Here is a 144179-nt window from a genome sequence, read left to right as displayed (position 1 = left end):
GAGGTGCCATAAAGTGGGCCCTTCTGCATCGCTTTTGTTTTCCTTTCCGTCTATCATCATTACCATTGCCAACAAAATGTTCTGTAGCATCTGCTGCTGTGCAATTTTCTCGTCTAACTCTATCTTTGGATTTACACGTGTTATAACATTCCTTTGTATTTTGACTGTAAGGGGTAGGTTTTGTGTTGTGACATACCTCAACAGGTGATGAAGGGTTGGCCACAGACTTATCAGGCTCTCTTCTTTGCGTATAAGTTGACTGGTGACTTTTAGGCATATATGGATCTTGATTTTTCATTGGCTGGTTATCAGAACTTTGAGTTCCTTTGAGGTAACTACCGTTATACTGAGATTTAACCACAAATTTCAAATCATAATTTGTGCAGATGGACTGATTCTCTGATTCTAGATCCTTGTCAACTCTTGTCAACACATTGTGCATTTGTGGTCTTTGTGATGTCTGATGGAGTAAATCTTCAGAGGAACTGTTAGGTATGTGCTCCACAGATCTTACTCTGTCTTTATCACTACCACTACCGATAGTAGTGGTAATGTTTTGCAAGGAATGTTTAGAACAATTTTTATCTTGGCTTACACAACCGTGATACTTTCCAAGATTTCCTGGACCAAATTCATAAAACGCTAGCTTGCTTAAAGGTCGGGCTTCAGGAGCAGGGTAATTGTCCTCCACTGCTGAGTGGAAATGTCCCATACTTGATGTTGTAGAATTATGTGAACATGTTTTTTCATTTTGTTCCTCTGAATTAGTTAACATTGTAGCACTGTCCTCCATGGTTTGCTGACATGTATCAGCCATATCTCTATCTGTCTCTTCAGAGTGTAAACCTGAGACTGTATGCTTTACTGTTGCTTCGGTAGGTAATGTCACCTGAGGAACGTTGCATTGACTGGACATTACAGGAGTTGAGATTTTCATAAAACTATTTTCACTTGGCGAACATTTGGTTTCATTCAAAAGAATTGAATGTCCATGTGTTAGTGGTTTATCAAATTTGTGCATTTCCATTGAGGTCAGTCCACTTTCATTTAGTTTTGTTTCATTGTTGACAATCTGTGCATTTTGGTATGTGCACTGATTAACTTTCTGGACTTTATCTAACCCATTTGTCAGCTTAAGAGATGGAGTAGCTTGTGCATATATGCAGGGAGGTTTTAATACTGTGACTCTGCCACTATTCAAAACCTCTTCACTGGTGCAATGTTTCTTTTGAACAGGGTTTGAAGCATCAATATAATTCTTTCTTAGTTGGGTGCATACAATAATGTTCTCTCTCGATGCATTCACCCCAATATTAGTTTCTTTAACACAAGACAACACTGATTCACTTGAATTTACTCTATCTGTAGTCTGTGCCTCTATTGCGCAATATAGGACTGACTCCATGTTATCGTTAATATATCCACATTTTGGACTTTCTTGTTCAACTTTCCGCTCCGTCTTCCTCACAATAAACTCTTCTGTGCCGTTCAAGTTCGGACTCATAGTCAAAGAATGTCTTGATTCGGTTTCGTTCTCCAAGTGCACAGTAGTGTTGTCCGTAGGATTCTCTGATTTTGTCATACTTAAGAAAGGCTGGAAACTACTACCATTTTCACCTTGTCCATCCTGAGTACTTTTGTAATCAAATTCATGGTTGTTTGTCTTGGACTTGAAATCATCCAGTTTAGCGAAAGAAGTGTTTTCTTTATTTGTGTCCAACTGGTGATCTTCACCACAGCCTTCTCTCAGAGACATATTAAAGTGTTCTTTCACCACCTCTGATATTTTATCATTAATCACAGAGTTGCTCATTTGAAAATATCTGTTATTGAATGTCTTTCTCTCCATAATCTGAATTGCATCTTTTTTATCCTCTTTACTGTCTTTAATGTTCTTAATCTCAGGACTTGTAGAGAATTTCAGGCTAGTACAATTTGTTTGTGTCAACCCACTATCGTATGTACTGCTGTCATTTCTAAAACTATCAATGTGATCTTTGCTGATTAAAGCCTTGTGAGCATCGCTGGTTGGTGATGCACTTTCCATTTCCTTCTCTTTCAGCTCTTGATCAGAGTTTTCCATCTTAGTGAGCAAATTTTCCAAAACAGATACATTTGTTACTGATTCTCTGTTGACAGTTGAGCAAACAGAGTGTTCCTGATCCATATTTAAGAGTGTTGTCTCAGTGTCTGAAACATCATCATTTTTCTTTGATAGCTTTATATTTCCAACAAAGCCTTCAAGAGAGTCTTTCATTTTGCATGTTCTATTGACTGGCTCATTCCTCAACTGGACGCCAAAGCACTCACCATCTTTGCCAAAACTATTACCTTCTTCGTCATGCTTTTCTGATTGACCAAAGGTCAAGGCATTATTTTTGGTATCTTTCATGCAAGCCATTTCAGTGCACTGTTTTGTGTAGAAACAATTATTTTCTTCATCATAGCGTCCAGTGGTATTGCTATGGTCATTGCTTGCATTGATGTGTCGTTCATTTAGAATCAGTGCTGCTTTTGAGTTCTTTACTTCTGGATCTCCTGCATTGTTGCATGTTATACCCTGATAACCAATTGTTAGGTTTAAGTTTGACTTCAAAGATGAATCCTCAGGGTGAATTGGATACGATGATGGGTTTTCCTTACTAATATGTGAATCTTTCCTACTCAAATTAACTGGGAAGCACTTTAAAACACTAGTATCTGTTGAGATGTCACATTGTTTGGAACAAGACTTGATCAGCAATGCTTCAGTCACAATGGGATTCAGTGGTTCATATTCAGTGGTTGGTTTATTTGTGTATGCTACCCCATCTGGATTGATATCTGTAGAATCACAGACTGCATGAGTTGTACATGGTTCTGCATTGGTAATCAGTTCTTTAAAATCCTCCTGCCCTAAAACTATAAAACTAGAATTACTCTCATGGCTATCAAACAACAAGGTATTCTCAAAGGACGTGTCATTTTGTTCTTCAAGTGTTGCAGTTTCATCCTGAGTGGAGTCAGAGCGAGGTGAGCTCTGGCTTTCTGAGACATTCGTGTTGTCTGTCAGATCCAGACTAGTAGAGCTTTGGCATCTACTGCTCTGTATTAGTGTGTGTGGATCCTGTTTGAGCAAGTGTCCTGAAGCCTCGATGATTCTGGGACTGTCTGCTGCGTCAGTGGATGACCAAGCATCAGTAAGAGAAAGTGGATTCTCGGTTTCTCTGATACTCGCAGTGCTACAGGGTCTAGATTCAGACGTTAGACAAGAGCCTTGGCTATTCTTTGTTTTCAACTTCTGACTACCATTTAGGCTCCAGAAAACCTCTGCAGGAACATCTTTGGATATTTTCATCTCCTCTTTATTGCCAATTGACTGAGAGCTGCATGACGCCGGCAACGGATGGGAGGTTAAGTGGCTTGGAACTTTTTTAAACCTGAGCACTGGTCTGGCAGTCACATGCTTTCCACTTCTCTCCATAACAAGAGAATCTTGAGACATCTGACTGTCTTCACTCTCAGCTTCACTGGAATCACATTCCTCTTGCTGAAGCTGCTCAGACAGAGCTGTAGCATAAGCTGATGACAGTGAATCCAATGAGAAAATACTATCACAATCTGAAGAACCATTGGGATCCTCACCACCACCTTGTTCCACCCACCCAGCTGTTTCTTTTTGCACTGCAACACATTGCTTGGTGCTCGTCAGAGCTTCTGCACTTTGCCAGTGCCTCGGTTGCTTGTATTTTAGTGAGCTAAGCTGCTCCAAACTTTCATAAGACATTGTTGATTTGATAGGGCACTGTTCCTGTTTTTTCTCAAAGTCTTTCACAGTCTTATTTTTGTTTGACTTCTCATTAAATTGATATATCGCTTTGTTCATAGATTTCACACTTCTATGTCCCCTTGAGCCTGATGGTGGCTTGCGGAAAACTTTTGCCAAGGCAGTCCTGATCCCAGAACCAACGGAGTGTGAAAAAACCTTGCGGATGGTCTCTAAACCTTTATTCCCACCTTGAGATAGACTCTTTGTTCCCTTAACATTAGTTTTCTGTTTTATTATAGGTAATACTTTTCTAGTGCCTTTGGTGTTTGAATCCAGACAATCCTTGTCTTGATCGCTTTTCTTGACTAACAACCTTGAGGAAGCCGTTTTTGCTTTTTTCACTTCATTTGCATCTTTTTGCAGGCTTTTGAAGCTGTCTGAGAAACTGGCCCAACTTGAGGATACCTGGTCATATCTTGAGGGCATTGTGTTTGAACGCCTTCTGATCTTTTGATCTTGGAGACATTCATCAGATTCCCATTTGGTGGGACAAGCAAAGCCAGCTAGAGATGCTGTGCACTCAGAAGATCTATTCCTTTTAAGGAACTGGCTGTTTGGAGAAAAAGGAAAATATATTTTTGAAGTAAAAACAAAATTTACTGATAGTAATGATAGTGATCATTTTGAATTAAATGTAATCTTCACATGAATAAAACCTTGTACGTTAAAATTTAATACTTCATTCTTTAGACCAGGTAAACTTAAAAAACAGGCACAGTGTCTTATTCACAAAACGCTGCAATTTGACATTCACAACACGTGCATACACACATGAATTTGTTCTCTTTCCCCGCCATTGATGGAATTTTCTGTCATTTATGAGACAACGCTTCCCTGCCATTGATGGAATTTCCTGACTTTCCATGTTTTCACTGTTATATGGTAGGGGGCACTATTACGCATCTTCTGAAAGAGTACCAAATCTCCTGATCAAAACACAGGCGAAGAAGAAGCAGAAACATGCGATAGCATATGTAAGCAGATGCATATGTAACGTGATCATCAACCCTAAACGCATTTAAATCAAAACTGCCTAATGTTACCGAATAAAATGTCAAAATCAGGACGAGGTACGGGACTGCGCAAGCTTTGGGGACTCGACCTACTCCATCTATGTTTTGATCACTGTTGTGAATCCGATCCAGACGTAGTCTTTGACTAAGTATTTTTTGACTCGCTTTTTGCTCAAAATGTTGCTTTTTTTTGTTATACTTACCCACATTCAAATGTTGATTAAAAAAAAAGTATGCATGAAGCGAGAATAAAAGTACTTTTATCAAAAGAAAGTCTGTACTTTCTTTTGATAAATTGCATGTTTAGATGATATTCATACAACAAAATTTTCACAAAAGTTTCATGGCCTCCAGAATATTATCAAAAATGCTGGCACTGGCTGGCAACTATATAAATATTGCCTGCACAAGGTTAATAATTTGCATAAAACATGCTCAAACCATATAAGGCCTTTCCACACAAGCTTTCCTTTAGAGCCTTTCTTCATTCTCAGCAAATATAAGATGCTTTCTAAAGATGCACTTTTACGTGAAAGCATTGGCAGCAAGATCCTAAATAAATGCCAATCCTCAAAACCAGTTCAAACACAATAAAACCTTCTATACAGACCCAGGTTACAGACCTCTTATTAGCCAGCTGTAGATACACATATCTGAGATTTTATTTAGAGGACCCTCACAGCTTGGGCTATAACACCCCCCAAGAGTACACGGTTTTTGCGTACATGTGGTTTCTGTTGTTCCTGCATTTTATCTTGAATTGAGAATACATTTTAGTATGAAAGGTATATGTCTTTGTGAAAATGTTCAAACACAAATTGTGCATATACACGGTTAGTGAATGAGACCTAATGTTAGTTATTCACATTTACTCCTACCTGAAAATGGGAGTGTGTTGGGGATACAATCGGGACAGCAAATCAGCAGAAAAGGAATGCCTTCGTAAAGTCATTGGACGCCCCCTGGACTTTGAGGGACACCCCAGTTCTGGAGACAAGGCTTCATCGCCTCCTTGTAGAAGTTCATTTTCCATCCTCTGCAGCTCTCTCTTTGCCTCCAACAGGTGGCGCTTTCGTGCAATCTTCTCCAGTTGGTAATGTAACCTTTTGCGGCGCACACGGCTCTCAGCTCTGCGCAACGCATGGTGTTTCAGCAGTTCCTCCTGCACCACTCTTTTCCTGTCACCCATTAAGGGTGATGGTGGGACTGTTTCAGCACTGCCTTCCTTCTCAGTCCTCTGACTTGATAAACCAATAGGAAGTATGAGATCTGTCTGAACCCCTGACTCCAGTGTTCCCTGTTCCCAGTGGGCTGCAAGCCGTTGCTTTTCTTGCAAGATCCACTGCTTGACTTTAGGTGCAAAAGAAATCAGAGTTTAGAGGAGCGTGAGGCTTTATAATTGAAATAACAATTTGAAAGGACAATTTTCCTAGTTATTGCTTTAATCTTTGACTAGGGCTGTGTGAAAGGTTTCAAAATCAATTTATTTCCGTAGTGGAACAAGTCCAAAATAAAAATCTCACAAAATGTGTAAAATAATCCATTATTAATTAATCCATTATTTAAAAGCCTACATTTTAAGAGAAATAAAGTACTTTACTGAAGAACATTAATATATTTCAATCCTTCTAAATGCTATAAAAATGGCATTAGGCTCTCTTCTAACAAAAGTGCGCTTCAGCATTGAATCCAGCATGTAAGCGCCACACAGCGTGTCAATGTTTTCTGTACTCACTCTCAGTATGCTGCTGTCGGAGACGTGCCTGCTCTCTTTCCAGATCTCTTTCCGCTCTTTTCTGTTCCATCTGAATCTCCTCTCGTAGACACTCGATGTACCACTGCTGCTCCTCTAGTCGCTGTCTGGGTGCTGTCCCATTGCCCTTCTCATGACAACTTGCTCCTGCAACCCTGAGCACACAACAAACACAAACTCTAGGGATGATGCACTAGTCAATCAGAAAATGACAGATAGCGCTGAAAAATTTTAATCCTTTTAACTTACTAAGTCTAATTTCCTTCTATACCTAATTTCTTTTGTTGTCTAAATACTCCCTGTAGTAACCAAGCAACACCATGTCTGCTCTATAAACAATATTTTCTCCAGGGGGCTCATTACCAGTTGAACATTTACAAACACCATGAACTTTTGCAATATATATATAGCTCGAAAATGTACTGCTTTTGAATGAACAAAACATATTTACCTGGTGTCAGAACTGGGCAGGTTGAGCTCTGTAGAGCTGCAGACCAAACCTCCTTCACTGGTCTGCAAACATCAAAATTCATGCAAATATTAACTACTAAATTTTGTATTATATGCATTAATTGCATTACGTAAAAACAATAATACCATTAGACATTTAATTAATTAATTAATTAATAAAAGGATTAGTTCACTTCAGAATTAAAATTTCCTGACAATTTACTCTCCCCCATGTCATGTCAAGATGTTTGTCTTTCTTTCTTCAGTCAAAAAGAAATTAAGGTTTTTGAGGAAAACATTCCAGGATTTTTCTCCATATTGTGGACTTCAACAGTTACCAATGGGTTGAAGGTCCAAATGTCAGTTTCAGTGCAGCTTCAAAGAGCTCTACATGATCCCAGATGAGGAATAAGAGACTTATCTAGAGAAACCATCGCTCATTTTCTAAACAAAATAAAATGTATATACTTTTTAACCACAAATGCTCATCTTGCACTGCTCTGCGATGCGCCACGCATTACGTAATCATGTTGGAAAGGTCATGTGACAGAGACGGATGTACTGACCCAGTGTCTACAAAATGAACGGGCAAAGACCAAGTCAAACGGCCTTTAAAAAAAAACAAAACAAAAAAACAACGATTTCGGAAGATTGGAGGAGTTGGAGGAGAAAATTAGATTGAGTTTTTCGCCTTACCGCAGTACTTCCACCTATGTCACGCGCGACCTTTCCGACATGATTATGTGATGCATGGCGCCTCACAGAGCAGTGCAAGATGAGCATTTTTGGTTAAAAAGTATATATATATATATATATATATATTTTTTTTTTTTTTTTTTTTTTTTTTTAGAAAATGACTGATCATTTCTCTAGATAAGACTCTTATTCCTCATCTGGGATCATGTAGAGCTCTTTGAAGCTGCACTGAAACTGACATTTGGACCTTCAACCCATTGAACCCCAGTGAAGTCCACTATATGGAGAAAAATCCTGGAATGTTTTCCTCAAAAACCTTCATTTCTTTTTGACTGAAGAAAAAAAACATCTTGAATGACATGGGGGTGAGTAAATTATCAGGAAATTTTAATTCTGAAGTGACCTAATCCTTTATGTCAACTTATTGGAAGCCCTAAAAAATACATTAAATACTTCAATGAATCAGATATTTCTCGGCCGATTTAGATCAGATACTTGATTTTTCAGATGGTTTCTAACTTAGCTATTTAGATTTAAGAAATACAAAAAATATATATATATATTTATTACAAGAACAATGCACTAGCACAAATCAGACTAATATCTCTAGGAATGTATTTCAAATTTCTTAAAATCTCCACTTAACATCACTTACTATTTAAGTAAATAAGGCTGACTGGGCAATGACTGAACTACAAAATATGCTTACAAACTGAAAAGAAAAAAAGCCTACAAATCTCATATTGAAATATTCATATTCAGGACCACCGACTAAAAACCTAAAGGGTTAGTTTACCCAAAAATTAAATTTCATCTCATCATTTTTGTCCATAATTTTTTTACATCAAAAAGTATAAAACTCATTGTTAAAATAATCCATTTGAAAAGAGTGGTTTAATCCAAACCTTCTGCGAGACATGATCACTTTATATGATGTACAGATTTATTTTAACCTTTAATTCACATGTGAGCGAACATACGCAGAGATAATCAAACATGTTTGCTTGACGTGCAAGAACAAACCTCATTGGTTCTTATGGAAGCTCAAATCTGCTTGAGTCACACATAAGAACAAACCTCATTGGTTCCTGTATGTCAAGAAAGTACTGCATGTACTTTTAGCCATCTTATCTCAAGGTCATTTTTAGTGGATATATGCATTACAAAGCATGGACTGTACCCGTCTCCTCTCCCTCAGAACGGCCGCCTCTGCAGGATGGTTGAACCTGAACTTATGGAGTCCTCCTAAAGTAATCACTGCACCTTAAGGGAAATAGAGATGCACAATAAAACATCAGGATAGTCACAATATGTAAATGTAAACACATTATTTTGTTTGCACATGAAATAGGTATGAAGGGTTGTTTTCTGCACATTGCATTTACCTTGTGCAAGTCTGCAGGGCTCCGTGATTTCTCTGTCACTGACCATGCAGATGTTCCCTGAGACTGGCTTCAGAGTCACCACCCCGCTCTTATTCTCGATCTCACAGGAGGAACCTTCTGGCAAGACTGAGGGTTTGAGGTGCAAGTTAATCACCGCTGTCCACCTCAAACAATTATATTGCCATACAGGTCTTCAGACGGGTTCAGACACATTACACTACAATTGCGATGTGGCCAAATATGCGTCCTGAAATTGGTTTGAGTGATCAGATCACAAGATGCATTAGATCCCATTTACACCGACCTATATACAGGACGATGGAACCGGAATTGCTAAAATGCTAACTTGTCACAGGTTTTGGCCAACAAAAATACATCATTCTTACAGAACTCTATTTAGAGCTGTTAGTACCAGGTGTAAACGGACCATAGTACTCAAAGATGTTGAGATGAATATGAAATACCTATGTGAGGCTCTTCCAGATTGTTGCCCTGAGGCCCAATTCTTGTCACCCCTTCCTGTAGCATCAAAATGAAACAAACATTAAAAGGAGTCAATTAGTGTATGACACTCACACATGTCCAAAATTAACATTTGTTTGTTTCACACCTCAAAGCCTAGCAAGGGATTTGTTTATGAAGGCTGCTTATATAAGCCCGGATACATGGGCGCACAATCATTCCCAGGTGGTTTTAGCTTTTGAAGCAAGGAAACTGCTGAAATTGCAGTCTTGAGTCTTTTACTGGCTTTCAGGACTAACCTCTTAGCACTGATTTACATACACCACTGAGAAACTCACCAAAACGTTCCAGCACAATCACACAAAAGTACGAAAGAAGGAAAGTGAAAAGGAGGGCGTGAATATATGGACCACATGACCACGACTGTTTTACCTTCCTGTGAGAAGAATCTCAAGAGTTTTGCATACAGAACAAGAGTAGAAAAGACAGAAGAGAAATTAAGTTGAAGGGAGATTCTATTGGAGGGAAAAGAGAAAGAATCATTGGTTAATGACCCGAAAGAGCAAAGGATTTTGTAGAGAAAAGACTAGCTGAAGGCAATATGGATGCGACAGGAAAAAGCAATGAATAATTCTACCCGAAGGTGGTAGATGGTGACGCCTGTGCTGAGGACGTCTGGCTCTAGAGCGATGAGGTGGGGCAGAAGCGAGCGGATGAGAACTCCTGCTCTGTCCTGGTTAATGTCCACACTGTAACGCTCCAACAGGGCTCGCTTATCATGCCAACTGTCTGACCAGTCTTTAGTCAGCTGCTCCACCTGCAGAGGAAACATGAGAGACTGTGAAAATATAACTGGAGAAAAAACAGTGAATCAAATTGAATAGTCCTAGCCAGACAGTAACATGTGACATGTCGCACTACAGTTACAGAATTGCTTATATAAGTGCACCACTGTTCAAAAGAAATAAACACCTTTATAATGCATTAAATAGATCAAAAATAAAGACATTTATAATATACAACAGATTTCTGAATATACAACGGGTCTCCTTACATGTTAAATCGCCATTTTGTGCCGGCATGTTTCTACAGTCTGCTTTACAGAGTGCATTTGCTTGACTAGCTTCTCTCTTCTGTCTCAGGCAACACAGGGCTCAACGCTAAGGATTTTTTCTACTGGTGGTTAAAATTTTTACTTGCCCTGCCAAAACTTTCACTGGCCCCGTAACAAAATTTAATAAAAGTAAAAGACAAGAAAATGGGCCTATAAATCGTTGTCTTTGTTACATTTATCCTCAATAAATAAGGTTATGACACCAAAAGCTACTAGATTAACTTATATTTTAAATATTGTTAGACAAATATACATTTATAATAAATAAAATATTAACAAATAATCAAATTACGAGTAATAGCACAAATAAATACAACAGAACAAACAATGAAATAAATGGTGCTTTTCAAGTTTTTCATGTAGGTTTAAACAGGAGATTTTCAGGTACAGAAATTGTCAGAAATCTAATGTATAACTATATAATTATAGAATAGATTAAACTTTATTAAAAGTTAATCAGTCAAGAGCAGTTACAGATGCATAATGTTTTAATGTTGAAAATATAAAACGTTAAATACTGTTATTTGAAATTATAAAAAAAAATGAAGACACTTTAAATGTGAAATTAAACCCGCCAGTAGGTGGCAGCGAATCACTGTTAATGAGCGAATCATTGAGATTTAACCGATTCATTCAAACGGCTGATTCATTCAGGAAGTGTTGCTCAGAGACGCAAAACAATTCTGTGGACTTTGGAACTATTTTCGTTGGCGAAATAGACGATTTGGTGTTTTAAATGTAAGTCACTTAATATTAAGTTCTTGTTCATTAAACTGTACGCTGAATGAAATCAATATCACATTTGTAATCATGCTAATATTTGGAGAAAAACGGCGCTCTTTGTGTAATATTGGTTATCTATATTAAATTATATAAATATGAAATATATACAGGGGCATTTTTGCCCCTTATCTTGAATTCCATCGGGCTGTCCTTATTGTCGAGCCCTGCAACAACATTTTTGTCCTGTGTTGGCCACCGTAGCTTCTCTATATTGCAATTCGCAACCTCACTGCTAGATGTTGCTAAAATGTATCCAATGCACCTTTAAGTACTAAGTAAAAACAATTGACTACATGTACTTACTATAGAGTTAGGTTAGGATTAGGGTTTGGTTTAGGGTTAGTTGCATGTAATTATTCATAATTTATAGTTATTACTACAGTAACTACACTGTAAAAGGACACTGTAAAATAAAGTGTTACTGTGTTACCCAAACCTTTGAACAGTAGTGTACATAAAGAGCTCCTAAAGAGAATTAATATCAGACTAACCTTCAGTTCATTCTGCAGGACTATATCAGACAAGCTACCGTCTCTCTCATCACTGAGAGATGGACTGGGGTTCCTCTGCTGGGGATGGAAAAGACAGTTATCAGTCAGCAACTTTTGTCTTATATGAATATGGAAATTTGGCTAGTTTCATTGGATTTGAGACACAATATCCTAACCAGGCACCTGTGAAGTGTCTGTTAATCCTAACCAGCTGCAGCAGTCAAGAGCACAGGACAAGACTTGGTTTACTTTATTGTTGATGTGAAATTTGGACAGTGAATCTCATTTGTCCAAATTCTCACTCCATATAGCTCATTAGTACACCTCAAATATATTCTGGCTTGACAGGTTGGTCTTTTTTAAAGACAACACTCAGCAGATTATTGCAGAAGTGAAAGCAGCTTCAAAAAAATGAAAGTGTAAAAAGGTTACAGAAGTTTAAGCTTACTGTAAAGCAAAAGAACTGAACTTAACATTGTCTATTTTACCAAAAATATATATTTTACAAAATAATGGACTCTAAAATTGCTAAAACAAAAAAAGAAACTGAGCCCACTAAAAGGTTTTAAAGTTCCATGGAAATGCAATGTCCAATTTTAAAGCAGTTTTCACAGGATTCATTTTTTTTTTAAAGGTGCCCTAGAATTAAAAATTGAATTTATCTTGGCATAGTTGAATAACAAGAGTTCAGTACATGGAAATGACATACAGTGAGTCTCAAACTCCATTGTTTCCTCCTTCTTATATAAATCTCATTTGTTTAAAAGACCTCCGAAGAACAGGCGAATCTCAACATAACACAGACTGTTACGTAACAGTCGGGATCATTAATATGTACGCCCCCAATATTTGCATATGCCAGCTCATGTTCAAGGCATTAGACAAGGGCAGCCAGTATTAACCTCTGGATCTGTGCACAGCTGAATCATCAGACTAGGTAAGCAAGCAAGAACAATAGCGAAAAATGGCAGATGGAGCAATAATAACTGACATGATCCATGATTACATGATATTTTTAGTGATATTTGTAAATTGTCTTTCTAAATGTTTCGTTAGCATGTTGCTAATGTACTGTTAAATGTGGTTAAAGTTACCATCGTTTCTTACTGTATTCACGGAGACAAGACTGTCGTTATTTTCATTATTAAACACTTGCAGTCTGTATAATTCATAAACACAACTTCATTCTTTATAAATCTCTCCAACAGTGTGTAATGTTAGCTTTAGCCACGGAGCACTATCAAACTCATTCAGAATCAAATGTAAACATCCAAATAAATACTATACTCACATGATCCGACGCATGCATGCAGCATGCATGATGAACACTTTGTAAAGATCCATTTTAAGGGTTATATTAGCTGTGTGAACTTTGTTTATGCTGTTTAAGTCAAGTGCGAGCTCCGGGGGCGGAGAGCGCGAGCATTTAAAGGGGCCGCAGCCTGAATCGGTGCATTTCTAATTATGCCCCAAAATAGGCAGTTAAAAAAATTAATTAAAAAAAATCTATGGGGTATTTTGAGTTGAAACTTCACAGACACATTCAGGGGACACCTTAGACTTATATTACATCCTTGTAAAAAAACGTTCGATGGCACCTTTAAGTGTTTACACATTCAAAAGATACCTATGATGATTACCAAAATAATGTGATAGGGTAAAAAAGACAATAAAAAACATGCCAAGTGTTTCGCTACCAGCACACTGACACTTTCTCATACCATTTCAAAGCCTAGCAGCATGCTCTTCAGACGATCAATTTCCTCTCGCAGTTCTCTGATCAACCTCACGTTGGCGTCCTGCGGTAAAACAAGGATTAGTTTGGATTAGTAAAATTTAAAGGATTAGTTCTCTTCAGAATTAAAATTTCCTGATAATTTACTTACTCCCATGTCATCTAAGATGTTTATGTCTTTCTTCAGTCGAAAAGAAATTAAGGCTTTTGAGGAAAACATTCCAGGATTTTTCTCCATATAGTAGACTTCAACAGTTACCAACGGGTTGAAGGTCCAAATGTCAGTTTCAGTGCAGCTTCAAAGAGCTCTACATGATCCCAGACGAGGAATAAGAGTCTTATCTATTGAAAAGATCGGTCATTTTCTGAAAAAATTAAGATTTATATATATTTTTTAACCACAAATGCTCATCTTGCACTGCTCTGTGATGTGCCACGCATTACGCAATCATGTTGGAAAGGTCATGCGTGACGCATGACTGCATCTCACTTTCTCCTCCAACTTCAAAATCATCCGACAGTCTTAGTCTTTGCATGTTTGCTTTGTAAACACTGGATTAGTACTTCAGCCTACATCACGCGTGACCTTTCCAACATGATTACGTAATGCGTGGCACATCACAGAGCAGTGCAAGACGAGCATTTGTGGTTAAAAAGTATATACATTTTAGAAAATAACCGATCGTTTCGCTAGATTAGACCCTTATTCCTCGTCTGGGATCATGTAGAGCTCTTTGAAACTGACATTTGGACCTTCAACCCGTTGAACCCTGTTGAAATCCACTATATGGAGAAAAACTGAATGTTTTCCTCAAAAACCTTAATTTTCGACTGAAGAAAGAAAGACATAAACATCTTGGATGACATGGGGGTGAGTAAATTATCAGGAAATTATAATTCTGAAGTGAACTAATCCTTTAACTTCAACTCAGAAAAAAAGCATGTCATGCAGGCATTTAGACACACCTCATTGACTCTTGGCTTGTTGACAATGTTCCTGGCGTGAGCTGCGTAGCGGAGGGTACTCAGAGTCTCGTTGTAGCTGCTGCTAGATGGCGAGACAGCTGGCGGAAAATTAATCTCAGAATCAGTTCTTCTGGCACTGCAACAAACACCAATTTTTCAATCTAAATGACTTACTCGCAATCATGATGGTTTTGGAGTTGCCGCCCAGACTGTCTTTGAGAAGCCAGGTGAGGACAGAGTCCCTGTAGGGGATGAAGCAGTGTCTGCGCCCGCTGCCCGACAGAGAGCTGGACTGGCTGCCCACGGTGCTCCCTTCACCCTCACTGAGCACACTGTTAATGCTCTGACTGCTGCTGGACATCTGAGAGTTTTGGGCTAGGAAAACAAAAATTGAAATGTGATGACAAGCAAGATAAGGAAGGATGATTAGGGTAAAGAAGGCCAGTGCCTACCAAGAGCGGAGATGACAATGCCAAGGGTAACAAGAGATTTGTTGATGTTGGCTCCTTCTGTTATTCGGTCTCTGCAGTATTGAGGGTCTGCTCGTTCACTGACACGGCACAAAGAGAATCAGAGTCAGAACTTTACTCTTCACCATTACGCTTGCATTCCAGAGTTCACCCACTAGGGGGCATATATCATGGTTCTCTCTCATGGTCAGTAAAAGCCATATTCGAGATCAGGGCTGTTCAATCCTGCTTCTAGAGGACCACTGTCCTGCAAAGTTTAGCTCCAACCCCAGTTAGTTAACACACCTGAACCAGCTACTCAAGGTCTTACTAGGCATACTAGAAGTGTTGAGGCAGTTTGGAGCTAAACTCTGCAGGACAGTGGACTTCCAGAACCAGGACACCCTTGATCTAGATTACAAATGGTGACTTTATAGGATCTTTACTGCTTGAAAAGAATGATTGTTTAGGTTCAAACAAAGACACTAACCTGCCAGCCAGGTCCACCAAGTTGATCTTGCTCACTATTTCTGAAGGAAGGTTATTTTCTAGAATAGCCTATAAAAAAGAAAACACTGATCTCACAATAATATACACTAAACTGAAGAAAAAATTGAACAGAAACTTCCAAATTGCTGTAAATGTCACAATAATTACAAAGAAACTGCAAGTAATACATTGAATTTAACATTACATTTTAAAGTAGAAAAACTGAAATAGTATTTCTGCCAAATGAATAAATGTAAATGTAAATGTAAAGTATTTTCTTTTAAAACATACTCCAGAAATATTTGTTTTATTTACTACTTCCAAAAATATTTTTTTCAGTGTACCTTTTAAAAGTTTAGGGATTTTTTTTTATGTTTTTCTAAGGAGTCTCTTATGCTCATTAAGGCTGCATTTATTTGATCAAACTTCAGGAAAAGCAGTAATATTGTGAAATATTATTACAATTTAAAATAACTATTTTCTATTTGAATATATTTTCAAATATAATTTATTTCTGTGATGCAAAGCTGAATTTTCAGCATCATTACTCCAGTCTTCAGTGTCACATGATCCTTCAGAAATCATTCAAATATGCTGATTTGGTACTCAAAAAACATTTATTATTATTATTAATATTATTATTATTAATGTTGAAAACAGTTGTAATCCTTAATATATTACAGTTGTAATACATTTTTTTCAGGATTCTCTAAAGAATAGAAAGTTCAAAATTTGACAGCATTTATTAGAAATAGAAATCTTTTGATCAATGTAATGTATCCTTGCTGTATAAAAGTATTAACTACTTAAAACAAAAAAAGAATATTCTCTCATAAATAACACCCTCATGTCGTTTCAAACCCACAAGACCAAAAGAGATCCAATGCAACTACCACTTTCTAGGCATCATTATTTTTATTATTATTAAACACATCATTAAAGTACTCCATGTGACTCCAGTGGTTTAACCTCAATTTTATGTAGTGATGTGAGTTTTTTTTTTTCAATTTATCAATTTATTTACAAATTAATATTATCCAAAGCATGTTCACGCAACAATGTCAGCTCTCGCGTCAACACAACACGCATGCATTGTGGTGCTCTCGTGAACGCATGCTGCAGAAAAATATTTTTAAATATTAAATATATCTTCATTTGAGTTCCGAAAATGAACGAAAGTCTTGCGGGTTTGGAATGACACGAGTAATTAATGACAGAATTTAAATTTTTGGGTAAACTAACCCTTTAATTACATTTTTGCCACTTGGATAGTGAAGAAAGAAAATATCTAGTATGACTTGCAGGCACTTAGAGCTTTAAAAGGTGCTTTAACCAGTCATACAACTACACTAGTTTAATGCAGTTTGCATTTTTAGACGAATGGGAGATCTTCAGATGCTATGGACATGATCAGAGATTCAAACCTGCGTGTATTGAATAGTAAAGATGGCATGAGATCGACTGCTGGCGTCATGAACGTGTGTAGCGGCTGTGATGCGGTTAGCGATGCCCTCCTCAAGCAGATCCACTGCTTGTTTGTAGTCGGTCACTACATGCTGAGAAAGACCTATAATAAACACATGATAACATCATCATCCTTTCCACAATCTGAGTCACAGATACTCTCTTCCTGCCTCAGAATGACACTTACTGTAAAAGGAACAAAATCAGGAAGAGATGATGATGAATCCTCTTTTAATATGAAGTGGACTGCAGTGCTAAAACATTTACCAATTGGCCTTTTACGGTGTAATTGGGCCCGAGTTTAGCCCCAGTTGCTATGTGCATGTGTGTACAGTGACCACAAACTTTTCAAGAAAAGCATTTACATTACATTTTAATTTGTTAGGTTTTAAATTATAATATATTTTAGTATTTGGATGCTTTCTGGTTGTCCGACTGGTTGTTAATCTGTCGGGAATTAACAAAAGTTAAAAATAATTGGGCAAAATGGCAAGAAAAATTAATATAGTTGTGAGAAAAAGTGTTTATATTGTTATTTAATCCTAAGAAAATTCATATAATGTCAAGTATCCAAAGGGTCACTGTTTACATGTGTGAGAAAGACATCTTGGTCAAAACACAATGTCTTTCTACTCAGCTCCTGGCGGCCACATGGAAGTGAGGTCACTTCCTTTGCTGCACTGGGCTTTCTCCTAATACACACAATGACTGGATGTTGGACAAGAAGGAAGAGAGAGAGCAAAAGAAAGAGGAGGAGCAGATACAGTCCTACAAGCTGGCCACTTTCAACACAAGCTGTGGTGGGAATTGAGTTACATATGCAAACAGTAACGAATGAATAACTTATGTACAAAATTACTTCTTTAAAGGATTAGTTCACTTCAGAATTCAAATTTCCTGATAATTTACTCACCCCCATGTCATCCAAGATGTTTATGTCTTACCTCAGTCGAAAAGAATTTTGGGTTTTTGAGGAAAACATTCCAGGATTTTTCTCCTTATAGTGGACTTCACTGGGGTTCAACGGGTTGAAGGTCCAAATGTCAGTTTCAGTGCAGCTTCAAAGAGCTCTACATGATCCCAGACGAGGAATAAGGGTCTTATCTAGAGAAACGATCGGTCATTTTCTAAAAAAATAAAAATGTATATACTTTTTAACCAGAAATTGTCATTTTACACTAGTTCTGTGATGTGCCACGCATTACGTAATCATGTTGGAAAGTTCACTTGTGACGTAGGTGGAAGTAGCGACCCAGTGTCTACAATGCGAATGTGCAAAGACTAAGTGGCCGTTCACGCAGAACACGTTTTTCTATTCCATTGCGCTACTTTCCCATTGTTTTTCTATGTAAACACGCGCTTGATGGACATACATGACTGTTACACTCGCGTCTCGCCCCGCGTTTTTAAGACGCCGTGTCAAGTTAAAAGAATTTCAACTTTTACACGCAGCGCCGCTCATCAATGTCAGTTCCAAAACAGTGGACCAATCAGAAGTAAGAGGCGGGGCAAGCGCTGCGAGTTGGCATGACAACTGTTTTATATAATGGTAACATGGCGGAGGAGGCACTCATTATTATCTTATTTTCTTTTTTTCCATGTCAAAACTTGTATATGTAAATTCTGCAGTTTGCCTATTTCTATTATTTCCGTTATTGTCGTTATTGCATCACGTCTCAAAGGCGCGTCTCGAGACTCTTGCGTTCTATGATACGCTTTTTTTAAAACCACTCCTGCGTTTTTAGACGCAAAGACGCGTTCTGTGTGAACGGCCCCTAAGTCAAACACAGCCTTTAGAAAAAAAAAGAAAAACAACGATGTCGGGCGCTTTTGAAGTTGGAGGAAAAAAAATGAGACAAAGTACTTCCGTCTACGTCATGCATGACCTTTCCAACATGATTACGTAATGCGTGGCGCATCGCAGATCAGTGCAAGACGAGCATTTGTGGTTAAAAAGTATATAAATTGTTTGTTTTTTTTTTTTAGAAAATGACAGATTGTTTTGCTAGATAAGACTCTTATTCCTCGTCTGGGATCATGTAGAGCTCTTTGAAGCTGCACTGAAACTGACATTTGGACCTTCAACCCGTTGGTAACTTCTGAAGTTCACTATATGGAGAAAAATCCTGGAATGTTTTCATCAAAAACCTTAATTTCTTTTTGACTGAAGAAAGACATGATCATCTTGGATGACATGGGGGTGAGTAAATTATCAGGAAAATTTAATTCTGAAGTGAACTAATCCTTTAATAAAAATACACAACCATTCATTACGCGTTATAACACAGCGAGCGCTTTCCTCATGTTTTCATAAGTGTAGGTATTTTGACTTGTTTGAGGGCATTCATCAGACTTTACCATTTTTGTTCTTTCTGCAACAAAGGTCATTTTAAGTTTGCCACGTGAACTCACCCTGCACATAGGGCCCCTTCTCTGGGTGTTCTCGAACCCTCAGGGGTGTTGGCTTCTTCTGCTCTGCACCTCTCAGCAGATCGCGGACACGCTCATTATAGATCTCTAGAAAACTGAGAGGGAAAACAAGAGGATGTGATTTGCTTTTGCTTACAGGCATATTTCTTGCTTCATTCTCAGGATATGTTTGTTGGTACTGTTGCGAATATGTCAAAGAAAAAGAAAAAGGGTTTCCTTCTCACCTTATTTCAACTCTACAGCTCTGTCCATCTGCAGATTCAACTCCAGACCTAAAAAGACCCTTATGAAATGATAAAAAATGATTGTAAGAAAACATTCAAAGATAACCCTAATGGATCATGTAAAGTGGCAGTGATGGTAAAGAAATTTCATTATTAAAGGGTTAGTTCACCCAAAAATGAAACATTTGTCACCATTTACTCACCCTCATGTCATTCAAACCCATAAGATTTTCGTTCATCTTCCGAACACAAATTTAGATATATTGAATTAAACCTGAGAATTTTCCATCCTTCCATTGAAAGTCTTCAAAAAGTTCATAAAAGTAATCCACATGAATTAAATGGTTTAATCCAAGTCTTCCAAAAACAATTGTTTTTTATGATCATTGATCAATGCACATATATGGAGCACATCAAATATGGTAAACAGAAGCTCAACCAATCATGTTTGATCTTCCATTTTCTTTTTAAATCGTTCATCTCTTTAGAAGGCGTGGATTAAACCGCAATCTCTTTATCGACTATTTGAAGCGTCAGAGTTTGATTGTGTAGATTTTCAATGAAGGTACAGAAATTTTCAATTCTTTTGAAGATTAAGGAAATTTTGGGTTTGGCTCGTCCAAGTTTTATAAATGGGAGTGTTGGAGGATGACGATGAGAAGTCCAAAAAAGTGCATCTTTCGATCATAAAATGTACTCTGGGAGTTAATGAAGGGCTTCTGAAGGGAATCGATGTGTTTGTCTAAGACAAATATCCTCATTTAAAACTTTATAGAGTAAAATAACAAGCTTCATACGCATTTAACTTGTGCCTAAAAAGCACTAACTTCTGCAACATATTACACAATGACATGACGTTCTACGCATTATAATGTAAGACATAGCCAATTGGTCATGTCATTAAGAAATACGTCACAGAAGTCAACGCTTTTTGTATGATTAAGTCGATTAAGGATTTGCTTCAGAAGGCCTTCATTAACTCCCAGAGCCGTGTGGAGTACGTTTATGATCAATGAATGCACTTTTTTGGACTTCAAAATCTCATCCTCCATTCACTCCCATTATAAAGCATGGAAGAGCCAGGATATTTTTAATGTAACTCAGATTGTGTTCATCTGAAAGAAGATAGTCATATACACCTAGGATAGCTTGAGGGTGAATACATCATGGGGCAATTTTCATTTTTGGGTGAACTATCCCTTTAATGCCAGTGACTTACTTGACAGATCCTTGGTGTCAGCCCAATGGAGTCCTGCAAAGATGAAGACACATAATATTTAAGTTGAAATAAAGCTTCATCAATGACTTTATGTCATGCTAGTGCCTTTACTCACCGGAGTACCCATCATGGTGTACGTTTTCCCTGAGCCCGTCTGTCCGTATGCAAACAGACACACGTTATACCCCTCCGAAGCCCCAGACAGGACACACACACCCAAGTCCTGAAACACCTAAAGGAGACGGCACAATTTTTTCAAAATCTAAACATTTTTAGAATGTTTCATTTTAGAATGTTTCATTGTAATCTGTTAATAAGTCAATTTTTATGTTTTCTGGCAAGGTGCTGAAATTCTTGTTCTGAGCTCTTTGAATGAGTTTGTTGAGAGAGCGTGATTGTTGATCCATGTTTGTTTGAGAAAGAGAGAGAGAGAGCCAGCCTGGTCTTTGAAGGTTATCTGCGTATGTTTGTGTATGTTTAGAGCGAAGAGAATGTGCTGCGTCTGTGTTTGTCTGAGACCCTCAGAGTGTGCGGAGATCAAGCTTTTGCCTCTTTAACCGTAAGGAGAGAAGAAATAAAAACACAGAGGCCTACTGCTCTCTCACCAGCCCCACTTGGACTGCTTTATTTTCCTCTTTCTCTTGCTTGAGAATTTATTGAACTCCTGTGTCTTAACGAGATCTCCTTGACAGCATGTTGTCCGTCTCAGCCTACGCTGGCATTTTCCCTGTGTTTATGTTACACTTCATCTTGGCTAAGACACAGACACATGCCAGTTTGACACCCTGGACATGTTAAAAAAAAAGCATGCCATATCAACAACCCCCACTATGTATAGCAGAGTAACAGTGTAGATGGGTAATAAAAGAGGCATTGTACACTGTAAAACTGTCATTTTTACAGAAAAGCTGGCAGCTGACACAAATTACACTAAAATAGTGCAATAAACATTAATTTAACCCTCGTTTAGGGTTCACACTTGGCTCCTTCATGGTCAAAAGTGACCGAAGCCTTGAAATGTAACTTTTTTTGTTTTTCAGGAAAACCAATGGCTACGTTTACATGCACACAAATAATCCGTTTGTAATCAGATTGATGGCTCAGTCGGATTGAAAAACAATCATGTAAACACCTTAATCGATCCGATTGAGCTCGATTCGAATTAAATTTTGATCGGATTGATAGGGGTGGTTTATTCCTTTTCTAATCCGATCCAACAGCAAAATATGATCATGTAAACGTTTGAATCTGACTACTTTCTCAATCGTATTCAGAAGTCTCTGGGGCATATGAGCAGTGCAATGCTGACACGCATTACGTTGTGCACAAGTTCAGGATACGTCATAATATCGGAAATCTTTCCGTTTTAAAACAAGGGAAGCCAATGGATATCAGACAAGAAGCAACGGCAAACTTTACGCAAGAGTTATGCCGGTGAAAAAGTCTCAACCTCGGTCAGTATTCACTACAGAAAGTGAAAGTAAAAAGTGAAAAACAGTAAAAAGTAAAAACACATAAAGGATATTTGAACCAGATTTGCAATCAGATTCAATTCATTCGGATTGACGAAAATTGGTGCATGTAAACATAGCTAATGTAATATATTTTGATTAATAATATTTTCTGATTATTAATTAAAATTTTGAGGTTATTTTATCATACTATGCAAATATTTTGAAAATAATACACAATTTTTACTAACATATTTTTAAATAATTTTTTATTAAAGTAGTAATTTTTAGACATAAATACTTATTTTTATTTATTCGTGGATTTGGATTTATACTTAGACGTTCTCAAAAACTACTTTATGTCAAGTTTTACATTTTTTTGGTTTGAAATGTTGATTTGAAGTGTCAGTTTTTGCATTAATTTTACTACAGTCAAACCTGAACACAGAGGAGGACATTTTGTTACACATCACATCAAAAGTCAATAACAATGTAACAAAAATGAACAGGTATGTTTTCTCACAGCTTAATAAATCTGGGTCTGATCTGATTTCAACCTTTTATTTGAGTCTTTTGACTCAATTTTACCATATTGTTACAGCCACACCGGTTCATTTGTGTGTTTATAATAATAGTGTGTTGTGTGTGTGTTTTACAGTGTAGGTCTCAAATAGGGCTGGACAATAATTCAATATCAATATATATCGCGATATAATTTTTTCGATAACGGTGATATGATTTTTAAACACATTTCCGGTATTTCGATATATACATTACAGCATCACTGACTTGAGGCGCAGCCATTAGAAAGAGCAGAACGCGATTGGCTATTTGCGTGATGACGTACACCACAGAGACATGCAGCCACCAGCCAGTGCTCAGCAGTTGTACAGATCAAACGCGAACGCGGCAAGTTTTACAAAATGAGTACACCTGATACAAATGCGACGGAACAAGCTTCCACAACTTGATGAAAATATGTGTGCATAACTACACCGTGCTGGTTAATGTTTGGTGCAGGAGAATGTGTGAAATAAAAACTTTAAACACGGATACTTTATTCTGTATGAGCTCTGTGTCACGTGGCTAGTGTTATTAAACTCATCGAGGAGCTCCGCGCTGAAACCGAGCATATGCGCGCTCTGCCTGTATATCATAAAAACAATCGTATTTTTCATGTGTTCGTATTCAAACTCCAGTTCTGACCGCATCGCGAGCAAAATACAAACAACACACGTGCTGTGCTGAGGGAAACTGCCTATACGGCTTGCGTATTTGAACGCAGCTAGAGCAGGCAGAGGTGAATGAACAGCACTTTTGTGACATTTGAATTCTCCACTGTAATGCGATCTCATGCGAACATATTTTCCATTTGTGCTGGTAGATTACAGCAAAACAATCCACTTCCAAGAGAAGTGATGCTTCCTCATGCATAATACTGCAATTATAATCTTATGCATACTACAGCGCAGTGATTGGATTAAGTGAGCTTTATGTCATGAATATGTGTCGAGAATCGCTCGAAACGGTCTACGTCAGCATGTTCGACCATGCCCATACTTGGGCCGAAAGTACACGATGACGTCAGATTTTGTGACGTTGCTCCGACTTTTCAAACAGGAAGACAGAAATTGCTATGAAAAATGCAAAAATAACTATTTTTCACTTATGAATAACATTGAGTACCTTTAGTGTTTTCAATGATGTGCAGCCTATACATATCTGTTTACATCTCAAAAAAAGTGTTTTGGGGTTTCATGACCCTTTAAGAATAATAAAATCAGCCTACGTTATAGTTTAATGTTAAAGATATTAATATTACTAAAGTGAGTGAGTCTTATGTTTATTTTTATGTTTGTATGAAGGCTAAAGACAAATAAAAGCTGAACATAAATTTATTTGTACTGTTTTTATTTCTAAAATATTATATAGTTTTATAGGAAGAGATTTCATAGATTTGGCAAATTCATTTTTCAGACGTTTGTAGGTACAGACATCCGTTGTGGCCGTTCTTGGCAGTTTTTCTGAGGCTATTATATAGTTCATATCGATATCGGAATTATATCGTATCGACCGAAATTAAGAATTATATCGTGATATAAATTTTGGCCATATCGTCCAGCCCTAGTCTCAAAGAGAAAGCATGTGCACACTGTAATAATGTTTATCAGCTAACACATGAGAAACAAAGCAAAATCTGAAGCTATTCAACTGGACAGTATTTACTCAGTAAATGGCACTGTAAACGAGGTATTAATTGCAAACAACAAGGACAATGCCTAACTACCAGTTTGTTTTTCACCCACCCTTGTCTATCTTCATGAACTTTCAAAAGAATTACAAAAACACATAAAAGACATCTTTGTGTACCACAGGTGTGGGAGAGAGAAAGTAATTTGACCTTCAAGTCCATTGAAAACCCAGTGAGTCAGCAAAACAAGAGACTCTCTCAGGGTATTATAACCCAGGTATGTATTTGGCAGAGATGAGAAGAGTCCTGGGGCCGGGCCGGCCTCTGTGTAGGGTGTGAATGGAGGCTAATTGGGATGCTGTCTGCAGGGAGAGTGGATCAGCATCTAGCAGCCGCTTCTGTCTGACTCAATCTAATTAGCCTGAGCTCGATTCTTCAGCTTGAAAGAATCAGTGAGGGAGCTTGTTAGAGGAGTTCATCTGAACTCATTCTCCACTGAACTCGGCTCACGTTAGATGCTTTCCACTGTCACAGCACTCTCTTTTTAATTTGCTCTCTCTGTCACTACTGGACTTTAGCCAAAGCACTCTCAAGTCTCAAACAAGTTCTTAAACAGCAATATATGAGTGTTTATGGCTTAAAGTAGTGAACTGGCACAGGACATGGGCTGTGTTTGAAATCGCCGCATATACCCTCGATCACTATTCCCTACATTTGTCTACTAATATAGTCGTTTGCATCATTTGTGCTTGCTTTTTAATGATCATTTGAAACTTAGCAAACTGGCAGCTCCATTAGTAATGAAAAGATTTATATTGTACTCTGTAGCTATGTTTCCATCCACCTATTTTTATGCCCATTTTGAGATAATCGAATAAAAAGCGCTAGATGGAAACGCCAAAAACGTATGCGCTCAAATTAAACACTTTTACCAAATAAAATTTCCTTGATGTGCATCAAAAAAGACGTGACTTTGCAATGGGACTGCATAACTGGACCAACCAGCAGATCAATCTAATTGTACAGCATCTGAAATGCTGTTTCGGTCATTTTGTAATGCCTGAGCAATATCTGCTGTTAAAGTGGCTCAGTATAATTCCCTCGAAGAAGCGTTTCACATGATTGTATTCACAAACACCATGCATCTGAATGCAACATGACAGCGTTTATTGAGTTTCGCCTGTGTGCTCTGAGGCCAGGTGATTTATTATATACAAAAATTATTATATACATTGGCTTCTACAGCAACAACGTCCAATTTCTTAATGATATTTAGCACCAGTTTATCAGGAAGTGACGTTTTGTTTTCTTCGATTTAAAGGTGCCATCGAACTTTTTTTTTTTACAAGATGTAATATAAATCTAAGGTGTCCCCTGAATGTGTCTGTGAAGTTTCAGCTCAAAATACCCCATAGATTTTTTTTAATTAATTTTTTTAACTGCCTATTTTGGGGCATCATTAAATATGTGCCGATTCATGCTGCTTAAATCTGGCGCTCCCCCGCCCACGGAGCTCGCGCTTGCCTTTAACAGCATAAACAAAGTTCACACAGCTAATATAACCCTCAAAATGGATCTTTACAAAGTGTTCGTCATGCATGCTGAATGCATACATCGGATTATGTGAGTATTGTATTTATTTGGATGTTTACACTTGATTCTGAATGAGTTTGATAGTGCTCCGTGGCTAACGGGCTAATGCTACACTGTTGGAGAGATTTATAAAGAATGAAGTTGTGTTTATGAATTATACAGACTGCAAGTGTTTAATAATGAAAATAGTGACGGCTCCGTGAATACAGTAAGAAACGATGGTAACTTTAACCACATTTAACAGTACATTAGCAACATGCTAACGAAACATTTAGAAAGACAATTTACAAATATCACTAAAAATATCATGTTATCATGGATCATGTCAGTTATTATTGCTCCATCTGCCATTTTTCGCTATTGTTCTTGCTTGCTTACCTAGTCTGATGATTCAGCTGTGCACAGATCCAGACGTTAATACTGGCTGCCCTTGTCTAATGCCTTGAACATGAGCTGGCATATGCAAATATTGGGGGCGTACATATTAATGATCCAGACTGTTACGTAACAGTCAGTGTTATGTTGAGATTTGCCTGTTCTTCAGAGGTCTTTTAAACAAATGAGATTTACATAAGAAGGAGGAAACAATGGAGTTTGAGACTCACTGTATGTCATTTCCATGTACTGAACTTTTGTTATTCAACTATGCCAAGATAAATTCAATTTTTAATTCTAGGGCACCTTTAATGGATGAAAATAGTATTCCAAATTTGTTAAATTCACAAGTTTGGATGGAAACATAGCTTGTGATGGAAAATAGCATGTATAAACCTAAATTAAACAATTTAAACATTAAAAAGGAATGTATACCTGTATGATATTACACTGTACCCACATTGGACCAGCGGTTAGGAAAATGGATGGATGATTCTGTTGAGACGTGGAAATGTATTCGATGCAAACCTCACAGAGCATTATGGGTATTCTCTAGCCGTTGAGCATACATTGGTTGTACACTCATTACTGATTGCATTATGAAGTCCACTACAAATGGCTATCCCCTCAAATAGTGCCCTATTTAAGGGTATAGGGAGAGACACAGCCAATGTAATTTGACTACACTAAAAGCAAAATTTGCTCACTTATTTAAAAACAAATGTAAGTACAGTTTCTTTAGAGATAATGCCACAATATAACATGCACAAGTAGATGCTCAATTATGACAGAATAATGTGAGTCATTACAAAGTTTACTTTGACAAAGCAAACGTAATATTTTCAGTTTATTTGATAGACTGCAAAAAAGGCAGCTCATGTTACTGGTTTCACAGCAAACATTAAACACAATGTTCAGTCTCTGAAATATAGTCGACGGTCACACAACTTACACGCTTGATCGGCTGACTGAATGCAAGAATAGTAGAGTTTAAAGGGTTAGTTCAACCAAAAATGAAAATTCTGTCATTAATTACTCACACCCATGTCGTTCCATACCCATAAGACTTTCGTTCATCTTTGGAAAACAAATAAAAGATATTTTGATGAAAACTGAGAACTTTCTGTCCCTTCATAGACAGATACGCAATTACCACTTTGAATAAAAGTCTAAATTCAATCTGTTCATCATATAAAGCAGTTTTACGATCTCTTTATGAACTTCAATTGCATAGCTGTCTATGGAGAGACAGTAAGCTAAAAAAGATCTTAATTTGTGTTCTGAAGATTAACGAAGGTCTTGTGGGTGTAGAACGACATGAGGGTGAGTAAATAATGACAGAATTTTCATTTTCGGGGGAACTAAGCCTTTAAAACCTTTCTCTACACTTCAGTCGTCTCAGTCCACATTGATGTTGTTTTTATGTAAAACTTTCAGTATGACCATATAATAATAATAATACTTAAAGACTCTGGCCAAAATAGAATTAAATCCCCATCTAAGATCAATTGGGTGCATTCAATTATAAATATGCACATGTGTACAGGCATAGGAAACCTTGGACAAAAGCATCTGATGTTTGCTTTCCTCCTTTTTCCTCATACCACAAACAAAAACAAATGTACTTCTGGTCACAATGCAAGAGGAAAGCCGAATATAGAGTTGATTCTGGACAGGAAGTTGTCCAGAAGGTCAGTGCTTTAGGCAACATGTGATCCCAAAGACCCCATTTGAGGAGATGCTCAGTCTGGGAGGGGCAAATCCAAAAGTGGAGCAGTGGAAAGGAAGGGTCAGGCGGTCTAAATTAAAGGAGATGACGTCTTTCAATAACAAACAACACCATTATGGCTTCAGTCTTGGCCTCCCAGTGAAGGAGTTTAAAGGCCTTGTTCAAAGACTCTAGAAGACGAGGCTGAGCGCAGGATGCTTTAGGATGAATAATGGCTGCAGAAAAGAAGGATGGATACGAAAGGTTGGAGGGAAACTCCACTCCATTAATAAACTGTTAGTGCGTAATACACCCACTTTAAAATCCTAAAGCCTGTAATCAGAGTGTGGAGAGCTACAGTGAAGAGAGGCTCTTTAATGTGGCTTTCTTAATAGCCACCTCTGAAAAACTCCTTGTTTCTTGTGAGATCTCATGGGGAGTGCCAACTGAAGCCCATCCAAATCAAGGGCCAGCCCAGACCACAGACCAATACGTCAGTCCCGCTTTTATACACGGAGCAAAAAACACTGAAACACATGGTTTACATTGCGGGGACTTTTAAATATGCAAGGAACACAAATAAATATTTATATTAAAAAAATAATCAAAAACTCAATATTAAAAAATGTACTCTTTTTGAAAGAAAATAATACTTTTATTCAGCAAAGACACATTAAATTGACAGTAAAGACATTTATAATGTTACAAAACATTTCTATTTCAAATAAGCTAATCTTTGTAACTTTTCATTCATCAAAAAATGACTGAAAAAACGCATTAAAAATATTAAGCAGCACTACCGTTTTCAACATTGATAAGAAATGTTTCTGGAGCAGCAAATCAGCATATTAGAATGATTTCTGAAGGACCATGTGACTGAAGACTGGAGTAATGATGCTGAATGTTCAGCTTTGAACATTATTATTAAAATATATTCCAACAGAAAACAGTTTATTATTATATTTCACAATATTACTGTATTTTTGATTAAATAAATGCAGTCTTGGTGAGCAGAAGATACTTTTAAATACATTTGAATGGTGTATGTAATATAATTAATAAATACACAAATGTGAAAAACTAAATTTAGGTCATCGCTGCCCAAAAATAAAAACCTGAAAGAGCAGCTTGGACATTGTGCTAAATATCTTCTTTGCAAAAAAGAAAGTCATTTTTGTCACTTATGTTATTGATGCTGACAGAGAAGATCCAAATGTTGTATTCACAAATATGGGAATAATAACTAGACTCGTTCTCACTGTGATATATTCATGTTATGACTAGGGGTGGGACAAAATATCAGTATGGCAATATATCGTCATCCTTCTCTGTGCGATACGAGAGTCGTATCGCTGCGCCAAATATCGATATTTTAATAAAAATTAAAAAAATAAAGCGCTATAAATAGATTTCTTTGCTACTTCAAGGCGGCGCTCAACACATGAATGAGGAAAACGTGAACATAAGTTAACTAGCCTAAGAAAAAGAGGTTATTAACAGGATGGCGGACAGCAGTGTGAGTAAAATAATGCCCCAGCCACGTTTAAGTTCAAAGTTTTGACGCACTTTTATACCATTGATGTGACAAACGTAGACATCTTTGACGTTCTTCACCGAGTGCTTACATATATACGGGAGCATTTGAAAGCATATATTAGGGATCCGCCGATAGACGCCTGCTTTCAAACGCTCCCGTGTATATCTGTGTAAGCGCTCGGTGAAGAATGTCAAACGGTCTGTTTGCACCTGGTCACTTCATGCATTTTCTCTGATCAGATAGCTATCCGATCGTGAAAAGACCAAGTCTAAATGCCCTCCGAAACGCATTTGAGACGGATTTAAATCCGATCGCTCAAACCACTTCAGGAGATGGTCTGGGACGCATTCCAGTCAAAACTGTCTATGCATCAGTCTAAATGCACCTGGTTGTTGAAACTACATATGTAAATTTTAAATTCATATTAAGACCAATATCGTGATGCATCATTATAGGATTGTCTAGCGATATATCGATTATCGCAGAATCTCTGACTCGCGATATTATCGTTATCGTGAGCCATTTAACTTGATCGTATCAGATCGTGAGGTACCCTCCGATTCCCACCCCTAGTTATGACTAAGACCCTGTTTCCACCTGGTATTAAGATCAGTTTTGGTCAATCGGATCACAAGTGGACGACGCTAAATACAGGGCTAAATGGGGTGTAAAACGTTTTGAGCTTGTCCACTTTCGACCACTTCCAGAGTTAGTCAAAAACGCATTTGACTGGATTGCTTTCGTAGTGTAGATGCTCATGTGATCGAATGCGTTCAAAAAGACCGTCTACTCTCCACATACTGACCTAATGTGTAAACAATATGGGAAGCTCGTTAGCCAGACGGGATTTAAAGTTTGTCGGCTGAAGATCCAAGTTTGCCAAGCACAATGTTCTTCACTACTTCTGATTTCTAACACACACTCACAGCGTTCAGCCAGTCTTGTGGCTGTCAGAGCAGAAATGAAAGCTGCTGCTCTCCGTATGTTTATATGTTTATGATCCTGTTTATAGCTGCATGCGACTGTAGGGAAAGCTGGGTTAAAGGGGTGGTGGAGGGGACTGTGGGAGAGAGAGAGAGAGAGAGAGAGAGAGAGAGAGAGAGAGAGAGAGAGAGACACGGAGCTGATTGGCAGGGGTTCAACTCGCTACACGATTGTCATACTTTCACAGACATTATGTGGGTCAAATTTGCAAGGGCAGGAAGGAGGTCAGGGGACTCTACACAGAGACGGCCTACAGAAAGAGAGAGAGAAAGAGAGGGGGAGAGAGAGAGAGAGAGAGAGAGAGAGGGGTTGGACTGGAGTTTTAACAGGAATTCCAAGACACCAACTGTTGCTGCCAATGAACTAAACTACAGGATTAAAGAAAAAGACACAAAACCAATGACGTTTCTCTACTCCCATTCACATAAAAGTTCTCCTCACTGCAGCTGTTATGAGGGTAAATGACTTCCACAGCCTGCCAAGTGATTTAAAGTCCATGTTAGGAGACGTACATACACTACCGTTTAAAAGTTTAGGGTCTCTAAAACTTTTTAGGTTTTTGAAAGAAGTCTCCTATGTTCACCAAGGCTGCATTTATTTGATCGAAAACACAAAAATCCATTATGAAATATTATAACAATATTAAAAATTATTTTCTATGTGAATATATTGTAAACTGTAATTTATTCCTGAGATCAAAGCTGAATTTTCAGCATCATTACTCCAGTCTTCAGTGTCACATGATCCTTCAGAAATCAAATGGTGATTTGCTGCTCAAGAAACATTTATTATTATTATTAATGTTGAACAAACATTTGTGCTGCTTCATACTTTTGAACTTTTTTCAGGACTCTTTAATGAACAGCATTTATTTCAAACAGAAATCTTTTGTAACATTGCAAATGCGTCACTTTTGATCAATTTAATGCATGAATTAAAACAAATTTCTTGGTAAAAGACATGTTCATTTGTGCATCACTGAAAAAATTTGATGGTAAGACGTAAGTGGTAAGTCTGTGTAAAGATGTTTTGTGCAGATTTTCTTCACGCCACTGACACAGAAACCCAGAAATACCAAGAGCATAATAAAGTTGTGCACTGTATCGAAAAGGAAAAGAGGGAGGGGAGAGAGAGAGCGATTAAAAAAAAAAAAAAAACACAAAGCTGACTTCACTTGGAAAAGAAAACCAGCATTGTGCTCCAGCTCTGGACAAATGACGTCCTCCTGGTGCAATCTGTCTGTGAAAAATCATTTACTAAAGCAGCTGTGCTGCTGGCAAGAGAAACTGCATCTAAAAGTGACTCCAGTGCCCTTAACCACCTTCTACATTACACTCTCATTATTCATTTATGTCTCTGTCATCTCAATTCTCTCCAATAAAATCATTTGAAGCTGTGAAAATCAAATAGATTGAAACCGAAACAGAATAGATTTACAGGGCCCATATCATGGAAATTTCCCTACTTTTTACTTTTAGCCTGGACACATTTTTATTGAAGTCAGCGTGAAACATAAATTGTGTGTTATTGATCTTATTGTGAGCAATTCATCCATGCATTTTTTCTTTTTTTGCCAGACTTCTCCAATCATTTCGTCCATATAAACCCACTGCAAGCTTGGATTCAGATCTGTCCATCCAATCAACATCCGATGAACTGAACTAAGAGCCTACATTTTTTCCCAATAATCACTCAAATGTACATCAAAATACAGAAGACAGGATCTGTTGTTACTTCCATTTCATCATGGATGAACTTCCATTAACCTTTCCAATCATTAATGAATCATCCAGACTGATCTTTGAACCTGTTCAACTGATTCATTAAAAAGAACTAACTCAAAAGAATGATTCACTCACAAATGGTTATGGTTATGATGTTACAAAAGTTTGGGTTATACACCAAAGCTTTAAATTAGTGTTGCAGTCAAACCGAGACCAAGTCGAGACCAAGACCAGAGTGTGTTGAGACCAAGACAAGACCAAAACTTTGTGGGGTTGAGACCAAGACGAGACCAAGACCAATGCAGGGCGAGACTGAGTCTAGACCAGCACTCCTCAAATTCATCTAAAAGGTCCACATCTACTGTATGAGAAATGTTTTATATTTAATCAATAAATACAATTAGAATAATAAGACAATATAGAGCTGTTACCAATCAAATCACTTACAATAAAATTCAGAGGTGGCACAGAAGTTGCATCTGAATTAGTACAATTACATTATGAGATTAATGTTTTAAAAATAACATTCTGAATATAGAAATATGATGGAAAAATAAAATGATAGGTCTACTTTTAAATATGAAACTGAAATCAAAACACTTAAAGGTGCTAAAGAGGATGTTTTGTTTTATACATTTTTGCAATATTACTTGAAACTGTCTTTACTAACTGATAAAAGACTATTTATTAGGTGCACTGAAAGAAATAATCTTAATATACATAATCTGTGCACGAGGTAGGGCCTTAAAAACATCAGCCAATCGCGTAAACGATTGGCCCTCTGGCTTGTCAATCACTGCCGTGACGTTCCTTGTGAGAGATGCGCGGCTGCGCTCTCCAGTAACTTTCCACACTCCACAGGCGCTGCATTCAATGTTTTTGTCAGGAGACAGGAGTAACAACTGCAGATGATGAGTTACCTGCGGTGAGTCCGACATATGAATCCAAAAAACACGACACAGCGAATGCCGGTGGTAAACACTCGTATTCAAATACTCATGCACGAGTTTTGGGAGGCGTTCCTTTGAAGTGAGCTGTGAAGGAGGGGGGCTGTTCTTACGCATGCGCTCATTTCAAAAACTCAGTAACAGTCTTTGGATTCTCAGTCGACGAAAAAAATCCTCTCTATCACCTTTAAAGGGTTAGTTCACCCAAAAATGAAAATGATGTCATTAATGACTCACCCTCATGTCGTTCCAAACCCGTAAGACCTCCATTCATCTTCAGAACACAGTTTAAGATATTTTAGATTTAGTCCGAGAGCTTTCTGTCCCTCCATTGAAAATGTATGTACGGTATACTGCCCATGTCCAGAAAGGTAATAAATACATCATCAAAGTAGTCCATGTGACATCAGTGGGTTAGTTAGAAGTTTTTGAAGCATCAAAAATACATTTTGGTCCAAAAATAACAAAAACTACGACTTTATTCAGCATTGTCTTCTCTTCCGGAATCCTTTCCATTGAATTGATTCCATTGAATTGATTCCATTGAATCCTTTCATCTGTCGCCGTTGGTAATGCACTTTTACGTCGCCGTGGTTGTTTTTGGCGATTAGGACATCCGCGACATGCACACTTACGCACCATTTCAAAAAATATACCAAAAACCAAAATACAAACAATGTAGAATAGCTTGAATACAGCGCGCTCTCCCTCAGACTGTAAACGAAGCTCGGGTGTGTCAGGGAATCATTTCTTCAACCAATTTGTTCAAAGCAGCTGATTCATTAAGTAACGAAACACATTTGCCAAAATATAGTATAGGCCATAATTATTGAAAAGCCTCTTACAAACAACTAGTGAAACAAAAACCATTATTCAATAGTGAAAATCATTCACATGCATAACTGAAAAGTCTCATAAATATTATTTATAATGTTTACAGTGTTTGTAAGAGGCTTTTCAATAATTATGGCCTATACGGCCCCTCACAGAAATTAAGTCACTTAATATTAACTTCTTGTTTATTGAACGTTTGTATAAAACCAAGACCAGTCTGGAGTACTACAACACTGTTTTAAAGATGGTTAAGATGCCGTTTAATCCAGCACCCAGTAATGAATTCAGGATGTGATGCAACCTTGCCCTCACAACAGCTGGCTTCCATTTCTCATCTTTATCTATTCTGCTCTGAGGCCTGATCCACTTCTCTGTCCTCCTCTCAGCTCTCTACACTACATTCTTCTCTTCACACATGGAAATATACAGATAAACATGCTCATCCAGAGACAACCACCAATCTTTTAGCCACTAAAACAAACACATAGTATCTTCCCACATGAGCTGGATCCTAAAGGGAAGAAATAGGGGAAAAGTCGGAGAGAAGGAGCGGGGCTGGTTTTCCCTCCACTGAGGCGTCTCTGGAGACCCCACAGGAAGTACAGACTCCAGTCTCAGCCTAAGAGAACAGCACTTCACGGGAAGATCCAATTAAAGAGTAACATGTGAGACTTCATGAGACTCTTTTTACTAAAAACCAATTAAACTAAATTAGACGGAGTAATTCAGATGTCGGCAATGTGTGTAATTTGGAATGAAAATGACATTTGCTGACTTAATATTAAATGAATGTTATTTAAAATTTAAAAAAAAAAAGAGTAGTGAACAGAGAAGTGCATTTATCCTGTCTGTGATGTGGTCAGCCTTATCCTTGGAAAGATTTACATGCTAACCAAAGTTTCATTCAAAATCCCAGAATTACTTCAGTTATTGTTACTGTAGTAAAACTGTGGTAGCTTGGCATAAGCTATCAACATGATTAAGATATTAAAAGTCTGCGTGAAATGAAAGTTGTGACTGACATCATTCCAGAGGGGAAGCAAATTTTCAGATTTTATTAAATATTATGAAGATGAATGTTTTTTGGGTTTTTTTGCTTGTAGATTAACTTGCACAAATAAACTGTTCACCACAAGGCTGGAAATGTGCTCTAAAGCCCAAAGTGAACTTTAGTTTTGACATATACACTTAGTGTATGCATACAGCCGAATGTGTAGACTTTCCAAGTATACTGTACTTTATTTCATAGAATGTGCGAACATGTGCGCACTAGAAAGTTTCATCTATGTCCAATGTCAGTGTCTTTCCAGAAGTTAGGAGGAATAAAAATCTTTATAGTCTTTGTACTCGTTTAAACTAGATTGATAGCTGTTCGGTCTGTTTCTTTTTTGACTGAAACAATGGCCTAGGTCAGTATTGCCACCTTGTCGACAAACTGATTAGTTCAAAAAAATTCAAGCCGTATATGTGAAATTTACATCACGCATACTTGTGTACTCCGAATAATAAAGTATACTTTGGGTTAAAGTTACCATGAAATCAAAATGGACAATTCTTGTTTTGTTTTGATAAACAGGAATGCAACAGATCACAGTATGGCGCAGGCCCCATGTGATTTGCAGATTAATTGCAAAGTTTAACTATCACAGAGAGTGAAAGTTTATCATTTGGCATGTGCTTTGTCTGGCCAATTTACACATTCAGGTGATTTTAAACCATTCCAGCGCAAGAAGAGAAAGCACGCCGTTATCTGTGTGCACAACCACACACTCAAGGCGTTTCAGACAGTGTGTGAACATCGAATTGATTCCTCTTTCACGTCCTTGCACTTTGAAGGACGCACACAAAATTGTTAAAATAGCCATCTTGGAAAGTATTCTAGTAAACACAGTTGGTTACATATTAAGTGAACTTAAACAGTTGAGAAAGAAATACTGATCCAGTGTCAACAAAGCAAACATGCAAAGACTAAGCCAAACGGCCTTTACAAAAAAAAGGTAAAGCAACGATGTTGGACAATTTTGAAGTTGGAGGAGAAAATGAGATGGAGTTTTTCGACCTTTTCGAAAAGGGACTTTTCCCAAGTGATTACGTAATGTGTGGAGCATCACAGAGCAGTGCAAGACAAGCATTTGTGGTTAAAAATTATATACATTTTTATTTTATTTTTTAGAAAATGACCGATTGTTTCTCTAGATAAGACTCTTATTCCTCATCTGGGATCATGTAGAGCTCTTTGAAGCTGCACTGAAACTGACATTCGGACCTTCAACCCGTTGCACCCCAGTGAAGTCCACTATATGGAGAAAAATCCTGGAATGTTTTCCTCAAAAACCTTAATTTCTTTTCAACGGAAGAAAGAAAGACATAAACATCTTGGATGACATGGGGGTGAGTCAATTTAACAGGACATTTTAATTCTGAAGTGAACTAATCCTTTATGTAATAAATGGAAAGTAAAGTTACATTACACTGGATGCAGTCAAAGTCCCTTCACTCGGCGTGAGTTCACTGATAAGCCACGCAAATATCGCGTTCATTATCGAAGGCGATTCATCTGCGATATGAACGTGATATTGCGTGGCTTATCAGTGAACTACGGCTCTGTCAGTTAAATGGCGCTCCATTTGAAAGCAGGTGATGGAGATTTACCGGTAATCAGGGAACCGGCTTTACTGACGAAATGCGCGTGAGAATCGCATGCGATATATCGCCCAGCCCTACCTCTCGGGCATCCTGGGCATCATGCAATCTCTTTGAATGGGGAAACATCAAATTCTCCAAAACTGTTCGCCAACCTTACGATTAAATTTCATATTTGAAATCACCAATGAAATCTAACAACAACCGGCTCATAAATTTAGTTTCTAAACGCTCGAATCATGACAAAAAAAACATATTTTTCAGGCTGGCTCAAGCTAATGCGCATGCGCAGACCTAAATGCGCGTCTCTTCGGAGGCGCATGTCTGACTGTTTCTATAGAAACCGGTGATTCTAACGGCCGCTGAAGTGACGCGATGACTTTACCAGTCAGCGATTGGCTCTTATTTAGAAGGCGGGACTTATTCCGCCATATTGCGCGTTACACTTTCTCCCATTCAAAACAATACGAGTGACACGTCTTGTGTTATTCTATAGTCTTTGATGCAGTGCAATGAGACTTTTGACAACAGTACAAATAGATTCAGAATTTTTGCTTTGGCGCGTGTAGTGTAGACCGCCTTAATGGTTGCGGCACAACACAAGCTCCTGTGAGCTGATCACTGAGCACATGATGAAGAGATTGTCAGGATTTTTTTTTTTTTTTGCTTCAGATAAGCACCCTCCCACAGGACTCCAAAAAGAGGTCAGTTTCTCTCTCCCTGACCAGACGCTGCTGCAGGCCGCCTAAGGAATGCAAGCTCCAGGCCTCTGCCGTAAAGCTCTGACTGGGCAAATTTGAAAGAGAGGAAGTGAGTGAAGAGAAAGAAAAGAGTTGTGCAGACGAGGTCATCCTCTGTGAGTGGGCCATCACAGCTCAGCCTTTCATACAGTGCGGACAAAGACACTTTGAAGGGAACACCAGGGCGTGACTGAGGAGAAGATTCACTGCTTCTCTCTGTCTATCTCTCAAAAGGACAAAGGGAAGATACAGTTCACTTGTTTAACAGTTCACTTGGTTAACTGTGAGTACTGCGTGTGTGAGATCCATGCTTGTTGTTGGTCTAAAGTTTGTGAAAACTTTGCAGTGATCCAACACAGTGTTCAACTGGCTTAAATTTTTGTTGCATCAATGATAATGATATGTCCCACTCCACATATCTGTACATTAAACATCAAATATGTTCTGATTGGTTGTAAGTTTGACACTTCCAATTGTGAATCAAATAAAAGGTTTCTTGAGTTAAGGCCTGTTCACACCAAGAATAATAACCGTAACCAGGGCCTAAAATGAACACTCGGCAAGCACCAAATGTGAGTAAAAATCGGTGTTGGCAAATATATGAAACGGTGTCAATCGCCAGTTGGACAGTAATATTTTTATAAATTCTAACAAAACATGAATGTGAACAAACGTGAACGACGCTTGGGACAGTTGACGGGGCAGTGCTGCAATGTCACGAAAGTTTAAACCACGCCAATTTAAATATTTAAGCGCAAGACGTGAAAGAGAACTCAATTCAGTATTCGCACACTACGTGGGACGTTTTCTGTGTGAAAACATCTGAAGCTCGTGCCCAGAAATCCGCATCTCAGACAGCACATGAATACTGAACTGAGCTCTCTTTCACGCTTTCTTGCTCTTGGACAGACATATTCAAACAGAATTATGTCAAAATGCCCATTTGGCAAGTATCCTAGTAAACATAACATAGTCAGGTATGTCTTAATATAACTGAACGTAAACAGTTGAGAAATAAAACGCATGTGTAACAGTTTATTGGATCCGTGCATTAGCTCTTAAAGTGACAGCAGCCTAATATACCTGCAGATGTCTGTGTTTTTAATGTTAAAGGTCCTGTTTTTCGTGTTTTTTTTGAAGCTTTGATTGTGTTTATAGTGTGCAATATAACATGTGTTCATGTTTCGCGTGTAAAAAAACACAGTATTTTTCACATAATTTACTTATCTGTATGCCGCTGTTTCCACTGTCATAAAAACGGGCTGATGACTTCCTTGTTCTATGAAGTCCCTCCTTCAGAAATACGTAACGAGTTCTGATTGTGCCAGCGGTTCCTGTGTTGTGATTCGACAGCAGCTTAGCGAACCTTGCCCGGAAAGGTCACGCCTCTTACCATAACGTGGAGATGCACGCGCTCAGTGTTATTGTAAACATGTCTTTAATTTTACCCTATTAATTTGAGCTGGAATCAGACCCGGTGATTGGACTGCGGGATGAAAATAACAGCGTTTCGACGACATGGCGACAAACACACTCTACAAACGCAACTCTTGTGTATTCCTGTGGGCGGAGGTTAGTCAAAAAACTGTTTTAGTGACGTCATTAAAGAAGGAAGTAGAGGGATGTAGTCCAAACTGGCCGTTCGATGTAGGCGACTTCTGTTAAATAAAATATCTCGCTTGGCATTGAACTTTGAGCTTTAACATTTTACAGATTTTATTTATACTCTAACAACAACATTACACACTAACTAAAGTTTGAAACATGGGATCACGAAGAACGGGACCTTTAATCAAATAACAAAAAACAAAGAACAAATCACTCACTGCTCTAGACTGAATAACTTTTGTTACTTTAATAAGGATTAATCTATGTTTCATGGCTGGTTAAAAATATTTATGGATGTTAAATTTTCTCAAGCCATTGGGAGGTGTGGGGAAAAGTTAGGCCCTGAGTGTAACTATTAAGTTTTAGTAATCATTCTAATTCTACGAGAATAGCAAAGTCCACACTGCAGCTATTACGATAACGACACAGAGGAATTATATCACTTTTAGAACAATAATTTTACAGCTGATGAATGGAACCCACCCGACTTTAAAGAGTATTTAAAGCGTCTGTCGACATAACTGCAGTGTGCGCTTATAATAAACAGAACGATATTGTCCATTGGGATCGACATTAAAAGTTATTGCTATAATGAACTTTATAGGTATTATTCTTAGTATGAATGGGCCTTTAAAGTAAGTAAAGTATTAAGCACGTGAACAACACAAAAGTTGCGTCCCAAATGACGCACTATACGCTATGTACTTATGCACTATGTACTCATCCATGTAGTGCGTGAATTGTATAAGGTTATTTTGTTATTTAACATCGGAGTCTGACAGCCCCTTCCCCTTCACTACGTAATTAAAGCTAAGACAGTTGAGTGCATGAAGTGTCCAACATTCCACTCTTTGTTTTTTCCGTTAATTTAGTGCATCATCCGGGTATTTAAAAGTGTCCTTTTTCTTTTTGGAATTTTCAGTGTGAACGCACTACGCACACTATTTATACTTAAAAACGTCATAGAATAGTGCACAAGTACACAAATTGGGACGCACCTATAGACTTCTAGCTACGCAAGGTCTATTTCACGCAAACAAATATTTTAAAACACATCATAACACAATGTACAAAGTACAAATATTCAATGTATTAAAATCACCTCAGTTCATATGAGGTGTTGATTAGGTCTTCACAACAGTTGCATACTTGTATCCACCTTATTTTTCACTTAAGAGCGGGAGCGGCCATTTGTAAATTTAATGCGTCTGGATTCTGGTGTCATTCGCTTCCAGTTATTTTTATCTGTACAAAACAGCTTGTTGTGCTGCCTGATATTGCAAACTGGTATTTCTTACCATATTATTTTAATGTATTATCTTAATTATAAACACACTGGTTTGTACCGCAAACCATTTTAGTTTACTGCACTTTGATATTCTTGTTATTTCCCTATACCATAAATCAGAACTCCTCTTGCAGAAAATACCTTACTTTTGTGTTGGAAAAATAAGGTGGATAAGATACGTTTCTGGCCTTAATCATCCAGCCAACAACACACCCACATACGTTAAAATGAACTAAATCTCAGATTAAGTAGGGAGGCGAAGACTCCCTTCACAGCGATGATGTAATATCTTCAGTGTTTTGATTCTGCAGAGGGATAATATTTTCTCAGAGCTTTTCCTGGTGGATCAAAGGTTTTGATTACGCTTTTATCCCAGAGTCCTCTGGTTATCATGCACTAGCCCCCACCCAGGACACAGGAGTTACACAATCTTATCAGCGTGACATCAACATCAGCAGAGATAGAGTAAACAGTCGTGAGAATGGAAGCCCACCTCCTCTTGTGACGCATAGTTGGGAGCCGCTGGATCCACGGACCAGTAGCAGTAATCAAACCCAAACTCCATCAACTTCTCCCTGGAGTCAGCCAGTCCCTCCGAACGCCCATCCAAACGCCCCTCCAACTACATAGAGGGGAAAAAAGGAGTGATAAATGGAAGATGGTTAGCAGAATAAACTAGATTTGTACATTTTATGAAGAGCGGTGCCGTTCTGGGGTAGAGTTGTCAAAATTACCAACTTCAATACCAAGTCGGATCCACTGATAGGCACCTGCTTTCAATTGCTCCCGTGTTATCGTGCTCAGTGAAGACCGTCAAAGATGTCCATTTACAACATGTTTTTGAAGCGTTGATCATTGTAGCCAATCACAGACATATCTGATGAACACGTGAACACAATGGCCAATCATTGTTTAAGAATTCGCTCAACAGCGCTCAAAATGCCAGGGGGAAATGCTGGTATCATCATATTTTTAAAATTTCAGTACCGACTTGGTACTTTTGACAACCCTACAGGGGTGCGTTTCCTGTACACAGACATAACTCACTGCTTAACTTCCATATTACAATGCGTCGTTGGAGAAATTAACAAGCTAACGACAAAATTGTTTTAATTTTGTCGCACATCCAACGTTCAACATCTATGATGTTGATGTTATGCAGATGGTGGAGTAAAAACTTCTGTTAATTATTCAGTTAGAAATTGAATTTTTCAGATTATTGCTGTAAATAATGACTACTTCGCTATTTCTGTTTTCTGTTGTTTGTCTTTTCTTTTTATTCAGCTGATTGATAAATTCATGGGTTCCCTCTTACGTTATATTTCAGGGTTTCCCTAGAGAGCTAAAGCTCTTAAAAAAAAAGGCACTTTCATTTCTTAAAAGGCATAAAATGAAATGAAAATGAAACACATGATGGGAGGAAAGATATAGATTGTACTGTATTTCAGTTTGCTTATTTTGTTCAATTATATCCACCTTATTCCTAACGAGCCTACTGCGTTTTGAATTATGGGTGGCACTTCCTGTTTGGGAACTTCCATTCAAAACTAATCATTTCAAATCATAAGGTTGCCCTACAAATAAAGCTTATCCATCAGTTTGACTGAAAGATCTCTTTTATTTTCAGACATCATGAGAATAGCTTAACGCTGGTATTTTAACGTGACGTTATAACATATCTTTTTAGTCGCTGCATTTTTTTCCTCATGATTATTTTCTTTTTTCCTTTTGCAGTCCGCTGTAATAGTATGAAAAAGGACAACATATACTGCACATTTGTGCTCTGTTCTCCCTATTTAATTTATGATATATCCCATTAATAATTCACTGGAATGCAAAAAGAATCTCTTGTTTTTCTCTTCAAATCCTCACGTGTCTTTCCAGGTTTGTTTTCACAGGTAAATACAATTTATTATCTGTCAAAATGACGGAAATCACTTTGAAATAGTATCAAGCAATGCTGAAGCATTTTTGATTAAGCCAACGTATGTTACATAATACAGATATATTTACTACATTACAACAATACTACAATAAATACTTTGATTGTTGCGATCCTATCAGACTTATGATAGCGACCTGAATCGTAAAAAAAAAAAACACTGTTCGCCAGAGGAGGACTGGCCCCCCGACTAAGCCTGGTTTCTCCAAAGGTTTTTTTTCTCCATTTTAACACCTATTTGCCACCTGATGTCACCTGATGGAGTTTGGGTTCCTTGCCAATGTCGCCTTTTGGCTTGCTTAGTTGGGGACACTTGACATTTGACTTGACATTTGATATTCAACAGTATTCTTGACATTTATTCAACAGTGCTTTGATCTGCCTGCATTCACACTATTCTTTAAAAGCTGCTGTGCAGCCAAAATTTATGCACCAGTTATCAATGTAAAGCTGCCTTGACACAATCTGCATTGTAAAAGGCGCTATATAAATAAAGGTGACTTGACTTGACTTGACTTGACATTGATATTTAACCCGTCCGTTATTGCTGTGGAAAGAATTACACTTTTGCGGTTATTCATGGTCTGCTGAAAGTACCTTGTTGATGCTTTTACAATTTTAAATGTCCTTTTGATGTTTGATGGTTGAAGGGTGAGTAGAATAATGTCATCTCATTGTACCCAGTTTAAAAGTTACACCCATAATTCGCACAAAGCGTCATGGGGTGTAGGAATAAGGTGGATATTTAAGTACACGTTGCACTAACAAGAAACAATGCTTCAAACCACAGGTTGAGAACACAACTTTGTGATGCCTTTTGCATATTTTTTCTTTTTCTTTCTGGAACTATTGTTTCAGGAAACAATGTTTCTATCAATGGAACTTGCGAACAATTATGCTTTTGGGAAACGCACCTGAGTGGTTGCCGGGGAGTTGCTATGCAGTTTCAAGGGTTTTTATAGTGGTTTTTATGGCATTGCTATGCAGTTGCCAATTCTTTCTCAACAAGACACACAATTTCAGGTACACGCTAAAGTTTAATACTCAGGGTTTGCGATTTGTTGAAATCCCCAAGTATGAGCAGTAGTGATATTTAACAACTTCACTAAAACACAAATCATATTACATCACATATAGTCACTGGCGCCAGTGATATCATGTTTTCTGTTAAAATGATGATGAGGTTTCGCATAATGTTCATTATCCAGCAAGCCAAGTTTTCTATTATACCATTTTCTTATACAACAACTGATAACCCTTCGTTATGACTGCACAAACTGCATTACACTCTATTGAGAAAAGTGATTTTTCCATTGAAAGTCTATTTAGACCATTTAATCAGTTACTGGGAGACCAGCCCTTTATGTGTTCAATTTTTCCACTAATAATATTACAGCACACTGATGCCAAGAAGCAAGGCTGTGTGCCTGTAGCTTATGCCTGGGATACTCTTTAGTACACTCAAAAACAACAGTTAGGAAGTTGTTAGGCTGGGGGACAAATGACTTAAGCATTTGAGCATGACCTGACTGTCAGCATCAAGTTATTACCCAGATCTCAGCACACAGAGATCACGTATACCTCAGCACTTTATTCGCCCGGTCAAACAGATCTTCACTTGGAGGAGCGTGCAGAAACATGCCCGGGCATCGCCAGCCTATCACCCTGACAACGTTACTTCTGCGGCTCTGGTGTGTAATTATTCGCAAAATGACAATCCGCAGCTGACTTAATGACCTCACAATATGGCCCACAGCTTCACTAATGAGCCCTAACATTGCACTCAGCACTGTTATATTTAGGCTCAATAATAATACACAAAATCAGATCTGATTATATGGCCAATAGGCCTGGTATCCTGAAACAATATGAAACATAAGTTCTTCGTAAGCACTACATTAACTCTACGTGTCCCAAAAGCATTGTTACCTACATGCATAGCAATTAAAAACACTCATTGATACATTTTTAAGTAACTTTTTATCACTTATTTGTTTTATTCCTATGTTATTTGCATGATATAAAGCTATGTTTTAGTCAGTACTTTAGTTAATGAGAATATTTCCAAGTCAAGCTGTGCTATCTGGCCTTTTCCCTTCCGCAGCGGTGCCAGGAGACCGACTGGACCATCGCAAAACAGATGGGAAGAGTCGTCAAGAAAAAGAAAACCTTTTACTTTAAAGCATGTGGTTTTAAATGTTTTAATATAATATGTATGTGTGTGTTGTTTACTGCTACTACTAATTAAGTACTTTTTATATTTCCACTGGCACAATGTGTTACTGTGATTTTACTGGTAGGTTATAATTATATTTTGTTCATTAATGAAATGTGGTTAATATGCTGGTAATTCTGTATATTTTATTGAAGATCAGCTATGAAATATAAAAGACGAAACCTGAATAAAGTTTTTGATGTGAAGCAATAACATGTTATTGAATATATTACAGTAAAATTTAAAAAAATAAAAATAACAGTATAATGCTATACTTAATTTGACTTCTACTGTAGTTAGTTTTACAGTCATTTTACTGAGGTACCAAATACAGAGATTTGCTGGCTATTTGTTGTCAGTAAGTTACTGTTGATTTTACATGAAATATTTTACAGTGTAGTCCAAATATAAAAAACGTATTATAGGCGTACCATAGTGATTCAGGATAAGACAAAAACACAGTTTGGATGATGGATTCATGACGTACTCACTCATTATATACATTTTATGAATTCTGAACAAAAGCAAGCTACATAGTAGGGCTCAACGATTAATCGGAAAGTAATCAAAACCGAAATTCAGAACCTCTAACCTGCGTAATTTTTCGTATTTTTAATACTATTAATACCAAAAGTCCCTTTCAATGAAAGTCTGTTCAATCGGTGGCCATATTTGCAGCGCCTTCGGGCATCCAAGACCAAGTCATATTTATTTGAATGGGGAACCATGAAATCTCAAAAACTGCTTGGCAAACTCACAATTAAAGGTGCCCTAGAATTAAAAATTGAATTTATCTTGGCATAGTTGAATAACAAGAGTTCAGTACATGGAAATGACATACACTGACTCTCAAACTCCATTGTTTCCTCCTTCTTATATAAATCTCATTTGTTTAAAAGACCTCAGAAGAACAGGCGAATCTCAACATAACACCGACTGTTACGTAACAGTCGGGATCATTAATATGTACGCCCCCAATATTTGCATATGCCAGCTCATGTTCAAGGCATTAGACAAGGGCAGCCAGTATTAACGTTTGGATCTGTGCACAGCTGAATCATCAGACTAGGTAAGCAAGCAAGAACAATAGCGAAAAATGGCAGATGGAGCAATAATAACTGACATGATCCATGATTACATGATATTTTTAGTGATATTTGTAAATTGTCTTTCTAAATGTTTCGTTAGCATGTTGCTAATGTACTGTTAAATGTGGTTAAAGTTACCATCGTTTCTTACTGTATTCACGGAGACAAGTCTGTCATTATTTTCATTTTTAAACACTTGCAGTCTGTATAAGTCATAAACACAACTTCATTCTTTATAAATCTCTCCAACAGTGTAGCATTAGACGTTAGCCACGGAGCACCATCAGACTCATTCAGAAACAAATGTAAACATCCAAATAAATACAATACTCACATAATCTGATGTATGCATGCAGCATTCATGACGAACACTTTGTAAAGTTCCATTCTGAGGGTTATATTAGCTGTGTGAACTTTGTTTATGCAGCGATAGAGTCGAGAGCTCGGGAGGGGGCAGAGATCGCGAGCAATTAAAGGGGCCGCAGCCTGAATCGGCACATTTGTAATTATGCCCCAAAATAGGCCGTTAAAAAATGTATTTAAAAAAATCTATGGGGTATTTGAGATGACACATTCAGGGGACACCTTAGACTTATATTACATCTTGTAAAAAAAACGTTCGATGGCACCTTTAAATAACATATTTCAAATCAGCAACAAAATCTGACACAAACTATCTGAAAAATGTGGTTTCTTATGCACAAATAGCGTTAAAAACACTTATTTTTCAGGCTAAATGAGCTAATGCGCATGTGCAGTCCTAAGCGCGAGTCTCAGATTTCTATGGGACGCAGAGCTTAAAACGGCAGCTGCAGTGACGCAATAACTTGATCAATCAGTGATTGGCTCCTTTACTTAGAAGGCGGGTCATATTCTGCCATTTCTCCCATTGATAACTAATAGGAGTGAACCATCTTTCTATATCTATAGTCTTTGTTAATACTTTCCTCTTAAAAACATACTACCGAAACTGTAGTCATAATGACCTAACAATGACCTGGTCATAGACCACATATCCTCTAATAATTGTGCAGCATGAACAAATAATAGTGTCTCTATTATGAAGTTTCTGTTTCTCTATGCAGTCTTGTCAGCTTTGCACGCCTGTCTTTTGTTCGTTTATGTCAGCCCATCTTTTCCCTTGAAAACTGTCCTACTTTCTTTAAATAACTAGTGGAACGCAAGTCTTCATCTTGCTCTCGTGCTCACAGCAGGTGACCAGATGTGGCTCCTGCCATTTTATTAATCCATTAATCAAGTGCTGAAAGTAAGGGAGTATTTCCTGCTACAGGAGTAAGAATGTAGGCAATGCATCAGTCTAGGACACATACTTAAATAAAATATCTATATTTTCTAATTAAATATGTTTGTGGTCAGTAAGATTTTTTTATGTTATTGAAAGAAGTCTCTTGATCAATTTAATGCATCCTTTATATATATGTATATATATATATAAAGGATATATATATATATATATATATATATATATATATATATATATATATATATATATATATATATATATATATATAGAGAGATATATATATATCTTAAAGACTGCAAATCTTTTTGGCCTGTAGTTATCTTATCCCCCATATTATTTGACCCCAAAAGTCATCCCACCAATCAGGTTTTGAAGCTCTTCAGTGAAGAATGAGGTGTGGAATGACATTTAGAAAGTGTAAGGTAAGTGTGCTGCTTGTTTAGGCGTTTGGGGTTTTCAAGAGGAAAGCGATGGTGCTGCTATTCGAATGTGTTTATTCAGTTCATACATGGCATAAACAAACAACTGAGTAATCCAACAGGAAAAGAATCATTTTCACTATAAACTTCCTGTCACTGAGATATCGGTCGAATCCTAACACTTTGAACTCTTACAACAGATTCTTCTTCTACTACTCCTTAATCCCTCCATGTTCTAGCTTGTACTATTCCAAATGACTGCTTAAACTTTGTGTTACTAGCACTTCTCATGTGTATTGCCTCTTTAAAATCACTCATTTTGGATAAAAGCATCTGCTAAATGGTTAAATGTTCATGTAAATGAATGTCAACAACTGTGGTATTTTCTGAGATTATGTACTTTCTGACACCATAAACTTTTAAACTGAAGGAGTTCTCTAAATCCTTTATTAAAAAAGCTCAATAATTGTGTAATAAAAACAAACAAATATGAATTTACCTTCACATTTCGGACCCTCACCACTTTATCCTCCACTTGTACAGCTAACCGTCCTCCGTCCAGACTCTCTCTGAAGAACAAAAACAAACAGACCGACATTCAAGACACTGAACAGAGCACTGCTAAGTAAACATTTACAATACAAGCATATTAATTATTTTTTATAAACTAGTTCCTTCTTAATAGATGAGCACTGTTAAAACAGGCTATAAGATCATTCAGGACTGGTCCAACAAACGCAACGTGACAAAATCAATCAAAAATCACAGCCAATCAGAAGAGCGTGTGGGTGGAGTTTCTCTACAAGAGCAAAGCAGCCGCAACGAAACTGATAAATTAATAAAATTTCACCATTTCAACATTATTAAAAATACAAACCGAGTAACTGAAACAATCTTTGTCATAGAATACACTTGTTTGTTTACATTGACTTGACAGTTCAAACGTTCTTGTTTCCTTTTATTTATTTTGAAGATCTGGAGGTCAAGTTTTTAAAAAATTTTAATTCATCATTTTGTCGCAGCGTCGTAACGCGTCTGTGAAAGTATCGAATGTTCTGTTTCGAACAGCAAGCTACCAAGGTCAGAAACTAACCAAGACCACTGAAAGTGTCAAAAATGACCCAGATATTTGAATTATGCAGGCAAAAATGCACATAGATTTCTTGTGTTGTTTACACTTTTATTAAAAAGTTTTTTAAAGAAATTAACACTTTTATTCAGTTCAAGTATTGATTAAATTGATCAAAAGACATTTCAAAATATTTTTATTTCAAATAAATGCTGTTCTTTTAAACTTTCTATTCATCAAAGAATCCTTAAAGGGTTAGTTCACCCAAAAATGAAAATAATGTCATTTATTACTCACCCTCATGTCGTTCTACACCCGTAAGACCTTCGTTCATCTTCAGAACACAAATTAAGATATTTTTGTTGAAATCCGATGGCTCAGTGAGGCCTGCATTCACAGCAATGACATTTCCTCTCTCAAGATCCATAAAGATACTAAAAACATATTTAAATCGGTTCATGTGAGTACAGTGGTTCAATATTAATATTATATTGCAACAAGAATATTTTTGGTGCACCAAAAAAAAAAAAAAACGACTTATTTAGTGATGGACGATTTCAAAACACTGCTTCAGGAAGCATCAGAGCACAAATGAATCTGTGTGTTGAATCAGCTGTTCGGAGCACCAAAGTCACACGATTTCAGCCGTTGGCAGTTTGACACGCGATCCGAATCATGATTCGACACAAAAGATTCATAACGCTCCGAATCTTCCTGAAGCAGTGTTTTGAAATCGGCCATCACTAAATAAGTTGTTATTTTGTTTTTTTGGCGCACCAAAAAAATTCTCGTCGCTTTATAATATTAATATTGAACCACTTTTCAACATTCAACATACTTAAATATGTTTTTAGTACATTAATGGATCTTGAGAAAGGAAATATCATTGCTCCCTATGCAGGCCTCACTGAGCCATCATATTTCAACAAAAATATCTTAATTTGTGTTCTGAAGATTAACGAAGGTCTTACAGGTGTGAAACAGCATGAAGGTGAATAATAAATGACATTATTTTCATTTTTGGGTGAACTAACCCTTTAAAAAGAATCATGTGCCAATGGCAAGATTCATTTCTGCACATACATTTTTCCCCCCAAGATAACAGACTTCTTAATTGATATATGTAACTTTTCTGTTTTTATATTGAATGGTTTGATTAACTCCAGGTTAGCATTAAGCTTTCTAAAATCCGCAGAGGCATGTTTATTTGGCTGTGATCATATTCAGAGCGAGAGGCCGGGCGTCTGGAGGATTCATCTGCGCTGCTCTGTGGCGCTGACTGAGAAGGTCAGATTGAACTGAAAACAGAGCGCTGAAACTCCTCCATGAGCCGCACAGCTGAGCTGAAGCAGGTGTGTGCGTGAGCGTGCAGGATATGTGTGTCAGTGTGTGAGAGAGCAGCGAGGACAGCTGTGCAATCTCTCCAGTATCGGGTTCCAGATGAACTGATGCAAGAGAATGAAATCCAGCGTAGGAGCATGGCGGTGTACAAACCTGAAGTCTGACAATGTGAGCAGGCTGGGGAAGGCCTCGTCGTCTACACTGCATCTTAAAGCTGAAGTGTCATTCTACAATGTTAACATGTTTTCCTATCCAGCTCAATGCGCACACACACACACACACACACACAACTATAAGTGAGTCATTTCGCATGTGGACTTTCGCACTGTGGCGATTTCAAAACACTGTCAACGTCAACTTCTGGCTCAACCAATGGTGTGAGTTTGGGGTGGGACTACTTGTTTGTTGTTGATGTCAGTTTTTATGGCACTACAAAAAATAACTTGAGATCATCAAATATTGATGAGAACTGAGATATTCTAAACAAAATATAATTATTATAACAGCATGGTCATCATAGGTTTGATTTCCAGTGAAATGGTTAAAAGCATCTTCTAAATGCATAAAACAAATGGAAATAATATTTAATAAATTAATTATTTTAAATTATTATCATTAAATGATATTAAAGGGGTTCTTGATTATGATTTCACTTTTTTAACTTTAGTTAGTGTGTAATGTTACTGTTTGAACAACATCTGCAAAGTTACGATGCTCAAGGGAGATATTTACTTTTAAAGAGTTCGCTGTTTAAGGACTACAACAAACGGCTGATAGGGACTACAACGAGCTTCATCCCGGGTTGGTGACATCACTAACTCTAAAATTTACATAAACCACGCCCCCAAGAACACACAACAAAGGGGGTGAGGCCATGTTGGGCTGCTTTAGAGAAGAGGAAGAGTTGTTGTAGTAGAGTGTTGTTGTCATGCCGTCATTTTACAGCGGACTGCTTCACAAATGAGGGTCAATTCAACACTGGATTTACACAAAAGATTAACATGACGACACATGCTAGTGGATGAGTTGAATCAACTCCATATCAACTATATACATTTATCTATAAACTGTTCAGAAATGTCCAGTTTCATAAAAGTTGTAACTTCTTCCTGAGTCTCTCCATCAGTGTCGACTCCGGTTTGAACAATGTAAGGCTGAACACCGTTACTGACAATCCTCATTTTGGCTGCGTGAGATTCTCCAGCTTTGTTGTTGTTGAGCTGTTAAAGCTCCGCCCTCTTCTGGAAAGGGGGCCGGGAGCAGCAGCTCATTTGCATTTAAAGGGACACACACAAAAACGGCGTGTTTTTGCTCACACCCAAATTTGAACTATTTTTGAATTTTGTCAAAACAAATTTGCCAAGCTATATTTTGCTTTTCCTATATATTTAAAATATTTAAAAATATAAAATATTTCCTCATATTTTTATCATTTAATCAAACTATATATATATATATATATATATATATATATATATATATATATATATATATATATATATATATATCTTTTTTTTTTTTTTTTATAAGCAAACACCCATAGCACCTTAACAACCACCTGGCAATAGCCTAGTATCCAATCAAGCTATTTTTCCAATTGCGTGTGATGCTGATAAAGCAGCAGTTCTTACACTGGACTCATCCACCGAAGGCTGGGAGCTTGTTATGAAGCTCTTAGCTTGTGTTTTGCCATGTGGGTCTGTTTCACTCTGCCAATGATGAATGGAAGCCCTACCCACAACCACAACAACCTACCTCGCCTTACAGTGTGTGTGTGTGTGTGTGTGTATACTTTTGCCTAGAAATGCTGCATTTTATAACATAATCAGTGGAAAGAAAAAATAACTCTCATTATGAGGAGAGCATGTTTACAGACTTGGATCTCTGTGCCATTCCCACACAATTCCTGTCATCTCCAGCAATAAGTAGGCTATTAGAATATCCTGAACTCAAAAAGAATATGGCTTTTGACCAAAGCAAAAAGTGCAAAGAGTCAAACATTTATTATGCGCATACTCATAAAAACCAACGGCTGCCTTTTAAAAAGCCATCTTCATTTGCACAATAATGACGGAAAGCCATGAAGTCGTCCCTTTGTGATGCACACTTCAGGGAGACTCTAAATGTCAAGGCTGGCAGATACGGCCAAACACACGCACACATCTTTGTGTCTAAATCTGGGAGGAGTTTCTTCACCCCCCTGTCCAGCTCCCACATACTGTAGTAATTTGGCTAATGCTGGAGGGTGGGGCAGAGGGCTCTCATGGGGCAAACTCTGTTTGAATACCCCCCTTTTTAATAAGTTAAAGCAAAACACATGCATTGGATTTTACATAACATTTGTAATGCAATTTTGTGAAAATGATAAAAACAAGATATTAAAATCATACAGTATGAGATAAACTTTTGGGGAGGGGTTTTAAAGGAGATTATAGTACATTTATCATGCACAAAACACATTGTTTTCAATATAACTTAACATGCATTATCTCCACTTATGCAATGCTTATGAACGCATGCTTACCCGTATTCTATGATCTCTAAAATTGTGTGTTATGTTAAAACTAGCTATTAAATGTGCAATATAATGAACTGAATGGCTTATTTGCTTCAGTCAGTGCAGGTCTATTCCCAGACATAGCAACAGCACCAACAACTCAAGGCTGTTTATATTCATTCAGCAGCTCTTATCATGCACTTTTACAATCAATTACATATAAGATCCATTAAAGCTGATCGTACCTGGAGTTCAGCGGACGGACTCGAATCGCGACTTTCACGTTTGCCATTCGTTTGACACCGGGCGGAGGGAAACGATGAATTGAAGTTCAGCTGTCCGTTAGAGTCCATTTATTAAATGCCTCCACTGCAATGAATTATCCCGAGCAGAGTGAGGAAACCTATTACACGTTTTTCGGGTCATGTTATTGATATCGTCTAGACAATCACAGAGCGCATTATGAAGCCGCGGCCGCAGTTGAACTGCGCTAAAACTTCCTGCGTCCCTGCGGGAAGGGAGATTACGAATCCTACTATTTCGAAGGCATGGCTCATGAATATTAAGAACGCAGCGTGACGTCAGTTCAATAGAACTTACTGATTTGCTGAACGAGTATGCCTACTTTTTGCATAAGGCGTGGGTTCTTAATATTCATTATGGTTTGTAACTGGTCGCTTTGGGAAGGCTGCGAGGTAAAGTTTAACATTAATGAGCTAAACCATCGCCATAGTAGGAAACTAGGGCGAGAGAAACAAAGGCGAAGTGCTCTCGCCTGAAGGCACACGTTAACTGCCTGTCTCTGCTTTATTGAAACCCCGTGTAGTCATTAGGACAATTATTTTGAAAGAAATCCAACATTTATATTCAGCAAGGACGCATTAAATTGAACAAAAGTGACAAAGATATTTATAATATTACAAAATATTTCTATTTCGAATAAATGCTGCTGAAAAAAAATTAAGCGGCACAACTTTTTTCAAAATTGATTAAAAAAATAAAATGTTTCTTGGCCACCAAATCAGCAGATTAAAGGGTTAGTTCACCCAAAAATTAAAATAATACTCACCCTCATGTCGTTCCACACCCGTAAGACCTTCATTCATCTTCAGAACACAAATTAAGCTATTTTTTGTTGAAATCCGATGGCTCAGTGAGGCCTCCATAGGGAGCAATGACACTTCCTCTCTCAAGATCCATTAATGTACTAAAAACATATTTAAATCGGTTCATGTGAGTACAGTGGTTCAATATTAATATTATAAAGCGACGAGAATATTTTTGGTGCGCCAAAATAAAAAAGTATATAGTGATGATGGCCGATTTCAAAACACTGCTTCAGGAAGATTCGGAGCGTTATGAATCAGTGTGTTGAATCCTCAGTTCGGAGCGCCAAAGTCACGATTTCAGCAGTTTGGCGGTTCGACACACGATCCGAATCATGATTCGATACACTGATTCATTGTGCTCCGAAGCTTCCTGAAGCAGTGTTTTGAAATCGGCCATCACTATATAATTTTTTATTTTGGCGAACCAAAAATATTCTCGTCGCTTTATAATATTAATATTGAACCACTGTAATCACATGAACTGATTTAAATATGTTTTTAGTAGCTTTCTGGATCTTGAGATTTACAATGGCATTGCTGTCTACAGAGGCCTCACTGAGCCAAATATCTTGATTTGTGTTCTGAAGATGAACGAAGGTCTTACGGGTGTAGAATGACATGAGGGTGAGTAATAAATGACATTATTTTAATTTTTGGGTGAACTAACCCTTTAAGTAATAGTTGCATTTGACCAATAATTTTCCTTGACTTTGTTATTAGGACTACTGGATAAAAAAAAAAAAAAAATCAAAATCTGACAGAGATATTGCACTCACAAACAGCACGAGTCCCCTTACATGTTAAGTCGCCATTTTGTGCCAGCATGTTTCTACAGTAGCCCTGAACGGACAAACTGTTCTACGGAGCGCGTTTGCTTGACTAGCTACTCTCTGCTGTCTCAGGGGCCGTTTACATGACACTGTTTTCAACTAAAAACAGAAAACTTTTTAATGCTTTTAGGCCGTTCATTTACACGACAAACAGCACGAGTCCCCTTACATGTTAAGTCACCATTTTGCGCCGGCATGTTTCTACAGTAGCCCTAAACGTGGCCGCTAGATGCTGCTACACATTTACACACTGCACCTTTAATGTATTTATTTCCAGTGTTGAGGGTAACGCACTACAAGTAACTTGAGTTATGTAATCAGATTACTTTTTCAAGTAACTAGTAATGCATTATTTTTTCAATTAACAACAAAATATCTAAGTTACTTTTTCAAATATACTTTTTCACATTTAGTGACTGACATCTCTCCTGTCCCCATGTTGAGAGAAATAAAGTGCAGAGGTGTTGTGTGCCCTGTGTGAACATGATAGTTTTTGTAGTTCTAGACCAAATGTGAACATGCATTTACTCATCTCACTTGAATGAAAACATTCAGTATTCCCCATAATGAATAAAAACAGTGAAATGTTATCTCAGAAATTTCTACTGTACAGGTATAAATATGCATTTCCTTCATCCTGAGGCTTATTCATTTCACTTTTTGTGTGAAAAGGCCTTAACATTTGCTAAAAATAGATTTTTAGTTTTTTGTCATTTAAAAACAAAAAACCAATCACAGTGACGGAAAGCCATGAAGTTGTCCTATTGTAAACCCTTTTTAAAGTTTACAATTGCCATGAATTTTGTAAGTCTTGTTAGAGTCCATATGCTTTGCTATAATCCATATGGAAAATGTGATGAACACACGAAAGGTACATATTCACAAAATCACATTTTATTACATTAGACAGGTTTAGAATTAAATAGATAATTGTCCAACATGAAAAAAGTGCAAATTTTTCGCAAATATAGACTATAAGAAACGCATACAAACAGGCAGTGACAACAAGCAGAAAAACATGTACAAACACTTAAAACAAATAAATAGAATTTCATGACAAAGAAGCACAGTGAACGGTCTTTATCTTATTCTACTCTGAGGCAGCATGAGAGAAAACTGGCAATGCCCTGTTAAAATTGACTGGACTATCAACTCAGCATTTTTAAGCAGCAAATATTGTCCTTGCAACTAACAATAAACCAGACTTTAAAATATTTAAAATCATATATATTGTAGGTTTATGAATAGGCATCCTCATTGCCTGTTCATACAATAGTGTTTGGCTGGGATTCATGTGTAGAGTTGGTAATGTCGACACACGTGTCCCTCTAGTGGTCATTGAGACACCTGCAGTATGTCCCTGTGGTTTGGCAGCGAAGGCACTGGGAACTGGGTGGTCAGGGAGAGCTGCTGAAACTTCTCTGCAGACTCCTACAAGAGCAAATGGAAAAAAGCCATCAGACAGACATTTGGGAGAAGTCCAGCCATGTTGTGCCATCTTTAAAATAATGAATCAGCACAGAATATGTAAGCAGCAATTACCTCTGGCCAAGATAGTGCTGACAGCTTTGACCAGTTGGTGCCCACTTCCTCTTCTCCTAAAAGACCCCTCTCTATTAGCCGTCTTATCAGGAAGAGGAAGTCAGACTTCTGTAATATCCAAGGATAAAGCACTGTTTAACTAACTTTGTTGTTGTAATATAAAACTAAACCTATTACAAATGTTTTTCTATGGAAGCTAGTTTCCACCACTGAATAAAAAGAGAAAGGTATAATTGCGACTTTTCATCTTAAAATTCTGACTTTTCTCAGAATTGCGAGATACAAACTAGCAATTCTGAGAAAAGTCAGAAATGTGAGAAAATGTTGCAATGTTGTTGAAAAACTGGCAATTCTGAGAAAAAAAAAAGTCACTTTTTTCCCTAAAGAATTGTGAGATAAACTCACAATGGTGAGTTATAAAGTCCAATTCTGACTTATTTTCTCACAATTATAAGAAAAAAAAAGTCAGAATTGCGATATAAAATCTTGCAATTACCTTTTTTATTTTATTTTTTTAAGTGGTGGAAACAAACTTCCATAGTTTTCAGTAATTAAAATGAATCTAAAATAAAATAAAGTATAAATATTAAATAAAATAAAATTTTCAGCAAACTTGTATTATACATTTTCTATTATAAAGTCTTGGCAACTAACTGAAAAAATAAATAAGCTGAAGTACTAAAATTACCAATACTAAAATTAAGTTCTACAGAATAAAATTATATATATATATATATATATATACACATACATATCTGTATATCTAATATATTTTTTATTTTAATCAATTAAAAATAAATTAAAAAAAAATTATATATATATATATATATATATATATATATATATATATATATATATATATATATATATATATATATATATATATATATATATATATATATATATATATATATATATATAAACACTTAAATCACACAAACATTTACAGCAATATATCCACAAAATGCACACAGTATAAGAATGTAACAGCTCGGCAAAACTGCATCAACACCATCAAGGTTTACCTCACTATCTGTGGCACTGCAAATGGCAGTCAGAGTGAGTTCACTGAAGAGAAGGTGCAGAGGTGGAGAGGGAGTCCAAACCCACAGAGCTAAAAACTTTTCCAGAAGAGCAGGTCTCTTGTTCCCCTCGGCTGAAAACACCAGAGGAAGCTCCCCAGATACTGCACATGGAAACAAAACCAAACAGACACAACAGGGTATTAATCATTTTCAGTACTGACTTCATGTACCGTTCTCCGTTTTCCATTAATTTTTCTCTCACCAAGTTTGCAGGCCAGCTGAACAGTACAACGCAACAGCATCTGCTCGACCACAGGAGAGAGGAGCTAGGAAAAGATCAGGAGAGAATGTGTAAGAAAGGATCAAAATAAAGGATTACTAGAAACACTGAATGATGTGGATTAAAAAATATTTTGAGTCAAGTTAGTACACTGAATTAGTACGGGAGGTCTGATTACTTTTCGGCATCCAAGTGTCTGTCCCACTCTGTCCAGCAGAGACTCAATCTGATGAACAGTGAAAACCTCCTCATCAGCCCTGGGTCCTACAGACACACTCAGAACCTCCTGAAACATGAGACCAAATGATTTGAGATCTGACATGCTTATATTTAAGAAATTACTGTAAAAAAAATTGCTTACTGCCATCTAGTCCAGGCTGATTAACTGACCAATTCCATGATACTGCTGATCGTTCATTCCATTTAATTAAATTCCAAATTCTACTGATAGCCAGTGTCATTGGTTAACAGTAATAAACAGCTTTATTTATATATTATAGTATTTAACATTTTAAATTAGCCTTTATTAATATTTTCAGTTTTCAATTTAATTTTAGTGTAAGTTTAGTTTTGTTATGTGCATTTGTCATTTTTATTAGAATTAAATAGAAATAAAACTATTTTACTAATATTTCTATTTAGTTTTTTAATTTATTTTCTTTTTCAGTTTTAGTCACTTTAGTAATTCAGCTTAAATTAAGTTTAGAAATGCCTTGGCAACTAAGTGAAATAAAGGTTTTTTGTAATTTATATTTTAACTTCATTACAATTAACGAAAAACACTTTTTAATCGCTTTAGGCCACACTATGTTCACACTAATATGTTTTCGTTTGAAAACGCATCTTTTTCTCTGTTTTTGCATTCTGTCCACCTTGAGATGGTATTTTTGTCAAAGAAAAACTACGCTTTTTGGTATTTGAAAACAACGACGCATGTTTAGTCATGTGACGCATGTTGTGCCAATAGATATGTAGTTATTCCAGCATTTTTGTGCCTTCTATTTACATTAACAGTTTTGCTCAAGATAAATGCTCCTTTGTAAAATCTTCATATTATATTCCAGCAAAGATGACAGAATTTACTGTCCTGAGTGGCAAAATATGAGTTACGTTTTAAACCCAATTTTGAGTGCGACCTGGATGCAACAGTGAGTGATGTGATGTTATGCTAATAAAATGATCATGCCAGAAGAATAGCATGAGAACTTCATTATATCTACTCTCTCTGCATCACTTCGTGAGCTTTTAGTATGTTGTGCGCATGCACAGTAAGGTGATTTAAGCGTTTTCAGACGTTTCAGTGTGGATGAGCAACTTTTTGAAAATGCTAATGTGGATGACCCTCCATTTTTCAAATGTCTGTATTAATGTAGATGTAGCCTTAATTAACAATTACAACACTTCTGATGGCCTTGTCCAAGAATAAAAGAAACATTTTGTTGTTTAGAAAGTTTGACTAATGGTGTATGTCTCATTTCTCATAATGAAATTTTATCATCAACCACCCTTCTCAATTAATCTGTTTTAACATTTACAACTTGTCTGATAACCAATGACCAATAATCACCTTAACTTCAATCATGACTTCTGATCCCAGTGGAACCTTATGGGTGCAGTCTGAAACACATGAGGACCCAGCACTGAGCCCTGAGGCACTCCTCTGGACCTGCTGACTCTTGCTTGATCCCTCGCCCTCTTCAGCATCCAAACTGAAGGCTGAGGGCAGGCTCTTCATCACCCTATCAAACGCACTCTTCCACTCTCTCTTTAGCAATGCTAAGGGAGATATTCAAACAGGAATATTTCAGATCCTTATATTAAAAAAATGGCATGCTATAAAATATGTAATGAGTCTAAATGGAGAATTGTGCTTCATTACTTGTGATGTTGGAGGACAGCCAGCTGCAAGCCTTTTCTGTAGCCAAACGAGTGGTGATGCTCTCAGCTGTGGTCAGGACCTAATCCACAACACAAAAAAAATGAATATCTCCAAGTAAATAACTGATGATTTAGAAGCCTTTTCCTTAAATTAACCATAAAATGAGATGACAAGAGTATCACTGTACAGCAAATTTCCAACCAAGATAAACACTGTTTTTGAGTATTAAGTGGATGGAATTAATGAAGAGTGACTGTTTAACTCACAGAAGAAGAGGTTTCCAGAGGAAGAAGAACTCGGACCGCTCCAGGGGCATTCTCACTGCAGAACCTATCATGAGAGATGTGACTAGTCCAAAACATGTCCAACAACATGATTTACATGTAATGAGAGAAGAGAGCTGCTGACCTGGTGGCTCTCTCCAGAGCCTGCATGCCTGCGTCACACAGCTGAGCACAGATAGAATCGTTTAGTTTGGCCATGTTGACACTCTCCAAACCCAAACTATCTCTGAGAGTTTTCTCTCCACCCTTCACAAGCTCCAACACAAGCGTAGCCCTGCCACACACAGAGTTAGGAAAATATGAAATGATGTAATGCGAATTCAAATTGATTTACATGGACTAACACAGAGGGGGAAAAAAACAAAAAGACTGACTTGATGTGTTTGACGCAGTTGGAACCGACTCTCTCAGCAACAAACTCTACAGTGCGTCTGAGAGATGGGGGCTGGTTGTGAAAGAAGGCCTGTTCCAAATCGACCTGTTAAAACACATGGAAAAACATGGATGGCCTCACATGGATGACATACTCTCAAATCTTCAACAGATGGAAGACTTTTGTTTGCAGCGTACCTGAAGTTTCTGCTGTGAACGGGTGGTGGAGGGTCCCCTCAGTTCTGCAGACGTGGGAGTGATCTTGCGAATCAAGCCTCCACTCTTGGATGTGCTACCAGCCACAAAAGCAGCAAGAAGTTTACGAAACTCTCCTGCCAAAAGAATGACGTAAAGGTACTTCAATCACCCACAACTGGATTTATTCCAACCGAAACTTAGTAAATTTTTTTCAAACGGTACGCTCTCACCTAAATATGGACAGCAAGTCAAGAGAAGCTGTTGGTCCACTAATGGGATGGTGTCCTGAAAAGAAAATATGCAGTATTATACACATTGTGAACTCAGGAAAAAGAAAAGATAAATAAGCATTTCTTTTCCCCCTTAAAAGAAAAATAGCTAAATGCATCCAGAGAAGATGATCAGTGGTCCACTAACCAGCCCCTGAGAGCTTGTATTATTCTCCAGTTCCTTGATTTCTTCCTCTAGATCTGTGCTGAAGAAGAGATCTTCTGGGAAGATTGGGATCTAAAAGAGGGACAGTAACAGAAAGATTTGACAGGCTCATAACCATTCTCTTTGTCCAGGCTGCATGATTTGGTCAATTGCAATTTGATAATTGTTCATCATATTTAATAAAAAAAATTAAATATAAAACACACACACACACACACTGAAACAGCTCTTATCTTCAGTGTATGCAAAAACAAACCATCAAATGATCCCTTGCATCTCATAATTAAGTCCTGTTTAGCCCATGTTCTGCTTTTCTTTACCAAACCCTGCAACCTCTTTGCATTCACACTGGCCTTGACCATAAAACTGGATCCATATCACTATTTAGTAGGGGTGCTGAAATTGTTTCTATGGGGCATCACAATGCAGACGTGGACGATTCTGCATCAATTCAGTAATAGACCATAATCCACCAAAGCCTACTGACGTTTCTCTGACATTACTCGTTGCATATATGCTTCTTGCGCTAACGTAAAATAGCAGAGGGAGTCGAAACACAAAAGTGAGTAATAAAAAAATGCACCCACTATTTTAACATTTACAGCGTGTGTGAGAGAGCCTGTGTGCGTGTGAGCCTTTTTGTAACTTAAGTACACTACTTGAAAGTTTCATGCGCTTTTAGTATTTTCTAGTGTTTATTAGTTCTAAATGCTCCTGTCTTATGCTGTGTTCAGACTTAAGTTTTGTTTGATGTTAGCTACATTCAGGAAAAGAAGCAGAAAAAGGGAGTTCATATATCTGACTGCTTGTGTTCATTGACGAAAATGTAGCCATGTGCAGTAATATTGAAAATGGGTTGTTTGCAATCATGTGGTTCTGGTGACGCGCGAAATACCGGTGGAGGGCAAACAATGAAAATTAGAATGGAAGAGATGGAGAAAAGTCCTTTCTGTGCTGGTTTAGAAAGGTATAAACAGAAAATCACAACATATGTTGGACGTGATCTTTATGTTATGAAGATGAGCGACTTTTCCACTGAATTGAAAGACTTTCCTGCCATCGAGGAGGAAGATATAGAGAATGTGAAGCTGCGTGTTCAGTTCTAATCTGGGTTTGTTTATATCGCGCTGCCTTTCTGCTAGTGAAGTTAGGGCAGTATTTTGATTTTCTGTCGCGACTGTGAAAAATGTCACCATTTTAGGTCATTTATGCTGAATCGAGAATTGCAACAGGAGCTCACATCATCGTTCAAAGAAAAAACTGGACGGTGTAATAAAATTGTTGCCTTTTATACGTGTAAAAACACAGTAAGGGAAGCAGGTTGGGGAGGTGACGGGAAGACGCCGTATATCAAATCTAATAATGTCACTGATTTAACCCACTCCCTATCACTCAATAAAATAATCACATAGCTGAGTGTTTTTGAAAGTGTTGTCTTTGTTGTTGAATCAACTTCTGTCAGCTTGTTAAACATTTATTTATTTTCTACCATATGATGGCTGAAGCAGCAGCACGTGACACTGTTCTCATGGTAACCAGATCAACATTGTGAACGGAATACTACAAAACTGAAGTGAAAACACCAAATTATCATTCAATGGGATAAAATAGCTTCTCTTCCATGCAAACAATACCATGAAGAATGTGGATATTTAACCAAGTCAAAAACAAATAAGGTAAGCAGGTATCCATCTTCATTTCAGTATCAGCAGACGCAAAACACTATTAAAAGGCGACAACTTTTAAAGTTAAAAAATGATATAAGTTATAAAAAACTGTATAAGTTATGTAAACGATATAAACATCTTCTAGGTTCTCAATTTTATCTAATTGAGCAACCATAAACGACACAAAACATACGAATTTTGAGTTTTTGATCACTCCCTGCCCTCCAGACTCATTCACGCTGCTGCTGTGACGTCATGTGCAAACAACCTATTGAGGATGCAACGCATCGTAGAACTGAACTGACATGATAATCGTAATCAAATTGAATCATGAGACCAGTGACGATTCACCTACTATTTAGCGGCATTTTGGTTACATTTTTGACTTGCATTGTTATTTTTTGGGACTTTTTATATTATTATAATATATCAATGTGAAATTATTATTATTTTAAATATTGCAACTTTATTATGCTTTATAATTAATTATGTCCTGACATGATGTGTCAAAAGTTTGTTCAATTGCAAACAAAGCAGGTTACATTGGAAGCGCCCATCTGCAACAGTTTTTACAGAGTAGCAATAGTTTTCTGCCTGGTGTTTGATTTTCAGCCCAGATAAAATGAGACATCTCACCTGGAAGAGCCAGCCCAAAACTGCCACCATGAGCAGCTGATTCATGTAACACAGCTCCCCTCCTCGACCCAACACCATCCTCCTGAAACACACACACAAGCATAATTAACTGCACAATCACACACAAAGATCATCTTTGATGTGCATGTGAAAAACTCACTTGTAGATCTGGAGCAAAAGGCACAGAGCGGTCCTGTAACAAGGCAGAAATGGGCCGATATAATCCAGCATGGACAGGAACTCCACCATCCAGGGCACTGTCAGAATGGTGCGTCTCCGATGCACTGAACTCCTCAACACCGCACACACATCCAGCACAGGAGAACTCTGACAATATGCACATAAAGCAAATTAGGTCCTGAAGAATATATATCTTGCAGGCAAAATTTGGGCCTTCATACAATGTGTACCTTGCTCCGCAGAGTGACTGCAGCGTCCTGTATGTCTCTTGATGGCAGCTCAGAGGTCTGGTAAGGCAGAAAAGAGATGAAGCCCAAAAACTTGGCCAGAAGTCGTGCCGTGAGAAGGACAGAGGAGAAACGTTGCTTCTCATCCTGAAACAATGAGCCCAAAAAATGTGTTTTAAACCCATTCAAAGCCTCTGATTACTTTGGAGTGCTTGAATATTTTGCTTTCTGATCTAACCTGCTGCTCCATGTCTCCATCACCGGTCTCCTCTCCCCGGGCAGGGCTGGCGTCTGGACCGAGGATGGACACCTCGTCTAACTTCAGCAGCTGCTGACACAGACCATCTTTCAGGTGCTGGTTCAGCTGACAGCTAGTACAAAGATGACAGGAATTAGAGCCAAGCATCAAAAACAGATTAAGAGTGAAACCTTAAAGAATCCATGAAATCAAAATGAGAATTTTGTGACTTTTCTGCTTTGATACCATCCATATATGCTACTGTTCTCCTAACAGCTGGCAAAATGTGATTTAAGCAGGTATACACTAGCCTAGCATTCAAAAGTTTAGGGTCACTATGAAAAAAAGTTAATACTTTTCAAAAAGGATCCATTTTATTGACAAAAAATGACAGTAAAGATATGCATAATGTTAAAAAATGCTGTTCATTTGAACTTTATTCATCCAAGAATCCTGAAAAGAGTAGATCAGAGGAATAAATAACATTTTAAAATGTGTTTAAATATTGGTGAGTGATTTGAAAGCATCCTTCATTGTTTTTGCCTAGCATACAAGCTGTGATTTTGCTTTGCTGTAATGTAAACAAATATCTCTTTGTTACAAAAGAACAGAAAATGTTTGCACAGGAATGTAAACTGCACTCAAACTAACTCAAACAGCTGGAGCAGGATTGAAAAGCTTAAATTATGACATCATGAAAGCATCAATTGCACATCTAAAGGTCCCAAAGAGGCCAGTGGCAATAACATTTACCAGCTGGCTGTCTGAAGGAAACCCTTGAAGAACTCCTGATGGCCAGGAAAGGACGGTGGAGGGCAGGGACCAATGAGTCCCTGAGGCTGGACCAGACGCTGCTGCAGGCGCTTCAGGCGACCCAGGCTGTCTGCACCCAGCATGCCCAGCAGATCAGCATCAGGAGCATCACTGGAGGAGCCCAGCACACAAGGGCTCTTACACATCTAGAAAAAGAGACAAAGAGAATATAAATAGAGAATAAGAGAAAATGTAAAAATAATCAGCCATTTTGGCTCACCTGGATCAGCTGCTTCTGGAAGAGTCTGGCAAAGTGAGAATGGCTTCCTGCTGCTGTAAGCTGACTGACCATCATCCTGTGGGTATAAATGCTAAATTTGATTTCCAATTGTGAGATGTTTTCACAATCAAAATGATTGAGGAATGATATGTATATCATTCAAATAAAAAGAACAAAGAATATACTTTTAGTTTTTACTATAAAATATCCCTTTTAAAGCAGGGTTTATGCAGGTTTCAGTAAGTCAAATTTAAGACCTTTTTAAGACATTTTAAGACCATAAAGATTGAAATTTAAGACCTACACGACGCATTACCAAAAATATTAAAATCAAAGAAATTCTGAAAAAATCATTTTATTTCAATGAATTCAGTCATTGAAAAAGCATTAATTTAATTTACAGATAAAGCAGTCACTTTAGTAACCTTCAATGTGCCAAATGCCCAAAGCCTTAGGCCCAAAATGAAAATAGGCTAAAACAAACTTGCCCTCAAATAGAATAGATGTCATCTCATATTTATTTACATTACAAAACAGCATATTAATAGCCTAATAAAGATTGAACAGGCTACTCCAACCCATGTAACAACCAATGTAGCGTGCGCACACACACACACTCACACCAGATAATCCATTTTAGATAGATAGATAGTTACCTCGGGATAATTACAGTATCTATCTAACATGGATTATCTGATGTGTGTGTGTGTGTGTGTGTGTGTGTGTGTGTGTGTGTGTGTGTGTGTGTGTGTGTGTGTGTGTGTGTGTGTGTGTGTGTGTGTGTGTGTGTGTGTGTGTGTGTGTGTGTGTGTGTGTGTGTGTGTGTGTGTGTGTGTGCGCGCCTGCGCCTGCGCCTGCGTGCGTGCGTGTGTGTGTGTGATTTTGGCTTTCATTGAACATTACGGCATACGGCCCGGTAAGAGTACGAATCAATTCCCTCTTTATAAACTCCCCCTATCCAAATCTCCCCATAAGCGATCTTGTTGGGCCCGCAAGAGAACGTCTTCGCGATTACTGAATCAGGGAACATCACTTGGAAGAGATCGCTAATCTCACTGTTGCTATTAAATAAGTGGTGTTTAGTCACCGTGTGTAGTATCCAAAGCACCTCGGCTTTCGATGTGTCAGTCGATCCAAAAGTACCCCGAAGGTTGTTCGACGGAGCTGCGATGATATTGCGCTGGAGACCGGAGGGACCAGGCATTGAGGAGGACGACGGCAGTGGTGAGGCTAATTGGCGCCTTTACACCGCTTCACACCCAGACTCCCTAACTGTTTTTTTTTTTTTTTTGCAAAGTTTGCAGTGAGCCTCGTACCTGGAGCTGGGTACCGCTTGTAACCAACAGCAGAAATCGCTGTGATCTAGCCATGTCTCGTTGAAAGTACACTTTCCCATTTTCCACACGTAGCCGAACTTTAACAAACTCTGAGGAGACGCAGACGTATTTCGCGGGCAGGTTTTGCATTTATCACGGGATTTGTAGTTTTATCACCGCGTATACCAACACCAATATACCCCAGAAAGAACTACGACTCGCTACTTTTTTGCTACTTTGTAATAACTTTCAACAGGTAGCGTTTCTGGAAATGGGTAAAAAAAAATTAAGACCTGACTAAATGAAATTTAAGACCTCGGATGAAAATCTGGCCGTTTTTAAGACTTTTTAAGGCCTTAAATTTACAGTTCAGAATTTTAGACTTTTTAAGACCCCGCGGAAACCCTGTAAAGGATTAGATCACTTTCAAATGAAAATTATCCCAAGCTTTACTCACCCTCAAGCCATCCTAGGTGTATATGACCCTCTTCCTTCTGATGAACATAATCAGAGATATATTAATAAATATCCTGATGCATCCGAGCTTTATAATGGCAGTGAACAGGGTTCACAAGTATGAGTTGAAAAAAAAAAATCCATCCATCATAAACGTACTCCACACGGCTCTGGGGGATTAATAAAGGCCTTCTGAAGCAAAGCTATGCATTTATAAAGCCATTATAAAGCTCGGATTCGCCAGGATATTTATCAAGATATCCCCGATTGTGTTCATCAAAAAGAAGAAAGTCATATACACCTAGTATGGCTTGAGGCTGAGTAAAGCTTGGGCTAATTTTTATTTGAAAGTGAACTAATCCTTTAACACTCACCTGACTCTATTGCCTAATGCTGCCTCAAAATCCCAGCCAGGCTCCTTATGAGAGTCCTCCCATTCTCTGATCAGCCCGTAAAACACATCCCTACAACAGAAGCAGAAAAAAAATAAAATGAACCATATATATATATCCAGGCAACAAAACTGAAATCACCTAAAACATCACATATTTGAAACATATTTATGTTGTTCAGTGTACCTCTGCTTTTTGAACGTGTGAAAGGCCCTATCACTGCTAAAATTGGAGCGGTTATCTGTGGCGGGCTGGAAGGGTACCGAATGAACGAACAAGGGTGGACTGGGGAGCACCTGAGGAAGAGAGGACATGGTTGACCATGAGCTTTCAAAGGTTACTTATTGGTTGCTTTTAAACTAATGCTTACTTTAGCTGTGCAGTTGTCCTGAGCTTGTGCCAGGCGGTCTCTGAGGGATGAGGAGAAAGTCCCCACTCTCTCGTTCTCAGACAGAAGACGCAGAGTGCATTTGTCCAGGTGTGACACCAGCCTGACGAACAGAGAAGACAGAAAGTCAGGCACACTGAATCCAATCTGAAGCAGTGAGAAGTAATGAAACTATAATCAGACTTACTCAAACTGATTCTCCAACACTTTCACAGAAAAATACACACAGTTGTGGACATTTCCCAGGTAAGCTCTCTCCAGCACATCTTCAAGACCATAAATGAACAGGACACAATCAGGACATGATCAAATTAATCACTCAAAACCAGAATAAATATCTAACAGGCATATGTTCAGCTAAAAACAAAAACAGAATGAAAATCATATTGCAATTGTTTTGTTCTATTCCACTATGGAGGCCATTCAATATGATGACAATAATAATATAAAATAAATAATACATTTTATATTAATTTATAAAAAATTAAAATAGGCTGCCCCCTAATAGTCGACTAATCGTTAGTTAGGCTTAGTTGACCAAAAATTGTATTAGTCGGTTAGTCGCAGAAAAAACACAAAAAACTCGTGGCAACGTCACGCAGTCCGTGAGGGACAGATTAATGTATTACAGTATGTCAGGCAGGAAATCAAAACATTCGACCTCAAATATGGCTAACCATTTGAAACATGCAAGTAGTAGCAACTTTACATTGTGCTTGCTCTAATGTTAACCTAGATAAATGTGCGTGTATATAAGTGTGTGTGTGGAGGCTAAAGTATAGCTAGCTTACTGCAAGACATGGAGGCGCCGGCACGATCACTTGCATTTTTTCTGATAACAGCGGAAACAACTTAAAAATACTCAATTTTTGGTCATACAGATAAGAGTAATACACCATTCAAGACTGTAAAGGGTCTTTTATTTGTGTAAACTCACAATAAGAAAACATTGTGCCTTTGTAAAATAAAGAAAACAAACAGGATGCACTTTCTGCCATCTGTGAACTTGAGCGCGTCAAAAAAATAAACCAAAACTCAATGTACACTTGCCTCGCAGATATGAGAAATATATCTATAGAAAGCTTGAAATGTCAAGCGATTGTCAACCAATTCAAGTGGAAAACAAATATTGTCAGATTATTTAACCCTTAAATGCATACCTGGGTCTTTAGTGACCCGGGACGTCATTCACTACCCTCCTCCTCATTTATTTTTTAAAGTCAGACATCAACCTTCTTGGTATTCCTCAATCAATTCATTATAAAGAATATAATAAGAAAAAAATCATAAAATATAAAAGAATGCCTATTTTTGTATTCATTTTTTTGTAAAAATTGTATAGGGTCGCTAACGACCCGAGGTGTGTATGAGTGTACGTATATTTTTTCTGCACAACAATAACTGAATCTTAGATGACGGAATAAGTGCCATTCACCTTTTTTCCCCACAAGGTGGCAATGTCTGATACACAATGATGAAGTGACGACTCATTCAGACAGAAAACAAAATAATAAGAAAAACATGAAATGGCTCAGCAATTTACTGCAGAGCAAGTACTGAACGCAATCAAATATGACTAACTGTCACTGGATGGATCTGGTGAAGCTGTTAGCGATCGAAATATTGATTTTGAAGATGTTTAAAATGATATAGTTTTGAGAATACGTTTGAGATTGTGAATGGGCTCATATTCGTGACCTCAAACATAAAAATAGCCTATTATTTGCTGAATTTACTGGGAAATGAGCTCTGACGAGGACACTGGTGATGGCATAAAACATCTGCTCAAACGGAGCCCTTTCAAGCTCCAAAAGGTAACAAAATATGATTTATTTTATTCCTCTGTAATTGTTACTATAATATCAGAAGAGTTTTATATTATCGCGACAGGTAGAGATCCTTCTGCGTTAAATATAGATCCGGGTCGCTAAAGACCCGAATATGTAAGAATGATTGGCGAAACAATCATGCATTTAAGGGTTAATCTGTATGAACCGTGCATATAGGTGCATGATCCACTACTGCGGAGATGACGAGTCAGCATTGTTGACTTAATCTTTGCAGCCGAAAACAGAAAACATCAATAAATTATTAAAATGTTTAGACAGTCTCCTTGCTGTTTTGTTCGACACACTCATAATCATTACTTTTGCCGGTGTGCTGTGGCAAGTTTTATGCATGTGCTTGAGCGCTGATTAGGCTATGTATTATACAGTATATAGTCAATTAAAGGTTCATTATCATGATTTAAAGGCTTATTAATATACACGTGCGATTAGTTGACTAATCACTTAAATGAGCAACTACTAGTTGACTGGAAAAATCTTTAGTCGCGGGCAGCCCTACAATTATTCCAATATTACTGTTACAATAATATTGTAATGTAAAAAAAAAAAACAAACAAAAAAAAAAAAAAGTATTTAAGAATTTTATTTTACAGTAAAAATAAAAGCCCAAAAAAAGTGTTTCAGCTAATTTAGTTTCCGGTACAGAATAATGCATGAGTAATGCATTTTTAAAGCTGTACTCTACTAGCTCTGTGCTGACAGCAGGATTATGAAACGACTCATCTTTATGACATCTCTTCAGCACGATTTAACATGTAAGCGTAGCCAAAAGCCTTAAATAATTAAATAAGCTTTTAAATACTGACATACCTGGACTGTCTTCACACACACTGATTCCTTCCTCTGCAGATTCAGAGACGGACACACCACGAGATGTCAGGAGCTGCAGCACGAAGAACAGCTCCAGGAAAACACACGGAACCAGATTCTCTACAAGCAAAATGCATTAAAACTTAAAACAGACGAAGCATTTTATTAACATATGCTTATGCCGTTCAAAAGTTTAGGTTTGGCAGTTCTGCAAGAGGCTCATCCACACCAACCAACAATACTGCTCCGTTTATTGTAAGTGTGTGTTGCAGTTTTGTCGTCTGCCGCTTTAAATTCTCGAGCTCTTTAAAGCTGGGTGGATTCTGATTGGCTGTCGTTCTGAAAGTGATTCCAACGATATCGTTTCTCTGTGCCATTATAATTGTGGTATGAACGATTTTTTTTAATATATGTTTCTCCTTATTGTTAAAGTTATTGAAAAGGTGTATTTGGCAATGATTTTCAAAAGAAAAGAAAAAGAAAATGCAAACTTTGATCAACTATAAATGAGTAAAGCAGTATACAGCACCCTCTGCAGGCCACTTACCTGAAATGCAGGTACAATACAGCTCCGCCAAGAGATCCAACTCTGATCTGTGTGTAACTTTGTCAGGGTCAGGGCAAGGTGACTTGGGGTCAGGGGTCACTTTTGACCCCTGCCTTTGCACTGTTTTGGTTGGGGTACAAATGGCGGGGGTGGTTTTCAGTGGAGAGCTGGTCTGCTGGGCAAGTTTAGACCTAGAGAAGATGAAACTGCAAATGATGACAGAGAACCACAGAAATATATTCTTACAACATAACCCAACAAACCTTTCTCTCCTGAGCAACTCTCTCTCTTCCTGCAGACTGAGAGGACTGCCGCCGGTCAGTTTGGCCCCAGCGCTCTCTGGTATGGTAGGTGGACTGGCAGGTAGGCTGAGCGGGGTGGATGTGAAGCAGCTCTTAGGTTTAGAGTTGGGCCGCTCTGCACTTACAGGAGTTGGGTTAATTCTCCGTGAAGGTTTGGTTGCTCTGGAAAAACAGCAGAAATGTTTCATTTGATCTTTCATATTACATTTATTATGTAATTGCAATGAATACACATTTGCATCACTAACTGGAATATTCAAAACATACAAAATTAAAATACAGAGAGGATCTAAATTGTTTGATTAGCATGCTCAATTTCCTTAAAAAAAGTATTATTTTAAAAATACATTAAAGCTGTCATGAAATTGAATTTGCGTTTATCTTTCCTTCCCTATTGTGACATATTCAATTAAAACGCCTCACAATTTTTTTTTTTTTTTTTTGATTTTGTCCATTGAGAATTGACTGGATCGTTGATGTTTGTTAATTTCTGTAACTGACAGGAAACAGAGGAAAAAATGTTGACAACAATAGGTCTCCTTTTGTTTTTTGCTCAATGTTTTTGTTTACAATGGCATATGATTTGAAAAAAAAAAAACAATGTGCATAGATAAATCATTTATAATGAACTGCAATATTCCATAAAAAAATTGTCCATTTTAATTTCACAGTGACTTGACAATTATTTATATTTTACATTTTTATGGGGGGCATAATGTAGAAATATCAGAGTAATACAACTGTCTTGATATTATAATGATGAAAATAACAACTTAAGAATTAAATTTGGCATATTTTTATCAATTTTGCATTTTTATTATGTCTTGGAGGGGGAAAAAAAATATCATTTTACTAAAACTGGAAATTATAAGATAGCAGACCCTTATGACTGTCTGTATGGGACAATAAGTCTTCTAAAACGTTTAGATAATTTGACTTTTATAACCAAGCTAGTCAAAGTCAATTAACACACACATATATACACACACACATACATATATATATATATTTTTTTTTTTTTTTAGAGAGAGAGAGAGAGAGAGAGAGAGAGATAGTCAAACCAAAATTTATTTCAGACACCTTGAACATTTCATTCATTAATACAGTTTAGCAAAGGGTCCGAATAATTTTTGGTCCCAAATTTGTATCAGTTTTACTGGTAGTCCACTGTATGAGAGAATATAGAATATACAAAAGAATTTTTGGATATAATATGTCACAGTTTACTTTATTTTGCTATCCTCACTTACATAAATGAACTATAGTGTCCTGAACCCACTAGTAAAAATATATCAAAAATGTCTGAATAATTTTTGGTTTGACTGATATATATCATTATTTAAAATATACAATAATAAAATATTTTTTTTAATTTTTATTAGATTTTATACACACACACACACACACACTTGTATACATAAACAATCATAAATATACTTAACTGCCATATAATTTTATCATCATTTTATTTTATTGTCAATAAATGAGCTTGAAACGGGTATGAAGTTTTTTTGAAAGCCATTTGAACCCAAAATGAACATGATACAAATGCATTTTCTGTGGTCCGAGTCGGAGTGCCCCCCGCAGTGTTTCACACTCACTTAATTCTATCGAACTCGGAATTTGGATTTTCCCAGCTCGTTCTTGGAAATAACGTCTGGAACGCCATTCAAAGTCGACCTGTGAACCCAACCTAAGCGCAATGCGTCATTTGACGTCACTTCCAAGATGTTGGCAAGTCCTGCTTCCAATGAGCATTGGTAACGTAACATATAACATTAGACATTAACATTAGTTTTTGTAATAATACCTTCATTTTTGCTTTTTGTCAGCTGTTTTCAAAGCGATTTTATGTAGTTTTTATTCTGTTTTTGCCATAATTGACACAAAAACACAATATTGTTGTGGCGACATCATGTGGTCAACATGTTAACATCTGATTGACTGGAACTCACTGAGGACTGAAGTGGGGCATTTAATTTTGGATATTCCCACATCCAACCCCATATGGAAAGCAGCGTACACGAAAAAGTTTTCAACTAAAAATGGAAAACTTTTTGTTTTGGCCGTTCTTTTACACGCCAACGGCGTTCTGGGGGCTTGAAAACGGGTTTCAAAGTGCAAATTTAAACAGTTATCTCTGTGTAAAAAACAAAAACACGGATCTGTGAAAACGGTGGCAGCATGCACATTACTTGTACTTTTACATTTTTTAAAAAAATTTTTTTTCTTATATTAGTCACTGATTCATCACTTACACTGGTGAAGACTGGGCGGCACCCACTGGAGGAAAGTCTTCCAAATTATTGAAGTTGAGCTGCACCTGTGTTGGAGGTGACACCGGTTCAATCCTGGCCACACCTCTACTCCTCCTGCCGCCACCTTCCCAGCGAACTCCTTCCTCCGACACAGCAACGCGAGTTCCCGTCTGTCGGCTGGATGAGCACCCCCCAAACCCCCCACTCCTCCTGCGGCCTTTGTGCTGCTGTGCAGAGGGGCTGGGCTGGGTCTCTGGGGGTGACGTCATGAAGTCGCCAAGACTAGCACGCTGGGCGGAGCGGCGCTCGGAGGGGGTGTTACGGGGAGCAGGGCTCCAGACAGAGCTGAAGGAAGGGCTGCTGAAGGCGCTTACGCCACTCAAACACTGAGAGCCGGTAAATGGGGTCTCCTGCTCACCCCTCCCACCCACCGGGGATGAAGACAGGGCAGGAGAGAAGAGCTGGACTCGGCTGGCGCTACGCATACCCTGGACTGGTGTGGATTTGTTGCCTCTCCGATCAGAAGAGTGCTGCGTCCTGACAGATCTGGAGGTGCTGGGGGTCTTGGCTGGTGTGGTGGGGCCATGGGTCAAAGTCTGACTGCTCTGCTCTCGCAAAAAATTCAAAAGGAAAGGCACAAACTCCTCTTTGCTGACCTTGGATTCACAAACCTGCCGAAACAAAAAGTTTCATCGTTGAGTTAAAAATTGAGCAAAATGAATTAAACTTTAGTTTTAGATTTTTTACATTAAATTATCTGGCAAAATATGTAATTTCTCAGCAAAAGAAATGCATATTTATGTCATAAACATCTATATGAAAATCATGGGTGTGAGAAATTCTTCACTAAATTTTAATTATATCTTAATAATATATTGCAATAAATATAACATCATGCCAGTTATAGTTATGAAGCTTTATGTATGAAATATTATAACTCCCTAAATAAGTTACTTCTCTTTTCACAGCAAAAAAAAAAAAGGATTTTGTGTATATGAAACATAACCCAATTATCTCTTTTTAACATTATATTATTAGTGTTGTTATCATTAACTTAAACTATTATTATTTGTTTTCTGTAACTGAAATAAAGCTGAAATAATGAAATATTTTTTTATTATTTCAGCTTGGCAACTAAATTAAAAATTAACAAGTTTAAGATGAAGTAGTGAAATAACTAAACTGATAAAATAATAAGTTAACGCTAAACAGAAATGTAAAAAAAGACAAAAAATAAAATTACTAAAACTTAAATTAAATGAAAATGAAAACTGCTGATTCAAATATGAAAGCTAATTCAAACTAATAAATACTACAACAATTGTATTTAAATAATAGTAAAATAACACTATTATACCTTGTAAATAAGCCTTTTTAACACAAAAACACTAAAATTATTCAATTATAAGTTACTTTTCTTTTCACAGCAAAAAAAAAAAATTTGGATTTTTAATTATCTCTATTTAACATTATATTATTAGTGTTGTTATCATTAACTAAAACTATTATTATTTGTTTTCAGTAACTGAAATGAAGCTGAAATAATAAAATATTTTTTATTTATTATTTATAACAAGTTTAAGATGTAGTAAAATAACTAAAACTGACAAAGTTAAAGCTAAACAGAAATGTAAAAAAAAAAAAACCATTAACATTATATTATTAGTGTGGTTAACATTAACTAAAACTATTATTATTTGTTTTCAGTAATTAAAATAAAGCTGAAATAATAATATAAAAAAGGTCACTTTGGCAATTAACTGAACTTAAAAAGTTTAAGATGAAGTACTAAAATGACTAAAAGTGAAAGAAAGAAATTAAATCTAATTAAAATAAAAAAGAAAAACGTAAGTTACTAAAAACTTAAAATGAAAAAAAAAAAAAAACTAACGTTAATTCAAACAAATAAATACTAACGTTACTACAATTGTAATAGTAAAATAACACTTTTATACCTTGTAAATAACAAGGCTTAGTTTTTACTAAAATTGCGTTTTAACACTAAAACGTTTCAATTATGTTAAAAAATATTGAGAATGTTATATTTTCAAATTATCATAATAAACAACACATTATGAAAGGTATTTAACGTTATATCCCCAAAACAGTCATTATTTTCCCACCAAAAAGAAACTTTCCCACTTATTGCTCGAGGATATTCTGTGGCATAAAAAGTTATCATATAAATGTAAAACATAAATTTAACTTAAAAACAAAACTGTAAATACCCACATAACAATAAAGCGACTCATTTAATGGCTGTTTGCTAACGTAGCTACAGACTAGCTGACTGAATTTCAGGAAAACAATCCCTCTCACACTCCGCTAGGCAGTGACAGAGAAACAGCACAGCATTAGAAAGAAAACACAGTATTAGAAAGAAAACTAATGTAAATTCTTACGTGTTGTCCTTTGAGCCAGATCACTGCCTCGCTTAACTCCACTTTACTGTGCAGTAACGATTCCAAAAGAGCCGCCATTCTTCTCTGAGGATCATGAGGGTGACGTGCCTCTTGTCAGGGACGGGATTGGCTGAGGAGTACAGCGCGCGCAAACCTCAACAACATTGCCAGTACTTCAAAATAAAAGTTCGGAGGCGATTGTACCTTCCATTTCATAGATATACACATATCTATGCTTCCATTTGATTACGGAGTAAAAGTTTTTCAGAGAGGGTCTAATAACCAATATACAGAAACGTTATCTTTTTTTAAAGATTAAAATTAACTTTTTTAAAACTTGTTTTAAAAGGTTTTATGTGTTTTGGATATTTTTCTTTTTGTTAGGCAATTGATGTGCCCTACAATTTTTCCACACACCTGTTTTGTACCTGGATGTCCATTATTAGTCAAAGTCAAAGTTTATTTATAAAGCACTTTTTTAAAACAACAAGTGCGGCTCTTTTGGAATCGTTAATTTCTAGGAGTAATAATAGATCATAAATTATCCTGGAAACCACACATAACACATGTATTGTCAAAAATGTCAAGAACCATTGCTATATTACATAAAATCAAGTATTTCCTAAACAAATTTACATTGTATATTTTGTATTGTTCTCTCTTAGTACCATATATGACCTATTGCATTGAAATTTGCGGGCATAGTTATAAGTCAAATACAAAATCTATATTTACTTTGCAAAAAAAGCAATTAGGATTGTTAATTATTCCTCATTTAATGAATCAACTAAACAATATTTCTTAAATTTAAAGCACTAAAATTTTACGACTTAGTTAGTCTTAACACAGCTTTGTTTGTGTAAGTTAAAAAACAAATTATGCCAGCAAATATATTGTGTTTGTTTGAAATTAAGGAAGGTAAATATGATTTAAGAGGAAAGGATATGTTTAAAAAAACAGTGGTCAGAACTAATGTAAAAAAGAGTTGTATTTCTGTTCAAGGGGTCGATTTGTGGAACGGTCTAACTTAAGAGATGTAACACTATTTTTCAGTTTTAAAAAATGTTCAGATCTAAAATATATATGAATTATAAGATGGAAGCTTAAGTTGTAATGTGTAAAAAAATGTTGATAATTGTAATAACGGAATTGCACATCTAATATCAGTTAGAGGGTATGTGACGCTGTAATAAGGGTAGGTGTAATAAGCTATGGCTTCAGCCTACACCTTTTCGGTTGATTCTGTTTATATTTTTATGCTTATGTAAGTAAATCATACATTCATATGTAATGCAACCAAAATAAACATTTTTTTCATTCATTATCAAAGTGCTGTGTTTATTGAAAATAAAAAATATTCAATAATACAAACAGTCAGCACCATAAAAGAAAAGCACTGAGACATAATGAAACAGTAAAAGAAAGCAGCTCTCACATAGACTATAAAAATAAGTTTTTAGGCCAGATTTAAAGACCTCAAGTGTTTGAGCCTGACTGATGTAGAGAGGCAAACTGTTCCAGAGCTTTGGGGCCGCCGCTGCAAAGGCTCTATCACCCCTGCTCTTCAGCTTTACCCTTCGAACAGCTAAAAGCAAATGATCAGGAGACCTTAATGCTCTTAACGGAGCATACATTAGTTGAGTTGGGGAAACTTACTTATAAAAGTAATGCATTATTATATTGCATTGTAATATTATGCAATATCTTATCCATACATGAACATCTAAATCAATATGTTTAGGGAATATTTTCATCTATAACTGTGTGTGTGGGCAGAAACAGAAGAGCAGGTAACAGGCCTTTGCTTGTCCAAATGAGGACGCAGGCTTCCCTTCCCCTTTGAGAAATAAAGTAATGCATTATAATATTGCATTGTAATATTATATTATTCACTAAAAAAGTATCTAATTGCCTTAGCTACTTTTTATGGAAAGTAATGCGTTACATTACTTTTGCATTACTTTTTTTGAGTAAATGCTTAGTCTAGAGCTACAATAATCATCATGTTTACACACACTTAAGGTGATGATACACGGGGCAACTTTTTGAGCAATGTTGCCAGGCAGTTTTGCTGAGTGATGTTGCTTGGGCACTTTCCCATTGAGATTGGGCAACACATTTCTATCTGGATACTTTAGATCGAAATTTGTTGACTATTCTCAGTGGGAAAGTGCCCAAACAACATTGCTTGACAAAATTGCCCGGCAACATTGCTCAAAAAGTTGCCCCGTGTATAATCATCTTTACTCTCGATTTCTCTCAACATGGGGACAGGAGAGCTGTCAGTCAATACATGGGAAAACAAAGTAACTTGCGTTACTTATTTGAAAAATTAACCCAGATATTTTGTTGTAAATTTAATAGTAATGCATTACTTTAGTTACTTGAAAAAGTAATCTGATTACATAACTCAGGTTACTTGTAATTTGTACCCCCAACACTGGTTATGACAAATACGATCCATTGTACGTCTCACCTCTATTTAAATTGTGAAAAATTGTTTAGCCTGAATAATATCCATGAAATCACTGTATTTATAACAACTGAGATGTTATGAAGTCAATTTGAAAGCCAAACCAGAATTAAAATCAGGTCTGAGGTTAATATTACGGTTTAACATTACAAAATATCTAAAACAAACTGTATTTAGTTGTTAGCAACTCACACTTTTAGAAAACACAGTGATTGTGTGCATTACGTTGTAGAAAACCTGATAGTCTCTTCAATAATGTTTACATTTTTTGTTATTTTACTCATAAGTCAAAAACTGCTGCTCTAAAAGCTTATAAACACTAAATTTTGAAGTGTTAATTATCTTAAACTTAACTCGATCATACTCAAAAGTGATAATTCTCTTCTGGGTTTTATGATAATAAACAAAACAGTTCTATGTGCTGCAATAAATACAGCAGAACAATGCCCATTAATTGGTCCCTATAGCCTTCTGTTTAGATGTTATGAAGACAATATTGTGAGCAAACCATGCAAAAGGAACAACTTGTGTAGTAAACAAAACAGGAGACAATTACCAGAGTCTCTATATGGAAATCTGGCAACCCGTTAATCTTTTCAGAGCCATTATCCCTGATGTAGACCATAGACAAACAAGAATAGTCATACACTTGTTTGCACTGCATGCACAGGTGTGCCTCCCATATGTGTGTGTCTGTTTGCTACAACTTCTTATCCGTACAGGAACATCTAAATCAATATGTTTAGGGAATATTTACATGGTAAACTATCTATTACTGTGGGCAGTAACAGAAGTGCAGGTACAGGCCTTTGCTTGTCCAAATGAGGACACAGGCTTCCCTTCCCCCTTGAGAAATTATAAACCTGCTCTTTCTCTCAATACAGCCTGAGCCTCAGGCATGTACGCATGAAAAAAACAAAGCAACAACCTGAGCTCAATTATCAAACTCACAACAGAGTAGAAACAGTGATTGACGGTCAATTACATCACATTCTGTATACAACTAGCTACTTTCTAGTTAGAAAAAACTTGATTATTAAAATATATATATATATATATATATATATATATATATATACTGTAAAAGAGAAAAGATACTTACAGGATTAGTTCACTTCAGAATTAAAATTTCCTGATAATTTACTCACCCCCATGTCATCCAATATGTTTATGTTTTTCTTTGTCCAGTCGAAAAGAAATGAAGGTTTTTGGGAAAACATTCCAGGATTTTTCTCCATATAGTGGAGTTCACTGGGGTTCAACGGGTTGAAGGTCCAAATTAAATGACTCTACATGATCCCAGACGAGGAATAAGAATCTTATCTAGCTAAACGATCGGTCAAATTGTGGTTGTGGTTATATAAAATTATATAACCACAACCACAACCTTTTTAACCACAAATGCTCGTCTTGCACTGCTCTGCTATGCATTGTGCATTATGTAATCACGTTGGAAAGGTCGCACATGATGTAGTCAGAAGTACCGCAGTAGGGAGAAAATCTCAGTTTCTCCTCCAAAAAACTTCAAAATAGTCCGACATTGTTGTTTTACATTTTTTGTAAAGGGCGTTTGACTTAATCTTTGCACACGTGACCTTTCCAACATGATTACATCATGCGTGGCGCATCACAGAACAGTGCAAGACGAGCATTTGTGGTTAAAAAGTATATAATTTTTATGTTTTTAAGAAAATGACTGATTGTTTCGCTAGATAAGACCCTTATTCCTCGTCTGGGATCATGTAGAGCTCTTTGAAGCAGCACTGAAACTGACATTTAGACCTTCAACCCGTTGGTAACTGTTGAAGTCCACTATATATGGAGAAAAATCCTGGAATGTTTTCCTCAAAACCCTTAATTTCTTTCCGACTGACGAAAGAAAGACATAAACATCTTGGATGACATGGGGGTGAGTAAATTATCAGGATATTTTAATTCTGACGTGAACTAATCCTTCAATCTCTGGAGAACATCTAAGCATAATAAGATAAAACACATTCCTGCAAGAACTCTAAAGACTGTGAACAGTTCTCCCAGTAACTTCTACCAATAGGGAAATGGTTATTTATAGTATTTTCATTTTAGTCGTTAAATATATCAATTATTATTATTTATTTAACTACATTTGTTTTAATATTAGTATATTTTATATATGTCTTCTTCATTAATAGTTATTCTTTAACAATAATAAATTGTAATTTATCTGTTACACGGTTGTAATAACTGTACGATGGGCGGTGAGTGACAGCTGGGCGGTCCAATAGTGTGGAAGTATTTCTCCCAGCAGCTCCAGTGGGCGTGTCTAGTTGGGTCGGCGCGTGTGTGTATCTCTGTTAGTGCAGCTGTAGTATTTGCAGCCCCACTCTCATTTCCACGAGAATGCAGTTATTGTCATTTACATTATTTCTCCAAAGGTTGCTTTACAGCAACAACTCCGTGTATGCAATCCTGCCGTGACTGTCTCGGCTGTAGTACTTGCATTAGTGTCGCGCAGCGAGCAGAGGAAAGAGTGTGCGCTCCGTTCACGCGAGTAATGCCGTCTACGATGGAGGGCTCGTCGGGGGAAGGTGACCTGTTTACCGTCAAACACGAGCTCAGAAACGGTAAATGAACGCCGGGCACTCCGTCCTACGCTTATGTTTGAGAAACAGCGCTTATATGTCTTGGACTGATAGTGTTTTCGTTGTATGATGGAAAAAGCAGCTTTAATGTTAGCTGGTCGGCTAGTGTAAATGCATTAGTAAGTGCTATTAGCAGTATATATTAATGTATTGATATATGCATCATCAAAAAGGTGTTACTTTGAGGTTGGAGGGTGTTCTGCATGGGTAATTTCATATTTCACATTCATAACCGCAGTTGCACTTAAGTACACATAAGTGCACAGTGCATGTTGTTGAGAAGCATTAGATTGACATTTGAAAGAAAGTATTTTATTGTATGGAAATAATTGCATTTATTATGTGTCAGCTCTTTAATCATTTGCTCAGTCATGCCATGGCCTTGAGTCCAAAGAAACCCAATTACTGGAGCTAATTTTATCTCTAGGGCCTTGATGATGTCTTTATATAAATGAAGTGACCAGGTGTGTGTCCTCACTTGCTTCTCTGAGTAAACTTGGTACAAATGCTTAGTAGACACATTCTGTCAAGCTTTGTTGTTTCATTACTTTTTACAGGTGCTGTAATCTCATTCAGTTTTCTCAAATTTTACCAAATTATGACTGCATTCATGAACCTAAACAATTCAATCCTGTTATCCAAGTTATTGTTTTCGTAACAAAAAAGTTATACTTTTTATTAACTGTATGTACAGTATATAGTAAATCAATGTAATATTTTTTTTACCCTCTAAAATTTTTTAGTACAATAAATACTTAACTAATTTTAATGACAGAAAAACTCTTTGGTCTACCTTTTCAGCACAACCCCTTTTACCGCAGTTAAAGAAGATATAACATTTCTTAAAGTCCCCCTGTAGTCAATCATTTTATCCATTAAAACTCATCTTTAATCACCAAAATTACATATTTAAATATTTAATGTTAAAAAATTCTTCTTCATGCCTTAAAATAGCTTGAATGTAACTCTACACCCTTGCTTCATTTAGTATACGCGGATCTATGAATATGCTAATTAGCCCCGCCTCCACCCACTCACATAAGCTCAGAGATCCACTCGATCAACTTACAAGCGCTGCACAATGGTATCACTTTTTACAACGTCGGACACATAACGGTAATTAATATGATTCGCCTTTTGCTTGACTATTTTATCAAACAGCTAATGTTGCTAATATTACACAAACCGTGTTCCCATTCGCAATTGTAGAGTCAGACGGCTGCCTTCTAACAATCAGCATCCATAGAAACGCTTTGAACACCCTAGAACGTCAGTGGAGAAAGGCATGTAGTTCATCATAACATCATAACATCATAATATACATGACAGACCTGCTATAGTGCTAAATCTACACGATTTATTTTAACAGAAAAATATAATCTGGCTTCTCTTGAGTTAGTTAATGATATGCTAAGGCCTGCCGACATGTTGACGTGATTGGTTACAAGGTAGTTTGTGACGTCACAAACACCAGCGATTTGAAACCGTGTTTTTGAAACTGTCTTTAGATCACTGCCGTTTTAAATAGAAAATACTCAGCAGTGGTGTTGACTTATGAATTTGCACATGGTTTGTCTTAAAAACACCGCATTAAAAACTTGATTTTCACCACAGGGGGACTTTAAAAATAGCCCCCTATGGAAAAAAAAAAAAATTGACTCCTGAGTTTAACCTCATGAGGTTGACGATCAGTTTTTTTGAAGGTTAAGAACATTCTTTCAGTATTTTTTTTAAAGAGTTTCAGGCCCTATTTTGTACCCTATCCATCAGCAGTAACTATCCATTAAACATTTATTGTGCCACCCTGACACAAAGGTCTGTTTTGTATGGAAGCTTGTTTCCACCACTAAATAAAAAAAATGAAAAAGGTAATTACGACTTTTTATCTCACAATTCTGACTTTTTTCTCACAACTGCGAGTCATAAAGTCAGAATTGTGTGTTATAAAGTCAGAATTGCGACTTTATATAGCAATATATATATAATATATACTCACAATTGTGAGTTATAAAGTCAAAATTGTGTGATATAAACTCTCAGTTGCATCTTATAAAGTCAGAAATGCGAGATATAAACTTTTTTCCTCCAAGTTTATAGTTGACTTTATATCTTACAATTCTGACTTTATAGCAAGCAATTGCAAGTTATAAAGTCAGAATTGTGAGATATAAACTCGCAATTCTGAGAAAAAACGTCGGTCTTTTTTCCCTCACAATTGAACATTATAACAGTTTATCACACAATTCTGACTTTATAACTTGCAATTCTGACTTTATATCTCACAATTCTGAGAAAAAAAAGTTGCAATTACCTATTTTATTTTTTATTTCATGGCTTCCATAGTTTTGACTTCTATATTAAATCATAAAAATGGATTCCAACTACTGATGAATCAGCCAGGCTGAACGATCAGTCGGTATTTTCAGATTGTTGTTGGCCCATAACTGTGCAGACTGGTAGATTATCAGTAATTTAATCCACTAACCAAGATCCAGATCTTAGAATCTGTAGTGCATTACTGTATCAGTACTGTACTGTATAAAATGCAGGTTAATGGGGATGATCAGTTTACAGGCACTTAATTGTTTCTGGCTTGTTATGGTTTACAAACTTTGTAACATTAGAGTGAAGAGCTAAAGACAAGAAGGCGGTCATCTGATAAGGCTCATCTAAGAAAGCCCAGTGGGGACCAAATACTCTCCATTAATGCCCTTTGTATCCTGAGTGGAGAAAGTCAGGGCCTGGAAGCTTATTAATAAACATTGTAGTTCCCATGGGCCTCTAGGTTGGTTGCAAAGGGGGCTACACACAACTTTAAACATGCTGCTTGATATCCAGTCAGAGGATGTGGTAACGGCATATGTTTTTTTTCTTTTATATCTAAAATCAGATAATTTGCAAAGACAGAGAAAGAGCAGTGTATTGCGAGAGATGCAGTGCTGCTGTGAGTGAGGATAACAGCAGGAATGCATTCACTTCGCTGGCCACGCTCATTGCATCTACTGCATAAAATAAGCGACCTCACTTTAGCCCGAGCTAACGTGTAAACATATACCGCGCACATGTTCACATTCTTCCATGTCTCATTCATGAAGGCTGTTTTGTTTCCTCTGAATCATCAAGCTCTTCGTTATTTATGAGCAGGCCCACACAGAATCAGTGCCTGCAGAACTCAGATTTCAGCAGAATTCGAGTGCTTTTTTAATTCATAGTTCTGGCTCTTGTTTATTTACGTTACCATTCAAAAGTTTAAAGGATTAATTCACTTCAGAACTAAATTGTCATCCAAGATGTTTATGTCTTTCTTTCTTCAGTTGAAAAGAAATTAAGTTCTTTGAGGAAAACATTCCAGGATTTTTTTCCATATAGTGGACTTCAACAGTTACCAACGGGTTGAAGGTCCAAATGTCAGTTTCAGTGCAGCTTCAAAGAGCTCTACATGATCCCAGACGAGGAATAAGAGTCTTATCTAGAGGAACGATCGGTCATTTTCTAAAAAAAAATACAAATTATATACAGTGGGTACGGAAAGTTTTCAGACCCCTTTAAATTTTTCACTCTTTGTTATATTGCAGCCATTTGCTAAAATCATTTAAGTTAATTTTTTTTCCTCATTAATGTACACACAGCACCCCATATTGACAGGAAAACACAGAATTGTTGACATTTTTGCAGATTTATTAAAAAAGAAAAACTGAAATATCACATGGTCCTAAGTATTCAGACCCTTTGCTGTGACACTCATATATTTAACTCAGGTGCTGTCCATTTCTTCTGATCATCCTTGAGATGGTTCTACACCTTCATTTGAGTCCAGCTGTGTTTGATTATACTGATTGGACTTGATTAGGAAAGCCACACACCTGTCTATATAAGACCTTACAGCTCACAGTGCATGTCAGAGCAAATGAGAATCATGAGGTCAAAGGAACTGCCTGAAGAGCTCAGAGACAGAATTGTGGCAAGGCACAGATCTGGCCAAGGTTACAAAAACATTTCTGCTGCACTTAAGGTTCCTAAGAGCACAGTGGCCTCCATAATCCTTAAATGGAAGACGTTTGGGATGACCAGAACCCTTCCTAGAGCTGGCCGTCCGGCCAAACTGAGCTATCGGGGGAGAAGAGCCTTGGTGAGAGAGGTAAAGAAGAACCCAAAGATCACTGTGGCTGAGCTCCAGAGATGCAGTCGGGAGATGGGAGAAAGTTGTAGAAAGTCAACCATCACTGCAGCCCTCCATCAGTCGGGGCTTTATGGCAGAGTGGCCCAACGGAAGCCTCTCCTCAGTGCAAGACACATGAAAGCCCGCATGGAGTTTGCTAAAAAACACCTGAAGGACTCCAAGATGGTGAGAAATAAGATTCTTTGGTCTGATGAGACCAAGATAGAACTTTTTGGCCTTAATTCTAAGCGGTATGTGTGGAGAAAACCAGGCACTGCTCATCACCTGTCCAATACAGTCCCAACAGTGAAGTATGGTGGTGGCAGCATCATGCTGTGGGGGTGTTTTTCAGCTGCAGGGACAGGACGACTGGTTGCAATCGAGGGAAAGATGAATGCGGCCAAGTACAGGGATATCCTGGACGAAAACCTTCTCCAGGACCTCAGACTGGGCCGAAGGTTTACCTTCCAACAAGACAGTGACCCTAAGCACACAGCTAAAATAACGAAGAAGTGGCTTCACAACAACTCTGTGACTGTTCTTGAGTGGCCCAGCCAGAGCTCTGACTTAAACCCAATTGAGCATCTCTGGAGAGACCTAAAAATGGCTGTCCACCAACGTTTACCATCCAACCTGACAGCACTGGAGAGGATCTGCAAGGAGGAATGGCAGAGGATCCCCAAATCCAGGTGTGAAAAACTTGTTGCATCTTTCCCAAAAAGACTCATGGCTGTATTAGATCAAAAGGGTCTGAATACTAAATACTGAGCAAAGGGTCTGAATACTTAGGACCATGTGATATTTGAGTTTTCCTTTTTTAATAAATCTGCAAAAATGTCAACAATTCTGTGTTTTTCTGTCAATATGGGGTGCTGTGTGTACATTAATGAGGAAAAAAAAAAGAACTTAAATGATTTTAGCAAATGGCTGCAAAATAACAAAGAGTGAAAAATTTAAGGGGGTCTGAATACTTTCCGTACCCACTGTACTTTTTAACCACTAATGCTCGTCTTGCACTTCTCTGAGATGCACCACGCATGATGTTACGTTGGAAAGGTCATGTGTGATGTAGGTGGAAGTACCGCAGCAGGGCGAAAAACCATCAAAATCGTCCGACATTGTTGTTTTTATCTTTTTTAGTAAAGGCCGTTTGACTTAGTCTTTGCAAGTACGCTTTGTAAATACTTGCTCGGTACTTCCACCTATGTCAAGCGTGACCTTTCCAACGTGATTACATCATGCGTGACGATCACAGAGCAGTGCAAGATGAGCAATTGTGGTTAAAAAGGATGTAAAAAAAAAGTATGAAATGGCTGATGGTTTCTCTAGATAAGATTCTTATCTCCTCGTCTGGGATCATGTAGAGCTCTTTGAAGCTGCACTGAAACTGACATTTGGACCTTCAACCCGTTGGTAACTGTTGAAGTCCACTATATGGAGAAAAATCCTGGAATGTTTTCCTGAAAAACCTTAATTTCTTTTCAACTGGAGAAAGAAAGACATAAACATCTTGGATGACATGGGGGTGAGTAAATTATCAGGATATTTTAATTCTGACGTGAACTAATCCTGTAAGGTCTGTCTTTTATGCTCACTGAGGCTGCATTTATTTGTTTAAAAATACAGTAATATTGCAAAATATTATTACAATTTAAAATAAATGTGTTCTATTTTAATATATTTTAAAATGTGATTTATTTCTGTGATGCAAATCTGAATTTTCAGCATCTTCAGTGTCACATGATCCTTCAGAAATCATTATAATATGCTGATTTGGTGCTTAAGTTTCTTATTATTATCAGTGTTGAAAACAGTGGAAACTGTGATGCATTTGTTTAGGATTCTTTGATAAATAGAAAGTTAAAAAGAAAACTTTACTGTCACTGTCATGTAACGGATCCTTGGAGAATTAAAGTATTGTCATCTTATTGACTCCTTACACTTGAACGTTACATTATTTTTGCCTTATTTCATAATGCTTTCAGCTGCCTCTTCATATTTTACCATGTTTAAATATTTAAAATCAGTTCAGCAAATGCATAATAAAGTCTGCAGATTCCATCTGGACCTGTTTATAAGCAACATACTGTATTTACAAACAGCTACAGGCTCGTCTCCAAGGGTTCGCCATTTTGAACATATTTTCTTTTCTCACTGTTGTGAGAAAGTGGCAAGAGTTCAAGTAACCGAAGTTGGGAAGGTTTACGGGAGGATTTTCTTCTTGTATGATATCCAAGTGAAGAACACGATTTCTTGGCTGCGTGACCAGATATATGTGTTTAAATCTTTCCCCAGCCAATCTGACGGGTCACGTGGAGCGTGTGGGCATTGAAAACTTTGAGCTGCTGAAAGTGCTGGGAACAGGAGGTCAGTGGTAGTTCAAGTATGTGAACCATGTGTTCTCTCCTTATCTTTGTTCCTACTCCACTAACAAATCGTTCTCCTCCTCTGGGCAGCTTACGGCAAGGTGTTCTTGGTTCGCAAGGTGAGCGGCCATGATTCGAGTAAACTCTACGCCATGAAGGTGCTGAAAAAGGCCACTATTGTGCAGAAGGCGAAGACTGCAGAACACACACGCACAGAGAGACAGGTCCTCGAGCATATCAGAGAGTCTCCCTTCCTGGTTACACTTCATTATGCCTTCCAGACAGACACCAAACTGCATCTCATTCTAGGTACGCTCTTTCTCTTCTCTCCCCTGTGGATTGTGAATAATGTGAATTGCACGTTATGCTTGCTTATGCATTTAAGAGTGCAGTCTGTGCAATGCTCTGCATTGCTCACCAGTGCTGTTACAGTGAACTATGGGTATGTTTCTGTGTCTAAGGGTGCTTTCACACCTGAGCGATTGTTTCAGAAGCTGGTGTGTTTTCGCCCTTGGTTCGGTTCATTTAGGCATATGTGAACACGGCAATCACGCTCAGATCCGCACCAAAACAATCCCTCCAAGACCGCCTGTACGAGGTGGTCTCGGCCCAATTTCCAACGGACCAACGAACGAAAATGGTATCATAATTCATACAGGGCCGTAACCACCATAGACATTCCCCTCCAAATATTAGAAATGGCCAAATTGTCCCCCCCAATATTTGATATTCTTGATGCTGCTCTGCTGTACTCCATTATGCATCACTCTGTTTGTTGTTATTATGACAAAAAAAGTTTTAAAAGTTACATTTTAGGCGGGTCTGCCTCAGCAGTCTAACAGCACTCATCATGAGTGAGCTGGCCAATCAAATCAAAGAAGGCGGGGCTTATTTTTCACACAAGACGAGTGCGAATTCCAATACAATGCTTTCGTTTTAGCGGTAAAAGAGTATGTGGCGAGTAAGCCAAGTAGCTAAACATTTAATATTTGACCACTCTTTTGATTGAAATATTCAGCGACCGACAGTAATATCCAGTGATGCAAACTAATCAATATTTTTATGAAATTTCGCCATTTTGATTTGAAAACATGCTATTATTTAATTAATATGATGTGATTAATGTAATTCATAACTGAATGTGACGAGACAAGAAATGTTTTGCGTTTTTGACATATTAGACACAAATAAGAGTGAATTAAAAAATAAAATAAATATATATATATATATATATATATATATATATATATATATATATATATATATACTACAATAGACCTGAAAATTTTAGGATTTTTTATATCATTTTTATTATTCCCTTAAATCCCTTTTAATCTTTTAATTATTTAATTCCTTTTAATAAAGTTGCTGCAAGTTACTACAGTTGAAAATCAACTGTTGAAAATTAAAATGTTGTGTAATTGCTCTTCTCCATGCAAGAATGCTGTCCCGACAAAGCCTTGATTCCTGCTCTGCTGCACTATAACATTCGTATAGTGTTTGCATGCATCTCGACACAGTTATCCAGATCCAGACAGTATGTCTGAATTTACCACAACATTAATACGAATGTAGTATATCCAACAGCGGGAATGATGGCTACATTCGTTTAGTGAGTGTCTTGACTGTCACAAATAAAGCCACAATAAGCTCATGGAGTGAACTTGTCAATCATCTTGATGGATGACACATGGGAAACTCTGACCAATAAGGGGACAGTTTTACTCACATGTGATTTGCATAAATATATTTCAATCATAACAACTCTCGGAAGATTGTTAGCATGGTAATGGATATGACAATGTTAATGTATTTGGTCTTGGCGGAAGAGATCTGGTACGCTGCTGCTGAATTGATGCTGCTGTAGAAGTACAGGAACTTGCTACTGCCAATACATACACTGATATGCTGCTGCTAGTAAGACATAGTGCTGCTGCACAAATAGCATATATCAGTAACAAATAGCAGATCTATACAGGTGGGACTCTGAAGCGTGCTGCAAACTGCTATAGTGAATGTAACCAGCCAAAGTGTGTGAGCAACAAGCCCACTGGCTGCAGATGTGACATGAACCAATCAGCTTGTGCCAGTAGTTAACGCTGTAATTATCATCAGCTTGCGTTAAGACCCATCAGCCTGCACCATCTAGAGTTTCATGACTGAACTATGTATTTTAGTACGTTTTGAAGTGTTGCCTTGTGAAACCGAACCAACTAAACTTTAACAAATTAAGTCCCTGTTTCATAAAAAACAAGGTGTGAAAACGTTGTACGAAGTGGATTTTATAGGGTGTGATTCAGTCATGGGGAGAATTTAGTCAGTCTGAAATAGCTTAGTGAGCAACTGTACAGTGATATCTCACTTCACAGGAAATGGGCAGGGAAATTTACCCATCACTCATTGTGCACAACCTCAGGCATTTTTATTCAGCTTAATTAACCTCAGAAGTGGTTTACTGAGCAATTTGAGGGAGGGTATAATGTGCACCAGATACGTGACCTTTAGAAAACTGTTATTACTATGTCCAGCTGTTACAACAGTTAAAAAGATATGCATATTATAATTATTACAATATTGCAATAGTGTTTTTTTTTTTCCAAATTTGGCTATTTTTGAATAAGTATAGTATTATATTTATATTTTTATATAAAAACATATACACTACTGTACAAAAGCTTAGTAAGATTTTTTTACGTTTTTAAAAGAACTGTTCACCAAAGCTGCATTTATTTAGTCAAAAATACAGTTAAAAACAATAATATTGTGAAAAATATTATTACAATTTAAAATAACATGTAATTTAAATATATTTTAAAATGTAACTTATTCCTGTGATGGCAAAGCTGAATTTTCAGCATCATTACTCCAGTCTTCAGTGTCACATGATCCTTCAGAAATCATTCTACAACCCGAGTTCTGGAAATGTTGGGACATTTTTTTTAAATTCGAATAAAATGAAAACTAAAAGACTTTCAAATCACGTGAGCCAATATTTTATTCACAGTAGAACATAGATAACATAACAAATGTTTAAACTAGGAAATTTTAGACTTTTATCCACTAAATGAGCTCATTTCAAATTTGATGCCTGCTACAGGTCTCAAAAAAGTTGGCACGGGGGCAACAAATGGCTGAAAAAGCAAGACATTTTGAAATGATTCAGCAGGGAGAACATCTAGCAACTAAGTAAGTTAATTGATATCAGGTCTGTAACATGATTAGCTATAAAAGGGATGTCTTAGAGAGGCAGAGCTGTGAAAGAGTGTGTAAAAAGATTGTGGAATACTTTAAAAACAATGTTCCTCAATGTCAAATTGCAAAGGCTTTGCAAATCAAAAGATTCAGAGAAACTGGAGAAATCTCTATGCGTAAGGGACAAGGCTGAAGACTTTTATAGGATGCCCGTGTTCTTCAGGCCCTCAGATGACACTGCCTCACTCATGGGCATGATTGTGCCAATGACATTATTAAATGGGCCCAGGAATACTTCCAGAAACCACTGTCGGTAAACACAATCTGCCGTGCCATCTGCAGATGCCAACTAAAGCTCTATCATGCAAAAAGGAAGCCATATGTGAACATGGTCCAGAAGCGCCGTCGTGTCCTGTGGGCCAAGGCTCATTTAAAATGGACTGTTTCAAAGTGGAAAAGTGTTCTATGATCAGACGAGTCCAAATTTGACATTCTTGTTGGAAATCATGGACGCTGTAGCAGGCATCAAATTTGAAATGAGCTCATTTTGTGCATAAAATTGTAAAATTTCTCCGTTTAAACATTTGTTATGTTATCTATGTTCTATTGTGAATAAAATATTGGCTCATGTGATTTGAAAGTCTTTTAGTTTTCATTTTATTCAAATTGAAAAAACTTCCCAACTTTTCTGGAATTTGGGTTGTAATATGCTGATTTGGTGCTCAAGAAACATTTCTAATTATTATCAAGCTGCTTAATATTTTTGTAGAGACAGTGATACATTTTTTTCAGGGTTCTTTGATGACTAGACAGTTCAAAAGGACAGCATTTATTTAAAATTGATTTTTTTGGTAAGAATGTACAGTCATTTTTCATCAATTTGATACATCCTTGTTGAATAAAATATATATTTTTTCATGATGATATTATGTCATGCCATCACATTTGAAGTGTTGTTTGATGAGCTGCAGGACATTTCAAATAAACTGAACTTCTGCACACAGCAGTGAACACTGCATACAGACCCTGTCAATCATAACAGTTTATTTGCTATAATAATGAAATGCTGAAGCCTGTGTACCACTACCGGAACTCTTGGCTTTTGTGGTATTGCTTGGAACCGATTGAGTCAGTGTCAGCATGAAAGCAGGATTTTGCAGTAACTGCACAATACCAGGTGCATTTAAAATATAAAACCCTCATTAACCAGTTGCAATTTTGTTTTCTATATCCTAAATCACAGACTATGTGAATGGAGGTGAGCTCTTCACACACTTGGTCCAAAGGGTTCGCTTTAAAGAGCAAGAGGTTACCTTGTACAGCGGGGAGATTGTACTAGCACTGGAGCACTTGCATAAGGTAAAATTGTAAAAATTGCACACTTATTTTCACCCTTCATTTCCTTTGCAATCTGACTGAACAGTGCCTCATTTTGAAAGAGTAGTGAAAGTAGTTCCTTCCTTTACTCAGGAGGTACTTCTCCTCTCTCCTGCCTACTCAGATCAATTCCTCACTCATCTAACCAGGCCAGGCTGCATGTATCTGCAGTGCTCAAAATTTCTCAAATGCTGTGTTTACAGAAAGAGGAAGAGAAGTGTTTTTAATGCATGCTTGTTCTGTGCAGCCATTATTCAGAGAGAAGAGAGTTGCCCGGGGGCCAGTGCAGGGTTTGTAGAATGGACCTTGACAGTGAGATTAACATTGTTTTGGTTCAGTCTCATTTTTTGTCATTGCCTATTATGTTGCCATTTATTATTTATTAAAGTAGCAGTACATTTTCCAGGTGAATGGCTGCATTTTATGACCCCAGACAAGATGAGGTTGTAAACTCAGCAGTTGAGCAAATAATTTTGGCAAGGACGGAAAAAAATGTGATGAATAGGGGTGTTAACGGTACGCAAACATGACGGTACATACCTCAGTATTGAAGTCACGGTTCGGTACGGGTTCAGTACAGCATGGGGAGAAAACTAAACATAAAATTGTTACTTTTTTCTTCTTTTTTATTAAACAGTAGTTTATTGAACAAATTGTCTCTTTTTAAATAAATTCAATTATAATTAACATTTTCTTAAGGATAAAAAAGTCTCTCGGCTAATGCTGTAAACTATACAGGGAATCCCTTCTTGCACATTACTATAATATTAAAGGTTACAATTAACTTCAGAGCCCAAACTATTACATTCAGTTGATATTTATTTTTAGATATAATAATCATCATACAAAAAAAACAAAAACAAACAAAAAAAAACATGTAAATTGCACACAAGGCAGGTTTTGCATTAACATTTTTTTAAAATATAATCATTTACAAGGTTAAATGACAATACCAACAGGTAAAGTAAATATAATGAATATATAAGCTAATACAGTGCATATATTTAGTGAAATGCTCCCTCTAGAGTTGATTTCTCTAGTGTACTAACATGCTGTGGACACTTAAATGACTTGCCTGAGGTAAATGTAATGCTACGTGAGAGATTATTCTCAATCTGATTTATTGATGTCTTTCCACGGTTGAAACACCGGTTGAGAGATTACACATAAACTATGCGTAGATCGTCTGTTCTTCTTCTGCGCCTTTTCCTGTTGTGGTGGTTAGCAAACAGCATTGCATTACCACATGCACCCCCTTATGGACTGGAGTATGGATCACCTGTGACTGACTATATTCGTCGTCTGTCTGTATGCACCGAACCGTGACGCCCGTACCATGCGGATCGGGAGGAATACATATGCCGTTACACCCCTAGTAATGAATGATGATATGAAATTAAAGTATTTGGTCTCAAATCTAAATATAAGACCTTATTTGGTTCTGTTTGTTTTTTCAGCTTGGAATCGTCTACAGAGATCTAAAACTTGAGAATATCCTTCTTGATGCAAACGGTCACATTGTGTTGACGGATTTTGGCCTTAGTAAGGAATTTCATGAGGTGAGTTTGTCTTTATATATTTATTTTCTTTTGGATTTTGGATTCTTGCCAGTTCTCCACAATTTAAAGACGACCTGTGGTGAAAATCAAGTTTTTAATGTTTATATGTCTATGTGGTGTTTTTAATATGCTTTAAGACAATGTGCAAATTCATAAGTCAACACCATTGCTGAGTATTTTCTTTAAAACTGTAGCGTCAAAAATGTGGTTTGAAATCGCCTGTGTTTCCTACATCACAAACACGTTGTAACCAATCACATTAATGTGTGGGCGGGCTTTAGCATATCATTAACTATGTTGCGAAGCAGGGGAGTCTCAAGAGAAGCCAGGTTATCCTGGTATATTTTTCTGTTGATATGAGAAATTAGGTAAATTTACCAATATAGAGGTGAATTATGTATATGTTGTATATTACAATTTTATGATGAACTATTTGTCTTTCTCCACTGACATTCTAAGTTGTTCAAAGCATTTCTAAGGATGCAGATTTTTTTGAAGGCCACTGTCTGACTCTAAGATGGCGAATGGGCACATGGTTTGTGTAACATTAGCAACACATTATTAGCTGTTTGATAGCGTATTCAAGCCAAAGGCTAATTATATCAATTACTGTTATGTGTCCGACGTTGTAGAGAGCAAATATTTTAATATAACCTATATTTAAATAAATATAATACTTTTTTAGTTACTGTAAAAATGTAATGCCCTCAAACCTCCAAAACTAAAATGGCATTATCAAGAAATTGCTAGAGTTTCTTTATTAAACCAATAAATAACCCATTAATTACCTTGTAAAGTTTCTTTGTTTGACCATTGAACATCTCACAGGTTTGTCGCATGGGGTGTTTCTGCTTAGATTCTCGGCCACCTGGGTTTGTCCAAAAAACAAAAAAGTTTTTTTTTCTGGAACAGAAATTTAGAGGGAACACTGTGTTAGAGTGACATGCAAGTTTGAGAACTGCTAAGGGTGAAAACAAGTTTTTTGATTAGACAGGCCAACAAGTGTTTAATATTTCACAGCTGTTGTTGTCATGATATTTGGAACATCTCAGTACTCACATTTTTATGGCTTTTATGTATGCTTGAAAAGAGTGGTTTTATATTAAAACATTAAAGGTACACTATGTAACTTTAAAAAAAAAAAAACTAAATTGCATGAATTTTGCAGAAGAACATTGTTTTGGTTGTGCTTTGGCTCTGTGTGACTCTGTGGATAAATATGGTTCTTTCTCATAACTAAAAAAAGAGAGAGAGATTATTATAATGCTCATAAAACATTCATTACTAGGCAAGAGATATAACCAGTTTAGATGGAAAGGGTCTCAAGCTGACTAGCTGAAGACGTTATTATAGCTATAGCCGTTAATAGACACGCTACAACAACCATAATGAAACAACCCTTCACAATAGATAATGCTTTACAGTGAACTCTGTTAGAGAGCTACAAATGGCAATTTATCTGTTCAATAAAAAACATACTCACCTGTTGAGTAATAAAGATGCCATCTCCGCATCACTTTTACAACATTTTAAAGTGGACCTATAATGCCCCTTTTCACAAGATGTAATATAAGTCTCTGGTGTCTCCAGAATGTGTCTGTGAAGTTTCAGATCAAAATACCCCACAGATCATTTATTATAGCTTGTCAAATTTGCCTCTATTTGTGTTTGAGCAAAAACACACTGTTTTTGTGTGTGTCCCTTTAAATGCAAATGAGCTGCTGCTCCCGGCTCTTTTTCCAGAAGAGGGCGGAGCTTTAACAGCTTAAGCTTAGGTTGCTCAACAACAACAAAGCTGGAGAATCTCACGCAGCCAAAATGTCAATGTCATGTCGGTGTTCAGCCTTACATGTTCAAACCGGAGTCAAACACTGATAGAGAGACGCAGTTAAAATTTTCAAGACCCGCTTTGTTTAAATAGCAAATGTACTCGTGCCCATCTGTTCACCCATGGGCGTGCTGGTCTGAAAACGAGGTGTGTTCAGGCGCATTTTTGGCATTTTGCTATTTTGAGGCAACTGAAAACGATAAAGCAATCTGCCATGCTACAAGTGCAACTGGCTTTTAAAGGGAATGGGAGATGACACTGATTGGTTTATTGCCCAAAACACACCTATGACTCACTAAGAGTCTAGGTACAACCCTTTTGGACCATGCACCTGGTGCACCGACCATTTTTTATGTTGTTAAGGGGAAACACTACAGGCAAAAACACTGTTTTTTCAGGCACCTGTCAATTTTGAGATTTTGCACTTTTTGGCTTTTCATAAAGTGTTTTTTCAGACTGGTGGAAAGAAAACATCCAAAATACACTTTTAAGTGTATATTTTATAGCACTTTATCTATTTGCATCTATAGATTTCAATTACAGTAAATATCTTTTATAGGCCGTTTTCTCAAAATGAGTTTTTTCTCAATTTCAGCAGAACTTACATACACCATACTTTACAGTTTTATTCCTATCTATATTCTTAAGGTTTTTACAGAGGGATTTGTTGATGTATAATTTGCCTGATTTTATACAACATTTTATTCCTAAAAAAATGGTGAAAATATATTTTTTTTCTGGCTGTTGATAGTATAGAGTGATAAAAAGAGATATCCAAAATTCCCTCTGTAAAAACCTTTGAATTTAATATGTCCAAAAAATTAAACGAGAACTGTGAACCTGACGTCATCCAATATTCAGATTTTTGTTCTAGAAATGTATGCAAATTAGCGCATATTTAATTAGATAATGCCTCATTTGCATATTTAAACATTACATTTTAGAAAACTTCTAATTCAAAAAATGTTTGCCATTTTTAATGTAATCAATCACCTGGGGTAGTATGGTGATATCTATTAGTTAATTTTTTTACCCTATTCACCTGGGGTGTCTCGCCTTAAACTAGCAAAAGTGGATTCAGACACACCCTAAGAGCACCTTCGGCATGAGCTTTAGAACATGTGCTTAGATCGTTAAAATAGGACCCAAAAAGTTACATGGTGTACCTTTAAAATGTCCAAGTGTTCCTTATTAAAAACGCCCAGACTTTCACTTTTCTAAATGTGTTTATGAGTGTATGAGACCAATGTTGAAAGATCTGTATTGAGAGAGTTATTGTTGCATCATTGTCTGGGATTTTGACATTCATCCATGAGAAGAGCATCTTTTATTTGGCTAACAAATGACTGTTTATTCCCGGGACCACCCAATATCCTGCACGCGCAGGTCCTGGCGTGTCCTGCCCTGTCAAAGATGATCTGTTTGATGTTTCAGTAGTTCACAATGAACCTTCCTCCATCCCATGGATGCAATTACAATGCAAGGCTGTTTACTCAATGCTGTAATCGCTTATCATGCATGTTTTGATCGTGCTCTTTGTTCTAAAAGATTATATTAACTTTTTGTTTTTCTCAGTTTGACCTTTTTTGTACCAGCTAACAACCCATTTCAGCCAGAATTTCTTTTTATGAGTGTGGTTTGAAAAGACGCCTGTGGCTATTAAGACTTTATAGCGTACATATAAACCAGCACACATAAAACGAGTAAATTCATCCGGCAGAAATATGCTGATTATGAGATGCATAAAAATAAAAGCAATTAATAAATGTACACAGGAACTTTAATTATAAAAGCCATGTGCTTGTAGCGGTATTCAAACGTGGCAAGAACGTTAAATGCTCATAGGATATTAAAGAAGATTGTTCCAGATGTTTTCATGTATTTCATTCCATAAATATGCCGCATAATTCAGAAAGCAGTTTTGCCCAATTTAGAAAGCACAGATGGTGCGTTTAGTCTTAGCCACAACGGCATCTAAGTGCAGTAATTAATCATTCTAGACTGATGAATCTTGTTTCGATGTATAGGCTTATATTTAATTGTATTTTTAACTTTTGAAAGACTGTGTTGCTATTGAAGTGTACTACACTCAAGTTTGGGGTCAGTAAGATTTTATTTTTGTAAGAAATTATACTTTTATTCAGCAAGGACACACTTAATTGATCAAATGTGACAGTAAAGACATTTATAATGTTACAAAATGTTTCTGTTTTGAATAAATGAACTTTCAACATTAAATCTTGAGCATCAAATCAGCATATTAGAATGATTTCTGAAGGATCATGTGACTGAAGACTGGAGTAATGATGCTGAAAATTCAACTTTGCATCACAGGAATAAATTCAGTTTTAAATAGAAAACAATTATTTTAAATTGTAATATTATTTCATAATACTTCTGTTTTTACTGTATTTTTGATCAAATAAATGCAGGCTTGGTAAGCATAAAAAATTTCTTTGTGTAAAAAGTGTAAAAGGTTTGCCACAAATTCAACTGACTGGCTTCTCTCCTGTATGATTTCATACGAGTCTCTTCAGTAACTTTTGACCTCCTAACTAAACTCCTTTCCACAAATGGATCATAAAAATTAAAACATTATAAATAAAAATTAATAACACAGTTTTCTCTTAGTCTTAAGTGCAAACAATAAGTGCAACCTTAATCAAAGTTTAAAAAAAATTCAAAGTGCAAATAGAGACCAAATATTTCTTCAAGCATGATACAGAGCTGAGAGATGGTTACAACTACACAGCCCAGCCTAAAGGCCCCAATATACTTCAAGCAAAGTACTTTTTCGTTTTGGGATCAACGGGAGCAACGGTTAGATGAATATGTAAAAATGTTGCACATTTTCCTCTCAGTAACAAAATAAATACAACAAAATTGAGAAACTAGCAAACATTTTTTAATAAAGCATAAGAAAAGCATCTGATCAGGGCAATGTGGATATGTTTGTTTGCATGAGCTCTGTAATTTGGCACTCCATTAAAGTCACGTCGCATTTATATTATAACACTTTATAAAATAGATTGCTTAAAATCAAGCAGCTTTACCACATTAAACACGAAAAAAGTGTCAGTCTCTCATTTTATCAGAAGTACTGCTTCGAAGCTCTCCAGTGTTCATGTTTTCACTCGCGGATGTCTGACTTCTACGGACTCGAGAGGAGAAATGAACTGGAAAAGATTTTCCGAGTGAAAGAAGTCAGAGCCTCAGCGCACACCTACCTTATGTAATGGCCACAGACCAATGGTTGTTCAAAGGTGCTTAACTGCCGAAGCGAACTTTTTCAGAAAGCTTTGGCAAGCTGTTTCGAACTTCCAAAACGAACTTTGTTTCGGACTGATTTTGTTCGAAATGACGTCACATCAGTTCGTTTGAAGTATATCGGGGCCTAAAGATAGCTTTCATATTGGGTGATATTTGCATGCATCAGGTAGTCAATATTGAATATTGTCAATATTTTCAATATTGAAATTGCATTTGAATGTGTGCTCACGTTTTACTTTCGCTTTCGTGATCACGTGTACTCTATGTATAGGGAGAGGCGATGCTGAGTGCGCATTCTACAAGATAAGACATTTGTCAAACGCTTTGGCTCTGTTGTTGATGTGCAACAAATCCTCCACCATGGTCTTGTCAGTCATCTCGTCACTTACACTCGTCACATGATCAGTGAACTCTGATTCCTGCTGCACTACATACGACTCTGCAGCTCATGTTAGATGAGCTGGATGGGATTGAAGTGACCGTTATCCAACTGAATTGAATGGTTTTTACTTCTATAAAAAGCAAAAGGACTATTCTATCCAAATTTCACCCTCACACTCCGTCATGGTAATATTGATGAGAAATCTTTCACGTTTTAATCTTGCAAGGTCTCGTGGCACCCCTAGTAAACACCTTCACATTCATGATGTATCGAGTCACGACTTGTATTTGATATTTAACGTTGCCTTTGATATATCATGATGTAATTGCTGATACCCAGCCCTAAACAACATCTACACTTCCAAAAAAAAAAAAAAATAATAATAATAATAATCTGGACGTGACAAAGGCAACCGTAAAAACTGAAACTGTACAGGTTTTGTTTACAGGTTTTTACAAACAGTAAAATAAACACTTTTTTTTTGTCTTGTAGGTAGAGAGGGCTTATTCTATCTGCGGCACTGTTGAATACATGGCGCCTGAGATTGTAGCAGGAGGAGAGTCAGGACACGACAAGGTAAATTGAACTGCTCATCCGTCCATTTACCACATTTTAAGTTCTGTTTAATTACATGTGAAATTTTCTTAAGCAGCTTTAAGTTAGACTTTTATTTAGTGATTCATTCATTAATTTTTAAAATGTTCCTGCATACATTTGAATGCTGTTGGGAATATAACCAGTGTGTTGAACCGATGTTCTCCTGCAGGCGGTGGACTGGTGGAGTATGGGAGTTCTGATGTATGAGCTGTTGACCGGAGGCTCTCCTTTCACTGTCGACGGCGATGAGAACTCTCATTCTGACATTGCTGAGTAAGACCAGCACATACATACACCAATACATGATGGGGTGGGAAATGTAAAGAATTTAAGCATTTTGGTTCTGATTGTGATTCTTCTTAGCAACTCTGGTTCAATTAATAATTCTCTAAGTTCTTTATTGAACTAAATTAAACATATTTATTTAAACTCTCTAGTAAATAATTTCATCCCTTAAAACTCATTTTTGATCACCAAAAATTACATATTTAAATGTTTTTTTTCCTTAAAAAAAATCTTCATGGCTTAAAATAGCTTGAATGCAACTCTACACCCTTGCTTCATTTAGTATTCTATGAATATGCGATTAGCCCTGCCTCCACTCATACCAGCTCAGAGATCCACTCGTTGATGATCACACATTGACGTGATTGGTTACAAGGTAGTTTGTGATGTCAGAAGCGCCGGCGATTTCAAACTGTGTTTTTTGAGACTGTCTGTGGTTCGCTGCAGTTTTAAAGGTGCCATCGAACAAGATGTAATATAAGTCTAAGGTGTCCCCTGAATGTGTCTGTGAAGTTTCAACTCAAAATACCCCATAGATTTTTTTTAATAAATTTTTTTAACTGCCTATTTTGGGGCATAATTAGAAATGCACCAATTCAGGCTGCGGTCCCTTTAATTCCTCACGCTAATATAACCCTCGAAATGGATCTTTACAAAGTGTTCGTCATGCATACTGCATGCATACATTGGATCATGTGAGTATAGTATTTATTTGGATGTTTACATTTGTTTCTGAATGAGTTTGATAGTGATCCGTGGCTAACGGCTAACATTACACACTGTTGGAGAGATTTATAAAGAATGAAGTTGTGTTTATGAATTATACAGACTGCAAGTGTTTAAAAATGAAAATAACGACAGTCTTGTCTCCGTGAATACAGTAATAAATTATGGTAACTTTAACCACATTTAACAGTACATTGGCAACATGCTAATGAAACATTTAGAAAGACAATTCACAAATATCACTAAAAATATCATGATATCATGGATCATGTCAGTTATTGTTGCTCCATCTGCCATTTTTCGTTATTGTTCTTGCTTGCTTACCTAGTCTGATTCAGCTGTGCACAGATCCAGACGTTAATACTGGCTGCCCTTGTGTAATGCCTTGAACATGGGCTGGCATATGCAAATATTGGGGTCAAACATATTAATGTTACGTAACAGTCGGTGTTATGTTGAGATTCGCCTGTTCTTTGGAGGTCTTTTAAACAAATGAGATTTATATAAGAAGGAGGAAACAATGGAGTTTGAAACTCAATGCATGTCATTTCCATTTCCAACTCTTGTTATTCAACTATTCCAATGTAAATTCAATTTTCCATTCAATGGCACCTTTAAAGAGAAAATACTTAGCAGTGGTGATGACTTACCTTTGGTTTGTTTAAAGTATATTAAAAACACCACATAGACATATAATCAACATTAAAAACTTGATTTTCACCTCAGAGGGACTTTAATTAGTTTATTTTTTAAAAATACCACTTACTAAAATACAACAAAATCCATGATGTGTATCTCATTGTGATATGAACGATCAGTTAACTACACTGACTTTAGTGTCATAAGCCTGCATACACTTAACAAGATTTTTTTTTGGTTCATTTCAAATCGGAAATGATGTAATTTGATGATTGATAAGAGTTATTCGTTCAAGAATCCGACTTAAACAGATCTGAAAGCATATGAAAATTTTTAGATTGTTGCTTTTTTTTAAAAAGTGGAACTTGCTCTGAATAAGAACTTGTTTCTTGGTTCCCAACCCTAGTTCTCTGTACGCCTTTATGTGGTTAAACACCAGTTTCCTTTTCATTATCTAGAAGTCCATCTTGTTTTGAAATCATGAATTTGGTTGCATCAGCATGTTGACAAAATAACATCAAATTACTTTCTTAAAGGCACAATATGTAAGATTTTTGCATTAAAATAACCAAAAACCACTAGCACAGTGTTATATATCTTGATAACTTGTGTGCTTATGTTATCCCAAATGTTTCCAACAATGTTTAAATTCAGAGAAATTCACAATTTTAACCAGTGTAGCCTCCCTCCTCATTGCGTCACCTGTTAATGGTGTCATGCCCTCGTTTTCAGCTTTTAGTAGCATATAAACCATGGCAACACAGTGAGTCTCATGAAAAAATGCGGAAGTAGTAGTTGTAGCGTCTAGCCAGAGCCACTTCAAGGCCATAAGCCAAAAATAAGACCGTCTCTGGTCTAGCATGCCTCTCTGTTGTTGTTTCGCACAGACCGTCATGGACCACAATTATTCGTTATCTTTTGTAGCAGGTTCCGTCGCCAAAGATTACGCCAAGAAACGTAAATGTACGGGTGAATCAAATGACCAAACGAGTTTTGGACGAGGAGAATTTTTTTTTTTTTTTTTTGTGCTGTCAATCGATAAAAAAAAAAATCATGATTAAAAACATTTTTATATTATAAAAATTGACATGCATCTCATTTTCTCACAACTCTTTAAGTTCATTTAAGACATTATTTAACTCATTTAAGACTCTCGACAAAACAGGCATTTTATAAGTCCTGTCGGATTGATTTCCATCGGCAGTGGAGGTGAAGACGACAACTCCCATCATTCCACAGTCCTTCACAAGTTTGTTTGTTGTTTTGAATATGCCACCTCTAATGGGGAAAATTGCATACTGTGCCTTTAAAGATGCATTTGTTTTTATTACAATTCAAATACGAATTTGCAGGAAGGGTATGGTTTTGATTAATTCTCTCTCTTTGCCCAATAGGAGAATTATGAAAAAGGATCCCCCGTTCCCCAAAGACATGGGGCCTCTGGCCAAAGACATTATCCAGCGACTGCTAATTAAAGACCCAAAAAAGAGGCTGGGCTCTGGCCCCTCAGGGGCCCAGAATGTGAAAAGCCATCCATTTTACCAGGCAAGACAAAAATGAACCATTGACTTTTTTTTTTTTTTTTTTTTTTTTTCACAAAAATTCATTTTAAATGAGAAGCACAATTATTTCCCTTGTCATTTCGTTGGCTTGTTAAAGTTCATTCAGGCTTTGAGGGACCAACATCAAAAATGTTTGACTTTTGTTGCTTCAGAAAATGAATTGGGAGGATCTAGCTGCTAAGAAGGTTCCGGCTCCTTTCAAACCTGTAATTCGTGATGAGCTGGATGTGAGCAACTTTGCAGAGGAGTTTACAGAGATGGACCCCACCTACTCTCCCGCGGCTCTTCCTAACAACTGTGACCGCATCTTCCAGGTAGGGGAATTAAAGGATTAGTTCACTTCAGAATTAAAATATCCTGATAATTTACTCACCCTAATGTCATCCAAGATGTTCATGTCTTTTTTCTTCAGTCGAAAAGAAATTAAAGTTTTTGAGGAAAACATTCCAGGATTTTTCTCCTTATAGTGGACTTCAACAGTTACCAACAGGTAAAAAAAAAAAAAGAGCTCTACATGATCCCAGGCGAGGAATAAGGGTTTATCTAGTGAAACGATCGGTCATTTTCTTAAAAAAAAAAAAAAAAAAAAACTTCTTAAAGGTGCCCTAGAATTAAAAATTGAATTTATCTTGGCATAGTTGAATAACAAGAGTTCAGTACATGGAAATGACATACAGTGAGTCTCAAACTCCATTGTTTCCTCCTTCTTATATAAATCTCATTTGTTTAAAAGACCTCAGAAGAACAGGCAAATCAACATAACACCGACTGTTACATATCCCGATCATTAATATGTATGACCCCAATATTTGCATATGCCAGCCCATGTTCAAGGCATTAGACAAGGGCAGCCAGTATTAACGTCTGGATCTGTGCACAGCTGAATCATCAGACTAGGTAAGCAAGCAAGAACAATAGCGAAAAATGGCAGATGGAGCAATAATAACTGACATGATCCATGATAACATGATATTTTTAGTGATATTTGTAAATTGTCTTTCTAAATGTTTCGTTAGCATGTTGCTAATGTACTGTTAAATGTGGTTAAAGTTACCATCGTTTCTTACTGTATTCACGGAGACAAGACTGTCGTTATTTTCATTTTTAAACACTTGCAGTCTGTATAATTCATAAACACATCTTCATACTTTATAAATCTCTCCAACAGTGTGTAATGTTAGCTTTAGCCACGGAGCACTATCAAACTCATTCAGAATCAAATGTAAACATCCAAATAAATACCATACTTACGCGATTAGACATGCTGCATGACGAACACTTTGTAAAGATCCATTTTGAGGGTTATATTAGCTGTGTGAACTTTGTTTATGCTGTTTAAGGCAAGCAGGAGCTCCGGGGGAGGGGAGCGCATGATTTAAAGGGGCTGCGCAGCCTGAATTGGCGCATATTTAATGATGCCCCAAAATAGGCAATTAAAAAAATTAATAAAAAAAAATCTATGCGGTATTTTGAGCTGCAACTTCACAGACACATTCAGGGGACTCCTTAGACTTATATTACATCTTTTTAAAAAGACGTTCTAGGGCACCTTTAAATAAAAATATACTTTTTAAACACAAATGACCTTAGCAGCATTTTTTTTGTTTGCGAAGCCTTAAAGGGATAGTTCACCCAAAAAAATGAAAATGAAATGAAAATTCTGTCATCAGTTTCTTTCTTCTGTTGAACACAAAAGAAGATATTTTGAAGAATGTTGGTAACCAGACAGTTGACGGCAGCCATAGTATTTTTTCCCTAACTGCTACCGTCAACTGTCTAGTTACCGACATTCTTTAAAATATCTTCTTTTGTGTTCAGCTGAAGAAAGAATCCCATACAGGTTTGGAACAACATGAGGGAGAGTAAATAATGACAATTTTCATTTTCAAAATTTTCATTTTTAGGTGAACTATCCCTTTAATGGGTATCATACAATTTAATACATTATTATTATTTTGCTCTGTTAATGTTGCAGTTTCTAATAAAGTTATCATGCAAAATTTACACACCAGTGCAAATTTGTACTTGCATTTGACAAATGTTAATTTTTTATTAAATGTTACCAAATATTATTGCTACAATTAAATGAACATACACTACAGTTTAAACGTTTGGGGTCTGTAAATTAAAAAAAAAAAAAGAAGAAAACAAAGTTTTTCCATGTCTCTTTGCTCACCAAGGCTGCATTTATTTGATCAAAAATACTGTAAAAATAGTTTTCAAATTTAAACATTTCAAATAAATTTCAAATATATTTTAAAATGAAATTTATTCCTGTGATGGCAAATCTGAATTTTCAGCATCATTACTCCAGTCTTCAGTGTCACATGATCCTTCTGAAATCGTAATATGATGATTTGCAGCTCAAGAAACATTTCTTATTATTATCATCATCAGTGTTGAAAGCAGTTGTGCTTCTCACTGTTTTTGTGGAAACCACAATACTTTGGGGGATTCTTTGATGAATAGAAAGATCAAAAGAACAGCATTTATTTGTAACAGAATTTGTAAGTGTCTTCACTTAAATTTTTATGCATTAAAAGTGACCCCAAACTTACTCAAATTTCACTCAAAAATATTTCAGGGTTTGAGAATGGCCAAGTATCAGCTGATTTCTTTGCCAGGCCAATATATCTACCTAAACCAGTGTTGATTCACTTTGAGCATTTATTTATGATACTAAGAATGAATTTCTGCACACGAGTGGACATTTGATGTTGCGTTAGGATATAATTGTTCAGTTAACCCTTCATTATCAGTAAGCAGGAAGTACTGAAGTGGATATGGGCAAGTCAGCCTTTATAATGATCACTTACGCAACGTGAGCCCGGCTGTCTGTGTTGGTATTCAGATGAATTAGAGAGCTGTTTGGAGATGTAATTATGGTGATATGTTTCAAGCATCAGATGTGAATGACTATTTTTGATGCGGCTTGATCCATAACGTTGCCTATAGCATGATGCCAGCTGAAATGGGAGGCTGCGAAAGAGATGGTGTCTATGATTGCTTTCTGAATCCTTCAGTCTGGCGGATCAATGCCGCCATTAAACGGCTCTGTCATGGAATAAAAGGTCGGCGTCTGCGAGAACAACCATGTCTGGCTCAATTACTCCTTCAACCTTTGATTACCAACTTCATCTTGGCTTTTCTGAGCGTTCGCCTTTCATGTGCGCTGGAATTTTGATCCTTCATAATTCTCGGGCGGTACAATTGCAGCGACGTCTGCAATGATAACTTTCGAAACGCACCACCACGCACACACATGCATAGCCGCATATAAACCCAGCCACCCCCTCAAACTCCTCACAAACTGAAATTAGGCTGCATTAGAGGACTGTGATAATTTGAAAAGCAGGGCAATCAAATACCTTGGCTTAGCAATTAAAAGCATTTCAACCATTCATCTCCTCATCCTTCCGTCCAGCCATCCTCTCATCCCGCCAGCCACTCCTCCGCCCATGTAGCACACAGCTGCAGTCTGGCCGCGTAAGTGGGACATGGGCTGGCAGAGGCTTTATTTAGTTGGGCGCACATGATGCAGTCGTTGCAAACAATGTGACTGGAGTCCCTTGGCATGTAAGATTTGCAGAAATGCAAAAGGCTGTGTTGTTTGAGTTCCTTCAGTGACCCTGAAACTTCCTCTGCATTAGTTCCCTCTTCTCTTAGTGAGTGTGTTTATTGATGTTTGTATCTGCAGGGCTATTCCTTCATGGCTCCCTCCATCCTGTTTAAGAGGAATGCGGTGATGGACGACCCGGCTCAGCTGTGTGGCGTGTCAGAGAGGCCGGGCTCCGCTGCTGTTGCCCGTAGCGCTATGATGAAGGTCAGTCTGCATATTGCTGTGTAGTAACATTTAAAGCTGAAGTGTCTTTTTTTTAAAGGGATTGTTCACCCAAAAATAAAAATTAAATGCTACAAAAGTGTAGAACAGGGCCACTGTCATGCAGAGTTTAGCTACAACCCTAATTAAACACCTGAACCAGCTAATCATGGTCTTCAGGATTACTAGAATCTTCCAGGCAGGTGTTTTGGAGATGGTTGGAGCTAAAATCTGCAGGCCCTCCAGGAGCAGAGTTTGACACCAATAGAATATGGTCCCTTTAAAGGTGCCGTAGAATGGGAAATTGAATTTACCTTGACATAGTTGAATAACAAGAGTTCAGTACATGGAAATGACATACAGTGAGTTTCAAACTCCATTGCTTCCTCCTTCTTGTGTAAATCTCATTTGTTTAATAGACCTCCGAAAAACAGGCGAATCTTAACATAACACCGACTGTTACATATCCCGATCATTAATATGTATGACCCCAATATTTGCATATGCCAGCTCATGTTCAAGGCATTAGACAAGGGCAGCCAGTATTAACGTCTGGATCTGTGCACAGCTGAATCATCAGACTAGGTAAGCAAGCAAGAACAATAGCGAAAATGGCAGATGGAGCAATAATAACTGACATAATCCATGATAACATGATATTTTTAGTGATATTTGTAAATTGTCTTTCTAAATGTTTCGTTATCATGTTGCTAATGTACTGTTAAATGTGGTTCAAGTTAGACTGTCGTTATTTTCATTTTTTAAACGCTTGCAGTCTGTATAATGCATAAACACAACTTCATTCTTTATAAATCTCTCCAACAGTGTGTAATGTTAGCTTTAGCCACGGAGCACTATCAAACTCATTCAGAATCAAATGTAAACATCCAAATAAATACTATACTCACATGATCCGACGCATGCATGCAGTATGCATGACGAACATTTTGTAAAGATCAATTTGAGGGTTATATTAGCTGTGTGAACTTTGTTTATGCAATGTATTATAGTCGAGAGCTCGGGGGGCAGGGAGCGCGTGATTTAATGGGGCCGCAGCCTGAATCGGTGCATAGTTAATGATGCACATTCAGGGGACACCTTAGACTTATATTACATCTTGTGAAAGAAGGTTCTAGGGCACCTTTAAGTAAATTAATATCATCAATTTTCCTTGACTTCTGACAAACTGACCATAGGACTCGCCGTTCTACATGAACTATGAGATGGACCTGAGGGAGAACGCTTTGGGAGAGGGAAGCTTCTCCATCTGCAGACAATGCACTCACAAGAAGACCGGACAGAAATATGCTGTAAAGATTGTCAGTAAAAGGTACCGGCCATGCAGCCTGACGAGAGAGTATTTTTGATGTACTTAAAGTTTAGTTGTATTTCATAATAATCATTGAAGTGATTTGCAGTGCTCCTTTATCATTCTGCAGAATGGAGGCACAGACGCAGAAAGAGATTGCCGCTCTCAAACTGTGTGACGGACACCCCAACATAGTCAAACTACATGAAATCTACCATGACCAGGTATGACAGTGTTTGAGAAAGAGCTCCTGTACACATCAAAGCCTCATTCATTCAAAGGACTGGGCTAGCCTGAATAAGTTTGAACCCTCTTTGTCCTCACACCTGCCCCAGATTTAATTCCCTCCCTCCTGTTCATAAACTGTCCTCTTCCTTTTCTTTGTACTTCATCTTAATTACCATCCAGTCTTTATCAGATGCAGCCGCAAAGAAGGTTAAAACTAACAGGGCTGTGTTTCTCAAAAGCATTGTACGCATAAGTAGATCGTAGATCCATTGGCACCAATGGTCTTTACAATTATCTTGACTCACAATGCTTTTGAGAAACAGCCCTGGAGAAGTAACACCATGGTTGGTTTTCAGTGGTCAACAAAAACATCCAAACGTGTCCTATTTACATATTTAATAAGCATACTCTGTCTCTTTTCCTAAAGAAAAAAAACTACTTAAATTTCCTGAAGGAAGTGTAAGTCCTCGCAGGGCAGCAAAACAATGGAAGTCCATCAGATCTGCTTTCTCATTGTCCTGGCCGCTGTGTTAGAATTTGATATAGGTTGAACAGAAGTAAGGAAAAAGAACAAATACAATACACTATGCCAATCAAAGCAAAGCAATTCATTATGCATATTATTATTATTATTATTATCTTTATTTTACCATGAAAAAAGCACATTAAGATTAAAAAATCTCTTTTGCAAGAGCATCCTGGCCAAGATTGTCATCAACACAACTCATGTGGGTTTAACAGATAACATCCATCCATCCATAGATACATACAAACACACAAACAAGTCAAATCAAATAAAAAAAAATATATATATACAATGAGAAGGGATATCAATACATAACTAAATCAGACAAAGCATCTACAACTTTATATTTCTGTCTCCAAATCTTTTAAAAAAAATCACTTTAAAAATGTCCAATGAGACCAGCTCATTAAGTTTCGGCTTAATTTGCAAATTATTCCAGGCAGAGGGAGCAGCAAATTTAAATGCCTTTTCCCCTAATTCAGTGCACACCACTGGAACAGATGGTAAGAAAAATTCCTGGGACCGAAGGCCATAACTACCTACATGTTTTTTTTACAGACGTAGGTCTGAAGATATGAAATAAGCAGACCCAGGATAGATTTATAAATAAGAACATGCCAGATAAACAGTGTCCAAAGCATGTAAACACTGAGAAGATGCATATGACATCACCATAATCCAGTACAGACATAAAAGTGGCGGCAACAAGCCTTTTTTTAAAGGTGCCCTAGAATCAAAAATTGAATTTACCTCGGCATAGTTGAATAACAAGAGTTCAGTACATGGAAATGACATACATTGAGTTTCAAACTCCATAAACTCCACTTCCTCCTTCTTATGTAAATCTCATTTGTTTAAAAGACCTCAGAAAAACAGGCGAATCTCAACATAACACCGACTATTACGTAACAGCATGTTAGCATGTTGCTAATGTACTGTTAAATGTGGTTAAAGTTACCATCGTTTCTTACTGTATTCACGGAGACAAGAGCCGTCGCTATTTTCATTTTTAAACACTTGCAGTCTGTATAATTCATAAACAACTTCATTCTTTATAAATCTCTCCAACAGTGTGTAATGTTAGCTTTAGCCACGGATCACTATCAAACTCATTCAGAATCAAATGTAAACATCCAAATAAATACTATACTGACATGATCCGACGCATGCATGAAGTATGAATGACGAACATCTTGTAAAGATCCATTTGAGGGTTATATTAGCTGTGTGAACTTTGTTTATGCAATGTATTATAGTCGAGAGCTCGGGGGGCGGGGAGCGAGAGATTTAAAGGGGCCGCACACTGAATCGGTGCATAGTTAATGATGCCCCAAAATAGGCAGTTAAAAAAATTAATAAAAAAAACTCTATGGGGTATTTTGAGCTGAAACTTCACAGACACATTCAGGGGACACCTTAGACTTATTTTACATCTTGTAAAAACTGGTTCTAGGGCACCTTTAAGAATTGATTCTAAAATAAAAACCCAGTTTCACTTTCAGTCTTTTCACCAGTTGTTGAACATGAGGGCAAAAGGAGAGAGAGTCATCAGTTAAAATCCCAAGATACCTATGCTGAGACACAAACTCAATCTCTGAACCTCAGGAAATGGTAATTGAAAGAAGATTGAGGGATTGAGTTCAAATAAGTTACGCTGAACAATATTAAAAGCAAGCTGCAACTGAGAGATCCAGATTGGGTGTGGATGCTGAACTATATATAACTGTATTATCAGCGTGACAGTGGAAATTTGAATTATGAACATTTTGATCAATATAATTAATATATAGAGTAAATAGGAGTGGTCCTAGGACTGACCCCTGTGGCACACCTTTAGTTACATTGAGTGAACAAGAGATAAGACCTTCTGCCTGTACACAATGAGTTCTGTTTGATTAAACCAACCAATAGCATATTTAGATAATCTAATACTGACAAGAGGTGCATCAATTTATGGTCAAGATCTTATATTGACTATGCAAAAGTCAAGCACTCTATAAAGTCTACTCCATCATGGACTCCATCTGGACTCAATTCATGTGTGAAAATGCTTTTAGTGTCACACGATCCTTCAGAAATCATTCCAATATGCTGATTTGGTGCACAAGAAACATTTCATATTAAAAGGTTAGTTCAAAAATGTAAATAATGTCAATTATTACCCTCATGTCGTTCCACACCCGTAAGACCTTCGTTTATCTTCAGAACACAAATTAAGATATTTCTGATAAAATCCGATGGCTCAGTGAGGCCTGCATTCACAGAAATGACATTTCCTCTCTCAAGATCCATAAAGGTACTAAAAACATATTTAAATCAGTTCATGTGAGTACAGTGGTTTTACCTTAATATCATAAAGCGACGAGAATACTTTTTGTGCGCCAAAAAAAGTGATGGGCCTATTTCAAAACACTGCTTCGGAGCTTTACAAATCGAATCAGTGACTCGGATCTCCTATCAAACGGTTAAACTGCTGCAATCACGTGACTTTGGCGATTTGAGTCACTGATTCGACTGATTCAGTCGATTGAAAAGTCGTCATTTTGAAGCACAGAAAATATTCTCATCGCTTTATAATATTAATACTGAACCACTGTACTCACATGAACTGATTTAAATATGTTTTTAGTACCTTAATGGATCTTGAGAGAGGAAATGTCATTGCTGGCAATGCAGGCCTCACTGAGCCATCGGATTTAATCAAAATATCTTAATTTGTGTTCCGAAGATGAACGAAGGTCTTACGGGTGTGGAACGACGTGAGGGTGAGTAATTAATGACATTATTTTCAATTTTGGGTGAACTAATTCTTTAATGTTGTAAACAGTTGTGCTGCTTAATATTTTGTGAAAAGGTTGATGCATTTTTTTAGTATTCTTTGAAGAAGAGAAGCTTCAAAAGAACAGCATTTGTTATATAAAAAATCTTTTGTAATATTATAAATGTCTTTACTATCACTTTTGATCAATTTAATGCATCCTTTCTGAATAAATGTATTCATTTCTTTAAAAAAAATATTTATTTACTTACTTATATTATTCATCGTCACTGTTGCTGGGGTTTATTAGGCCTTTTGGCGTTTGTGTGTTATTTGTGTGTTTTTCAGTGTGTGCCAGACATCCTGATCCATCGTCCTATTCATTAGTATGATAAGCTAGAGTCAGTTGGGCTGCTCTTCACATCTGTGAAAGTGTGTATGTGTGTGTGCGTGCCCACTTGCCAATTGGAGGTTATCAACCCCACGCTCTGTACCCAGTGCCGTGCCCCAGATGAAAAGCAGAGCCGCCCTGCCCGGTCAGGGTCTTTGTTCCTCTTTACCAGAGATAATGAGAGATATTAGCTTGCTCTTTTTCATTTGCCTTTCTTTTTTTCTTCTGTGCGCACACACACATACACACTTGCACACTCATACACTCTTTTCTATCTCATCCCAACCCCATACAGGACCCAAACACTTGTTCTGCCGTTCACTTATTCACACTCATTCAGCGTATAATGAGACTGAAGCCCATTTTAAAAATCATCTTAAATCTGAACCTTTGCCAAACGGTTTTTCCAGTCCTTCAAAGGCATCATTTCCTCTGTCTGTCATTAAATGTACGTCTGTGCCAGGATAGAAGGCTTTTCATAATATCTATCTGTCAGTTTTGTGTAATTGCGATCATATACCATTCCATGTGGTTATTCTTGCAAATGGTGCGTTTCCATGTGCTCGCTAATTTTATGTTTGGACTCTTGCCTCTTTTATTAGGAAGAATGATAGCAGAAAGAAGCTTGGCAATATATGCCGCTTGTAAATTTATTTTTTTACCTTTGTAAGGGCAGTTTTTATAAATACCTCATTGAATATATCTGTGTTATCTTTTATGTCAAATACAAACCCGATTCCAAAAAAGTTGGGACACTGTACAAATTGTGAATAAAAACAGAATGCAATGATGTGGAAGTTTCAAATTTCAATATTTTATTCAGAATACAACATAGATGACATATCAAATGTTTAAACTGAGAAAATGTATCATTTTAAGGGAAAAATAAGTTGATTTTAAATTTGATGGCATCAACACATCTCAAAAAAGTTGGGACAAGGCCATGTTTACCACTGTGTGGCATCCCCTCTTCTTTTTATAACAGTCTGCAAACGTCTGGGGACTGAGGAGACAAGTTGCTCAAGTTTAGGAATAGGAATGTTGTCCCATTCTTGTCTAATACAGGCTTCTAGTTGCTTGACTGTCTTAGGTCTTCTTTGTCACATCTTCCTCTTTATGATGCACCAAATGTTTTCTATGGGTGAAAGATCTGGACTGCAGGCTGGCCATTTCAGTACCCGGATCCTTCTTCTACGCAGCCATGATGTTGTAATTGATGCAGTATGTGGTCTGGCATTTTCATGTTGGAAAATGCAAGGTCTTCCCTGAAAGAGACGACGTCTGGATGGGAGCATATTATGTTGTTCTAGAACTTGGATATACCTTTCAGCATTGATGGTGCCTTCCCAGATGTGTAAGCTGCTCATGCCACACGCACTCATGCAACCCCATACCATCAGAGATGCAGGCTTCTGAACTGAGCGCTGATAACAACTTGGGTTGTCCTTGTCCTCTTGAGTCCGGATCACATGGCGTCCCAGTTTTCCAAAAAGAACTTCAAATTTTGATTCGTCTGACCACAGAACAGTTTTCCACTTTGCCGCAGTCCATTTTAAATGAGCCTTGGCCCAGAGAAAACGCCTGCGCTTCTGGATCATGTTTAGATATGGCTTCTTTTTTGACCTATAGAGATTTAGCCGGCAACGGCGAATGGCATGGTTTATTGTGTTCACCAGCAATGTTTTCTGGAAGTATTCCTGAGCCCATGTTGTGATTTCCATTACAGTAGCATTCCTGTATGTGATGCAGTGCCGTCTAAGGGCCCGAAGATCACGGGCATCCAGTATGGTTTTCCGGCCTTGACCCTTACGCACAGAGATTGTTCCAGATTCTCTGAATCTTTGGATGATATTATGCACTGTAGATGATGATAACTTCAAACTCTTTGCAATTTTTCTCGGAGAAACTCCTTTCTGATATTGCTCCATTATTTTTCACCGCAGCATTGGGGGAATTGGTGATCCTCTGCCCATCTTGACTTCTGAGAGACACTGCCACTCTGAGAGGCTCTTTTTATACCCAATCATGTTGCCAATTGACCTAATAAGTTGCAAATTGGTCCTCTAGCTGTTCCTTATATGTACATTTAACTTTTCCAGCCTCTTATTGCTACCTGTCCCAACTTTTTTGGAATGTGTAGCTCTCATGAAATCCAAAATGAGCCAATATTTGGCATGACATTTCAAAATGTCTCACTTTCAACATGTAATATGTTATCTATATTCTATTGTGAATAAAATATAAGTTTATGAGATTTGTAAATTATTGCATTCCTTTTTTATTCACAATTTGTACAGTGTCCCAACTTTTTTGGAATCGGGTTTGTACTTGCGTTATAAATTTTTTTTTCAGTTTATAATATAGACCAGGGGTTCAAAACTCCAACCTTGATCAAACTCACCTACTTATAACTTTCTAGTATTCCTGAAGACCGTGTGTGTTCGATTTGAAGCAGCGCTGCACAGACCGATCGGTGCATGACATCAAAGTATCGCAAGAGCAATTAGAGAGATGGCTCTGAATTATTTGAGCTCTCTAATATGGTGAAATTATGTTTGTGTGCTTGTATAGCTACACACATATCTCGTTCTGGAGCTCTTGCGAGGTGGAGAGCTGCTGGAGAGGATCAGAAGGAAGCAGCACTTCAGCGAGACGGAGGCCAGCCGTATCATGCGCAGACTGGTGTCTGCCGTCAGCCACATGCATGATGTTGGCGTGGTGCACAGGGACCTCAAACCAGAGGTACAGCACGCCACAACACATCCACTGTCATTATCGTAGAAATGCAACCCACATGTCACAGCACTTTAGGTCGAGGAGCCCCAAAGTGCAGGTTGGGCAGAACTTTACATAGTAGTTAGGCTGCATGATTGACAAGTCTAGCTGAATAAAATAGAAAATGTATTCAAGAAACATCTGCGTTAAGTTAATATTGCTTGTGTTTCAGTTTGGTGAGCAGTGAATTAGTAAATGTTTATAATGGTAAACTAATAATGAGATTTTACTGCCTTAGGCTTTGTTTTTCTGACTGTGTAATGGAGATGTTCTTCAGTCTCTCTTTTCTCTTTGTAGAATTTGCTCTTCACTGACGACACTGAGAATTCAGAGATAAAAGTTATTGACTTTGGCTTTGCACGGCTCAAACCCCCCGACAATCAGCTCCTGAAGACTCCCTGCTTCACTCTTCAGTACGCCGCACCAGAAATCCTTAAATACGACGGTTACGATGAGTCCTGTGACCTCTGGAGTTTAGGCGTCATTTTGGTAAGGCCAGTATTCACATTGTACATATCATGCTGGTATAGTATGTAATGTATGAGTACTAGGAACAGATGTGTAGACATGCAAGGAAGCCCACTAGGGGTTTAAAACGGTTGTGTTCACTCTAGAGTAGGGGTGTGACGAGACGAGTTAGCTCACGAGATGAGACAAGACCAAATTTTTCTTCAAGCATGCAAGCATACAATTACACAGCCCAGCCTAAGATAGCTTCTTTCAAAATGTGGGGTATTGAAATCACATTTGAATATAAGATAAGACATTTGTCAGACTCTTTGTCTCTGTTGTGCAACGTATTCTCCGCCATGGTCTTGTCAGTCATCTCATCACTTACACTCATCATGTGATCAGTGAAGTATGATTCCTGCTACACTGTGTATGACTCTGCAGCTCGTGTTGGATGAGCTGGATGGGATTGAAGCGACTGTTATCCAACTGAATTAAATGGTTTTGTACTTCTATAACAAGCAAAACGACAGTGGAGGTGTTATATAAACATACTATATCCAAATTGCACCATCATACGTCATGGCAGTATCATGAGACAGCTTTTTACCTCGATGAGAAATCTAGTCACATTTTAATCTTGCAAGATCTCCTAGCATGAGATCTCGTCACATCCCTACTGTGGAGTACTGCTGTGATGACGTATTTTTGTAGGCCAACCCAGAAGTTGCCATCACCCTGAAACTCAGGAGCATTTTTCTATAGGCCTTTGGATTAATGCAGAAAATGAGCTCTGTGTGACCAACAAAAGTTGCAGCGAGCAAGTAATAAATAAATATACACACCACTCTGCTTTAGGTCATTTGGAAGTATCTTCTTGTTCAGGCTATTTAATGGAAATGAAATATTGAATGGTGAATATGAGTGCTTTCTCCCATTCCTGTATACTTGAGCTTTTATCCTGCTTCATGTAGATTATTTACTCCTTTTGGATATGAATCCATGTTTTGCTGTTTCTGACACTTATTCAGTTGAACACAAACCAAAATAAACAAACTATCAAGCCCTTTCCCAGACAGCTTAGCATTGCTGATTGGAGTCATCGCAGCTACCCTTAAGCGGAAGATTTCAGCCAGAACTTCATTGAGAGAAAGATGAGAGGAGATAGAGCCTGGGGGAGATGTCCATAGCTGAGTTATTGTGTAGGTCCATTTCTGCTTGCTCTGTATTGGGGAGCACGACCTGACTGGGGGGAGAACAAGAGTAGTGCAGCAGAGTTTGACATGATGATCTCTGACAGGCTGTGAGCTGAGAGACCCTGGAGCTCTGCACAGCAAAGAGAGAGACCATAGCACTGAGAGAAATGAGAGCTATGTAGCTTATTTAGCTGTGTACATGTTTTCTTTTCTATTTTCTTACATTTTCATGAATCTTAAAGGGTTAGTTCACCCAAAAATGAAAATGATGTCATTAATGACTCACCCTCATGTCGTTCCAAACCCGTAAGACCTCCGTTCATCTTCAGAACACAGTTTAAGATATTTTAGATTTAATCCGAGAACTTTCTGTCCCTCCATTGAAAATGTATGTATGGTATACTTTCCATGTCCAGAAAGGTAATAAAAACATCATCAAAGTAGTCCATGTGACATCAGTGGGTTAGATAGAAGTTTTTGAAGCATCAAAAATACATTTTGGTCCAAAAATAACAAAAACTACGACTTTATTCAGCATTGTATTCTCTTCCGGAATCCTTTCCATTGAACTGATTCCACTGAATTGATTCCACTGAATTGATTCCATTGGATCCTTACATCTGTCGGCATTGGTAATGCACTTTTACATCGCCGTGGTTGTTTTTGGCGATTAGGACATCCGCGACATTTTGAAGCATCGAAAATACATTTTGGTCCAAAAATAACAAAAACTCTGTTGTCAATCCGCGTTCACGACTCCGCTGCTTCTTCTTCTTCTTCTTCTTCTTCTTCTTCTTCTTTCCTGTTTTACGGCGGTTGGCATCCAGCTTATTGGTGTATTACTGCCCCTTCTGCTCTGGAGTGTGGTTCACGACTCCGCAGTGACGCTGCTGACGTTTCGTTTACAGTCTGAGGGAGACGCATGCTGTATTCAAGCTATTCTACATTGTTTGTATTTTGGTATTGCTATATTTTTTAAAATGGTGCGTAAGTGTGCATGTCGCGGACGTCCTAATCACCAAAAACAACCACGGCGACATAAAAGTGCATTACCAACGCCAACATCAATTCAATGGAAAGGATTCCGGAAGAGAAGACAATGCTGAATAAAGTCGTAGTTTTTGTTATTTTTGGACCAAAATGTATTTCCCTTTCGATACTTCACTTGTACTGCGTATGGGGGAAAAGTCTCCCTTTTTCCCCGCTACTGAAGCCTTTTCAATAACGCAGTGCAGCTGCATCGTCATTGGTTCACTCATTGCAAGTCGTTGAACCAATGACGGCGCGGCTTTGCTGCGCAGCCTATGGCGACAAAGCGCGCGAACTTTCCCGCCGAAATGGGCGGGGAAAGGCCCTATATAAGTGAGCATTTCGCCATAGGCAACTCAGTCCTTTCTCCTTCAGCGACGACTCGTCTTCTCCTCGCTGATCTCGCAGAAGCCTGCTCGCCTGGAAAAAAGCTCGCCGCCTTGGAAGAAGCTCTGCCGCCGTCGAAGAGGCCCTGCAGCGGACCCAGCTGAGTCGCCGGATTCGCCAGCGCCTTCGCCGTCGCCGACTGCCGCCTGAGCGCCGTCGACGAGCTGCCGCCTCCCGCTTCCTGCTTCCGGCCCGGACTCAGCGCGTCTCCTGCCGCCATCCGGCGCGTCTAATAGAGCATTTTTCCGCGGTTCTCACACCGCATTAAGAGCACTTTCCACAGCGGTTTTCACCGCTTACAGCCCTCGCCGTTTAAGAGCACCACAATCGCCGTTTTCACAGCGCCCCGGCATTTTTCAATGCCTCACCACTGCACTACGTGCAGAGCCCCTCTGCTTGATGCAGACGGCCACGGCGAGTGCGTCGGATGTCTGGGCAAGTCCCACGCAGATGACGTGCTTGCTGGAGGCTCATGCTCGCACTGCGAGTCTATGAGCCTGGCATCGCTGCGCTCACGGGCTTCTTTCTTCATGGGAAGTCACCCCACCGATCGCGCCCTCCTCTCTCCTTCCTCCCGCGAGCCGGCTAGGAAGAGACAGCGGGGAAGACCGGCTCAGCGCGCTGAGCTGAGCGAGCTCACGCCGGCCCACTGCCCGCGTGCCTCGCCCTCTCCCAGCAGAGAACAGTCCCCACTGCCCTTGCAGGAAGAGCGTATGCATCCGCTGGCCAAGCCGCCTCAGCGCTCCATTCTATGGCCATCTTCCAGGTCTTCCAGGCCAAACTTCTCCGCGCCATGGACGAGTCTGGCACTGAAGAGACCGCCTTCAGGGATCTCCGCAGCGCGACTGATTTAGCCCTGCGGGCCACAAAGGCAGCGGCCCAAGCCATTGGCAGATCAATGGCCAGCCTGGTGGTGCTGGAGCGCCATTTATGGCTTAACCTGACGGAAATCAAAGATCAGGACAAGACGGCCTTCCTCGATGCGCTTGTTTCCCCGTCAGGACTCTTTGGACCGGCAGTGGAAGGTTTCACAGAGCGTTTCACGGCAGCACAGAAGTCTTCTCAAGCGATGAGACATTTCCTGCCCAAACGTTCAAGCTCAGCATCTGCTCCTAGCCGCCCCAGGCCTGCGCCGGCTCAGCAGACGAAACCAGCCCCTTCTGCCTCTCAGGCTGCGCCGCCCAAAGAGCACCGCCACTGCTCGCGCTCTGCGAAGCGCACGACCTTCCCGAAACGCCAGGGACCCCGGCCCAAGATCGTGCTGGACCCGGCGCCTCAGAAGTCGTCCTGATCAGCCAGAAAAGAAGAGGATCGGGGCATGTCTCGCCACGGCCGGACCACCCCGAAAGCTCGCTCGCACATGCTCCCCTCCGCCTCGTTTATCGCTGGGCGCGGGACAAATGCAACCTGCAGTAACAGGGCCCACACTTGCTGCGTCCTCAACAACCGCCGTTATCATGGCGACCCAATTTTTACACGCTCCTCAAAAGAGCTTATTTCCTCTTCCTACCATACCGGTTTTAACTCTTCTGAGAAAAGGCGCTATAGAATTAGTGCCTCCCTCACAGAGCGAGTCGGGCTTCTACAGCCGTTACTTCCTGGTTCCAAAGAAAGACGGCGGTCTCAGACCAATTCTGGACCTCAGACTTCTGAACCTTTCCCTCATGAAGCGAAAGTTCAAAGTACTAACGCTGAAACAGCTCCTCGCACAAGTATGTCACGGGGACTGGTTCTGCTCGCTGGACCTGAAAGATGCTTACTTTCATATCCAGATAGCCCCCAAACCTTCGATTCGCGTTCGAAGGTGTGGCTTACCAGTATACGGTCATTCCCTTCGGGTTGTCCCTAGCTCCTCGCACTTTTACGAATTGCATGAACGCTGCGCTCTCCCCTCTCAGACAGATGGGTATACGCGTTCTGAACTATCTCGACGACTGGCTCATCCTAGCCAGCTCGCGGTCAGAGTTGGAGCACCACAGATCTGTGCTTCTCAGCCACCTGCAGTGTCTGGGTCTCAGGGTTAATTTAGCCAAGAGCTCGCTGCTTCCCACTCAACGTATCTCGTTCCTGGGTGCAGTTCTCGACTCTGTCAGTATGACGGCAGTAGTCTCGTCAGAGCGCGCTCTGACCATTCAGCAGCTCGCGGCCTCCGTCAAGAACAAAGCTTACCTCCCTCTGAAGCTGTTCTAGAGGTTGCTAGGGCTGATGGCTTCCGCCTCCCCGGTGCTGCAGCTAGGCCTGCTACGAATGCGGCCTCTTCAGTACTGGCTGAAATTCCGGGTCCCTCCTCACACATGGCGGCACGGCCGCTTGCGCCTCAAGGTCAATCAGGCCTGCGTAGCAGCCCTGAGGCCCTGGACGAACCCCTCTTGGTTCAGTCTTGGAGTACCCCTACAGGCGGTGTCACGGAGGACGGTGCTTTCCACGGATGCGTCCAACCTGGGTTGGGGCGCTCTGTGCGAGGGCAGTCCGGCCTTCGGCTCGTGGTCTCACGAGGAAAGCTATCTGCACATCAACTGCCTCAAGATGCTGGCAGTGATTCGAGCCCTACAGGCCTTTCAGGCTCATTTGACGGATCGCCACGTCTTAGTCCAATCGGACAGCGTGACAGTGGTGTCATATATCAACCGCCAAGGAGGTCTTTCATCCAGCCGCCTATGCGCCCTGGCAAAACGACTGCTAGAATGGGCTTCTTCACGGGTTCGGTCGCTCAGAGCGACCCACATTCCCGGAAAGAACAACCTGGGAGCAGACATGCTGTCCCGGAGCAACGTCCCTCAGACGGGTGGACGCTCCATCCCCAGATAGTTCGCACCATTTGGGAGTTATTCAGGAAGGCAGAGGTAGACCTCTTCGCCTCTCAAGACAGCTCTCATTGCCCAATTTATTTTTCGAAGAAGGAAGATGCGCTGGCCCACTCTTGGCCCAACACCCTTCTCTACGCTTTTCCCCCAATCGCTCTGATCCCCCAGGTGATCAGGCGTGTCAGGGAAGACAGACACAGAGTTCTGTTAGTGGCCCCGCTCTGGAGGTGCCAAATTTGGACCTCGGAGCTATTCAGGCTTTCCACGAAAGCCCCCTGGCCGATTCCTCTGAGACGGGACCTCCTCTCTCAGGCGAACGGAACAATCTGGCACCCACGGCCGGAGCTGTGGGCTCTGCACCTGTGGTCTCTCGACGGGAGCCTTCTGGCCTCCCCGAGAATGTGCTAAATACCATTTCATATGCTAGAGCCCCGTCCACTAGACGCCTCTATGCTCAGAAATGGGCGGTCTTTGTTAGCTGGTGTTCTACACGCAGCATAGACCCTGAGGAATGCGACGTAGCCGATATACTGTCCTTCCTCCAGGAGCGCCTGGACGCGGGGCGAGCCCCCTCCACGCTCAAAGTATACGTAGCAGCCATCGCAGCGTTTCGCGCTCCTATTGCTGGCCAGTCTGTAGGTCGGAACAACCTCGTTGTTAGGTTTCTAAGGGGTTCCAGGCGGTTGCATCCACCACGGACCCCTACGGTTCCTTCCTGGGATCTCCATTTGGTCCTCAGAGCTCTAAAGGGCCCACCCTTTGAGCCACTGCGCCAAGCAGACCTTAGGCCCCTGACGCTTAAAACCGCCCTGCTTCTTGCACTGGCGTCGATCAAGCGTATTGGCGATTTGCAGGCCCTTTCTGTTAGCCCTGCATGCCTCGAGTTCGGGCCAGACGACTCCAAAGTCGTGCTGAAACCTAAGGTGGGCTACGTTCCCAAGGTGCTCTCTACACCTTTCAGATCGCAGGTCATTTCGCTCTCTGCGTTTCCCCCTATGCCGGGCGATCAGGAGCAAGAATTACTTTGCCCTGTCAGGGCACTGCGCATCTACATTGAGCGATCACAACCCTTCCGGCAGTCTGATCAGCTCTTTGTTTGCTTTGGCGGCCGCACCAAAGGGTTTCCGGTCTCAAAGCAACGTCTTTCGCGTTGGATTGTCGACGCTATCACGCTCTGTTATTCCTCGGTGGGGACCCCTTGCCCCATAGGAGTAAGAGCCCACTCCACTAGGGGTATGGCCTCATCTTGGGCCTGGTCCAGTGGAATTTCCATTAAAGACATTTGTGAGGCGGCCGGCTGGTCCTCGCCGTCCACTTTTGCCAGATTTTATCAGTTGGACATTCCGACCTTACAGGCTCGGGTCCTCTCGGCGTAATTACGCAGCCATCATAGTTCTGCGTTTTACGCAAAATCCGGGAGTCTCTCCCTCGTAGTGCAAGGGTTACGGCGGCTTCGGCCTTCTCACTTGACACTCGTCCCCTCGCGGTGTCCGGTCAAGTCCAGTCGTTCCCCAGCAGTGGCACGGCGTGGTTGAATTCGTTCCCCCATACGCAGTACGAGTGAAGTATCGAAAGGGAACTTATCGGTTACTAGCGTAACCTCGGTTCCCTGAGATACGGAACGAGTACTGCGTTACTTGCCGTGCCACTTGGCTGCGGCTCAGTGTCGTCGCTTCAGTCGATATGGCCTGAGTTGCCTATGGCGAAATGCTCACTTATATAGGGCCTTTCCCCGCCCATTTCGGCGGGAAAGTTCGCGCGCAATAAATTAATTTTTTTGTGGGTGTTTTATTTTGATTGTTTTTATTTTAAAATTATGCATTTTAACTTTATGTATTTATGTTTTAATTCATATTCAGTTTTTAGTTTTTATTTTAAATTAAATGTTTCACTTCTCTTCGGAAGATTAGATCATTATGAAAAATATCATGAAATTAAATGCATTTACAAGGCAGCAATAAACACTGCTTAAGTGAAAGTTTGAGAAGACAGCTGAAGTAAATATCTAACCATATCAATGTATGTGAATCAAAGAAATATGCCTAATTTATAATATAATAATTTATATTAGATTCGCAAAGAGCTCAAATGAATACACATAAGCTTAATTTGTTTAAAAGCTTTATGTATCGATGCATGAATTATATTTATATCAATTTAAAAGCAAAATTAAATATTAATTGTCAACTAATGTAATAGTTATATGAATATATTATTATATGAATTATACATAACTAATTCATATAATATAAATATAATAAATAATTAGCAGCAAAAGATGAGCAATTTTGTCTCTAAAATGTTTTCACTATAAACTGCTTTAATTTGGAACGAGATACAGGGGGAGTGGCTTTATTGCATCAGATATATGTCACTTTACTCACAGCTGATTGATCCAGTTTAGGTTTATGATCTCTAACCCAGAATAAAACCTGCTCCGGAGCAGGTTAGCCGTGTAGCATAAGTTACTATAGCAATAAAACCCGTTAAAAACCAATCCACCTTCATAAGCCCGAAAAACCAGAGTTTACTCAAACTAATCTTGAACTCACCTGGGTAGAAACTGAAACTGGCTTTGTGCAACAGGCCACTGTTGGTGTGAGTTCAGATTGGCAATAGCTCTAAGCTGGAAGAAATGGCTTTAACATGCTTGTCAAATTTAAGGTCTTTATCAAACAAAACCTGTTGGTTATATAGATGACGATGATGGGTTCTGTCCAGGGACTACAAATGAAAAATGGCCTAATTCTGGCACATTTACAGTAATCTTATGTGCACGGTCCCTGCTGAATATAAATAAAGTGACAAACAAAGTCTATATAGTAATTTATAATGTAAACACTGTTTTGTTCTTTGTTTTTTAACCAGTGAAATATTTTATCCTACATTTAAACATTGCCCTGGCAATCAAAAAGGATTTAAAAGGGTAATCATCAATCAGTGTATTCAATGTGTACAATATTGACACATTTCCTAGTGAAAAAGACAAAAGGATCAGTAATTGATTGGATCAAGGAAAGTGTTTACAGTCGGTTTTCAAGGACTATTTCCCTCCATAGCACAGTTGGTATTTGGAAAATAAATTAGGTCATTTTTCATTTCATGTTTACTTTAAAAGTTAGATACAGCTATGTATCATCAGCATAACTGAAGATAAATGTCTTTTTTTGTTTTGTTTTTTAAATGAAGCCAAAGAGAAGCATATATGAAGAAAATTAAATAGGTCCTAAGATAGAACCTTGAGGTACCCCGCATCAAGGTGCTCTTATATGCTTTGTTTTGTTGCAGTACACCATGCTGTCTGGCCAGGTCCCATTTCAGTGTCAGGGGAAGAGTCTAGCGCACACCAGTGCAGAGGAGATCATGAGGAAAATCAAACAAGGAGACTTTTCTTTTGAAGGTGAAGCCTGGAGGAATGTGTCCAACCAGGCCAAGGATCTGATACAAGGTAAGACACAGCTGGAGATGTTTAGATACCATTTTTGTAGTTTAAATAGGAATACTTGTTAAAACTAAAATGATAATGTGTGGCCTACTCATGGTACAGAGCTGCTGACGGTGGACCCTGACAAGCGGATAAAGATGTGCGGCCTACGTTATAATGCCTGGCTGCAGGACGACAGTCAGCTCTCCTCCAACCCTCTTATGACCCCTGACATCCTGGGATCTTCTACCATATCAGTGCACTCTTGTTTCAAAGCCACCTTCAATGTAAGAAAACTGTAAGAAGGCTAGAAAATAAAGATAACAACATAGTATAAAAGAGCAGATAGGTGTGGATAAATGTTAATGATAAATGCATAATTTTGGCTGTTTGGTTTGGGGAAAAAAATAGTGTCGTCTTGATTTTTATATGCAATTTACGTAAACATGAGTAGGAAATTTGGATAAGCGTTTAACTTTTGGATAAGCGTTTTATTTTTTTAACGTTTTAATTTATCATTATTAGTAAGCTTTGTATATTATAACTGTAATTTTGGCAGATAACAATTTTTTTTTTTTTTGCATATCCCTAGTTTTGTTGTGTAATATGGTTATGTCTTCCCCAGGCCTTTAATAAGTGTAAGCGGGAGGGCTTCCGACTTCAGACGGTTGACAAGGCTCCTTTGGCCAAACGCAGGAAGATGAAGAAGACCAGCACCAGCACAGAGACCCGCAGTAGCTCCAGTGAGAGCACACACTCCTCTTCCTCTTCCTCCCAGTCTCAGGATAAGACGCTACCGGATGAAGAGACAGCCATCATTCCCCAGGCCTCCGTGAGCACGCCTCTCACTCTGGTCCCTGACGATGAGGAGCCCTCTCAGGGCGAACTCCAGGTTACAGAGTGATAGGACATAACTTTCCAACTGTCTCGTTCTTTCTCCTCACACTTTGGGCCGTACAACTCCAGAATTTGCATGTGGGAACCAACTCAAATCCATCATTAGCAATAGATGCACACCATGAGCACTGAAGACTGAGCTGGAGTGAACTTCTGGCTCAAGTCCTGCATGGCTAAACATCACTGTATCCAGTCCAGTGTCTCAAACACAAGAGAGAAGTTCACTTTGAGGAGCATCAAGACCTTCTCCACTGATAGACAAAAAGAAGAAAAGCCTGCTTGTGCATTGTCCTGACCAGGTGCTCTGCTTCAGGCAAAAAAAGAGAAAAAGATAAGGAATATGTATTTAAAAAAATAAATAAATAGAATTTATTTAAGAGGAGATTTATTGTTTATACAGACTTCTCTCAAATTTAATAGATATTTGGTATATACCAGTTTGTCAGATTTAACAGCTCCATTTGTGCTGGGAGCTTTATGGTGTTGATTCACATATTTAACTTCAATCTTTGACTTCTTCCAAAAGATTTTACTGAAGTAGCAACAATTAGGTGTAATTCTGTGTTCTGTGTAAAACTCTCGTTTATGTAGTTACCCTTGGCAAGGTAAAAAAAAAGACAGTTTGTTTCACATTTACGTGTTATTTTGACTTTCCTCAGGTTATTTATTTGTTCTTATAAACTTGAGCTCATTTTTAAAGAGTTGAAGACAAAGCCACCGGCTGAAGGTGCGGTCACATTTACTCTTGCTCTGCGAAATTTAGTTTTGTATTTGGTTTTGGTTGGCTTTCACACAGATTAGCAGCGTTGACCAACAAGAAGAAACTGCTTGGTTTGAAAGTGACTGCTTTGTGCATTATTGACAGTGGACGATGGAACATTTTTAGCTTTTTTGCTGAAATTTCGCGGATGTGACCGTGCCTTAAAAGAGAAACCGCTAGAGGTGTTGCCTTGGATGTTGGATTTCGTTACTCAAGGTTTTATGCTTGAGTATAAATTTAGGCTGTACGTGAATCTGCCGATAGATGTTTAAAGTCAACATGAATTTAAAGGATTAGTCCACTTTTAAATAAACTTTTCCTGATAATTTACTCAATAATGGTCTTATCTAGAGAAACCATTGCTCATTTTATGAAAAAAATTTAAAATTATATAAGTTTTAACCAGAAATGCTCATCTTGAACTAGCTCTCTTCTTCTTCTTCTCTATTTGAATTCCAGCAGTGTAGAAGCGTATTACTGCCCTCCACAGGTCAAAGTTTGAACTAATTGTTATATACTATTGAACTAGCATATTGCATATAAAAATTAGTTCAAACTTTGACCTGTGGAGGGCAGTAATACGCTTAGCAGCGTCTACACTGCCAGAATTCAAATAGAGAAGAAGAAGAATAGAGCTAGTTCAAGATGAGCATTTATGGCTAAAACTTATATCATTTTCAATTTTTTTTCTTAAAATGAGTGAAGGTTTAACAATGGTTGTAGAACAATTTGAAGCTGCAGTGAAACTAATTTTGACCTTCAACAGTTTGGTGCCCATTGAAGTCTACTATAAGGAGAAAAATCCTGGAATGTTTTCATCAAAAACTTTAATTTCTTTTCGACTGAAGAAAGAAAGACATGGACTTCTTGGATGACATGTAGGTGAGTAAATTATCAGGAAAAGTTTATTTAAAAGTGGACTAATCCTTTAAAATAGACCCATTTTAAATTATTAATGCACTTGATTCTATTGTGAACAATTCATCGGTGCATGTTGTTACAAAGAAAAAAGTTTTCATAGTCTTTAATCAAAATGTAGTAACTCTTTGCAATGACTTTTCCAGTGACATCACTTAGGCCCTGCAGGCTATTGGATAACACTTACCAGTAAATGGCTATTTAGCTGTAGATTTAGCGAACTCACTTTTGATCTGGGTGTATTCTAGTTTGTATCACTGCCTACTTTTCATGATCCAATCAATTCCTGATGGATAAACTCATGTCCAGTGTTGCCAAATCCATGGTTTTCCCGTGGAATTGGGCTACTTTAACACTGTTGCCGCGGGTTGTTTTTCATGTCCGCGGGTTGAAGTGACCCCAAATAACATCTTTAGTCCCTGGAATGCGAATTTTACTGGGGAAACCCCGCCAAAAGCGAGGATTTTACCCACCGGGAATCCAATTTTAACCAGGAAACCCCCTTTAACGTGATTGGGCTAGCTTTGGGCTATTTTTGAGTAGCAATTGGGCAGGTTTTGTCAACCCTGCTCATATCCCAACCTTGTTATCCTTGTTATCCTGAAAATGCATCATATTAGAGGAAGTACTATGGGTTGCAATTCATGTTGACTATAAACTATGCATATGGAAAGTCTAATGGCACGTTTATCTTGTATAAGATAACCATGACTGCAGGCCACATTTTACTCTGAAATGAAGTGATATGCCAGAAGACATCTGTGGCTTCCTGTTTGATAGTGGCACGTTGTGTTTTTTTGGCCCTGTGTTTGTTGACTGATGCTTCGAGGCGGGCTGTGGTAGAGTCTGTGGTGTTTAAAACAATGTGCTTGCATTTTTCATCTTTGCAACGTCTGTTTCACAAGCCTTGGAGGTTTTGTGACACTGAGCTACGATCTTGTAGTACTCAAGTCTGGACAAGATTGGACATTTTCAGGAGCATTTGAGCTCAGTCTGGACTCGGACTCGAATGAGCTGGTCTCGACTAGTCGTAGAAAATATGGACGTTTGAGATGGACTTAAGTGCGAGTCCAATCTTGACTCTTAAAAATAAAAGTTCCAAAAGAGGATTTCTGCAGCGATGCCATAGAGGAACCATTTTGGGTTCCTTAAATAACCTTTTATAGCTCATTTCCACTAGAATAGTTTGAGGCCAGACCTTGTTCTCACGAACTGGCCGTGTTTTTCCACAGACTTGAGGAACGATTGATGACGTAACGCTGCTACGTGTTGTTTACCTGTCTATAAACAGTCTAAAATCAAGTGCGTGTCCTGGTTTTTGTGCAGGCAGTGCGACACTTCTGTTTTGCTGTTCACAGTACCGAGAGTAATTTTAACGTATCGGCAGCTCGCATAAACTATCATCTGTCCTTTTTGGAGATATTTTTTAAACTGAAACCATTGATTCACTCGCTCTTTCATGTGCAGATTATCTCTCGTGTGTAATTTTATATATTTAGATATAAAGAGCAACGCCTTCGAAGGCCGTGAAGGTCAGACCGAGCGACGGTCTAGCCTACGGATTGTTTTTGTCGCCTAACAATTGTGACAGCTGCCGTTGACGAGCGACAGTAACGTTTGTACTGGACTTTTTTGAAAGTTTATATTCAACTGTCTAAAAAAACAAAACAGGGTTCACAACCTGTCTAAATATGTTCACCTTGGTCCATTTCTGTACATAATAAAGAGTATAAACTCTATGAAATTGCATCTTAGTAAGATATAACATTTGAACCGCTTTATATATATAGTTTTTACATTTGTATTCGAATAAGTTGGAATCCAATACTTCTATTCAAAAGTGGAATCCGCCAATTTCCCTCCAAAAAAATCCTGTCGTCAACAGCACGCAATGAATCCTGCAGTGGGGTAGGCGAAGGATCCGTCTGTTGTATCCTTCATTGCTCGGGAAATGAAGCATTTGAGGGACTTTCGAATTTGGGACTGCCTTCGTCACGCCGCTGTGACGTAATCGGCCTTCGAACGTGCCGTGGACAACCCTGCTGAGCTGATCGCTGATCGTATGGTTCTCTTTGTTTGTGTCGTTTGTATTTTCTAGTCGTTCTACAGTTGAAAAGGAATGATTTTATCTTTGGCCTAAAGGACCATCTGTATTATTCAGAGCATTATGCTATAATTCATTCATATCTTGCAAGCACTACGAAACTATTTGAAAGGCACTTGAACTCTACATTGCTATGCAAAAGTTATTTTCTTCCTTTCTTATTTTTATGTCTCTATTCATATCCTGAAAGACCTTTATGCATTAGAAAATAATGAATAGAAACGGTGCCTCATCAGGACGAACATAACTGCCATCTTTAGGGACAGTCGTAAGGCTCCGGTCCGCATTCCGCTTCTTGTGCACTAACCGAGATTGAGTGTTTAAACGGCGAGGGCTGGATCTGGGTACGCATACATGCACGCACACACTCAAATTGGTGCTCCTGCCCACTCGAACCCGGGCAAAGGACAAGAGCAATAAGAACAGCAGGAGCTTGGCTCACTTTCATGTGGCTGAAAGCTGCCACGTTTGGCCTCTTCCCCATCACTGTTCTCCCTGAAGCTCCCTCATTACTGCCTCCTCTTTTTGTTTGGGTGTATTAATAGAACAAGAATGATGGGAGGCTGAGAGAGTCCTACACTGAACTCTCCTCTGGGAGTGAAGCTTTATTAGATGATTTGCTGTGCTGCTGTTTGTCCCACCGGCTCCCTGCGCCCAACTGCACAAACATAGAGCTTGTTTTATGGTCTGATAAGTTTTTAGGGGGTTTTGTTTTAGCTGTTATGAAATTAAAGGCCAGACATTTTGAGTTTTTGTTTAGCGTTTATAAAAGTGTAGTGAGCATGTTGTGAGCATCGGCCCTCAAACTGAACTCGCTCCTTTGATTGTGCACTTCATGTTGCCCTATTTTAGCCCTTGTAAATTGTGTTGTCTGGTTGTGAAATGTAAGCGAGGGGCCCCGTGCGCTTGTATCTGTGACAGCGGCGGGTGCGGGCGGCTCATCTGCTCTTGGAGGTGGGGTGATTAGACTCTTTAAACTTTGTTTTTTAAGGGGTTGTGGATTTGAAAGTGGAGAGTTGAGTTGATGTTGGAATGTAAATGAATTTTTTTGCATTGCATGGAAATTTGTTCCCGTCTTTAGTAGAATTACCTTGTTTTAGAGGTGGCTATGCTTTAGCGGTAAAAGTTCTTGAAATAAAATTTCAGCCACCCAAATACAACTTTTTACATTAGTTTTAACACTACCAGTTTGGGTATGTTTTTTTTTTTTTAACAAATTAATACTTTAATTCGGCAAGGATGCATTAAATTTAACAAAAATGAAAGTAAAGCAAATATGATGTTAGATTTTGTTCATCAAAGAATCCTGAAATCATGGTTTATACAAAAAAATCTTAAGCAGCACAACTCTTTTCAGCACTGATGAAAGTAAGACATTAATATTAATGTACCAAATCAGTATATTACAATGATTTCTTTAGGATCATGTCATGTGACACACACTGACTGCTGAAAATCCAGCTTTACCCTCACAGGAATAAATTACATTTTTTTAATATTTTAAAGGGGCTATTTGAAGAATTCAGAAATCCGTGTTATTAGTGACACCAGTGGCCGTTAAGTGAACTGCAGCCAGCAACTTATTGCTTGTGCTCGTACTTGTGCACACTGTAAGAGACAGAACGTGATTAAAGGCCTCGATACTCACAGAGAAGTTCTTTTCATTCTTGGTTTAGACGTAAAAAGATGGTGGAAATACCTTTGCAGTGATATCCTACTGTTAACAACATCCTGACGTCATCCAGGCTGCTGAGGTTAGATGAATATGTAAATATGAGCTGTAATTTTTAAAGAAATTTAAACAATATTAAATACCGTTTTGCAGCTCTAATGTGATGTGACAGATCAGCGCCTCATGAACCAATCATCTCTTCTTATTAGTTAAAGGGGCTCTATGTAAGAATGACAGCTAGTGGTTGAAATGGGTACTGCAGTTCGAATTCAAAATATTGTTCGTCCCGCCCCCTCCACCTCAGACTCGACGCTCTCGCGGGTTGCCAGTTTGAAGACGCGACGAGAGCGACTTTGGAAGGCGAGTTGACTTGCACACTGTAAGATAATTAGTTGATTTATTGATTTATGATGAGTTGATATCGTGTTTTAATATGCTCCCGTTCATAGAGATTTTTAGATGGATAGGGCCCTATAAAATCTGTTTTATTTTTTCCCAAATTCCGTTTACATTTTTCTGGATTCCGTTTTTTCTGTTTTATTTATTTTTTGACTCCATTTTAATGGTTACATTAAATTTTAGTAATCAAAAAGCATGTCTAATTTATTGAAATAATGAATCTTGCCCAATTTACCAAGAATTTAATAAAAGTTTAACAAAAAAATTACATTTTTTTTAGGGCCCTACGTTTTATTCTTTCCCTTCAAATTTTATTTTTTACCAAACTCTGTTTTCTGGATTCCATTTTAATGGTTTAATTCAATTTTAATAATCAAAAAGCATGTCTAATTAATTGAATTCTTAAAAACAACAATATTAATTAATTAATTAAAAAAATATATTTTAAGCTTTGAGTTTCTCTGTGTTTATGACGGTAGTTTTCTCAAACGAAGCGGTTAAATGCTGATGAAGTGACTTTCAGAGCAGCTCTGGAGATGAATTCATGCGTTATAGTGAGGCAACAGAGGCCGAAAACATCGTGAGCGTTGCATGTGCTTCAGCGTGCGTGCGCCCGTGTGATTGTGTGTGAGGCGGTGTGAGGTAAATGAAACTGCGCTTCCGCATCATTCATTTCAGAGTCACACAGGCATGCAGGATTCATGTTTAAATAGTCTTTTTGCAGTTTAATATTCACAGACACTAGTCTATATCGCGATTTAATTTACGTGTACTGATCTGCTTTCAATTCATTCATCAAAAATTTGACAAATTCCGTGACATTCCGCGTTATATAGTAAATTCCGTTTTTATGACTTGATTCCACGATTCCGTCCGCGATTCCGTGATCGCGGAAATTATAGGGCCCTAATGATGGATGCTGAGGCTTTTTAGGTCGGGTAGAATCTGCGATCTCTGACCCAGTTTGTTCACTGGCTTCCATGGCTGCAATTTGCTGCATGTGTTTTCCGCCAACTGGCAACCCAGGGTGGCGAAATACTATTGGGTAAATTGGCAATGTGTGATCTTGCACAGACCAAAACAAAAACAGAAATTCCGACACGGAACGCAAATTTCAAAGTAAAATAACTGGCTGTAGCAATGGTTTTCAGACAAACGAGTATGTGAAGTGAGCATGTTTAATAAATATCTGCAAACATATTATGGTATTTTTATGCTTTAATACAGTCAAAAACTTACATAGAGCCCCTTTAATTTATATCATCAAATAAACATGAATGAACCACATTTCAACCACAGAAAGATGTCAGTACACATCATTTTTCAAGTTCAAGTCCACCAACGTTAATCTACTAATTCCCCTGACTGCTTTGTCCGACAATACGGCGGATTCGGCGTTATGATTGGTTAGATCGCCTGTCAATCAAACTCCTGGTGAATGGTCAATTAATACATGAAAATTCTTACATAGCTCCTTTAAAATAGAAAAGTGATTTTAAATTGTAACAATATTACAGTTATTACAGTATTTTTGATGAAATGCAACTTTGGTGAGGATGAGACTTCTTTCAATTAAAAATAAAAAAAATACTGACCCCAAACTTTTGAACGGTAGTGTAAAGACTGTAGTCAGTATTATCGGCTCTATGCCTGTATTGTCTTTATGGCTAATGTGACCAGACAAACAATTTCATTTTGGATACTTTGTTGGTCTTGACACAAATCAGTTATTCTAAAACATTGAAGTTACATTAAATCACAGGTATTTATTCAGTATTGGAAACATTTAACAGTTTAACATTTAAAATGGATTGTGAAATGAACACTGACTCCGTACACTGTAGGTAATTGTTATTTTGATGTAATTGTCTTCAGCTTCGACCACTTTACTGTAGCCTGTTTTCATTCTAAAAGTGTCTGTCCATGTCAATGCCTTGGATTGAATAATTGACATATCCATTTTATTTTTTACCAAAGTCATGATTTGTAGCAGTGAAACTTAATGCAAAATGTTTCAACAAACACTGAGCTTTAATTTTCTTTGTAGTAAAGTCTTTAAAACTGTCGGTTTGGTTAGGTTCTTGTCCGTGTGCTTCCTTTCTCTAGCATTTCCTGCTGTGAAACACATTTATAAATGTCATTTTGTTGATTATTTTTTTGTCTGACGTAGAAATGGACCAGGTACTTTCACTGCACTTTCCACAAAGCCACCAAAAAGCGTAATGCAAAATGTACATCATATATACGTTCCTGTTGTCTGTGGGCTTATGGGTTTGATAGTGTAACTGCCCATATTCGATTAGTGTCGCAGCAAATTCAGATATTGTGATCGTGATGATCTAAAATGTATGGTGTTTTACAAAGATGCTCATTTTTGAAATATGTATTTTTGCTGTTTTTGCATTTTGTTGTCCAGTTGTTGCAGCACAAGCTGCTTTAAATTGCAAACGGTAAACAGATTTAAAGGGAACTTTCACAGGCTGTTTTCCTACTAGTGTACAACCAAATGCTGCCACCAAGGGGCGCTGTTTACACAGATTTAGCCTGTTTGCATTGATGGTCATTTCTGAGGAGAGGAAAATTTGATTATGGGATGTATAGAAGAGCTTTCCTGTCTCTGTACTCTGTGCTAGTCTTCACTGTGCACTAGATGTTTAATGTTTAGGCATTACATGAAGAAGATTTGAACATGAGACCTGAATGGCTTATCATAAATGCAATTTTATATTAGTTACCTAGCTGGGCTAGATTTTTTCTCACATTAATTTATTTAAATTGAATTATTAATAAACTAATGCTTAAAAGCACCAAAATAGTCATATTTATAGTGAGTTGTAATGCTACGTATCTATTTTGTAAGTGCTAAGCCATATACTTCACCACACAGTATGACATTGAACCCTGTTGATGTGCCCAGTGCTTTTTAAAAATAATATTCTTTTGAAATAAGAGGACACAGTATACATGGAAAGGTCATATTTTCAAGGATTGTGTGGTTATATTAGTGCATTATGTTGAAACAAATGCTTTGAGTTGGAGTGTCTTGCATGAGTGTTTTAGTCTCAGATGAGTTGAATCAACTGTCTGTGTGATGTCAGAAAGTGTGCTTCTTTTATTAACTGGTCTTGTTAGCAGCTGTTTTCCCATTTGTTTTGTGATTCAAAATATGTTTGAGGTGGTTATTAAAAAAAAATAAGGGCTTAAAAAGTTTTAAATACATATCTTATTGAACAAGAGTAATATAATTTAAATTGTCACACATGGAATAAAATCTCTAAATTCACAAAATGTTTATGTAATATGTGTATTTATTCTTATGTATTTTTGTAGAAAATATTTTCAGCTTATATTATGTTCAGTGTTGGCTACAATGTTTTATTCATCCGTATATTCCATCAGTATTATCCAATTTGTGCAAGTTTTACTTTATAAACATAGTTTTTACAGACCTGTTTGAAGCCCGTAGATTTATTACACCTTTGATTTTAATGTTTGAATTAGTTTTAAGTAAAATGACAATTATGTAAAAATGTGAGGAAAAGCAAAAAATTGAGTAAAATTCATGTTTCATATTTTCTGAATAGTGTAATTATTGTCGTATTGTGATATATATTCAAATATATATAATACACACACACACACACACACACCGATCAGGCATAACATTATGACCACCTTCTTCATATTGTGTTGGTCCCATATTTGCTGCCAAAACAGCCCTGACCCGTCGAGGCATGGACTCCTCTACCCTGAAGGTGTGCTGTGGTATCTGGTATCCTTTAAGTCCTGTAAGTTGTGAGGTGGAGCCTCCATGGATCGGACTTGTTTGTTCAGCACATCCCAAAGATGCTCTATTGGATTGAGATCTGGGGAATTTGGAGGCCAAGTCAACACCTTAAACTCGTTGTTGTGCTCCTCAAACCATTCCTGAAGCATTTTTGCTTTGTGGCAGGAGCATTATCTTGCTGAAAGAGGCCACCAGGGAATACCGTTTCCATGAAAGGGTGTACATGGTCTGCAACAATGCTTAGGTAGGTGGTACGTGTCAAAGTAACATCCACATGGATGGCAGGACCCAAGGTTTCCCAGCAGAACATTGTCCAAAGCATCACACTGCCTCCGTCGGCTTGCAGTTACTTCTTCCCATAGTGCATCCTGGTACCATGTGTTCCCCAGATAAGAGACGCACACGCACCCGGCCATCCACATGATTCAGAAGAAAATGTGATTCATCAGACCAGGCCACCTTCTTCCATTGCTCCGTGGTCCAGTTCTGATGCTCACTGTTGGCTCTTTCAGAGTTGGACAGGGGTCAGCATGGACACCCTGACTGGTCTGCATCTATGCAGCCTCATACACAACAAACTGTGATGCACTGTGTATTCTGACACCTTTCTATCAGAACCAGCATTAACTTCTTGAGCAATTTTAGCTATTGGATCGGACCACACGGGCCAGCCTTCACTTCCCATGTGCATCAATGAGCCTCGGCCGCCCATGACCCTGTCGCCGGTTCACCACTGTTCCTTCCTTGGAGCACTTTTGATAGATACTGACCACTGCAGACCGGGAACACCCCACAAGAGCTGCAGTTTTGGAGATGCTCTGACCCAGTCGTCTAGCCATCACAATTTGGCCCTCACAGCTCGCTCAAATCCTTACGCTTGACCATTTCACTTCACCTGTCAGTGCTCATAATGTTATCCCTGATCGGTGTATATATTAAGCTTACAGATATTTTAAATATTATTGTGGGATACAATAGAAGGAACTTAGTTAACATCTAAGATTTGAATAAAGCACAAACTGTTTAGTAAAGAGCTCCACAATGCAATGAACGGAAACGAGAGCAGGGGTCTAAAGTGGGAGGTGTTGAGGAGTCAATGGCGGGAAATACGGGATTTCAGCACGGGACCCACATCTCCTATTGTCTCCCTTAAATTTTGACCAGGCTGCCCTGGCGAGCAGTGATGGGACTTTTTCTTTTCTTCTCCACCTCAGTCCCGGGGCCCTTCCCTCCTGTCTTGCCCGGCATTCCACTGGGCCACCAGAGAAGCTGCTTTAGAGACGGGGCCGCTCGCTCTTGGGTGGCCTCTTGTGCAGGGGGCTGCAAAGGGGAGGAGACGATGTCTTATTAATTGACTGGGTGTCTTGGAAGGAGTGTAGGAATTTGGCTGCAGGAGAAAAAGGAGAGGAAGGACTGCCTCACAGCTTAGCCTGGACCTCCTACTCAATCATAAATGTCAACTAGATATTTACATTTTCTGAGAAAAAAATGGAAGCAGTGCTAGGAAGAGCAAAAGTCAATGCTTTGATACTATAGTGCTGTCGATGGTTTCTAGGGTGTTGTTAAGTGTTCTGAGTGGTTGTTAGATTGATGTTTTGCAAGGGTGTTTTGAGCGGATGCTTACAAATCTCTATATCTCTAAATGCTTTGTCAGGGGAAAATCACATAGAAAAGATGTTTCCCTTACCGAAAAGTACTGTGACAGTACCGTGGTACAGTGATGGTATTAGATGCTAATGAATCAATGACAAATAAGAGTGTCCACATAAAAAAGGTAAAATCTTTTAAAAACACATGCCGAGTTCTTCGAAATACTCTTTGTAAGTTTTAAATTTTAATGGATGAATGAAAATGGAATACACAATTTAAAGGTTTCCTGTATCTTTCTGCGTGTTGATTGCAACATTTCTTTACATTTGGCTGACAACTGTTTTCAAATGGTCATAAAATTTTAACAAAACTACTTCACTGTATGTTTTTTTTCTATATATATAATTATGAAAGATAATGCCAAACTACTAAAAAAAGGGTTTTTTTTTTTTTCACGAGATTCATTTTTTTAATAAAACTGTTGTATTCGTTATGATATCTGTGTATAATACACTGTCATTCAAAAGTTTGGTGTCAGTAAGATTTAAACTGATTAGAAGTGACAAAAGTGTTACAAAAGATTTCTATTTCAAATAAATGCTGTTCTTTGGAAGCTTGGTGCCGCCCTGAAATAAATAAAAAGGGTAATTGCAACATTTATCTCACAATTATGACTTTTTTTTCTCAGAACTGCAAGATATAAAGTCAGAATTGTGTGTTATAAAGTCAGAATTGCAAGATATAAACTCGCAATTGCATGTTATAATGTCCAGTTGTGAGGGAAAAATACTTTTTTTTCTCAGAATTGCGAGTTTATATCTCACAATTCTGACTTTATAACTTGCAATTCTCTCTTTATAACTCGCAATTGTGAGTTTACATCATGCAACTCTGAGAAAAAAGTCATAATTGTGAGTTATAAAGACAGAATTGTGTGATAGATCATTTGCAATTGTGACTTTTTCTTACAATTCTGACATTTTTCTCGCAGTTACATTTTTAATTTTTAATTAAAAAAACTTGCATAGTTCTTTTGAGCTTTTTATTCATCAAAGAATCCTGAAACAAATTTCCACTAGAATATGAATCAGCACACAGTTATCAGCTTTCAACACTGATAATAATCAGAAATGTTTCTTGAGCAGCAAATCAGCATATTAGAATGATTTCTGATGGATCATGTGACACTGAAAACTGGAGTAATGATGCTGAAAATTCAGCTTTGATCACTGGAATAAATTACTTGATAAAATATTCTCAAATTGAAAATTTTAAATTATAAGTTTTCACAATATCACTGTTTTCACAATATTTTTGATCAAATAAATGCAGCCTGTGAGCATGAGACTTTGCTTTCAAAAACGTTTTTAAAAAATTAAATGGGTTTTATTACCTTAAACCCTTAAATGAATTTGTTAATGTGGTTTTGAATATTAGTCGATTCAGATCAACAAACTATTTCTATGTATAATCTACTGTGTACTATACACTGTACATCAAAAAACACCCATATGTTGTTCAAATCCCTAATCCTTTAGTGATGCTTGCTTTACTATAGTTCTCGTTTCCCACATACACAGATTTTGACTATCAACCTTTAAAAAAATGAGACAACTGCTGTCATAAACCTGCCTTGTATGGCAAGTGGAATGTGAAAAGAAGCAGCAGAGGTTTCGGTGGGAAAGGCCCGTTCAGGTTGGAGTGCTCCTGGAGGCTCTGAATGGGCCTGCTGTGGCTGAGTGTGTCAGTGGGATGTGATTGAGTGGGATGTTCTCAGGGTACGGCAGGAGGGACAGACAAGGGGGAGGTGTGTAGAAGTGTAGTAGCTACCAATGTGGTCTCCCCCCTCCCCAACCTTCACCATCAGTGTCCAGAGCCGTAATCCCGTTACATGTGTCCCCATTAGCTCCGATGGGAGCTTCTATTGTCTCCTTGTGAGTCGGTCGGAGTCACCGTCCAGGCCTTGCCATGTTTGCTCTAGCTTCCCACAGCCAGCTGTCCCCATGGCAATCCCACACACACAAACGTGGGTCGCAGGGTGAGGAGAGAGGTGAAACGGCGCTCAACATGAGTTTAAGCTCACACGCTGTGAAAAAGAATTGTTAGTTTCACTTAAAAAGTAAATTATTTTGCTACATAAAAAGGTATTTTAAAGAAGGTCAAAAGGTTTAACCGTCCAAAGGCCGATACAGCCATTTCATTTGTGACTAAAATATCTTAAATTATAATAAATGTATATATTTTTTTTTATTCTGGCATGATTTTATAACATCATATATCAACATAGTGCAAAATGGTATTAAAATTATGTGTAGAAGTCGTTGCTTTGTTATGAGAAAGAATGTCCGGATAAATGAATTTCATTGATGTCATTCGGAGTAACCAATATATATATAAATATAAAGGGACCATTTTGGATAAAGTCATGCGGTCAGTATCATGTGACAGGATGTGACATCATTCAGACACCTGCAAAGGACCACATGGTCGTGAACTCTCTTTTAACTATTTGAAAAATTCATGTTTTCGCTTGTTCATACGCATGTCCCGAGAGGTCATTCGGTACAACTGTTATAAAACATGGAAAATGTTGTAATATTTGAAAAACTTGTACTAAATATATAATATTTGATTGTCCTTTTGATAGCTAGTTAGATATCAGCCTGTTAGCATTGTTTAAAAAAAATATCGTCATTCAGTAAAACCGAAATTTTGGTTAAACCGAATGACTTTTTTGGTGACAAACGTGTAAAAAATGACAAAAGCAATGTTAATTGATTATAAAAAAACAATCTCATTGTTAACACTTAATAAAACTTCAAAATTAATTATATCTCCATTAGGTTTTTTTTACACTTTTAAAAACCTTATTCGTCAATGACCCTGTAAATGTTATAACAAGGTAGTTCCACATAGATGATGCTAATGAAGAAAGTGAAGTTTGATGTTTTGAGTCTGTCTCCTCTGTCCAGCGTACAGATCCATCATGTGATTGATGGAAAGCTAGACAGACAGAGTTGACCCAGGCCTGATCACCACAACCCCCCTGTGCTTCCTGTGACTTCAGCACAAAGCCTGCACTCATGCACACAAACACCGCAACAGCTCAGTCTGACTTTCCTTTTCCTTACGATAGATAAATATCAACAAAATGTTTAATCAGATTCAGCCAGTGCTCTTTGTGTGCATTTGTTGCGTGTTACAGTATTAGCGAGGACAGCAGTGTAAATCTTTTGCTCCTTCACCTTCTCTTTATGTCTCTCTGCATGTGGATTTGAGTGTCTGCCCAATTAGAATATATTAGCTGTGTAATTTGAGGTCAACAATTTCACTGATCCATGCCATGCATCTGAATGAAAGTCATTTGTGTGGATTTGGGTGTTAATTTAAGGAATCTGGCTCTCTGGAGCACATGACAGCCAAATCTAAAAAAAGTTATTATAGATTATTACAGATGGCTTGTGATCACAGTATTTGTTATTTATTATTCAAATTTGATCATTTGAGAGCCTTAAAGGGATAGTCCACCCCAAAAATGAAAATTCTGTTTTCATTTACTCATTGTCATGCTGTTCCAAACCTGTAAGACCTTCTTTTTCTGCAGAACACAAAAATATTTTGAGAAGCAGTTTCGGTTCCCATTGACTTCTATTGTATGTTAATGGTTTGGTTGCCAACATTCTTCAAAATATCTTCTTTTATGTTTCACAGAAGAAAGTCATATAATGAGAGGATTTTCATTTTTAGTTGAACTATCCCTTTAAAGGGACAATATGTCATTTTTCTCCGCTAGAGGTCGCTTATTCAAAACAAAGGCGTAGCTTGATGACGCGTTGATTTCGTGGAATCATGGGAGGTGCTGTCTTCATGTCTACAGCCGGTGGAAAAGAATCCCATGGGACCTGGGCAGAAATCATTTTCATGGATTAGCTAATGTATTAAAGGGTTAGTTCACCCAAAAATGAAAATAATGTCATTTATTACTCACCCTCATGTCGTTCTACACCCGTAAGACCTTCGTTCATCTTCAGAACACAAATTAAGATATTTTTGATTAAATCCGATGGCTCAGTGAGGCCTGCATTCATAGCAATGTATTTCCTCTCTCAAGATCCATAAAGCTACTAAAAACATATTTAAAACAGTTCATGTGAGTACAGTGGTTTTACCTTAATATTATAAAGCGACGAGAATACTTTTTGTGAGGCAAAAAAACTAAATAACGACTTTTCAACAATATAGTGATTTCAAAAGACTGCTTCGGAGCTTTACGAATCGAAATAGTGATTCGGATCTCCTATCAAACGTCTTAACTGCTGAAATCACATGACTTTGGCGCTCCGAATCACTGATCACGAAGGTCTTATGGGTGTAGAATGACATGAGGGTGAGTAATAAATGACATTATTTTCATTTTTGGGTGAACTAACCCTTTAAAGATTTATTAACATTACTGTAGAATGAAGCGGGGTGGGGCTGAGAGCCTTTGGAGAGGAATGAGCCCACTGGAGCGATTGCTAATGAGAGATGAGTGCGACACACGCCTCGAGAGCAGTCGAGCTTTTATTATGCCGCAGACGAGCGCTTCCGTTTCTTCCGGTCAAGCGTATGTGTGGTAAAGCAGCACTGTTTATAATATTAGATACATTTGTGTGTTGAAAGTTATAATGTTACTCTGTGCATTCGCTCGGTGGCTGCTAGATCGATATTAGGCATGGTACAAACATGGTAGTCGTGGTAAATCAAAAAAACAATAATGTGTTGAGCTATATAATAATTCTGTCGATGAATGTATCCAAACAGTTGCTCACCTGTCTAATAAAACACATAATATATTAAAGCGTCTTTGGTGTTTCCATGGTTTCTACAAAATAAAACCGGAAATCGAGGGTAACGCAGGTATGATGTCATTGATAGGCGACTAATGGACAGTCGGACAAGGTCCGTGTCCTGGTTAAAATTGCTTATTTCTCTGGATTTAATCATTCTTGGAAACATTTAGGATAATGTAAGTACACAAGTCAACAAAATATATAACACTGTTCTAGTGATTTTTGGCTGTTTTAATCCAAAAATCTTACATGTTGTGCCTCTAAGTGTAATTAAGAGGAAAAGTTAATCAACATTGATTAGTTAGAGGGTTTGGGGCTCACCAAACTTCTCTTGAGTTTGTTTATTGTGTGTGTGTGTGTGTGTGTGTGTGTGTGTGTGCCCTCTGTGATCTGAAGTACTTTCCGGTTACCATGACAATAGCTCGCTGAGGGTTCGGAGAACAATCACCTGTGAGTCGCTGTGCTGGTCGCTGAGGTCTGTGCAGGCTTTGAGAACAATAGTGCTACTATACTATATGTATTTTTCTAAATGAACGACCACAGCCACGTAAAATCCGTGGAATTGTAGTCCATGATATTGTTTAAACCAATCGGATTACACATCATCACATTTGTTTTGTATTTGCACAGCACTTTGCACAATTCACAAACCCTTACATAAAATCTTTACATTAGAAAACACAACACCGGCAAAGTCCCGTTCGCCGTTTGTTTCTGCTCAGAGCCCTTTTGCGTCACGTAATAAATGCTGTGCATTTTTTGCAAATGACCAATTACTCTCTTGAACAGTCACCCTTCACTTTGACAAAACTGGACGGCTGTCTGCGGGGCTTGTTGAGACCCAGTCTCTGGCCCCTAAATGCTGGGCTGAGGGTCTCTCTCTTCTGACCTCATTTGCAATGCTAATGGTCAGGAGACAGCTGCCATCTTACATGGAACATGGCCTCTCAGAATTTCCCAAAGGAGGAAAGAGGAATAAAAAAACAAAGGCAGCCGATAAATGGGTTTGCCTATTATTCCCCAGGCCTTGTGTGCACTGGGTCCTTGAGAAGATGAATTTGAATGACAGTCAGCGAGAGAGACAGAGAACGGCGCGGTTAAAAAAAGCAAAGATGTCAGTATGAATATATAATATCGAAAAAACAAAACCCCGAAAAGTATGATTTTTAAAAGCGTGCGAGTTGAGCTCATCAGCAGAATGCTGTTTTAACAATAGCAAATAGAGAGCGCTCTTAATTTAGCCCTCATTCTCTCAGTCACTCAGCCCCGCTCCCATGCAGACTATAAGTGTCTCCATGAGTGATTGCGCGCGTTCTCGCCGAGTGGAGAACACTCGTGGATATTGTAGCGAATATGGCGCATATGTGCATATCTGTCAGAATGGCTTTGTGATATCGGCGGTGGAAATATCTCCATTTAGAATTAGAGACTGCCACGATACTCCAGCTGAAGGTTAATGGCTCAATGCGCTTCATGCTGCTTTTGCTAAAACTCTTTTTCTGTGGCTTTAAGGGATGTCCAGTCACAGTGTTTGGTATACATAACCTCTCACAATTAATAAAATAGTGATTTGTTAAGTCTGTGTTTGCTGATGTTGGCTATATGTTTGTTAAAGGTGATTTATTGGCTATTACACTCTAAAAAAAATTGCTTGGTTAAAAATAACCCAAGTTGGGTTAAAATTGGGACAAACCCAGCGGTTGGGTTAAATGTTGACCCAACGTGCTGGGTAGTTTTATTTAACTTAAAAAATACTATATTGCTCGGTTAAAATGAACCCAAAATAGGTTGGAAATTAACATTTATTAATATTTTAAAATGAGCATTAATTAATAAGTTTAATAAACAATAATTAAATAATAAACATTTATTAAATTGCTTATTAATAAATGTTCACCTTTTGATTATTACTGTTGCCTCTAGTAATTATGTGTCTAATTTTTAATTTACAACCTATTTTGGGTTTTTAAACAATAGTTGAGTTAAATAAAACTGCCCAGCACTTTGGGCAAACATTTAACCCAACCACTGGGTTAAAACAACCCAATCGCTGGGTTTGTCCATTATCAACCCAACTTGGGTTGTTTATAACCCAGCATTTTTTAGAACGTATCATCACACCAGAAAGACAAAGTTCTTGTTTTGTAAAATACATTAATAATTGATTATAATCTCTGATATATGTTGATATATGTGTGTAAGATGTAGGAAACACATTAAATGTGCTCTTAGGCTCCATTCGAATATGCATATTTATGTCCAAATTCACAGTATTCATATAACAGTAAGCACAGAGTAACCCGGATAATGGTGAGTTTCCAAATGCATATCAAAATCGCTTTCAAGGGATATCTTAGGGCATCCAAGATCAAGTCCTATCTGCTTGAATGGGAATATCCTGAAATTTTAATATAACACTATTACATTTAAAATCAGCAACAAAATCTGACATGAACTGTCCCATGTGTTGTTTCTTTTGCTCAAATAGCATTAAAAAGCTTATATATTTCAGGCTGAACCAGCCAATGCGTATGTGTAGTCCTAAACTGGTGCCTCAGCATCTAATATCTCTTTTATTTAGAAGGCAGGACTTTTCTGCCATATTGTGTGTGATGCACTTTCTCTTTTTCATAATATGAAAGCACCATCTTTGTAAATTTAAAATCTCTGATGCTGCAAGTATACACGACAATAACGAATGTAGGACGTCCGGATTATACTGCGGTCGTGAAGTAAAAGAAGAGTATGCGATTTCACAGCCTAAGTATTTTTTTCCCCGATGTTTCAGTGGCTTATATGGTTTTCAAAATTTATTCTGACACCTATTGGTGTGGATGCAGTATTACGCAAAAGATTTTGGTTACTGATGCCTAATATCCAATTTACAGGTACGTTTGTCACCTATGATCATTAAAAAAACAAATCCACAAGACGTGGTAATAGGGTATTTACAGGAACAGGATGTTCAACAAAAGAAATGTTAGGGAGATCTTAATTTTTGGCAGGCTTGGTAATGTCAACAACAAAAGAGAAAAGAAAAGTCCTTTCAGAGGCAGAACAAGTTATTACTTCTTGATGAATCATTTTTTGACAAATTTATTTTTTGGACAATGCACACTGATGAGTCATATACGGTAAGATCAGAAATATATTAAGAAAATAAATAGGGCTGATTCTGATTTAAAGGGGACCTATTATGCCCCTTTTACAAGATGTAAGTCTCTGGTGTCCCCAGAATGTGTCTGTGAAGTTTCAGCTCAAAATACCCCACAGATCATTTATTATAACTTGTCAAATTTGCCCCTATTTGGGTGTGAGCAAAAACACGCCGTTTTTGTGTGTGTCCCTTTAAATGCAAATGAGCTGCTGCTCCCGGCCCACTTTCCAGAAGAGGGCGGAGCTTTAACAGCTCAACAACAACAAAGCTGGAGAATCTCACGCAGACAAAATGAGGATTGTCGGTAACGGTGTTCAGCCTTACATTGTTCAAACCGGAGTCGACACTGATGGAGAGACTCAGGAAGAAGTTACAACTTTTAGGACTTTTCTGAATGGTTAGTGGATAAATGTATGTAGTTGCTGTGGAGCTGATTCAACTCATCCACTAGCATGTGTCGTCATGTTCATCTTTTGTGCAAATCCAGTGTTGAATTGACCCTTGTTTGTGAAGCAGTCCGGCGTAAAATGACGGCATGTCAACAACACTCTACTACAACAACTCTTCCTCTTCTCTAAAGCAGCCCAACATGGCCTCACCCCCTTTGTTGCGTGTTCCCGGGGGCGGGGTTTATGTAAATTTTAGGGTTAGTGATGTCACCAACCTGGGAAGAAGCTCGTTGTAGTCCCTACCAGCCGTTTGTTGTAGTCCCTAAACAGAGAATTCTGTAAAAGAAAATATCTCCCTTTGCATTAAACTTTGAGCGTCGTAACTTTGCAGATGTTGTTTATGCTCAAACAGCAACATTACACACTAACTAAAGTTAAAAAATGAAACCATAATCAACCACCCCTTTAATGTTACATATTGGCATCATATTGAATTTCT

General features: G+C 37.9%; 3 protein-coding genes across 4 annotated transcripts in view; 1 reads left to right on the top strand and 2 right to left on the bottom strand.

Annotated features, from left to right (window-relative positions):
* The window catches only part of stard9 (StAR-related lipid transfer (START) domain containing 9), a 64947-nt gene extending 12034 nt beyond the window's left edge, over positions 1-52913 (bottom strand). The window contains exons 1-22 of one of the 2 annotated variants that reach the window (XM_048192325.1): positions 52635-52913; positions 47982-48051; positions 41048-41176; positions 21047-21163; positions 20932-20964; positions 19713-19771; positions 19471-19583; positions 17019-17161; positions 15596-15663; positions 15109-15206; positions 14831-15031; positions 14657-14754; positions 13677-13754; positions 11956-12033; positions 10205-10384; positions 9570-9624; positions 9106-9231; positions 8901-8983; positions 7026-7087; positions 6557-6729; positions 5700-6171; positions 1-4358 (exon numbers count right to left, since the gene is read on the bottom strand). The exon at positions 1-4358 is cut by the window's left edge and continues 2806 nt beyond it. In XM_048192325.1, coding sequence (XP_048048282.1) covers positions 1-4358; positions 5700-6171; positions 6557-6729; positions 7026-7087; positions 8901-8983; positions 9106-9231; positions 9570-9624; positions 10205-10384; positions 11956-12033; positions 13677-13754; positions 14657-14754; positions 14831-15031; positions 15109-15206; positions 15596-15663; positions 17019-17161; positions 19471-19583; positions 19713-19771; positions 20932-20964; positions 21047-21163; positions 41048-41176; positions 47982-48051; positions 52635-52681 — 6841 coding nt within the window. In that variant the 5' untranslated portion in view covers positions 52682-52913. The remainder of the gene's footprint in view (positions 4359-5699; positions 6172-6556; positions 6730-7025; positions 7088-8900; positions 8984-9105; positions 9232-9569; positions 9625-10204; positions 10385-11955; positions 12034-13676; positions 13755-14656; positions 14755-14830; positions 15032-15108; positions 15207-15595; positions 15664-17018; positions 17162-19470; positions 19584-19712; positions 19772-20931; positions 20965-21046; positions 21164-41047; positions 41177-47981; positions 48052-52634) is intronic. The other variant, XM_048192326.1, reaches the window with a different exon arrangement.
* A 2287-nt stretch (positions 52914-55200) lies between these two features.
* On the bottom strand, positions 55201-75198 carry cdan1 (codanin 1). Its single transcript, XM_048192324.1, has 28 exons — positions 75043-75198; positions 72641-73311; positions 70344-70544; positions 70081-70271; positions 69534-69653; positions 67064-67142; positions 66859-66979; positions 66675-66784; positions 66471-66560; positions 64325-64400; positions 64045-64250; positions 63292-63424; positions 63057-63200; positions 62807-62973; positions 62647-62728; positions 60326-60415; positions 60139-60193; positions 59909-60042; positions 59713-59816; positions 59463-59612; positions 59321-59384; positions 59055-59133; positions 58743-58951; positions 57354-57461; positions 57158-57221; positions 56896-57056; positions 55871-55978; positions 55201-55759 (listed from the first exon to the last, which is right to left on the bottom strand). Exons 1-28 carry the CDS (start codon positions 75118-75120, stop codon positions 55664-55666), a joined length of 3891 nt encoding a protein of 1296 aa, XP_048048281.1. The 5' UTR covers positions 75121-75198; the 3' UTR covers positions 55201-55663.
* Positions 75199-79821: 4623 nt separating this feature from the next.
* On the top strand, positions 79822-125217 carry rps6ka5 (ribosomal protein S6 kinase, polypeptide 5). Its single transcript, XM_048192323.1, has 17 exons — positions 79822-80118; positions 86591-86662; positions 86752-86970; positions 91097-91212; positions 92688-92789; positions 98762-98845; positions 99036-99139; positions 101911-102061; positions 102231-102392; positions 105776-105901; positions 107095-107228; positions 107338-107431; positions 113682-113852; positions 114183-114374; positions 123040-123199; positions 123299-123462; positions 123801-125217. The coding sequence occupies exons 1-17, from the start codon at positions 79956-79958 to the stop codon at positions 124077-124079; spliced, it is 2493 nt and encodes an 830-aa protein (XP_048048280.1). The 5' UTR covers positions 79822-79955; the 3' UTR covers positions 124080-125217.
* Positions 125218-144179: the final 18962 nt, after the last annotated feature.

The sequence above is a fragment of the Megalobrama amblycephala genome, linkage group LG5, assembly GCF_018812025.1.
Source record: "Megalobrama amblycephala isolate DHTTF-2021 linkage group LG5, ASM1881202v1, whole genome shotgun sequence".
Taxonomy (NCBI): Eukaryota; Metazoa; Chordata; class Actinopteri; order Cypriniformes; family Xenocyprididae; genus Megalobrama; species Megalobrama amblycephala.
Note: the sequence above shows the minus strand (reverse complement) of the source record. Positions and strands in the feature narration are given on the sequence as shown.

Excerpts from the sequence above, each read along its gene's own strand:
- cdan1 (XM_048192324.1), bottom strand. The coding sequence starts at position 75,120 with ATGGCGGCTCTTTTGGAATCGTTACTGCACAGTAAAGTGGAGTTAAGC. Across the intron at positions 70,545-72,640 it reads GCCGCCCAGTCTTCACCAGT|AGCAACCAAACCTTCACGGA; the intron begins GTAAGTGATGAA and ends CTGTTTTTCCAG. Across the intron at positions 58,952-59,054 it reads GCTGTCCTCCAACATCACAA|CATTGCTAAAGAGAGAGTGG; the intron begins GTAATGAAGCAC and ends TATCTCCCTTAG.
- rps6ka5 (XM_048192323.1), top strand. The coding sequence starts at position 79,956 with ATGCAATCCTGCCGTGACTGTCTCGGCTGTAGTACTTGCATTAGTGTC. Across the intron at positions 92,790-98,761 it reads TTAGTAAGGAATTTCATGAG|GTAGAGAGGGCTTATTCTAT; the intron begins GTGAGTTTGTCT and ends TTTGTCTTGTAG. Across the intron at positions 123,463-123,800 it reads GTTTCAAAGCCACCTTCAAT|GCCTTTAATAAGTGTAAGCG; the intron begins GTAAGAAAACTG and ends TGTCTTCCCCAG.